The sequence below is a fragment of the Odocoileus virginianus genome, chromosome 11 (genome assembly GCF_023699985.2).
Source record: "Odocoileus virginianus isolate 20LAN1187 ecotype Illinois chromosome 11, Ovbor_1.2, whole genome shotgun sequence".
Classification (NCBI taxonomy): Eukaryota; Metazoa; Chordata; class Mammalia; order Artiodactyla; family Cervidae; genus Odocoileus; species Odocoileus virginianus.
Window position 1 is genome coordinate 16,413,686 of NC_069684.1, and position 144,179 is coordinate 16,557,864.

The following is a 144,179-nucleotide window of genomic DNA, read 5'->3' on the forward strand; positions in this document are numbered from 1 at the left end:
GAGAAACAATGGAAATAGTGACGGATTTTATTTTCTTGGGCTCCAAAACCAGTGCAGATGGTGACTGCAGCCATGAAATTAAAAGATGCTTGATCCTTGGAGGTAAAGCTATGGCCAAACTAGACAGCATATTAAAAAGCAGAAACATCATTTTGCCCACAAAGGTCTGTGTGGCCAAAGCTATGGTTTTTCCAGTAGTCATGTACATACAGATGTGAGAGTTGGACTATAAAGAAGGCTGAGCACTGAAGAATTGATGCTTTCAAACTGTGGTTCTGGAGGGGACTCTTGAGAGTCCTTTGGACTGCAAGGAGAGCAAAGCAGTCAATTCTGAGGGATATCAACCCTGAATATTAATTGGAAGGACTGATGCTAAAGCTGAAGCTCCAATCCTTTGGCCACCTGATGCGAATATTGGAAAAGACCCTGATGCTGGGAAAGATTGAGGGCAAAAGTAGACAGAAAAAGATTGAAGGCAAAGGGGGATGGCAGAGAATAGATGGTGAGGTAGCATCACTGACTCAGTGGGCACGAATTTGAGCAAATTCTGGGAGATAGTGGAGGACAGAGGAGCCTGCAGTCCATGGGGTTGCAAAGAGTTGGATACGAATTAGAGACTAAACAGCAGCAACAACAAATCTTTTATTCTAAGTGGTTTCTTAGGGCCTTGGAAAATTATCAAGTGAGAACAATCAAGATTTTGATAAAACTTTGTTTCTAAGATTCAGTGAGTGGAAGTGAGATGCTCTCAGAAAAAATGACACTTGTGACAAAAGTGCAAAGGGGAAGGGTGAGAAAGAGGAAGACAGAAACCCAGGGTGCTTAAGGAGCCCTCCTGTTTTGGAACTGGTAGTGGTAGGGTGAGATGGGGCTCATTTATGGCCACTGATTTATTTGGTACTTTAGGGAAAGCATCAACATGCAAGCATAGGCACCACAGGGAGGGTTCTAGAACAGCACACTGCAGGGGGACTGGGAGAATTCAGGATTCAGAGACAGGCAGGCAGTCTGGTAGAAGTGTGGGGTAAAGCAAATCATCACAGCCAGGCATGCAGGCCCATCTGAGTGCAATGGCAAGCGCAGGGCCTGTGAAGGGCCCCGGGCCACATGCAACCACCCAGCAAGCATCTACCAGAGGCTCCATCTACCAGCAGAAGGGCGAAGAGGAACAAAGGCCTCCCAGGGCCCCACAGAGCCCAAAGGCTTTGGGAACTGGAGATCTGCCTCCCTTGAAAGCCGCTCCTGGGTTCTTTCCAAGGTAGGAGCCAGGGTCCTCATGAGCAAAGAGGGCTGGGGAGGCATTGCTGGGAAGCGAGGTGGGGCAAAGCAGCTGAAATGAGTTTTCCTGAAAAGATAATAAAAGCCCAGATGTTAGCTGAGGGACTTTAGCAGAGAAAGGGCCCTCGGCAGTCACACATGGGAATCGCACACACAAGGGATAGAAGAAGCAGACAAGTCCAGAGCCAGTGATGACACACAGCTTACGGCAAAAAAAAAAAAAAAAAAAAAAGTGGGAAGTGTGAATGGTGGGAGGGATGGGGAGCAAGGAAGAGGGGTAGTAGGAGGACACAGGAGAGAAAACTATGGAAGACAGAAGACGAAGGGTAATGTTCTTCCCAAGCCTCTGCTTCATTCATCTCACAGTGATGAATTCTGAGCTCTAGAAAACATCACACACAGATGGGATGGTGTATGTTAGGAACTCAGGCTCTGGACCTGAGCTGAGATCAAAACCCAGCTTGACCACTTGCTAGCTGTGTGATGGCAGGCAAGTGACTTAACGCACCTCTGCCAGGGTTTACTCAAATGTAAAATGAGGACAAAGATAGTCCCTGCCTTATGGGGGAAATTATGAGAACTGAAAGAATCCGGGGGAAGGAAAACACACAGAACAGAGCCTGGCACACAGGTAGTGTTCAACAAATGTTAGCTCCTGTGACCTTTGTTGAAACAGAAGCCAGCCAGCCAACATTCAAAGAATACACACCAAACCGGGCATGCTGCCAGGGGCTGGAGCTAAAAAGAGGACCAAGACCATGATCCTGCCCTCCAGGAGCTCACAGAGCAAACAGACTGGGAATCAATTCTGAGTTCAGGGCAGCATAGGGAGGAGCAAGTTCCAGAGATGAGAGAGCACTTGAGCCCGGCCTCAGAAATAACAAACTCTAGTGAACACAAGTCCTGTGGCTGTAGGACTCAGACTAGTGTTTGCCTCTATTGTGGGGTGGGGTGGGAAGTTGGCTGGAAGAAGCATGAAGGTTTCTAGGATGATGGAAGTATTCCATAGCTTGATTGGCTCTTAGGTAAAATGCCATCCAGCAAGCTGGCATGGTGTATGATGGCTATGTGGGTGTCTACATTTATCAAAATTCATTGAGCTGAACACTTAAGATCTGTGCATTTACTATATGCTAGCTGTATCTCAACCTATGTAAATTAGTTTACTGAAAATAAATTTTAAAGTGAGAACTGGCCTCAGTCATTAAGAGGAATGACATAGTTATCATTTGCGGCAACATGGATGGACCTAGACGAGTCATCCTGAGTGAAGTAAGTTAGAGGAGAAATATCGTATGGCATCCCTTATATGTGGAATCTGAAACAAGAAATGATACAAATGAACTTACAAATAAGAAGGAGACTCACGGACTGGGAAGAGGAACTTATGGTTGCCAGGGGGAGGAGATAGTTAGGGAGTTTGGGAAGGTCATGTACACACTGCTGCATTTAAAATGGATAACCAACAAGGACCTACTGTATAGCACATGGAACTCTGCTGTGTTACGAGCCAGCCTGGATGGGTGTGTGTGGGGGTGGTGGTGGTTGGGGTAGAAGGGATCCATGTACAGGTATGGCTGTTCACCTGAAATTATCATTAATTAATTAATTATCATTAATGTGATATCATAATGACATCACAATATCATTAATCGGCTATACCCCAATACAAAGTGAAAAGTTTGAAAAAAAAAAAGAGTAAAATGAGTAGAACTGGGATTGGAGGGTCCTTCAGAAATCAGGAAAGTGTTTTCATTTCCTCTAACCACTTCCAGTAGACAAAGGTCCTGTCTAGACCTCAGTCTCCACGGAAAGAATGGTCAGGGAGAGCTGAAAGAGATGGACGGCCATGTGGCTGGGGCCTTGTGGATGTTGAATCCTGACCCCAGATGACCCAGGTGCAGAGCTGTGTCTGCAGTCTCCATTAAAGAGAGCGCATCTGCTCTGGGCTCACGGGGCAAAAATGAGGTCAGGTTCTGTCAAAGCCAGTGCGATTCACAGGCGAGCTCAACTTGCTGGGTTGACAGCAACTGTTTAGTCATTACTGAAATTGCAGACATGAACCGGCCTACCTGCTGGGAAGAGAATTTCGGATAAACCGTGAACTTCAAAAACTTTCTGCCTGGAAACTGAAGGGGTAACCATGGCAACCGGAGGCAGGTCGAGCTAGAAGAGGGCTCTTCATCTTGAGCAAGGAGCTTTGTGCTCCTGGATTCGCCCGTCTGTGCACCATGCATCAATCCCTTTGTCTCTTTCGCTTTCTTTGCTGAATGAAAAAGTACTAGCTCAGGAATCTGGAGACTGGGCCCAGGGTTCAGCTGTTTTTCAGCTCCAGTGCCCTTAACTAAGTGCCTTAACCACTGCCGTTTTGCTGTCTGCAGAATAGACACTTAAAAGCTCCTTTGGCCTATTCACAGGGATACAGAAAGAACAGGAGGGTTTGATGAGGTTTTCTACCTAACCACTATTCTTGTTGTCATGTGACCATATCCAGGCTGATTCCAACGTGGCACCACAGAGGGAAAGACCGAGGGTTCAATCCACCCATAAACTAGCCTTTATTGCTTGGAGAAAAGGTATCCCAGACCCCACCCATGTCCGCATTTGGCAGCTGTGTGATAGAAGTGTACACTGGGGCAGGGGCAGCACCGGGTGAAAAAATAGCCATCATCCCAGTTAATGCGTCATCGTGTGGACCAAGGACCATGCTGAGCAGCAGATGTTCAAAAAGGCCTCCTTCCGTGGCCTCCTGTCATGCCTTGCCCATCGCGCTGCCCCACACCAGTCCGGCCCCGGACTTGTGAGAAAGGCAGAACAAGAGCCAAGGTGGGTGAGACTGGGTGCAGGTGGATCCGGCACCTAGGATGGCACTGCTGCCTCTAACCCTGTGCTCCATGAACCAACCCTCTAATGGGCTGGGGCGCTGGGGAAGGCTCAGCTCTGGTTTTTCCCTTTCCCTCCCTGACCATCTTTTCTGGGCCTTCTCACTGGGTTTTGTCAGGGGAGATCTCTTCTGTGTCCTCTTTTCCAACCTTTTACTTCGAGACCTCACTGAGAAATAGCAACTCTCAAATGTCCCTCGTGAAATAAACACCTAAACTCCCAGAGTCACAAAAAACGTGCTATTGAGCCTTATCCTTTTTGAGCCTTATCCTTTTTGTCTAGCAACCCTTGCATCCCTACTAAGTAAATCTGAGAGTGAAGGCTGACTGAGTGCTGACTGCGAGTTGAGCACTGTCCCCAGCACCTTCTGGGTGTGGTCACAGGTGCTGCGTCTCCCAGATTTCCTTCCGGGACCAGACCCCCATCCCCCCGGGTGCTGGCTGTTACGGCTCACAGCAGTCTCTCGCAGTTGCTGCCTTGACAGAGGGAATTGACTGGTTTAAAATGAGGTTGTCCAATGAAGAGGTGACATGGGGTGCAAAGGCCCGCCCCTTGCTTCAGTGGGGGACTGCTCAGAAGGGCCATCCCATTCCAGATCATCCCCTGGGGCCCACTTCCGCATTTGCTTCCTCCTTCTGCCCAGCCCAGTTTCCCTCCCACCTTCTTAGTTCCCAGAACTCTCTCCAGTGAGTCTCTGCCTCAGAGGAACCGAGTTTCCTGTTTCTTGGGGAATTCAAACTAAGAATTAAATGTATTTAGTCCTCCCAACAACTTTATGAAATAAGTGCATCATTTATTCTAGAGACAAGGAAACAGAGGCATGGAATGGTTAAGAAGCTTGTCTAAGGTCTCCCATCAGTAAATGGAGGAGCCCAGATTTGAAACCGAAAAATCTAGATCTTACACTCAGGTGTGGCCTCTTTTGCATTGCATTGCAGGTGGATTCTTTACCACTGAGCCACCAGGGAAGCCCTCACATGCAGCCTCTTAATAGCAATCCCAAGGGGAAGCATCAAGAAGTGGGGAAACTGGGAAGAGAAGCAGGGCATTTATTACCTGTATCTCAGAGATGAAGATGCTGAACTAGCTAACAACTGCTTAAAGGCAGGATCATTCATTAGTTACCGAAGTGCTGGAATTTGGAGAGGAGCAGCGGAAAAAGTATGGTAAATTCATATCTGAATTCCTGCAAACACTCACTGCGTGACTTTGATCAAATTATTCAACCTGAGTCTTAGTAACAAGTACATAGTAGATGCTCAATAATAGTAGATGCCCACCTCCCCCCAAATACACACACTCTTTGTCTGCTCTTGCTAACTCTGATCTTGGGCAAGTCTCTTTAACGTTCTGACTCAAGTTTTTTCCATCCATAGAATGAGGTGATGATGACAAAGGGCTTACTTGGTTGACCCGAGGCCATCTGGGTGAGAACACAGTAAATGGAAGTTATCAGTATAACGATGATGCTTGTGCTGTCGGGCTTGCACGGTGTGCTCGGGTCCTTAGGGCCGAATAGGCTCAGGCTCGGGCTGTGATGGACCCCAGGTGTACCTCCCCTCTCCACCACCCCCACGCAAATTCTCCTGGCATCGCTGAGTTGGTTTCCTGCTTTTATTAGCTGCCGGCGGTTTTTTTTCCCTACTAAACTGGGTGCGCGCATCTCATCTCCTTGTGACTTCTCTGCCGCTTCACCCTCCCCACGCCGGCGTCCGCTCGGAGGAGGGGGCAGCCCCGTGAGCACCCCCGCGGGGCGAAGGTTGCACCCGGCGAGGGCAAATCCTGGGCCGGGCGCCCCGCCCCGTCGCGCTCCAGGCCCCGCCTCCGCCTTCGCCCGCGCTCAGTACCGCTCTCCGATTGGTCGGCGGCGCGCAGCCTCTCCGCCCCCTACAAGAGAATAAAAGCCGCTGGCTCCGCGCATCCCTTTTAGTAAACCCAGACAGGCGCTGGCCGCCGTTACTCTGTGCATTCGTGTTCTGCGGTGCCCACTGGAGCCCGCTACCATCGTCCCCAAGACGTGCTGCCCTGCATCCGTAGCCATGTGTCGGACCCTGGCCGCCTTCCCCACCTCCTGCCTGGAGAGGTAAGAACAGTTTGTCCAGATGCCTGGGGGAAGAAGAACAAGTCCCACCAACCTTAGGGAATGAAGCGGCAGGCTTGCAGACCTGGGTGGTCTGGAGAACGGGATGAAAGTGACTTGAGAGGCAGAGGTCAACTTGGTTCCACGTTCTCAGATGCCTCTCTTAGAGTCTCAGGAAAGGATGGGTGATGGGAACCGAGAAGGCAAAGCCAAGGGAAGCAGGGGGACCACTGTTTACTGCCATTCCCCATCATTCCTCTGACAAGTGGCAGTTCTACCCAGGTGACCTGCTGCAGGAAGACCGCGGTGGCATCACCAGGCAAGACTGAGTCTTCCCCAGTTTCTTAAGCACTTGGTTTTCATTCTAAGTTCTAGATCTAGGGGCATGGCTTCCTCTGATCCTGGAAATACAGGGAACTGTTTTTCAGGCCCTCAGTGAGGGATGTCCCCACTTCCCAGGGAGCTACACATCCACTCCAGTCCTTGCTGGAGCCAGTGGCTGGGAAGGAAAAAGTAAAGATGAAGGCAGAAATCAGCTTCCACACAGCTCCGGAAATATTTGTGACAAGCCTAGAGAGTACTGAATTGCCTTGTGCTAAATCAACAGGCACAGAAAGTATGACTTAAGTGGGGAAAATACGTGTGCTACACTGCAAACCCCCAACCTGTAAGACAACCAAGTCACGGCTCAAATGTTGCTTTCGTTGTTTCTGGGCTCATGATGCTGATGAGAGAGGTGAAGTGTAGACCCTGGGAACAGCTATGGGTTCCCAGGAACCCTCAGGCTTGGAATTTGAGTGGCACAAACCTGTGCTCTTCTGGGGCTTCATGAATCTCTCTGCCCTGGCTGAGCAAGGGGAGAATCCTCACGCACTCATGCTTTGCCTTCCAGAGCCAAAGAATTCAAGACACGGCTGGGCATCTTCCTTCACAAGTCAGAACTGGGCTCCGATACCGGGAGTGCTGGCAAGTTCGAGTGGGGCAGTAAACACAGCAAAGAGGGGTAAGTCTTGCTGACCAGCCCGGAGCCCCTAGAGGGAAGGAGCCAGATTTAGGAAGGGAGTCCTGAGAAGGAAAATACTAGGGGAAATTAGGACAGACCATCGTGGACCTTGGTGACCTCTTCCTAGAGATTGTAATGAAACTTCTTGCTGGTCTGCTATGGCTGTCTGGCTCAGGGGTGGCTGGGTGGATGGCTCCAGCCTTCTAAGTTCACCAAAGAATGAAGATACCCAGGGTTGGAATGTCGAGTTACCAGATTCTCCCGTCTGGAGATGCCATTGCATGTGTGACCAGGGCAAGGGCAGGGGCCAAGGCCACTGGACCCTGCTTCTCCTTGCATGCAGCTTCCCAGGAAGCCCGGTTATATTGACTGTGGCAGGTGCTGTGCTGGGCTCTGGGGTTGTGGATAGGCATTATCTCTATTCAGGAGACCCTTATTTCCTTGAGAAAGTGTAGAAAACAAACTGAGAGTTAGGGGAATCGGAGGAATTTTGGACAGCAAAAACACAGTCTTAGATATTTACTGAGGGCCGGAAGGTCCCTACTTTGGTTTCTGATTACTGGATTGTCCACTAGAAAACACAGCCATTTCCCTAAACCTCAGCAAAAAGTTGGGGAGTTTGAGGAGTCAGCTCCGATAATTTTACTGAGCAAGCCTCCGTGTGAATTATACAACTTCAGAGTTCTGGCTAGGATTTGTACTGTGTATTAGTTTGTTGTTTTTTAAATTAAAATCTTGTCCCCCCCCCTTTTTTAGCAGAAACTTCTCAGAAGATGTGCTGGGATGGAAAGAGTCATTTGACTTGCTGCTGAGCAGTAAAAGTGAGTTATGTCTGTTGTGTCTGTCTGTGGATGGCACACGGGTGGCACACGGGTACCCATGTGCCGCAGAGCCAGCCTGAGGATGCTGAGAACGTGGGCAAAATAATAGTGATAGTAATAATAATCCCCTAGTGTGTCAGCCTCTATCCAGAATACAAAGGCAGGTCCTTGTTCGAGAAAATTACATCCCCAAAATAGAGTCATTAACTACAATTGCTGTCTTTTCTTCTTTTATTCGCGGCTGGCTGTCTCCACTGTCTGACCTGCCTCTTCCTCTCTCCCTGCAACCCCAGATGGAGTGGCCGCCTTCCACGCCTTCCTGAAGACAGAGTTCAGCGAGGAGAACCTGGAGTTCTGGCTGGCCTGCGAGGAGTTCAAGAAGCTCCGGTCCGCTACCAAGCTGGCTTCCCGGGCTCACCGGATCTTTGAGGAGTTCATCTGCAGTGAAGCCCCCAAAGAGGTCAGAACCATGACCCATTCCAGGGATCCTGCAGACTCTGCCTGCTTCTTCCCCGCTGAGAATTGGGGATGGTCAGGGGCCAGCAAGGGACAGGCTGAGTTTAGAAGTGGAGTGGCCTTATCTGACACAGGAGGCTGGAGATCAGAAAAGACAGGCTCCAGGCCACCCCTGGGTACCGTTACCCTCAGAGTCTTCAGTGGGACTGGAGGGGTTGGCAGGGGTTTTGGCTTCTGTCCACACCCACTTTTGTAAACTAAGCCCTTTTTAGAGACTCAGAATACTTAACACAACTGTGGAGACAGGTCATCGTCGGATAACCTGACTCAGTCCCCCAGCTGACCTGACCTCACTCACTCAGGTCTGTGGTTGGTGACCCTTTCAACCTTCCCTCTGGCCTCCACCGTGTTTGATAAGGAATATGACGCCACCTTGTGGAGAGAGAGTGGTAATGGCTTGCTTTTGTATCTGTATTTATTTTCCGAGCATTTTTATTTCACTCATCAAGATATGTTGGGCACCAGTTACATGCAAGGCACATTTATAGTCATCGAGAATATGACAGTGAACACAAAGCCTCTACCCCAGTGAGAGAAGATGACAATAACCAATTAAATAAATATTGCCAGGGGGTGATCTGTGCTCTGATAAGAAGAAAGCAGGCTATGAGAGAGGGTACCAGGGTACAGGGTCGGAGGATGTGACACAGGAAACAGGAAGTGCAAAGACCAGAGAGTGCCTTTGTGATCACAGGCCAGCAAGTGGGCCCACGTGGAGCGGGAAGTGAGGGAGAGAGTGGGAGGTGATGTCACACAGGTGGCAGGCGGCCAGGTGCTGGCCCAGGTAGCCTTGAGGGCTCAGCACCCATGTCGGCCTTTTCTTGGAGTGATGGGGAACAACAGAACTGCTGGCAAACTGACTTGTGTTTTATAAGGTTCTCTTTGCCGCTAGGTGGAGGACAGGGTTCAGGGGAGGGGAGAGAGACCCGATAGGTGCTGGCACTAGCCTAGGAGAGAGGTGGTGATGACTTGAACCTGGGTTGTCACAGAGAAACAGGTGAAAAGAGGGTGGCTCTGTACCCATTCTTAGCATCTCCTGGGTTGTTCTGAGAGAGTGGAGGGTAGAAGTGAGGACAGGCCCAGAGCTGAAAAGCCCATTGATGGTCGACTCAGCAGACCCCCAGTTCCTGGTTCAGAATCCAGTGCTCCTTCCATTGCCCCCACAGCCAGGTCTGCCAGCCCCCTCACCTTGCCATCCCTGGCCCTGACCCCCCCAACTCACCCATGTGCTTGTCCTCCTTCCCACAGGTGAACATCGACCATGAGACCAGGGAGCTGACTAGGACGAATCTGCAGGCCGCCACGGCCGCGTGCTTCGACGTGGCTCAGGGGAAGACGCGAACCCTAATGGAGAAGGACTCCTACCCGCGCTTCCTGAAGTCCCCCGCTTACCGGGACCTGGCCAGCCAGGCCACCCAAGCCGTGGCCGCCTCTGCCTCCCCGTCCAGCGGCAGCCCAGCTGGGCCCTCGCACACCTGAGCCTCAGGGCCTGGAAGGAGCCAGCCGGGCAGAGAGACTGAGTCACCCACCCCCCGTGGGGTCCCCGTGGGGGAGGCAGGTTCTGCAAAGCAAGAGAGGACCGCGGAGGAAAAAGCTGACCTGGTGACACCCTCACCTCCAAATCCTTGGGACTGAATTCCACGCATGAGAGGGTCACCCCACTTCTAGGACCTGTGGACCAGGGCTGAAGATGAGGGTTGTGTGGGGCTCTTGAGGGGGGAAGAATGATGGTGCAAGAGTCATCATTGGCTCTGGCCGTTCTCAACAGGACAAGGGATATTCCCAGGGGGCTTTGCGAAGTGCATGGATAAAGGGGAACTTGAAAATGAGGGAGAGAAAGACAACCAGGTTAGCCAGTTTTGCCTGTCGAATGGTTGACCTGTTTTCCTAATTCCCAGACTGTCCTGGGCATGAAGGGAGCCATGGATGTGGAGTCTTCCCATCCTGTCCTCCTCACCTGCCTCTGGGCTACTGGGAGGGGGATGTCCTCTGCACTTCTCAACACTTCTGTGTCCAGCCTGGCTGTCTTGTCAAGGCCAGAGAACCAATGTGATGCTTGCTCCGAATGAGATATTTACCTCAAAAACTGGCTTTCAAGCCCCTCTCCTAATCGGTAGAGAGCCCTGAAAACAGGCCATCTTGCTCATGCGAAATGACCCTTGGTGCTCTTGGTGGGCTCTTTCGGGGGCCCCTGACTCCATCTGTGCTGCCGGCTCCACCTGTGAGCAGGACCTGCTGAGAGCCTCTTGCTGGGATGTGCCCCCTCTTAGCTCTGAGCTGCCCGGAGGAAGGCGTGGGGCCTCTTGGTGAGTGGCTAGTCCAGCCCTTATGCTGGGCAGGGTGGAACGAGGGAGAAAGGGCTCCTGGGAAACAAACCTCATGGTACTTCCAGAAAGTCCTGTTTAAATCAAGCTAATATTTTATTTTTGTGAGGATGAGAACAGGGAAAAAGAGATTCCCCAGGATGGAAGGGGAACCTTGTGTTTCTTTCCTGTGGATTGCGGGGGGTGTACTCACTGGGGTGTCAGTGAGAAATGAAGCAGGGACCTTGATGAACTTGGATGGCCCGTAGAAGCTGGGAATGAAACTGGGGCGGAGAGAGGCTGCTGACAAGAGCAGGACTAGGGAAAATCAGAACCTGCTTGTCACCCCAGGGCATCACCAAACACCCTTTCCCTGGTGGGACTTCTGCCCCGGCCGGGCTGGGGAGGTGAATTAACCAGGCAGCCCCCTCTTGTCCCCAGGGAAATCCACACTGTTCTCTCTGCACTAGGAGCTCCTCCAGGAGAAAAGTATTTAAGCCTAACATATTGTTGGTTTTGTGACAGTGGTCATGGCACATTATTTTTTATTGCTGTTGTTGTTGCTATTGTTATTTATTGCCATTTGTGTGTCTGCCTCTTCTGGAGAATCCACGGGAGCTGGTAGCCTGGCTGTCTCCCTCTTTCCAGCGGACGCTACCTCTTGAAGTGCTGGGAACCTCTTAGCGCCTGTCAGGAACTCATGGCCATTTAAATATTTATTTATTGTTGACAACAGGAGCTGGTTTCCTAGATGTGAACGATGTACTTATTCAACCCCTGTTTTCCTATTTCAGCATGTTATTTTATTGTGAAATAAAGATAAAACCCAGACATGAGATCCTGTCTGCGAGGCCGTGTGGTCAGGGGAAGAGGGAAGGGAAGCGCTCGGGGCTGGGGGTGCCTTGTGGGAGAGCTGGTCTCCGGAGATGTCACAGGACACATGGGGAAGCTTGCTGGTGTATGGGCAGAGGCGCACGTCCAAGGCCTGTTTGCCTGGTGACTGGTTCTAATGGTGGCCACCAGGATGGTAACTTCCCTTCAGCTGGTGACGGCCCAGCTCATGTCAAGCCGTTGTGTCCTGTTGGCGGTGAGCCTGGCCTGGGACCTGGGACCTTTGCTGCAAGGCTGCAATGCTTGCACCTGGATACACGTCTCCTGCAGCAACAAAATACAGAGGAACTGTGGGACTCAAAAGAACCGTGTGCATGCACAGCTGGGGCAAATTCTGGACCCAAAGATACAAAGAGACCAAAAACCACAACTGCCACTTTTGAGCAGCCTAGAGCAAAAATAGGGTACTGCGCAAGGGCCCTGCACACACCACCACCTAAGGGGTGGACAGAACAGCTAGGCGACCCCTCCTGCCTAAGCCCTGAACAACACTCCCACCCTCACCTCATAAAGGAGCCAGCTCCCCGCTCCTCAGGGAGCGAGCAAGCAAGGGAACCTGTTGTTTGCTCTGCTCCCCGCTGCTGCAGCAGGGGCCCCAGTTGAGCCATGTCTGAATTTCTTGTCTGGCCTCCAGTCAATTTCTATTGATTGCGGAAGGCCAAGAACCCCGGCTGGTAACAGGTGGACCCGGCTCAGCTGTCATTTCAGAGCCCATCTCCTCTGTCCACCTGACCCAGCATGAGCCATTCCCGGTTCTTGGAACATCAAGGGGTGGTTTCCCCTGGCCAAGTAGCCACACATTGTCAGTTGGGGGCGGGGGACTTCTGTGATATCTTCACCTTTGCCCATTTCCAATTTGCATCATTGTACTTTTGGGCTTCCCTCATAACTCAGTTGGTAAAGAATCCACCTGCAATGCGGGAGACCTGGGTTGGGAAGATCCCCTGGAGAAGGGAAAGTCTCCGCACTCCAGTATTCTGGCCTGGAGAATACCATGGACTATATAGTCCATGGGGTCACAAAGAATTGGACACGACTGAGTGACTTCCACTTCACTACGAATTCAAGGAATTAGCATTCCTTATAATTTCATAGATATCTCCGAGATGAACTTTGGGAAGCTACTTGATGCTTGGGACTGCTCTATTCCCAGAGAAGAGAATGAGCAGTTTGTGCTGGGCTAGAAAGAACTTGGCGTTAGGCTTGCAAGGATCAAATCTGCTCTTCCTCTGCCAGTCACCTCCTTGTTCTCCCAAATTCTTCTCTAAGTTGAATTATCTGTTTATATACAAATCTAGGCTTTATATTGACTTATTTTCCCCTCATTGTTAGTCTGTGGAGAAGGCAATGGCAACCTACTGCAGTGCTCTTGCCTGGAAAATCCCATGGATGGAGGAGCCTGGTGGGCTCCAGTCCACGAGGTTGCTGAGAGTCAGACATGACTGAGAGACTTCACTTTCACTTTTCACTTTCATGCATTGGAGAAGGAAATGGCAACCCACTCCAGTGTTCTTGCCTGGAGAATCCCGGGGACGGCAGAGCCTGGTGAGCTGCCGTCTATGGGGTCGCACAGAGTTGGACAGACTGAAGCCACTTAGCAGCAGCAGCATTGTTAGTCTGAGTGAAGTGACCGGACTTCAGGTACATTAATTAGAAAAGCCTGTGGACTCACATTCGAAGCCCAGATCTAAGGGGCAGTTGTGTGTGTGATGCCAGGAGGGATTCTGAAATTAAAGGCTGGGAAGGAAGATGGGAACAAACACCAGGGCAGGCCCTGATCTCGTTTAGTCCAACGACAGCTCTGTGAGGTAGGTGTGATAACCCTATGATACAGACAGGGAAACTGAAGCTCCCAGAGGTGGGGTCTGGGGGACCGTGCCCAGGGAAGCTGGTTTGAGAGTGGGGCAGAGGTGAGATCTGAATACAATTACACCAATGGGGGGGGGGGCGGTGGGGAGTCCAGTCTGTGAGAGATGGTCAAGGGATATGATGCATGAGAGAAGAAAAAAGATGATACCCAGAGAGTCAGGAATCTTGTCCTCATTACTTTCCTTCCACCTTTTTGCCTTTTTGCGACCTTTCTGTGACCCCATAGATGGCAGCCCCTCAGGCTCCCCCGTCCCCGGGATTCTCCAGGCAAGAAAACTGGAGTGGGTTGCCATTTCCTTCTCCAATGCATGAAAGTGAAAAGTGAAACATGCATTTATTGCATCTAGTGCATCCTGCATGCCTGGCAGAAAACCAAAAATAGCTGTACCATCAACTGCAGGCAGCCTCAGTTAATGGTGGATGGTGATTCTGGGTAAGTTCAGACAAGGGCACAAATGTGTATTTTCTGAAGCAGAATAGGCTTCCCAGGTGGCTCAGTGGTAAAGCATCTGCCTACCAATGCAGGAGACTTGGGTTGAGATCCTGGGTTGGGAAGATCCCATGGAGGAGGAAATGAAAACCCACTCTAGTATTCTTGCCTGGGAAATCCCATGGACAGTGGAGATTTGTGGGCTACCATGTGTGGGGTTGCAGAGAGTCAGACACGAGTGAAAGGACCGAGCATGCATGTATGGGTGCCAGTAGGAAATGGTGGGAGTGGTTGGCAAATGGTAGAGAAATGAACGGGGGGAGATGGACTTCCAGGGAGGAGGTGGGTGCTGGCAGGCTCTTGATCCAGTAAGTCCATCCTCAAGGCTTGTTGCCCTCTCCTAGCCCTTCTTCACATACTGGGTGGTCTTGAAGCCCATGGTGTAGCCTCAAGGTAGTAGATACTCATTAGAGATAAAGAAGACTCTTGGCTGACCTTGGAGACCAATGGCTCTTGGTCTTTCAGGTGTCAGGCTCAGACCAAACACAGGACCCCTATTGTTCTCAGAGTGTTTAAGAGATTTCCTGAAAAACTTGCAGCCAGCAAGGCATCTCCAGCATCTTTAAACTCACCAACTCAGTTCCTCCCCACAGCACTTCAGGCTTTGGCTTAGCACCCAGAGCCCTTCTTGAGTGGGCCGCCTATGCTTCTCTGGCCTCTGCTCCCTCACCTGCCCCTTGAAAACAAACCGTTCACGGTTCCCACACTCACCCTACTGTTCAAGCCTCCTTGCTTCTGCCTCCTGGCCCACCTCCCTGCTGTGTCGCCTACTCTCATCACAGCAACCCACGGCCTCCTTCATCAGCTTAGGGGAGCAACTTTCAAAAGCTGGCCCGAGGGTCTTTCTGGGGCGCCGTCCCTGAGCCTTTGGGTCTGATCACGGATGCCTGTGCTTCACGTGTCCCCGCTGTGCCAGTCTTTAGCCATAAAGCAGTGATCAGAGCGCTCCGTGCCTGCATTCAAGCCCTTCAGTGGCTCTCCTTTGACCCTGAGAGAGTCCAGATCTTAGGACAACATGCAAAGCTCACTCTGACCTGACATAAGTCCCTCTTATGACTTCCCCCCTGCCCAGGCGGCCCTTATCCACCTGCTGTTTTTCTCTGCTTGGAATGTCTTTTTCCTTTTATTTGTTTTTAAAAATTAGGGCTTGGGAGCTGTGGAGGAGAATGCCCTCCTCAAAAAGCCTCTTGAAAATCTAGCAAAACCATCATCTTCTTAAGTGAAGCCTTCCCAGACATCCATTTCCCGGAATCTCTCTGACACTTCTACAATTCTAGGACAGCCTTGCCAACTGAAACTACAACAGCAACAAAACTCATAACCTGGAAGTTGAGAGTAGTGTTTATTCGGTGGGGATTTTTAGGACTTCAAGCCCAGGATGCAGCATCTCAGGTAGCCCTTGAGAAACTGCTCTGGGGTGGGGGTGGAAGTGAGGGTGTGGTGGGGGGAATGGGAAGGAGGGGAGGTGGGGGGGAGGGGGGTGGGGAAGGGAGTCAGGTTATATAGAAGTTTGTAACAAAGGAGGCAGATAGTCTGAACATTGAAGATTATTGTTAATTAAGCAAAATCAGCTATCTCAAATTAAGGAATTTAGGGCTCTTCTATTGGAAGAGCCAATATTGTATTGGAAGATGCAAGAGTCAGGGCTCACTGAACTCATTCCTTTCATATGCATCTCTGCTATCTGGGGCCTATATCCTATTTTTTTTTTTTTTTAATTTTGTTGCATCCTTAGTCACTGTAGGAGTGGTGGGAGCTGACAGCTGCTGGATTGCAAGCACTGTTCTCCCTTTTGGGGGCCCTCGGGGCTCAGAAATTCACATTTGGAGGGTAGAATCTCAAACCGATGGCTGTGACATCCTTGTTTATAGATGTGGCAGGAGGTATTCCTTTTCACACCCTCTTCTCACCTTGACTACTTCATGTAAGACATGACACTGTCACTTACCTCTTCACAGCTCTTTCCTTTCACTAAACCACTCTCTTCAAGATTGGGAGCCATATTATTTGATACAATGGGACAGAACAGACCATGGCAGAGTGCAACCCAGCCTGTATGGTTGGAATGTTGGAGGAGAAACTGGTTCATTCATTGTATGACCTGGGGGAGTTATTAAACCTCTCCAAAGGCCTAGGCCTCTCATCTGTAAATGAGGACAACCATGCACTCTTCACAGAGCATGGAATGAAAAAGTATTTGGCACAACATTGATGTCTCATGAATATTAAACTTGATTCCAGGTACTCAGCATGGTCAATAACTATTTATTGACTTTTTGAAAAGAATGGAAGAGTCACAATTCAAAGCCAGGATTCCAAGCCTACTTTTCTAATCCTGTATTTTATTTGATGTGAAGGGCATTTCAGAATTCCAGGAGAGGGAATCAAGTGTTAAGCCATTAATCCAGATAGTATTCACTTAAAGCCAGGTTGGCTGCTGCGATTTCCAAATCAGTCCTGTTGTTTCTTGCGACTGTGGAGGCCTGGCCCATCCCTCAGCAGGCTCACCCTCTGCTGCCTCCCTGTGGCTGTATCAAGTCAGACTCTACAAACTTTTTCCTTGGAATTGCCTGTTGTTCAGTCGTTAAGTCATGTCTGACTCTTTGCAACCTCATGGACTGTAGCACACTAGGCTCCTCTGTCCTCCACTATTTCCTAGAGTTTTCTCAGTTTCATGACCACTGAGTCAGTGATGCTACCTAACCATTGTATCCTCTACCATCGCTTTCTTCTGTTGTCTTCAATCTTTCCCAGGATCAGGGTCTTTTCCAATGAGTTGGTTCTTCGCATCAGATGGCCAAAATATTGGAGCTTCAGCATTAGCAATAGTCCTTCCAATGAATATTCAGGGTTGGTTTCCTTTAGGATTGACTGGTTTGATCTCCTTGCTGTCCAAGGGACTCTCAAGAGTCTTCTCCAGCACCACAATTCGAAAGCATCAGTTCTTTGGCACTCAGCCTTCTTTACAGTCCAACTCCTACATCCATAGATGACTTACTGGAAAAACCATAGTTTCAACTATATGGTCCTTGTCGCCAAAGTGATGTCTCTACTTTTTAATACCCTGTCTAGGTTTGTCATAGCTTTTCTTCCAAGAAGCAAGCATTTTTAATTTCACGGCGCAGTCACCATCCTCAGTGATTTTGGAGCCCAAGAAAATAAAATCTGTCACTGCTTCCACTTTTTCTTCTTCCATTTGCCATGAAGTGATGGGACCAGATGCCAGGATCTTAGTTTTTTGAATGTTGAGTTTCAAGCTAACTTTTTCACTCTCCTCTTTCACCCTCATCAAAAGACTCCCTAGTTCTTCTTCACTTCCTGCCATTAGAGTCAGATCATCTGTGTATCTGAGGTTGTTGATATTTCTCCCAGCTATCTTGATTCCAGCTTGTGATTCATCTGGCCTGGCATTTTCCATGATGTACTCTGCATATAAGTTAAATAAGCAGGGTGACGATATATAGCCTTGTTGTACTCCTTTTCTAATTTTGAGCCCCTCAGTTGTTCCATGACCAGTTCTAACTTTTGCTTCTTGACCTGCATTCAGGTTTCTCAGAAGACAGGTAAGATGGTCTGGTATTCCCATTTCTTTAAGAATTTTCTACGGTTTCTTGTGATCCACACAATCAAAGGCTTTAAGATTGTCAAAAAGGCAGAAGTAGATATTTTTCTGGAACTCTCTAGCTTTCTCCTTAATCTAATGAATATTGGCAGTTTGATCTCTGGATCCTCGGCCTTTTCTAAACCCAGTTTGAACATATGGAAGTTCCTGATTCATGTACTGCTGAAGCCTAGCTTGAAAGATTTTGAGCATAACCTTGCTAGTGTGTGAAATAAGTGCAGTTGTGTGGTAGTTTGAACACTCTTTGGTATTGCCCTTCTTTGGGACTGACTTTTTCCAGTCCTGTGGCCACTGCTGAGTTTTCCAAATTTTTGGCATATTGAGTGCAGCACTTTCACAGCAACATCTTTTAGGATTTGAAATAGCTCAGCTGGAATTCTGTCAGCTCAACTATCTTTGTTTATAGTAATGCTTCTTAAGGCACACTTAACATTATACTCTAGGATGTCTGGCTCTAGGTGGGTGACCACACCATTGCAGTTATCTGAAGAAATCTCTAGTCTTTCCAACACTATTGTTTTCCTTTATTTCTTTGCACTATTCATTTAAGAAGGCCTTCTTATCTATCCTTGCTATTCTCTGGAACTCTTTATTCAGTTGGGTATATCTTTTCCTTTCTCCCTTTCTTTTTGCTTCTCTTATTTCCTCAGCTATTTGTAAGGCCTCCTCAGACAACCATATGGCCGTCTTGCATTTCTTTTCCTTTTGGGATAGTTTTGGTCACTGCCTCCTATACAATGTTACAAACCTCCATGCATAGTTCTTCAGACACTGTCTAGCAGATCTAATCCTGTTTATTACTTCCACTGTATAATCATAAGGAGTTTGATTTGGGTCATACCTGAATGGCCTAGCAGTTTCCCCTACTTTTTTCAATTAAAGCCTGAATTTTGCAATAAGGAGCTGATGATCTAAGCCACAGTCAGCTCCAGGTCTTGTTTTTGCTGACTGTATAGAGCTTCTCCATCTTTGGCTGCAAAGAACATAATCAATCTGATTTTGGTATTGATCACCAGTTGATGAGCATGTGTAGAGTCATCTCTCATGTTGTTGGAAGAGGGCTTTTGCTATGACCAGTGTGTTCTGTTGGCAAAACTCTGTCAGCCTTTTCCCTGCTTCATTTTGTACTCCAAGGCCAAATTAGCCAGTTATTCTGGATATCTCTTGACTTCCTGCTTTTGCATTTTGATCCTCTATGATGAAAAGGTGGAGAAGGCAATGGCAACCCACTCCAGTACTCTTGCCTGGAAAATCCCATGGACGGAGGAGCCTGGTAGGCTGCAGTCCATGGTGTCGCTAAAAGTCGGACACGACTGAGCAACTTCACTTTCACTTTTCACTTTCATGCATTGGAGAAGGAAATGGCAACCCATTCCAGTGTTCTTGCCTGGAGAATCCCAGGGACAGGGGAGCCTGGTGGGCTGCTGTCTATGGGGTTGCACAGAGTCGGACATGACCGAAGTGACTTAGCAGCAGCAGCATGATGAAAAAGACACATTTTTTTTAATGTTAGTTCTAGAAGGTGTCATAGGTCTATCATAAAACTGGCCAACTTCAGCTTCTTCAGCATTAGTGGTTGGGGCAAAACCTTGGACGACTGTGATATTGAATGGTTTGCCTTGGAAATGAATGAAAATCATACTGTCATTTTTGAGACTGTGCCTAAGTACTGCATTTCAGACTCTTTTGTTGACGATGAGGGCTACTTCATTTCTTCTAAGGGACTGCCTAATTTTCCTCTTATTTAAGTTTGACTCTTTCCTTTGGAATTATATCCAAGAGATATAACCTTTAGTTTTGTTTATTAATGCAGTTTAATAATGTTGTGAAACATTAATTGAATTGAAAATTATTAGCATAATTGTTAAGATAGCTCAGTAGGTACAGGGGTTACAGTAAGATTTCTTTCATCAACAGGGCTGAACTTAACTTTAAAAAATGAAGCTCTTGGTGTGGATGTGGAGAAAAGGGAACCCTTGGGCTCAGTTCATGAGATTGTAAATTGTAAATTTCTCAAGATAGAAAACAGTATGGAGCCTCTTCAGAAAATTAAAAATGGAACTGTCATACGAGCTACTAATTCCCCTTCTTTTCTTTTTATTGTAGCTATGTGGGATAATGGGTGTTAACTAAACCTATTGTGGTAATTACTTCATAGTATATGTGAATCAATACATCATGCTGTATGACTTTAATTTCTAGAATGACTTATGTCAGCTATTTCTCAGTAAAACTAGAGGGAATTCCCTGGCAGGTAGGACTGTGGCACTTTCACTGCCAGGGCCTGGGTTTGATTCCTGGGCCACGTGGCATGGACCAAAAAATCAAAATAAAAAAGTAAAATAAAACTAGAAAAAAAAATTTTAATGGACGCTCTTAGGTAACAAGAACAAGGTGTTCAGGGCATATTAAGTGCTGATCACAAGGTAATTCACTGTTACTGAACCTTTTAAATTGGCCCAGCTGTTCAAATTACTTTCTGAGGAGAAGAAAGATTTAAAACTTAAATAATTGAGGAATGATCCTAAGGGTAAGGAATGTAATGTAGTTAGGTGCTAGATAATGGAGTTTCAGTTTTCATTATTTAGAAAATATCTCTCTTGACTCATACTCCCTATTCTGGTGTTTTCAACCTTCCTCATTCTACTTATTATTCTCTGTAGGATTTCCCCATAAAGAGTTTTATTTATAATTTACTTATTTTGTTTATTTTCTGGCTTCTCCCACAAGAATGAGGGTAGGCATCTTTCTCTGTGCTGTTCATTGAGGTAGCTCAAATCTCTAGAACAACTGAATTCACTTAATCACTTTGTGCCTCATTTTCTCCATCTGTACAATGGGGTCAAAATAGCATCTATCTCAGGACTTAAGTGACTGAACAACAACAAAAATGTGTATTTTTTATTGGCTCAGAATAGTTCCTACAGCATACTAAAGAGCTACATAAATGCTTGCTACTACCATCATTATTATTAGTTCAGATAGCAAAAGCTGCGTGTGCAGAGACATGGAGGTGGGAAGCAGTATGATGTGATGGGAGACTGGATGGTAGTAGTGATGATGCCCATAAGGAACTGGGATGGTCAGGGTCATGATATCATGAACTGAAATCATGTTACATGTTGCATTTCTCAATGATTAATGGTCAATTTCTCCCTACTAAGATGCAAGCTCCAGGAAGACCCCCACGAGGCATTTGTGTGATGAATCACTGTATCCCAACATCATTCAACCACCTGCCTGAGGTCACCCAGCAGAACAGCCATAGTTCTGGACTGCCAGCCTGGTGCTGTTTCCAGAGCGCCCAGGCGAGTGAGGGAGCTCACCTAGCTTTCCTGAGCCTCGGTTTCATCATCAGCAGGATTATTAGGGGTTGACTGGGTGCATATCTCTTGTGAAGCAATGAACAAACTGCTGGGTACCCAATCAGTGCTCAATAAATGTTTATTTACCGTTCATTTCCCTTAAGCAGATAAGGGATTTGGAACAACGTGGTCGGGATGGAACTGGATGCTGTGACCTGAAAGGCCTCAGGCCTGGCGGCAGGATGCATGCGGCCTCTCTGCCCCCTCCCGGCCCCGGGCTCCTTGGTCCATGGGATTCTCCAGGCAAGGATACTGGGGTGAGTTGCCATTTCTTCCTCCAGGGGATCCTCCCGACCCAGGGATCGAACCCAGGGCTCCTGCATTGCAGGCGGATTCTTTACTGTTTGAGCCCCGGGGAAGCCCAAAGATGCTACTAGCTCAGGCCACCTGCTGCCCAGTGTGGGCGTGGTCAGCTCAGGCCTTCGCGGTCGAGTGTGGGCGTGGCCAACGCTCCCTCCTCTTCCTGCCACTCTCCGGGTTCCGCCCCGCGGGCTCCGTCCCCAGGAGGGCCTGCTTTCTTGCTGGCAACAGTATTTGACGGTTAGATGCCGCCGGAGGAATGACTGAGGAGGAGGTATCTGCGTTTAGAAGGTAGGACACGCAGAGGGAGGAGAGCTGGGAAAGCTTGAGAAGGTGTTTTCTTTGAAGGATTCCTCGGGCTTTGGGGACTGGAGGTGAAGTGGGTGTGGAACTTGGGGAGAGGAAGGAGCGCACGGAGCTAGCCGGCCAGTCCCAGGGGATCCTTTGCACCTGAGTCCTTCTGAGATTTCCAGGGTTCTGTCATAATCCACACATTATTTCTTCAAGGCATCTCTGTTTATCAGGCTCCTCTGGTCCTGTGGGGAAAATGAAACTGAAAGCAGGACTCTCCTTTTGCAGGGCTTTTGTTGAGCTGTTTTTATTTTCTACTCTGATGTTTTACTCGGGTTTCTTTTATTACTATTATTATTATTATTATTCCCTGGAACAGGAAATGGCAACCCAGTACTCTTGCCTGGAAAATTCCACGGACAGAGAAGCCTGGTGGGCTACAGGCCGTGGAGTCTTACTACTATCTTTTTTCTTTTTTTTTCATTTCCTCATAAGTTAGTCCAAGGTGTGGTGTTCTTAAATGATTGTATTACTTTGAAGCTAGCAGCTGAAGGAAGTGCCTGGAATAAATAAGGAAGCAGAGAGGAAAAGAAGTTTGAAGAAACCCTGAATCCTCCAGATTTCTTTGAGCTTCTTTCTTTCCATGATCTTTTCCAGCCCACCTCACACTCATTGTCACTAAAGTTGTTTACATAAACATTTGATCCAAAGAGTTCATTGCTGGGTGACTGTGCTTCCACTGCACATTTGGTTAGCTCTCTGAGGGCAGAGGCTTTGAGACTGTCAGGCAGGTGGGATTGCTGAAAAATAGTTGCTTTGTGATTTTTGTAGCAGAAGCAGTTATAAACATTCAGGTAAGTTTGCTGCCCTCTGCCCTCTGAATTGCATCTAAATGGCTCAGATCTGATGGAGGGCAGTTGGACTAAATTGACATTTCCTAGGTTCCCTATTTGTGTAGCATGTAAAGCACTGGGTGGGAAGAACGGGATGTGTTAAGGTTTTTTTTTTTCTTTTCATAAAGTGATGTAATTAGCTGTACCATTTATTGAAGGCCTAATGTTTCCCCCTCTCCCTCCTTCAGTGCACTTTGTATGGGGGGCTGTATTTATTGTTGCCCCCATTTGAGGGAACAGAAAATTCAGACTCGATAATCTAAGGTTACACAATTACGAAGAGTCTAGAGTTACACAGCGAGGGGCCAAACTTCGACCTTGCAGAGGTGGGAGTTCGAGTTCTTTCCTCGACTCCAGGAGTCCCCAGCCCCTGGGATCTAATGCCAGATGACTTGAGTTGGAGCTGATGTAATAATAATAAAAATAAAGTGCACAATAAATGTAATGCTCTTGAATCATCTCCAAACCCACCCCTCCCCCACCCCCACTCCATGGAAAAATTGTCTTCCATGAAACCGGTCCCTGGTGCCAAAAAGGTTGTGGGCTGCTGCTTACTCTACACTACTTTGAATAGGAGTGCACACTGTTGCACTTGCAAAGAGCCAGGAATGGACTGAGCATGCTCAACCAGAAATGCAGATTGGCGAAAAACATGTATTTTCTTATTAAATAAGGGTTCTGGTTTTTTAAAGAGGTCATTTATTTCTAGTAAGAGTGTGTTTATATGGCATTGGAAAAAAATGTATTAATATAGGTTGAGAATCCTAAAAACAATCATAGCCTTTGACTGATCATTTAGTTCTTTGAAATTAATCATAAGAAATCTATTATAATATTATAAGATCTCTCATAAGAAAACAAGATAAAATAAGCTAAGTTTGCTGCAACATTATTTAGAATTGTGAAAAAAAATCTAATTTTGAAACTCTGGTTTAAAAGTTACTTTAAAAATCTGCTCAGTATTAGGGAACTGAAACACCTCTCTAATGGTCTATTGCAGATATTAAAATATTTTAAAATACTTTGTAATAACACAGGACATTATTTATAGTAAGGTATTAAATGAAAGGAAGCCAAATACAAGTTACAGATCATGAGCCCAACTATTTTAAAAAATAATTTATAGACTATACTAAAATATTAACTATTCCTGTTTCTAAGCAGAGGGAGAATAGAGTAATACGTTTCTTGTATAAAATTTACATATATTTATGTTGTTGTTGCTGTTCAGTTGCTAAGTTGTGGCTGACTCTTTGTGACACCCTGGACTGCACACACCAGGCTCCTCTGTCCTTCACTGTCTCCCGGAGCTTGCTCAAATTCACGTCCATTGAGTTGGTGATGCTGTCTAACCATCTCATCCTCTATTGCCCCCTTCTCCTCCTGCCCTCATTCTTTCCCAACATCAGGGTCTTTTCCAGTGAGTCAGCTTTTCACATCAGGTTGCCAAAGTATTGGAGCTTCAGCTTCAGCATCATTTCTTCCAATGAATATTCAGGCTTGAACCCCATGAACAGTATGAAAAGATATATATTTATAATATTCTCTAATAAAAAATTCTATGATAGATGTGTTTTGAAAACATTGCTAGTGAAATTAATTTCTCTAATTCAAATGTTTTCTCACTCTGATAACACTACAAATTACCTCTCTCATCTCCAGGTGAAAAGTCAGAAGACCCCAAGAGTATTAGTGCCTCCTCATACTGATGGCCTGTAGCCAGACAATTCCTATTTCCCCTGACAGGAGTTTCTAACAGTTCCATGTCTCTTTGATCAAATCCCAAGGAGATAAGTTTTCATTTTCTCAAAGAGAAGGCAAGAAAGTTGTAGCCAGTGGTATATACCATCATGGAGACAGAGAGCCATAACAACCGTCAGGAAAGACCCACACCCTCTAGCAATGGGAAGGCTTCAAGGGAAGACAATCATTTGTTGATTAAAGCTGTGAAAGATGAAAAGATTGAGTTGGTCCAGCAATTGCTAGAAAGAGGGGCTGATGTCAATTTCCAGGAAGAATGGGGCTGGTCACCTCTGCATAATGCAGTACAAATTGGCAGGGAGGACATTGTGGATCTTCTGCTTAGTCATGGTGCTGACCCTTGTCTGCGGAAGAAGAATGGGGCTACTTCCTTCATCATTGCTGGGATTGTCGGGGACGTGAAGTTACTCAAACTATTACTTCCCAAAGTAGCAGATGTCAATGAGTGCGATGTTAATGGCTTCACAGCTTTCATGGAAGCTGCTGTGTATGGCCAAGTCGAAGCCTTAAGGTTCCTGTATAACAATGGAGCAGAGGTGAATTTGCACAGAAAGACAGTGGAGAATCAAGAGAGGATTAAGAAAGGAGGGGCCACTGCCCTCATGGATGCTGCTGAAGGAGGGCATGTAGAGGTCGTGGAGATCCTCCTTCACGAGATGGGGGCAGATGTCAATGCCCGGGACAATAGGGGCAGAAATGCTTTGGTCTATGCTCTTCTGAACTCTGATGTTGAGAAGGTGAAAGCCATTACTCGCCTTCTGCTGGACTGTAAGGTTGATGTCAACGTGAGGGGGGAAGGAAGGAAGACGCCACTGATCTTGGCAGTGGAAAAGAAGAACCTGGATCTGGTGCAGATGCTTCTGGAACAAACAGCTATAGAGATTAATGACACAGACAGTGAGGGTAAAACAGCACTGCTGCTTGCTGTTGAACTCAAGCTGAAGAAAATCGCCGAGTTGCTGTGTCTTAAAGGAGCCAGCACAAAATGCGGGGACCTTGTCACAATAGCGAAGCGCAATTATGACTCTGACCTTGCAAAGTTTCTTCGCCAGCATGGAGCTGTAGAAGACATTCAACCTCCCGATAAAGCCTGGAAGCCTCAGAGCTCGCGTTGGGGGGAGGCCCTGAAACATCTCCGCAGGATATCCCGCCCTATGATAGGCAAACTCAAGATCTTTATTGATGAAGAATATAAAATCGCTGACACTTCTGAAGGGGGCATCTACCTGGGGTTCTATGAGGAACAAGAGGTAGCCGTGAAGCGGTTCTCTGAAGGCAGCACAAGGGGACAAAATGAAGTCTCTTGTTTGCAGAGCAACCGAGCCAACCGTCACGTGGTGACATTCTATGGCAGTGAGAGCGACGGGGACTGTCTGTACGTGTGCCTCGCCCTATGTGAGCACACACTGGAGAAGCACTTGGCTGACCGCAGAGGAGAGGCTATGCAAAATAAGGAAGATGAATTTGCCCGAAACATCCTCTCATCTCTGTTTAAGGCTGTTGAGGAACTACACCTGTCTGGATACACTCATCAGGATCTGCAACCACAGAACATCTTAATAGGTGAGTCCCCAATCTTCTCTTAGAAATGTAGGGTCTTTATCAGAGGAACGGATTTTCATGGCAGAATAGGAAAGAACTAGAGTCAGTGTGGATTGTTCAATTTGAGGATGAATGTAGGAAATCCATAGTTACAGTGCAGTTCCCCCTGCTACCAGGTAGAACCTGTATTATTCCATGTGGAGGTGAAGGAAGCTCATGGAATACCAGGCTAACCTTATGCTGCCCTTGGCAAATACAAATATGAATGTAGGTTTTGGATGGAGCCAACTCCAAGAAGTTTGAATTCTTAGAGTAGTCTGTAAGTAAGAGAATCTAGAAAGTGTGTTCCTTCAGACAAGGTGGCAGTTAACGGTGAATGTTGTGTGTGTGCTCAGTTACCGTGAAACTTAATGGCAAAACTGAAGTCAAACTTGGGATCCAGGATAAGATGTGAGACAAGTGAAACACACTGCAAGCAGGCTGAACAAATCAGCATGTACTCTTGTAAAACAAAACCATACACTAAAGCAACATTCAAGGAAGGCAGAGCTGAGTGTGAAGTCCCAGGGCGCAAGGTAGTGCAGTAGTAAGAGCCTCAGCTTGGACTTCCCTGGTGGTCCAGTGGTTGAGAATTGGCAGAGGATGCCTGCCAATGCAGGGGGCACAGATTTGATCCCTGATCCAGGAAGATTCCACATGTCAGTAGGCAACTAAGCCCATGTGCCACAACTACTGAAGCCCTTATTCTCGAGCCCGTACTCCACAGCAGGAGAAGTCACCGAAATGAGAAGCCCATGAAGCAAAACTAGAGAGTAACTGCTGCTGTCCACAGCTAGAGAAAGCCCTCTTGCAGCAATGAAGACCCAGTGCAGCCAAACATAAATAATAATTTAGAAAGATCCTCAGCTTCAGCCAGGCTTAGGGAACCTTATAACCTAGTCCTACCACTTTGTAGTTTTGTAACCTCAAGGAAGTTGCTTAATTCTGTGAGTGTTGGTTTGCTCACTTGGGACTGATAATACCTCCTTCAAAAGGTTGTTACAAAGTCTTAAGTGCTCTGTGTCATATGGACAAGTCACCTGTACATTGTACGTGCCCAACAAAGGCCAGGTACTTGTCTAGAGGGCTAAAGTGGATGTGGATACCTAACCTACAGATATACACTGAGTTTAAACATGGTGTGAGGGGCCAGGGCAAAAAGAAGGTGTGGGCATTTAGAGGCAGAGAGCAGTATATAAGGTGCTGGAAGAGAGACACAGGTACACATAAGATCTGGCTTTAGTTTGAGGACAGGTACTCATGGCACTCCCTCCTGGTTTTAAGCAATGTTGCTGGGGAGACGGACAAGGGCCGGAAGTGTGTACAACTCTACCTGGTGAGAAAGAGTCTTAGAGGTTCATTTGGGGGTGGGGACCTTCCCAATTCTACCTGCCGATCTTGATGCGAAAGGGTCACACATCACATTCTAAAGAAAAATAATTTCTGAATACCTATTCTTCGAAATTTCTAGTGCTGCTTCTTCCATTCCTAAGCTTGAACAATAAAGAATTGATTATATCTATGCATTAAGGTGGTGAACCTAGCACATACTGCAGACTCTTCCCTGTATTAAATTCTTCAAATGATGGGAAAACATTTTTAAGTGAATTTGTAATTAAAATCAACATTAAAAAAAGAATTCTTAGAGGACAAAATCTTTGAGGAATCATGGAGAGACTAAACATAGATAGGATGGGATTGAAGAATGGCACAGGAGCCCAGGACAAATGCAGAATGCCACAGAAAAACATTACTCATGAAAGTGGGAAGAGTACAGAAAAGCACCACTCAAAAGCGATGGAAGCCAGAAACAGGAGAGAACCAAGGACCAGAGAGCAGGCAGATTGCTACCTCAGTAGAAATTAGGAAGATCAAACCCTGGACTTGCCCTCTCCCCTAGGGACCAAGCATCTATGACAGGCCTTTCTGTCTGCAGACAGGGGGACTACTTGAGACATTGAGCCACTGATGATTTTAAGAGAAAGACTCAAATGTGTTCCTTTATATGGCTGAGAAATATTCCATTATATATATGTACCACAACTTCTTTATCTATTCATCTGTCGGTGGACGTTAGGTTGCTTCCATGTCCAAGCTATTGTAAATAGTGCTGTGATGAACTTTGGGGTGCAAGTGTCTTTTTCAGTTATGGTTTCCTCAGGGTATGTGTCCAGTAGTGGGATTACTGGGTTATATGGTAGTTTTATTCCTAGTTTTTAAAGGAATCTCCATACTGTTCTCCATTGTGGCTGTATCAATTTACATTCCCACCAACAGTGCAAGAGGATTCCCTTTCCTCCACGCGCTCTTCAGCATTTATTGTTTGAAGTGGGGGGGCGGATGGCAAGGAGAGGGTGGGATGAACTGAGAGAGTAGCACATAACATTACCGTGAATAAAAGAGAGAGCTAATGGGAAGTTGCTGTATAACAGAGTGAGCTCAACACAGTGCCCTGTGACAAGCTAGAGGGGTGGATGGGCAAGATTCAAGAACAAGGGATGTAGCTATACTTATGGCTGATTCACGTTGTTTTATGGCAGAAGCCAACACAATAGTGTAAAGTAATTATCTTCCAATTAAAAATAAATTTTAAAAAACTCGAATTCAGAAAAAAAAAAGAGAGAGAGAGAAACAAAGAGCTGTTATCACACAGGATGTCTGCCAAAGCAACTATTAAGTGGCATGGCCCACTTACCCCAGAGCTTCACTGAAAAAAACGCAAAGCAGAAGCTCTGACAATGCTCTCATCCCTCCTCTGTGTTGGGTGGCATTAACAGGATGCACAGGATGTCAGGGAGTCTCAACTGTAATGTAAAACATATGTCAGAAATCACCTAAGATATTTAGAGTTGCTGGTAGACTTCCCTGGTGGTTCAGTGATTGGGACTCCCTGCTTCCACTGCAGGGGGTTGGGGTTCCATTCCTGGTTGGGGAACTAAAATCCCACATGCCACACAATGTGGCAAAAAAAAAAAAAAAAGTTATAAGAGTTGCTGATACTGAAAGGTTGTTGCTGAACCACGAAAGATGCCAGGATTCTTGGCCTCTGGAGGAGAAGAATTCAATCCGGGGCCAGTGATGAGGCTGGATCGCTTACAGCTTTTGTGTAATAAAGCTTTATTAAAGTATAAGAGATAGAGAAAGCTTCTGACATAGACATCAGAAGAGGGCAGAAGGAGTGCCCCCCCTGCTAGTCTTTAGCCAGATGTTATATAGCTACTAGCAGTCTGCTAATTAGAGAAAGGAAATGTCTCAAAACTCAGAGACTGGCACCAGGCCCCTCACCCACAACATGCATTTTCAGATAACATTAGCTCCAGGTGAGTCATCCCGGGTCATAAAACGATTGACATGAATCTTGAAGGCAGGTTTCCAAGTAAATATAGAGTTTCATTAAATGAGTAAAACATACTGGTTTGTCAAGTGGGTTCTGAGTCTTAGGTGAACCGACTTGAAGACAGAGTCTAGGGTAAATACATAGTTCATTAACATAGCTTAAGACAAGTATTTCCATAAGAAAAATGCATTGGTTAGCTCAAGGTTTGAGAAAAGTTAAGTTCAGAAATGCTGGGCTGGATGAAGCACAGCTGGAATCAAGATTGCCAGGAGATATATCAATAACCTCAGATATGCAGATGACACCACCCTTATGGCAGAAAGCAAAGAACTGAAGAGCCTCTGGATGAAAGTGAAAGAGGAGAGTGAAAAAGTTGGCTTAAAGCTCAACATTCAGAAAACTAAGATCATGGCGCCTGGTCACATCACTTCATAGCAAATAGATGGGAAAACAGTGGAAACAGTGGCTGACTTTATTTTTTGGGCTCCAAAATCACTGCAGATGGTGACTGAAGCCATGAAATTAAAAGACACTTATTCCTTGGAAGAAAAGTTATGACCAACCTAGACAGCATATTAAAAAGCAGAGACATTACTTTGCCAGCAAAGATCCATCTAGTCAAGGTTATGGTTTTTCCAGTAGTCATGTATGAATGTGAGAGTTGAACTATAAAGAAAGCTGAGCGCTGAAGAATTGATGCTTTTGAACTGTGGTGTTGGAGAAGACTCTTGAGAGTCCCTTGGACTGCAGGGAGATCCAACCAGTCCATCCTAAAGGAAATCAGTCCTGAATATTCATTAGGACTGATGCTGAAGCTGAAACTCCAATACTTTGGCCAGCTGATGCAAAGAACTGACTCATTTGAAAAGACCCTGATGCTGGGAAAGATTGAAGGCAGGAGGAGAAGGGGACAACAGAGGATGAGATGGTTGGATGGCATCACTGACTCAGTGGACGTGGGTTTGGGTAGACTCCAGTAGTTGGTGATGGACAGGGAGGCCTGGCATGCTGCAGTCCATGGGGTTGCAAAGAGTTGGACACGACTGAGCAACTGAACTGAACTGAACTGAACTGAAGTTCAGGTGGAGCTAGGTGTCGTCTTGGCAATACAGAATTGTAAGAGAAACCTCTTTTTAAATTTGTATAGAGAAGGGGAAAAAAACCTTAACACCTGTAGTTTGTTTCCTCCTGCCACTTAAGAGAGAGAAAAAATGTCTGACACTTGCAGCCTATTTCCTCCGTTTGGAAACCCCTGGCCCGTCTGCCTGTTACCCTCACAACACCATGAAAGAGAGGCATGAAACAGGAGAATTTACACCCAAAGAAACGTAACTATAACCGAGTGTATAAATTTCCCATGGCTATTGAAAGAAATTGTCACAAACTTGGTGCCTTAAAACAATAGGAATTTAATTTCTCATGGTTCTGGAAGCCAGAAGTGTGAAACCAGTTCCACTGGCACCAAGTCAGGTGTCAGCAGGGCCGAAGTCCCTCTTGATGTTGTATACAGAAACTATGTGAAAGCTTTAAAATTTTTATAGCACTTTAACCATGTCTATTGAAACTAAAAAAAAAAAAAAAAAAAATGGGCTCAGATGGTAAAGAAACTGCCTGTGATGCAGGAGAACCAGGTTCGATCCCTGGATCAGGAAGATTCCCTGGGAGAAGGAAATGGCACCCCACTCCACTATTCTTGCCTGGAAAACTCCATGGACAGAGTAGCCTTGATGGGCTACAATCCATGGGATCACAAAGAGTCAGACTTGACTGAGTGACTTAACACTTTCACTTTTCATGGGAAAAAAAAAAATCAAATGTTAGAAGAGATGTGAAGTGTTCCGTTAAGCACTTTCAAATTTCAGTAGCAGAAAACACAAAGTGGCTTAAATAAGTGAAGGGAATTATTGAAATAATTGAAAACAGTCTGTGATTTATTATGTACACCCTATCTGCTCCTTCAATCTCATTACAGGCTATCTTGCCACCCCAGGCATTCTCCATGAATTCCTATCTGGAATTTTCTCTTCCCTTTCTTCCCAATTCCACTCACCTATCCAATTTCTACTCATCTTTTCTCTCTAGGCATCTCTCTTTTTTTTTTTTTTTACCTCACCCCAAGGCTTGCGGGATCTTAGTCCCCTGATCAGGGATTGAACCCATGCCCCTTACACTGGAAGCATGGGGTCCTAACCACTGGGTCTCCAGGAAATTCCCTAGGCATCTCTTCCGGAATGAAAACTTCTCCCCCTCTACACAGCCATGTAGCTCTTCTCATGGTACACTTTTAGAGCATCCTGAACTTTTGACCAGCATTTTCAAAACTGCAATTAATGTTTAGCCATGTATTTATTCCTTTACCGTTGGCCTCCTTGCCCAGAGACTCTAAACTCTGTAGAGCCAGGACTGTGTTCTCCTTCCTCACCATCATTTTTTCTCTCACTAAACATTTGTTGAACAATTTGATGGGTTCATTTTTGTTAGACTCTGGATTTCCCTACAATGCTGAGGTCCAGATTCATAATGAAAGGGCTCTGAGTAACAGTTGTGCTGGCTGGTATCTGTGGTTACCCAGCCTTCCTTCTCAGATTCCTTTAGGCCACCTCTTTGAGGACAAATCATCTTTGACTTTGTTCCCCACCTCTCTTATCCCTCTTTCTGAGGACTCAGTGGCTTCCTTCAAAGGAGGAAGATGCTGAAGAGGGGAGGGAGGCATCGACTCATTAGAAGCACGTGGTTGACTCGCGGTCACAGATGACAATGTCAGAGTGGGCAGTGGTGAGTGGGTTTGATTTGGTGGAATGCTATGCTAAGGTGGTCTTGGATTTGGACCCTTCAGCTCTAGGGTCCAGTTGTTCTTCAGCTATAGGACGTAACCTTAACTCCTGCCAGCAGCTTCTTTACAAATCTGTGCTCTTTGACCCCAAGAATTGCATGAAGGGGGAGCTGGCTACACTTATCCTCATACTTCCCCACCCCCTGGCTTGGGATGGATAAAATGTAAGTCCTACTCTTAGCAGATACCAGCAGGTCAAAGAACACAGTGCACGTGACTGTTTTGAAAAGTAAATAAGGCAGATATGAGCTCATCATTGTCTTCCTCAGTGATGATGGATTGTACATTGATTGAGTAACAGATTTATGTAAATTAATTTTAACACGGGGATTGAGGATTTTCTCAATAATTGCTTGTACAGGATAATTGCTTTACAGTATTGTGTTGGTTTCTGCCAAACGTCAACATGAATCAGCCACAGTATACATGCCCCCTCCCTCTTGAACCTCCCTTCCACCTCCCACCCCTCTAGGTTGTTATGGAGCCCCAGCTTGAGTTCCCTGAGCCATACAGCAAATTCCCATTGGCCATCTGTTTTACATATGGTAATGTAAGTTTCCATGTTACTCTCTCCATACATCCCCCCCAAGAATAAGCAATTTCAGTGCCTCTCCACAAACTCTCCTTTAGATTCCAAGAATGCTGCTTGCCTGGCAGATTTTGATGAAAGCATCAAGGGGACTGGCGATCCACAGGAAATCAAGAGAGATCTAGAGGTAATTTCTAGAAACAGTTTACTTTTCCATCTCTCTACTTCCTTATTCATTCATTATCTTACTTCCTGTGGCCAATTAAAGGATGTTCCTATTTCACCTAGGAAAGAAAGAAGTTTCAAGGCATTTCCTCAGTATGCATGGCCCCCACTCCCTTGCAGACAACAGCATCTCTCTGGGTGGGTGTGGAGTTGGTCCTTGCTGTGGCCGTTTCTGCATCTCTTTGGATGTCTCTCTACCCTCACAGGATAAATGGAAAATACATTGAGCATGCCACATTTCTTGAAGAATTACCTCCAGGAGATTTCTCCAGAATAATTCCACAATTCCTGTAGGAAGTATTTGATGCCTGAAGACAAAGTAAATGAGATTTCTTTTCCCAATCTATTCAAATGCATGTGCTAAACTCCTAGGAGGGCCAGATACTAAGGCCCTCTGAAGCACATGGGAACGACGGGATTGATCCCTAGCTCAAAAGAGACTATAGTTGGCCCCACGGGTTAAGATCCTAAATAACTGTTTCCCCAGAGAGGAGACAAACCGGGAGACATATAACCTCTGTAGACCACAGCTCCTGGATAGACTCTGACCCGTTAGGGCAGCCCGCCCCTTGGAATTCTCCAGGGTGCTGAACTTCCAACCCAGTTGGTAAGAACTCTCCATCCACACCTGGCCTTTCTGGCTCAGTGGCTCCAGATCTGAGCCCCTTCCCTGACTGGTGTCTTAGTGCAGAAGTTCCTGTGCTGGCCTCGTCCCTAGTCTTTCCTCCCTGCTGTGTCCTGACTCCTGGGGTGTTCACTGTGTTCTTCTGGACCTGGTCTGGCTCTTTTAATCTCCTGCCTGACACAGGCCCAACCCAAAGTCCCTGTTCCTAGCCAGACTCTGAGCACCCGCTGCCCCTTGTTTAAAACCTCTCCCTTTCCCTGGTTTATCTAAAAATTCTATCTGTACTTTGAGGTCTAGCTCAAATTCCTCTTCCTCTAAGCAGTCTGCTCTGACAGCTCTGGCCTGGGATTATCTTTTGCTCCTTATAAAACTAAACTACACTCTCTTGAAGAGTTCTCCATGCCCAGGCTCATGCCCAACCTGTGGGCTCCTTGAGATTCTACCCATTTTCCATTTGCTCATAGCCTGTGCCCCACCCTCCAAAGTTCCCCAAATAGAGTACTAATTCATAAGCACTTTTGACTTGATTTATGGGCTTCCCTGGTGGCTTAGAGGGTAGAGAATATGCCTACAATGCAGGAGACCTGGGTTTGATCCCTGGGTGGGGAAGATCCCCTGGAGAAGGGAATGGCAACCCACTCCAGTATTCTTTCCTGGAGAATCCCATGGACAGAGGAGCCTGGTGGGCTACAGTGCATGGGGTTGCAGAGAGTCAGACACAACTGAGTGACTTTCATTCACTCATGGCTTCTGTGCAGGCCCTGGGGCTGCTGGTCCTGTGTGTGGTAAACAAGGGAAACGTTTCTTTTGAGATGCTGAAGGACCTAAGAACTGAAGAGCTGGTTGAGCGTTCTCCAGATAAGGAAACTCGGGACCTCATTCAGCATCTCTTAGTTCCTGGGGACAATGTGAAGGGCCATCTGAGTGGCCTGCTGGCTCATCCCTTCTTTTGGAGTTGGGAGAGGTAAGGAAAACAATGTCTATTATAGGCCTCTAGGATGGAGATGGTGAGTGTATTAGTCAGGGCTCTTTATATTGGGTTGGCCAAAAAGTTCATTTGGGTTTTTCCATAAGATGTTACTACAGAAGAACCCCAAAGAACTTTTCTTTCTTTTTTTCCCAAAGGACTTTTCAACTAACCTGATATATATACAAAATAAGGAAATGCCTCATGCAATACTGGGGCTGAGAAGTTCTACCATCTGCCCTCTTCAAGCTGGTGACCCAGGAAATTCAGTTGTATAATTTAGTCTGAATTCAAAGGCATGGGAACCAGGAGAGCTGAAGATGCAGATTCCAGTAAAGGTTTGAAGGCCTGAGAACTTGGAGAACTGAGGGCAGGATTAGAACCATGTCCCAGCCAAAGTGATCAGCAGGGAGATGGCAAATTTCCCCTTTCATTCTGTTCAGGCTGTCCATAGATTGGATGATGCCCACTCGCACTGGGAAGGGCTCTCTGCTTCACTGGTTCAAATGCTAATCTCCTCTGGAAACATCCCCACAGACACACCCACAGTAATATTTAATCTGAGTGCTATGTGCGTGGTTGGTGAAATTAACAGATGAAATTAACCATCATGGTGAGGCGGGCAGGAGTCAGGCTGGGAATCAGCAGACCCAGGCTTTGAGTTTCCTGGGTGGATGTCATCGGAGGAGTGACTTAACTTCTCTGGATCTGATTTTTTTCCATTGAAGAATAGAAAAATGATTCGGGCAAAAAGAGAGAGTGAGAGCTCTCCTATTGTGCAGATTGTTTAGAGACATGCTTTTACTACTCTTATCAAATGCCAAAACCTAATAGTTTTCTCTTTCTGGGAAAAGTGGGAAGGGTGGAATGATCATGATCATTCTGTCATTCTCAGCCGCTACCGGACCCTCCGGGATGTGGGAAATGAATCTGACATCAAAACACGAAATACTGATGGCAAGATCCTCCAGCTTCTGCAACCTGAAACATCTGAACTTCCCACAAGTTTTTCCCAGTGGACAAATGAGGTATGAACAACTTATATGGTCTGGGAGTTATTCCAGGAATAAGAACCTGTTATGTTGGTTTTCTTAACTTTTTTATACTATGAGCCTGGTTCAACCAAGAGGTAGGAGGGCTTTTCCTTGTCCTCCTCCCATCCCAGACCCCCTCAGCTCTTCTGATCTCTGCTCCAGGCCACGTCCTCCTGAGATACTCATCTAGGCTCCTCTTTAGAATGGACTTTTCACAGCCCAAAAGCCTTTTCCTCTTCTGTGACTTTCTCTCAAGCTGTATTTTCTGAGTGAGGTCTGACTAATAATTCTATTTCCATTGTGACAAGAGCAGCTGATTAAATAGAGTTTAATCCAAGGGAGGTACTTCCACAGGGGCATTTCCATCCAGGGAGACTGGCTGCCTCTGATGCTGGTGAATAGCCCAGCATTGAGCACCCACACACCCACACCTACTTTATGGATGAGAAAACAGAAAAACAAAAAACAATCATCTTTTGGTAACGATAACCCTATATGCAAAACAGAAAAAGAGACTCAGATGTATGGAACAGACTTGTGGACTCTGGGAGAAGGAGAGGGTGGGATGTTTCAGGAGAACAGCATTGAAACATGTATATTATCTAGGGTGAAACGGATAACCAGCTCAGGTTGGGTACATGAGACAAGTGCTCGGGCCTGGTGCACTGGGAAGACCCAGAGGGATCGGGTGGAGAGGGAGGTGGGAGGGGGGACTGGGATGGGGAATACATGTAAATCCATGGCTAATTCATATCAATGTATAACAAAAACTACTGTAATGATGTAAAGTAATTAGCCTCCAACTAATAAAAATTAAAAAAAAAAAAACAAAAAAACAATCATCTTTCAAATTCCTTCTCTTCCAGAGAAGGTCTACCCAACTTGAATTCAATATAGTGGAACATGGGCTTCCCAGGTGGCACTGATGGTAAAGAACCCACCTGCCAATGTAGGAGACACAAGGGACGTGGGTTTGATCCCTGGGTTGGGAAGATCCTCTGAAGGAAGGCACGGCAGCCTACTTCAATATTCTTGCCTGGAGAATCCCATGGACAGAGTAGCCTGGTGGACTACAGTCCATGGGGTCGTACAGAGTCAGACACGGCTGAAGCAACTTAGTACACATGCACTTATAGTGGAGCATAATAATTAATCACTCATTCAGTCTAATTGGCACTATCAGAACTTTCACTATTATGAATTAGCAGACATCTATCAAATACCAGTGTGTGTTAGGACCATGCAAGGTCATGGATATACAAAGCAGAGTATGGCATCCAAGTGGGGCTGAGAGGCCTACAGAAGGGATGGCTGTGGGATACATGCTGGGTACCCCTGAGATATGAGCAGAGCATTATGGGAAAATCCACAACTCTCAAATCTTTGAGTGGGACCAACGGCTTCCATATCTTAGGCCTGAGGTAGGACTCTGCTTCTCCCATGCCTCCTCGTTTCTGGGTCTCATTTTGCTTTCCTTCCCTTGTCTGCCTCTAGACCACACATCACACTCATAGTTGTTGGCTTAACATCTGTCTTTTCTGCTACCCAGTAAGTTCTGTAAGGAACTGATAGTATCACCTGGGCAGCCTTCTAGTCACCAGTTACTCTTTCTAAGGGGCCCTCTGGCTTCATGGTTGTTGCATCTTATTCTCTTACTCCAAACTATTTCTAAATATCAGAACTGTCTACAAAGAGTGTGAGCACAAATAGTCAGTGGGAATTTGCTGTATGATGCAGGGAGCTCAAATGAGGTGCTCCGTGACAACCTAGAGGGGTGGAGGTGGGAGGGAGGGGACATATGTATATACTTATATACATATACATATAAGTATATGTATATACTTATGGCTGATTCATGTTGCTATATGGCAGAAACTAACACAGTATTATAAAGTAATCATCCTCCAACTAAAAATTTAAAAAAAAAATGAAAAAAAAAGTGAGAGCACAAAGAAGAAGGCATTACTAATATGAGAGCAGCTGCCCTGGGACACCTCGGGACAAGGAGAAATATGTAACTTTGGGAAACATAACTACAAACAAAACAAAGAACAGCCACACTCACTACGGCAATGGCTGCAAGGCCTGGTCTCAGTCAGGACAGCCCTCTTTAAAGAGGAGATGTAATCAGGTATGAATTTGAAAAGGTGGCCACAAGGATAGCAGTACTGTATAGTATAATGAGCAAATTTCCTCATGTAGTAGCCAATGATTTCCTAAACCATGTTTTACTGTAGTTAATTTCTATGAAAACAATTCTCTTGGAAAATAGATACACAAATTTAAAGTTATTTATCGTTCCACATCCAAATACAACCACAGTTAGCACTATGGTGTACAGTGTTTACTTCCATTCTTTTCTATTAATTTGCTTTATTAATTAGTTGTAATTTTGGCATATATTCAAATTTGTATTCTGCCTTTTTGTATTAACATTCTATCAGGATTTATTTTGTGTTGTTACCACATTTTTGTGTAATTTTTCTTTAGGTTGATGAATCTGTGATGAAAAAAATGAATGCGTTTTATAAAAAAGGGAATACCTATCAGAACACTGTAGGTGACCTGCTGAAGTTCATCCGGAATTTGGGAGAGCACATTAATGAACAAAAGAATACAAAGTAAGAACTGTTTTTGCTCTTATAGGTCATATATGAGATGAGAATAATTTAAAAATTCCAGTTCTAAGTTTATATCTGCTATTCGATGGAAAGAAGAAAACTTATTTTGATGAAGGGAAAATCATTCCTCCCTTCTGTTTGGAAAAGGCCCACCACAAGGGTCTTATAGTCAGTGATGGACATTCCCATAAGGTTCTCATCTTCCTTTTCAGTTTTTGTTGAGCCTGCTTGAACAGAAGGCTAGCGACTCTTGTGAGAAGAAACACAGGGGACTGGGTGGCCGGGCAAAACGAATGTACATTATAAGTGTAGCCCCATGTTAATTCAGTTAGCTTTTGCTACCAAAAACCTCAGTTGCAGACTCACCCAAAATTTGCAGTTTTCAGGGCTCTTTTGGATTTCAGCATTGTAGATAAGAGATTGTAGAATTGTACTATGTCCATTTTATAGATAATAAAACTGAGGCACAAAAAAACTTAAGTTGATGAAATTTACTGTTAGTTGAACAGTCAGGAGATTAATCTTGCTCTGTCAGATTCCAAAGTCTTTGTTTATTCTGCTATAGACACCAGGGGAGCAAAAAAAAAAAAAAATCTCCAGGGCCATATACTGTAAAAGGGAGGATGCAGAGTTTGGGGCAGGCATATCAAAATATTTCTGTTTCATTTCAGGATGAAGTCAAAAATTGGAGAACCTTCCCAGTATTTTCAGGAGAAATTTCCTGATCTGGTCATGTATGTCTATAAGAAACTACAGAACACAGAATATGCAAAGCATTTTCCAAAAAATCTCAATCCAAACAAAGCCGACGTGTGATGGAATTGGTGGTGGTAAGCAGGCTGGCCAGCCCTAGTAGTGCCTTTTGAATTCAGGGAGGTACAATTTTGCTGTGCGAGTCACAACTCTCTGGGACTCTTGATTTTTTATTTTTATTTTTTGGCCATGCCATGCAGCACGTGGGATCTTGTTTCCCCCACCAGGGATTGAACCTGGGCCCTCTGCAGTGGAAGTGTGGAGTCCCAGCCATTGGACCACCAGGGAATTCCCTGGGCCTTTTGACTAACGTCGTTGCTTGTGAGTGATAAATTGCGTAGCCGATGTGTCAGTTCCTGGTGCAGTGCTCAACATTCTCCACGTTTACTACAACAACAACAACAAAAAGTGTATGCTCAAACTACTTTGGTCCTTAGTAAAGCTTAGTGGCAGGAGCTGAGAAGGCATCCTGCTAAGATGGCATCCTCTTGTCAATTGCACCAAAGGAGTGAGTTCCTAGACCCCTAATGCTTTATTTTTACATCAATTATCTCAAGTAATTATTCCAACAACCTTGCAAGATAGGATTAATGTCCCCATTTAGGAACTGAAGAGCCTGACAGACTCAGGGAGTTTGAACAACTTGACCCAGATTATACAGCCTGCACAGAGTGCCGTATAAATGGATGTGGTGTTATTGTTAACTCATGCGGTCACCTTAGCACTCAGTGACTAGCTCAGAGCTCTTCTGCATGAGACCCAAAAAGAATAGGTCAAAGGGACTCTAGGTGGCTCGTTCATCCATCCATTCATTCATTAATATGTGCTGAGCACCAACTAGTACGTGCCGCGCTCCTTCTAGAGCCACTCGTGCTCATTTCCTATGACCTAAGGCAGTACTTTTGAACTGTTGACAATCTTGCGCTCCAGAGGCCATTCGGCCAGTTAGAATGGCTGTCCGAGCAGAGGGTAGGGGGTGGTACTGGCGTTCCAGTAGATAGAGGTCAGGGATGCTGCTGAATGCTCTATGATATGCGCAGGACAGCACCCCCCGCAAAGAGAATTATCTAGCTAAAATATCAGTGGCTCTGAGGATGAGAAACTCTGCCTTAAGAGGCTGTGACACCTTTGAACTGGCTGGGAGCCCAGGACTGTGGAGTGTGTGGCCCACCTCACGAAGGAGTGACCAGAGTCTGATGTCTTGCTTTAGGATCTGTAATGAGACAGCACCCGGGTCGCCTCCTCAGGAAGTCCTCTGAAGCCCCTCACTTTCCACACCGCCATCTGAGCGTCCTGTCTGCTCCCGAGCACCACAGCCACCCCAGAGCATGCTTCTCTCCACCCAGAGCGTGGCGCTTCCTCCATGGAATCTGAGCCCCTTAGGGCCCTTGATATATTGATGTGTGTCATTACAGTCTAGCAAAATGTCTGCCAATGATCAATAATTATTCATTGAAAAATGAACAATCCATCTTCATAGATGAGTAATATATGTAGATGACATTTTGATGGTGTTTTATAATCTATAAATTACACCTGCATATTTTATCTTTTAGTTTTATAAATAATCCTGTAAGGTAAGCATTATGATCCTCATTTCGCAGATGAGGAAACTAAGGTTAGAGATGCGTTGATTTCCTCTAATGCATAGGAAGTGTCACCGTCTCGATCTGAAAAGATTTTCTGGCTTGGAGCCTGATTTCTTTCCATTTATCCTCACTGTGGTGGTGAAGATGTAGCTTTGTAGTGAGAGGAGCTGGGGAAGAACATGTCTCTTAGGTTCTTTTTTAAAAAGGAGGTTCGTTTTTAAAAAACGCCAGTACCACCACTGGTGGCCCAGTGGTTAAGAATTTGCCTGCCAGTGCTGGGAACAGGGGTTTGATCCCTGGGCCAGGAAGATTCCACAAGCCGAGGGGCAACTAAGCCCCTCATTGTTGTGTGCAATGACGGCTGAGCCTGTGCTCCAAAGCCCATGCCATAGCTAGAGGAAGCCCGCATGCAGCAGTGAAGATCCAGCACAGCCATAAACAAACAGATAAACAAACATCTACAAATAAATACATAAAAAGAAGGTGGCCTCCGTATAGCTCAGGGAACTCTACTCAGTGCCCTGTGGTGATCTAAATGGAAGGAAATCCAAGGAAGAGGGGATATATGTGTATACATATAGCTGACCTGCTTTGCTCAACTGTACACCAATAAAAATAAAAAATGAAAAGGAGATGGTATCGACTTCCCTGGTTGTCCAGTGGTTAAAACTCTGCGCTTCCAGTGCAAGGGGCACAGGTTTGATCCTTGGTCAGGGAACTAAGGTCCTGCATGCCTCATGGCACAGCCAATAGATAAATAAAAAATATTTAAAAGGAGGTGGTCTAAAAACAGGTGTTATGGAATGAAATTAACAAGCGCTGGAAGAAACTTAAGACTTTTCTTTAAGGTTTCAGGAGCAGCAGTTTTAAAAGTAAGATTTGATTTTCTGATTTGTAGTGAGTACCTAGATATGACAATCAAATGTCCATTAGTAAAATTCAGTAAAACTTTGAATTATCTGAATGTCTGATTTTCTGAGTGACATTTCCACTTTAGAGAGTGGTGATATCTACAGTAGGAAATGCTCAATGATTAACTCCTGGGTAAATTTTAAGAAAGGCATTCTGCCCTTTAGTAATGGGAAAAAGAACCTAATTTTAGCCCTCCATTAATCTGGGACACCCTGGATGTCCTTGTAGAAAAAGATCTGATCATTTTTCTCCCCGCTTTAATCCTCTAAGGGTTTCTGTGGATATGCTGCAAATATTTCTGATTCAGTTGCCATTATCACAAACATTTAATTGAGCTTGTAGTTCATGTTAGATACTGTGTTAGGCACCGTGATTCTGTGCATGGACTTGTCAAGCAGAGGTGCCAGTTACACAGAGATGAGGGGAGCTTGCCTGCCTAGAATGCACTAAACAAGCAACATAAGAGAGAAAATTATGTTAAGAATAATCATTACCACCTCTTGAGCACCTACTGCTTTCTAGAGCCAAATAATTTTACATATGACATCCCGAAACATGCATGAACACTGCCATAGATGCAATTATTCCCATTTTATAGAAGATGCAACTAATGCTTAGAAAGGTTTGCGAAGTATGGGTACTAAGTGGACGAGCCAAGGTGCAAACCCAGTTCTGCAAGTCCATAGAGCGTGGTTTTTCTGGACAGCCAAATATGGCTTTTGATCATCCTTTTCATCATCTAATCCTCAGCTACAGGAGTTCAGGTAGGCTGGGTGGTCACTGTGAGGATGTGTCTCGGGGCTTTTCATCCATCCCTTCGTTAAGCCTAGGAGGTCAAAATTACCTATGACCTTCAGAGCAACCAAATCCAGTGGTCCTTCTCTGTCTTCATGAAGCTTACACCACAGCTGATTCAGATAACTCTCCTTTTGCCCATGGCCCCGTCTTCTTCAGCACCCTCAGGCTCACACTCACCTGCTCTTCTTCCCCACTGGTTGTTCCTCCACACTGTCCTCTGCCAGCTACTCCTCCTCTGCTCAGCACTAACCACCGAGTGTCCCCAAATTAATCCTCAAGCAAGTCACTCTTTTCTGTTTCCCTGCAGTGTTCTTTCCAAGAGCCATGACTAGTATCATCACAAACGGGCAGATATCCATGTTCTGAAGTATATCCACCTAATTGCCTACAAATTATCCATCTTATGCTTTTTTCCCCCATGCCCCCACACCTGATCTATTAACAAGTCCAGTAGATTCTCACACCAAAATAAATTCTAAATCTGTTCACAGCCATTTGTGTCTGCTGTGCTCTGACCATCATCATTTCTTGTGTGGACTGAAACGTGAGCCTTGAAATTGGCTACTGTGCTTTCTTCCTCATGCTCCAATAATCTTTTATCCACAAAGTGATCTTGAAAAAACATGGATCACATTGGGTCACTTCCCTGATGAAAATCCTTCAGTGACTTTCCATGGCAGTTAGGATAAAACCCAACTGTTGCCACCATATGCAGGGCCTTATGTGAGCTGGCGGCATCTATATTATTGTGTTCATTGCTTTGCTTTCTTACCTGGCAGGCTCAACTCCTTCCATACTGGCCTTATCTCTGTTCCTCAAGAATGCTGAGACCTTTGCTTCCTGGAGGTTGTGGCTCTTGTTCGCCCCTCTACCTGGATCTAATTCCCTTTCATCATTTAATTCTCAGCTATAGTATCTGTACTTTGATGGGCCTTCCCCTTATCCAAAGTTGTTCATAACTGTCATTATTTTTGAGGACACCATAGCACTATCTGAATGTTATCTGAGATTATCAAATTTTTTTCACATTAAAAAAACTTTCTTCTTCATGATGATGATAACATAAGCTCCGTGATAGCACTACTGCTGTCATATTCACCATTATATTCCATCTCTGACACTTAGTACAGTGCCTGGAACAAATTAAATTTTGATATATTTTTACTGGATGGAGAAGTAAATGCTCCTATGAGTGTAATATGTCACCCTTAAGTTAGAATTATCTCATTATAAGCCTTTCTTTAATATATAAACATCTAGAAGTTTGAGGTTTTTTTTCTTGTTCATTGTGTTTGGCACTGAATAGGTGGTTTGGTAGAATTTGTTGTGTTTGGTTGATCCTGGAAGTCAAGAAACACCTGGAGTAACAGGCAAATTTGGCCTTGGAGTATGGAATGAAGCAGGGCAAAGGCTAATAGAGTTTTGCCAAGAGAACGCACTGGTCATAGCAAACACCCTCTTCCAACAACACAAGAGAAGACTCTATACGTGGACATCACCAGATGGTCAACACCGAAATCAGATTGATTATATTATTTGTAGCCAAAGATGGAGAAGCTCTATACAGTCAGCAAAAACAAGACCGGGAGCTGACTGTGGCTCAGATCATGAACTCCTTATTGCCAAATTCAGACTTAAATTGAAGAAAGTAGGGAAGACCACTAGACCATTCAGGTATGACATAAATCAAATCCCTTATGACTATACAGTGGAAGTGAGAAATAGATTTAAGGGACTAGATCTGATAGTGCCTGATGAACTATGGGTGGAGGTTCATGACATTGTACAGGAGACAGGGATCAAGACCATCCCCATGGAAAAGAAATGCAAAAAGGCCAAATGGTTGTCTGGGGAGGCCTTACAAATTGCTGTGAAAAGAAGAGAAGTGAAAAGCAAAGGAGAAAAGGAAAGATATTCCCATTTGAATGCAGAGTTCCAAAGAATATCCAGGAGAGATAAGAAAGCCTTCCTCAGTGATCAATGCAAAGAAATAGAGGAAAACAACAGAATGGGAAAGACTAGAGATATCTTCAAGAAAATTAGAGATACCAAGGGAACATTTCATTTAAAGATGAGTTCAATAAAGGACAAAGATGGTATAGACCTAACAGAAGCAGAAGATATTAAGAAGAGGTGGCAAGAATACACAGAAGAACTGTAAAAAAAGATCTTCATGATGGTGTGATCACTCACCTAGAGCCAGACATCCTGGAATATGAAGTCAAGTGGGCCTTAGAAAGCATCACTATTAACAAAGCTAGTGGAGGGGATGGAATTCCAGTTGAGCTATTTCAAATCCTGAAAGATGATGCTGTAAAAGTGCTGCACTCAACATGCCAGCAAATTTGGAAAACTCAGCAGTGGCCACAGGACTGGAAAAGGTCCGTTTTCATTCCAATCCCAAAGAAAGGCAATCCCAAGGAATTCTCAAACTACCACACAATTGCACTCATCTCACACGCTAGTATAAGTAATGCTCAAAATTCTCCAAGCCAGGCTTCAGCAATATGTGAACTGTGAACTTCCAGATGTTCAAGTTGGTTTTAGAAAAGGCAGAGGAGCCAGAGATCAAATTGCCAATATCCGCTGGATCATCAAAAAAGCCAGAGAGTTCCAGAAAAACATCTATTTCTGTTTTATTGACTATGCTAAAGCCTTTGACTGTGTGGATCACAATAAACTGTGGAAAATTCTGAAAGAGATGGGGATACCAGACTACCTGACCTGCCTCTTGAGAAACCTGTATGCAGGTCAGGAAGCAACAGTTAGAACTGGACATGGAACAACAGACTGGTTCCAAGTAGGAAAAGGAAGTACATCAAGGCTGTATATTGTCACCCTGCTTATTTAACATATATGCAGAGTACATTATGAGAAACACTGGGCTGGATGAAGCACAAGCTTGAATCAAGATTGCTAGGAGAAATAGAAATAACCTCAGATATGCAGATGACACCACTCTTATGGCAGAAAGTGAAGAGGAACTAAAAAGCCTCTTGATGAAAGTGAAAGAGGAGAGTGAAAAAGTTGGCTTAAAGCTCAACATTCAGAAAACTAAGATCATGGCATCTGGTCCCATCACTTCACGGGAAATAGATGGGGAAACAGTGGGAACAGTGGCTGACTTTATTTTTCTGAGCTCCAAAATCACTGCAGATGGTGATTGCAGCCATGAAATTAAAAGACACTTACTCCCTGGAAGGAAAGTTATGACCAACCTAAATAGCATGTTAAAAAGCAGAGACATTACTTTGCCAACAAAGGTCCATCTAGTCAAAGCTATGGTTTTTCCAGTGGTCATGTATGGATGTGAGAGCTGGACTGTGAAGAAAGCTGAGTGCTGAAAAATTGATGCGTTTGAACTGTGTTGTTGGAGAAGACTCTTGAGAGTCCCTTGGACTGCAAGGAGATCCAACCAGTCCATTCTAAAGGAGATCAGTCCTGGGTGTTCATTGGAAGGACTGATGCTGAAGCTGAAACTCCAATACTTTGGCCACCTCATGCGAAGTGTTGACTCATTGGAGAAGACCCTGATGCTGGGAGGGATTGGGGGCAGGAGGAGAAGGGGATGACAGGGGATAAGATGGTTGGATGGCATCACCGACTCGATGGACATAAGTTTGAGTAAACTCCGGGAGTTGGTGATGGACACAGGGAGGCCTGGCGTGCTGCGATTCACAGGGTCGCAAAGAGTTGGACATGACTGAGCGACTGAACTGAACTGAACTCTGCCCCCAGAGGTCTCTGTCATGTTAATATGGGTCTCTCAATGAATGCTGAGGGCCTGAAAAGTATACAATTGAAAGGTGTGACAGCAGGTGTCATGTGGGGAGGTAGGGAAGGAGATTAGGATGCTTTCTGGTGTCTCTCAAAAGACATTTGCCTATAAGAGAAGCAGATGTCAGGTCCCTAACTTCCCCTGGCCTGTGGAATAACCAAGCAGTAATAGAGTCAGGCTCATGGACTCTCAGTCTGTCATCCCTCCCACCAGCCCAGCTTCCTCTGAAGTTCGTTTGCAGATGAAACTTTCTTTGGTGTTAGCTTGCATACACTAAGGCAACAACTCTACCCCATGTGCTGTATTCAGGTGGCGTTTATGCCTGTTCCCCTGGAGCCTGGCATGGTGTCTGACATGTTATAGGTGCATAGGAAATGCTTCTTAAATTCACTATAATTGATTTTTGAAGGGTTACTCCTGCAGCCTGGGAAACTGGTAAGTCATGGGGCTCACTCCAAGGGCAGCTTCTTCTCATTGCCTACTTGCCTCCACTTTAGGACAGTGAGGTTTCAAGATGCTTTGGATAAAGTGCAGCAGAACCTCCCTCCAGAGGAAATGTTGGGAAATCCAACTTTCCCTTTGGGCTCTCAGGGTTGCCAACGCAGCCAGCACAGTCCCTGACATATAGTAGGCACCTAATACCAGTTGCTGCTGTTGTTAATCACCTAGCTCATGACAGGCTTGCAGCAAATCTGTCATGCTCCTTCTCTCTTCTCCTATTGCAGGAAATAGAAATATCAAGGGAAAAAAGTGTCACAATGTCTCATTTCTTCTACAGTGTTTTTCACTGGAGTCATGATTTAATTGCTTTATGGACTGTATGCTTAGCTTAAGAAAGGCTGATAACAAATAGAGAGAAGTGAATGGAATAAAACAGGGGGATTGGATTTTCAGAGGCTCTAGAGAAACATTAACAGGATTAGATGTTAATCATACTTATTTTTATTGTTTTTAAAGATTAGTGTGTGCCTATCACTATGTTTATCCCTATTAGAAGCCTGTGAAAGCTTAACACAAGAATCCTAAAATGATTTCTTATCTCCAAGAGGGATGCACTCCAGCAGAGAGAACTATCAATCCAGAGACTTTCATTCTCTTTCTCTCCTGAAAATTTCTCTCCTCTTCTGGAGTATTAGGTGGGATTCTGTTTTTGTGATTTTGTAAAATTGAGATAATCAAGTAGGATTTTACTTAGTAACTCTTTTAATAAAGCCCAAATGAAAGCGACTGAAGTATGATAGCTTTGTATTTCTTTCATGATAAAGCCTCAGTGGCCAGAAGTCCAGGAAGTAGGTGATTATGCCCCATGAGTCAAGGTGAGAACAGTGTTTTGCTATCTTCAGTGATTAAAGAACAAGAAACACTACAGTGAACAAACCAAGATCTCTGTCCTCACAGAGAATTAGAGAGGTGGAAGACAGAATTAAGCATTAATATAGGTATAGAGGGATTTCCCTTGTGGTCCAGTGGTTAAGACTCTGAACTCTCTATACAGGGTTCGATCCCTGGTTAGGGAACTAGATCTTGCATGTTACAACTAAGATTCAGCATGGTCAAATAAATAAACAATAAAATACAAAAAATGATATGGCACACGAAAAGGTGATAATGACCAGGAATGAAAGTATGGTAGATTAAGAGGTTGGAAATCAGGGAGAGTAAGTGAAAATAAAATAGGGTGACCAGAAGAAAAAGCCCTCTGTGCTCATTCTCATTATTATCTTCTTCTCTTCTTTGGGCTTCCTGGTGACTCAGCTGCAATGAATCCGCCTGCAATGTGGGAGACTCTGGTTCAATCCCTGGGTTGGGAAGATCCACTGGAGAAGGGATAGGCTACCCACTCCAGTATTTTTGGGCTTCCCTGGTGGTTCAACTGGTAAAGAATCCACCTGCAATGTGGGAGACCTGGGTTTGATTCCTGGGTTGGGAAGATCCCCTGGAGAAGGGAATGGCTACCCACTCCAGTATTTTGGCCTGGAGAATTCCATGGACTACAGTCCATGGGGTCGCAAAGAGTTGGAGACGACTAAGTGACTTTCACTCATTCACTTTTCTTCTCTAGCAATAAACTATATATAGCACATATCATTAGTTCTTGAAACTAGCTCTGTAAGAATCATCTGGGGCCCATCCTAGACTAATTAAGTCAGAACCTTGGTGGGGCCCAGGCTTAACCTTTTAAAAAAAAGAAATCTGGAAACTTCAGGTTTCTTTCTGATCCAACACATAAGGAGCTTAGAAATTATCACTCTGTTCTCACGGTAAGTAAAAAGTTGAACTGAAAAATCACCTCCTCTTCTATCTGTCAGAGAAATGAAGTCACAGGACAAATGACTACTCCCCAAGCGAGAGAGGTGAATGCAGAGAATCTTAACTTCCAGAGCAGAAAGCCACCTCAGCGAGAACCAGTAACAGAACAGGAAAACCTAAGTTGTCAGTTCAGTTTAGTTCAGTCGCTCAGTTGTGTCTGACTCTTTGCGACCCCATGGACTGCAGCACGCCAGGCCTCCCTGTTCATCACCGACTCCTGGAGTTTACCCAAACTCATGTCCATTGAGTCAGTGATGCCATCCAACCATCATCCTCTGTTGTCCCCTTCTCCTCCTGCCCCCAATCCCTCCCAGCATCAGGGTCTTTTCCAATGAGTCAATTCTTCACATGAGGTGGCCAGAGTATTGGAGTTTCAGCTTCAGCATCAGTCCTTCCAATGAACACCCAGGACTGATCTCCTTTAGGATGGACTGGTTGGATCTCCTTGTAGTCCAAGGGACTCTCAAGAGTCTTCTCCAACACCACAGTTCAAAAGCATCAACTCTTCGGTGCTCAGCTTTCTTTATAGTCCAACTCTCACATCCATACATGACCACTGGAAAAACCATAGCCTTGACTAGATGGACCTTTGTTGGCAAAGTAATGTCTCTGCTTTTTAATATGCTGTCTATGTTGGTCATAACTTTCCTTCCAAGGAGTAAGCGTCTTTTAATTTCATGGCTGCAATCACCATCTGCAGTGATTTTGGAGCTCAGAAAAATAAAGTCAGCCACTGTTTCCACTGTTTCCCCATCTACTTGCCATGAAGTGATAGGGCTGGATGCCATGATCTTAGTTTTCTGAATGTTAAGCTTTCAGCCAACTTTTTCACTCTCCTCTTTCACTTTCATCCAGAGGCTCTTTGGGGTGGTGTCATCTGCATATCTGAGGTTATTGACATTTCTCCTGGCAATCTTGATTCCAGCTTGTGCTTCATCCAGCCCAGCATTTCTCATGAAGTATTCTGTATGTAAGTTAAATAAGCAGGGTAACTAATGAATTTCTGGAGGCTCAGTGTGGACAAGTCTGAGAGATGGAAACTCCAGAGGGACTCCGCTGTTAAAGGGGTGGTAAAGGCTCACACCTCCATGGACCATGTATATTATTGGAGGAAGTCCTTTTAGAAATTTCTCAGGATTTAGCTCTTGAACTATACCACTCCTAGTCAATCACTTTCCTCATGTTCTGAGAAGTTAGGGGAAAAGGTGGAAAGAGGGAACCAGCAACTAATGTCCCTGCCCCCAACTTGGTGCCTGGTCCCTGTGGTGTGCACTTGGCCTGCAAGACTTCAGGTTAGTCTCCACACAACCCTATGAGGGTAGACATTTCACAGAGAAGGGTGTTGGGAATTCAGGGAGGTTGAGTAATTTGCTGATGATCACAGAGTTACTAAGGAATGGAGAGAAAACCAGCCTGCTTCAGGGAAACACTGGAACTCTGAAGGGAAGGCAGCAGGGCCTCCTGCTGGGACTCTACTGGTCAGGGGAGGACCCATGTGCCAGAGACTCTGGACGACAATGGCTGGCCCCTGGTTTTGATCCAGAATGGGGAGTAGTACTTCTACTAACATCTTCAATTGGAAGTGACCTTAGGAGTCTTCTGGGAAGTAACATCCCTGTGCCCTTTAATGAGAATATGGGAGGCCCACGATTGTAAACATGGCCATCTTCTATTCTGGTTAATGATATGTGGAGCTGGTTGAGGAGTAGGGGTGAGGACTGCCCCCCCCCCAATGTGCTGCACAGGAGAGCGCCTCTCTTCCCCAGTGACACCTGGGTCATTTGGAGACTCTCATGATGAGGGACTACCGCTACAGAAAGAGGCGCGATTTATATCACTTCTAGGCCCACAAAACTGAAAAGCCTCCGGAAGGTGGAAGACAGATCTCTCCCAGGCTCTTTTGCTCTGTTTTCCTCTGTTTCTGTCAGCCTTTAGTCTGAATGGGTTATATGAGCTTCCTTTAAAAAACAGAAAGTCCTGAAAGCATCAAGCATTACTGGAATATGAAAATGTTTCATAAGGAAATTTGGATATTTCTAATACCATACACAAAAATAAACTCAAAATGGATTAAAGATCTAAATGTAAAACCAGAAACTACAAAACTCCTAGAGGAGAACATAGGCAAAACACTCTCCGATATAAATCACAGCAGGATCCTCTATGACCCACCTCCCAGAATGTTGGAAATAAAAGCAAAAATAAACAAATGGGACCTAATGAAACTTAAAAGCTTTTGCACAACAAAGGAAACTATAAGCAAGGTGAAAAGACAGTCCTCAGATTGGGAGAAAATAATAGCAAATGAAGCAACAGACAAAGGATTAATCTCAAAAATATACAAGCAACTCCTGCAGCTCAATTCCAGAAAAATAAATGACCCAATCAAAAAATGGGCCAAAGAGCTAAACAGACATTTCTCCAAAGAAGACATACAGATGGCTAACAAACACATGAAAAGATGCTCAACGTCACTCATTATCAGAGAAATGCAAATCAAAACCACAATGAGATACCATTACACGCCAGTCAGGATGGCTGCTATCCAAAAGTCTACAAGCAATAAATGCTGGAGAGGGTGTGGAGAAAAGGGAACCCTCTTACACTGTTGGTGGGAATGCAAACTAGTACAGCCGCTATGGAGAACAGTGTGGAGATTTCTTAAAAAACTGGAAATAGAACTGCCACATGACCCAGCAATCCCACTTCTAGGCAATCCCACACCGAGGAAACCAGATCTGAAAGAGACACATGTACCCCAGTGTTCATCGCAGCACTGTTTATAATAGCCAGGACATGGAAGCAACCTAGATGCCCATCAGCAGACGAATGGATAAGGAAGCTGTGGTACATATACACTATGGAATATTACTCAGCCATTAAAAAGAATTCATTTGAATCAGTTCTAATGAGATGGATGAAACTGGAGCCCATTATACAGAGTGAAGTAAGCCAGAAAGATAAAGACCATTACAGTATAGTAACGCATATATATGGAATTTAGAAAGATGGTAATGATAACCCTACATGCAAAACAGAAAAAGAGACACAGATGTATAGAACAGACTTTTGGACTCTGTGGGAGAAGGCGAGGGTGGGATGTTTTGAGAGAACAGCATCGAAACATGTATACTATCAAGGGTGAAACAGATCACCAGCCCAGGTTGGATGCATGAGACAAGTGCTCGGGGCTGGTGTACTGGGAAGACCAGAGGGATCAGGTAGAGAGGGAGGTGGGAGGGGGGATCAGGATGGGAAATACATGTAACTTCATGGCTGATTCATGTCAATGTATGGCAAAAACCACTACAATATTATAAAGTAATTAGCCTCCAACTAATAAAAATAAATGGAAAAAAAAAATAAAAGCATACATATATAAATATAAAAAAAAATACAAGGGACAAAAGTAGACCAGCTTCCTTACCTGTCTCTTCTGCCTCAGCCCTTTCCTTAGAGGTCCGTGGTCCCTGTAGGTCTATTGTGGGCACAAGTCTTCCTCCATTCTGATGACCCAGGACCCAAACATAATTTCACAGGGAAAGAAATAGCTCAAAGCAAAAACTGCAGCTCACTGGGCTGTGGACCAAGTTGGCCCACAGCCAGGTTTTGCTTAACCTGCACATGTTATAAAAATTCTAGGCATCTCATTCTTTTTTTTTTTTTTTGCCTTCCTTCCCATTTTTCTCCCCCTCTTCCTTCTCTCCCTCCTTCACTTCCTCCTTCCTTTTCTTTCTTTCATTTTTTTCCCAAGTAAAGAACTCTGATAGCACTGGGTTGGCAGCTGAAGCTGATTGTCAATGTCCCCTTTGAGCTGTGTTATCCAGCTCATCACAGCGTCTGCCACCTTGAAATCTCTTGGGGGTTACTTTACCCTCTTACATGACCTACCTGCATCCTACAGGTGATTGACTTTGGGACATTTACCTACTTCTGGTGTTATCTCTAACACCAGATCTCTGAGGATCTGAAGTTTCTTATTCTCTCACTTCAGGGATCTCTGATGTGAGAGAATAAGAAACCATGGGGAGCAGTCAGTGAGACTCAATAGAAGTACAGTTTTTTCCTACTCAGAGCAGTCCTCCTAAGTGTCATGAGGCCTTTTAAATAACTTGTTTGTATATGCTTGCATACCTGTGCATGAATACACCTATGAGTGAGTGTGCAGAGAGAGAAAGAGAACTGAAAAACAAGTAAAGATCACAGTTTTGATGAGCCCACTGAACAACCTTTCTTTTCCTTCAGTGGGACCCACTTACTGCCAGCCTATGGGTCCAGGCTTGCCTCAGACCACTGCAAGGGTAGGCAGGCAATGGCCCTGAGTAGGTGCTTTATTAGATCCTCATCCGTCACCTTGTTGCTGGCCTGACATCTTCTCTGGTTCCATGTTCTGATTCCTGTCCTTTTGGATCAAGTTCACTCCTGGCACCTCAGTTCCAGTAACAGGGCTCTTCTCCATCCTTTTCCTGGCATCTTGCCTTAGTTTCTTGCCTGAGTTTTGGGAACTGGAACTCTGTCTCATGCCCTCTGCTGCTTCTGTTAACTGACGTCCTTTTCTGGAGCCCTGGCCCTGTTGGGGGAGGAGGCCTTCCTCCCTTCCTCTGGGTGCCCTTGTGTTGAATGCTTGCTCTGCTGAACTTTGTTCCAGTGCCCAAGAGGCTCCCCACTCTTTGCCTGTATCCAGACCTGCCCTAGTCATATTTGCCTACAGTATTCCTGGACCTGTCATAGTCACAGCCCCACCCAGATGATTCTACAGTCCTGGGTGGGCATGAGCCCTGCTGTCCTCACATCTCAACACTTATCATCTTGAGAAAAGTCTAGGGAATAAAGGTCATCAGCATAGCAGGATACTTTGTCTGGAAATTAGACCAGATTCTTCCAATAAGCTTTCTAGTTTTTCATTGTCCTGCAACCCATGGAATCAATGAGCCACGTGGAGGGCTTATTCAGGATATTCTGACCCATTTTGCTCCCAATTGTCTTCAAAGGACAGAAAATGGGCCTGGCCACTCTGATGACAGTAATTTGGCTTATAGGCTAGACATTTCCCTGAGTCTCTTTATCAATTAATTTGGCAAATGGACAGAATTCCAGGGAAGGAATCTTCCTTTGGTGTGGTAAGTTGGGCAGATGGTCACCATGCAATAACTGGCCAGAGAATTGGAAGTGGTGTGTTCTGGTCCAGGCTCTGCCACTTACTACTTAGTGATCTTGAGAAATTCATTAACCTTCTCTGTGTGCCAGTTCTTCATCTATTTAAAAATAAATGATCTCAGACATGGTCACTCACAGGGTTGTGAGGATCTGCTGAGACAACAGGGGTGTGAGCCATTGTCCGAACGGGAGGATCCTAGCAACAAAAGATCCGATCTGATAAAACAGTACCTTGCTTCCTAGAGTGTTTAATGCCATCTACACATAGGTCTCCTGGGATTCTTCAACCACCTTGCATCAAGGATTTGCTCAAGGCCATGCAGCTGCAGAGTGCAACAGGTGTCCAGACCCCGAGGGTAGGTGTTCTGTTGCACAGCCACCATGGAAAGACTGTCTCTGACTCCAGGACGGGATGGGGTGGGGGGCAGAGGTGCTTCTGTCCGTGCTCTCCACTCCCATCTTAGCCACTGCAGTCTGGTCCCGCCACATCCGGGCTGCTCCCGCACTGATCTTTCAGGGGGCAGATGGCGTCAGGGCATTTCATTTCTGACCAGAAAAGGTTCTGTCAGTGGGAGGAGGCTTCTGAGAGATTGTGTGCCTCTGTTGGGGTTCTGACTTGATTACTGATTACTTCTTCTCCTTTTTGGTGCTGGGTAATTTTGGCCTGAAGGAAGAGAGAAAAGTGGCCAGTTATCACAGTGGCATTGAGGTAACTAGCATTGTACTCTCTGCTGGTTGGTTGCTGTCCTCCCCTTTAAGTGTGGCGATGGCCAAAACCAAAACCCTTTTACCCCCCACATTCTTATCCTCATCTTCCTCTTAAAGAACTTGTAACTCTGAAGCAATGCATTGCCTTTCTGTGCACAGAACCCCCAAGTCCCTGGCTCATCTTCCAGGTACGAGCACCGGCCAGTGATACTTGGGCAACTCCAAGCCCCTGTTGGACTTACAGCAGGTCTGAGAAGGTGGGATGACTGGTGAGAAGCCAGGCCTGCCATTCACAGAGCCTACTGTCTATAACCTTGACCTTCCAGTAGCTCTTTGGCACTGTTTCCATGATGCCCCTAGGGATTCTCCTATAGCCCTAACTTACCATCAGTCCTGCTCTGATGCTTGTACAGAAGTGAATTAGGCTAAATCAGATTTTGACAGTCTCAAATCCTTTCCATCCTTATTGCAATATCTGGCCATGCAGAAAAATAGCTCTTCTTTCTTGTCTTATACATTATACTCTGGAGGACTGGAATATTAGTGTGCTATGTCGGTTCAGTCAAGTCCGACTCTTTGCGACCCTATGGACTGTAGCCCACCAGGCTCCTCTGCCCATGGGATTTCTTCAGGCAAGAATACTGGAGTGGGTTACCATGCCCTCCTCCATGGGATCTTCCCGACCCAGGTATCAAACTCATGTCTCTTACATCTCCTGCATGACAGGCGAGTGCTTTACCCACTAGCGCCACCTGGGAAGCCCCCGGAGTATTAGGGCAGCCAGCAACAAAAGATCTGGGACACTTCCCCCAACAACAGCATTCTACTGGGAGGTGGGTAAGGGCTCCAATTTCTTAAAAGTGTCCATTTTGATGGAAGTGGATAACAACCCATAGAGAAACCCTTCCCTCACTAGCCTGACTATAAGCCTCTAGAACAGCTCAGCTTCTCGGTTCTGTATGCCAGGAGGTGTCGGGATGTGGAGCTAGGTTTCTCCCCACTCTCCCATCATCTACTTGGACAGAGCAACTTCTCCTGGACCAAAGAAGAGGACTTCTGGCTCATGCCTACCCTGGGACAGGACACAGCTGGATGGCAGAGATCGCATGTCTTGACTGAGTAAAGATGCTAGATGAAGCTAAAGACAAATACAGAGAAAAATACATCAGCACTAATGGCACAGGCACTCATCGGAAGGTCATTCCAGGACAGCCTACAGGGAAGGAGTCGGGAAAGGGAGGGGGAAGCAGTGGTGCTCCAGGGACATTTAGGAGCCTCATTTCTGGGCTGCAATATATATATTTTTTGTCTTAGGAGACATTTCATTTGGATGCAGAGGTCATGATGCCAACCTCATAGACCCAAGGAAGTAAAATAAGGAGATTAATCTGCCAGATGAGCACTAGAATCACAAGACTTTAGGGCTGTTTGGATTTTACGGATCATGGCAAGGTTCTGTAGCTGCCTCCCTCATTAAGCAACAAGGGGACATAAACAAGCAAGCAGGTAGGGCAAGCTGGCATCTCATGCCTTCAGGAAGCAGAGAAGCATATCTCCCGACCTGGAAACAAATGCTGACCACTGGGATAGAAAGGAAAGGCTGGTTGGGAGAGACCATGTAGACCACAGAGGCTGGTTTAGTGCTTGGGGATGGAACTGACTCGAGGCTGAAGATGGCAAAGAAAAAAAGGATATAACAAGGACCCCAAAATGTGAAGCTAGAGCCAGAGAGTTTATTACAGGGATAAGAAGATCAGTAGCAGGAGCCTCTGGAAAGTAGAAGGTGTGGGGCGGAGGTCCTGTTTCAGTCAGCAGGTACTCTCAGTGGGAGGAAAATGTTCCCATTGGGATGTTACAATTGTCTCTTAATAAAGATCACACACCATGCCTGGAAATGGTCGAGAGCCAGGAGAGAGACAGAGAAGCTTAAGGCATTCCCCTTCAAGGGTCTATACCAGAAGCCATCATCAGGAAGATATAATTATTCAAATGAGAGCTGTGCATGGAGCCCTGGAAGGGTGGTCAGGAGACCTGGTTCTCACCCTCCATCCCTTGTGAGTGGCAGTCACTTCACATTTTGGGGGTCTCAGTCTCTTCCTGGTCAGTAAGGAGACTTGGCTGAGTTGGCCTTCCCGTCACCCTCTAATTGAGCAGTGCACTTTTGATATCAGTGGACTTCCACCTCCAACTCACAGTTTTGGATTGGACTTCCTGGCGCATCCCGAGGTTGAGGCTGCAACCACTCAATACCTCTGCACAAGGTGAACCTTAGGATGGCTTGGTCTCCTGGGGAAGGAAGAAGGGGCACAGTACAGTGACACCCAACAGAGTAAGTCTGTGTAAGTCAGCGAGAAAGGCCCTGTTTACATTCTTCAGATGATAGGATGTGAGTGATAGAACACTGCCTGCACTCACACGTCTGCAGCTGAGATCAGGAGCGTGAGGCTGAGACAGGGGAAGAAGAGGGTCCAGGGTGCTCCAGGCTGAGAACCCAAGCAGCCTGCCCCTCGCAAGGCACCCTGCTGCCCTCTTCAGACATCAGAAAAGATCTGGGCATTTGCCTCCTGGGAACTCAACAGTAGGAGGGGAGCCAAAGGCTGGAAGCTCTGGGGCCACCCCTAAGGGACACTTTCTGGCTCTTCTGAGTGAGCAGCATTTGCCCTTCCTGCCTGCCCCGCTCCAGCTCCTTTTCCTCTTACTGCTCCTCTCCTCCCCTCTCCTCCCCTACCCCACCGGCATCCAAAAAAAGCCCCTGCACCCCCAGGGACATTCTGCCCCACATCCTAAATAGATTGCTGATTTCTGTCTGCTGATGTGACACTTCCGTCTGCTGAGACAAGGATGACGAGCAATATTCACTGACCATTGGGGTGACTGCAGCGGGAGAGGTAGGTGATTTGTTTCGGACTGAGGTGAGGACACTCTCAGAGTGGCAGGACACTCTACACCAGCCCGCCTTGCTTCCCTTCCCATTTGGGGGGTCAGCCAGAAATGGACTGAGGTCTCAAGGACCCTTGTTTGCACTCCAGGAAGCAGGTGGGGTGCTTGTTTGTGGGGGATGGAATGGGGCAGGGGTGGGCAGGGGTGGGTATCCAGGGAAGTGGACGTGAGAATGGGACGGGTTTGAGCTGAAACGACAGAACAATCAGCTCCTGTTGTCTCAGGACAGTTAGCTGCCATTTTTAAGTTTCTTGTCCTGTCTCCGTGTTTTGTCCCAATGCTGGTACAGTTCACAGACCTGTTATCTTTGTTCCCCGAAATTTCTACTGCAGAGACACCCAGCCTTACTCTCGCCAGGCACTTCCCTGGGAACCCTCCTCCCTCTCTTTAAAATTCCCTTTTTTGCTCAAGTACTGATCTCACAGCAGGTATCTGGGAAGAGGCTGAGTTTAACTGCTCTGCATTAAGAAAACATACATATGTATATATTTATTGATTAATATATGTTAATAATAACTGTATAAGCCTCTCATAATCACACTACCCAGAGATAATTCTATTGATTCTTTATTTCTAAGTTCTTTCCTATGTTTCATAAAAATTACATAAATACATATTTATATATACTTACCATGCTAAAATCATACTCTCCCTCCACTTCCTAATTTTCTCACTTAACACTATAAAATAGATGCACTTCCCCGGTGGCTCAGACAGCAAAAGATCTGCCAGCAATGTGGGAGACCCAGGTTGGATCCCTGGGTCAGGAAGATCCCCTAGGAGGGCATGGCAGTCCACTGGAGTATTCTTGCCTAGAGAATCCCATGGACAGAGGAACCAGGTTGGCTACAGTCCACGGGGTCAAAAAGCATCGGACACAACTGAGTGACTAACACTTTTGCTCTTTCAAACGGTAGGGTTGGATGGAGATGGTTGGAGCAGGAACTTTCATCCATGGTAGTGAAGTAGCTTGCCACCTCCGTTACTGACCACGGAGTCTGAGACCCGTGTTCCCAGAGGCACCCCGGGAGGTACTGCTGGGGAGCAGTGTGTGGGTGGGGTACCCCTTTGCTAGCACTGAGAGCCACAGATAAAATAAGGAGTTAATGCTTCTCTGAGGGCCAAGTTAATAGGATGGCCACCTCCCAGCAAACGCCCTCTGTGAAGTCTTAGAGCTGATCCTTCCAGGCTTTGCTCTCCCTTTGTCAGTCTCATCTGCTGGAGAATGGGGCTGTGGGTCACGGTGAAGCTTACCTCCACTCCAAGGAGTGTACTTGCACACATGTTTGGGAGAAATTACTCTGTCCTTGAACTTCTTTCCCATGTACTGGAAGTAAGAGTGGATTGCCTTCCAGGCACAAAACCTGTGAGAAAAATGGCTTCAGGTCACAGAGAGAAAACCACCCCCTGAAAGGGCTGGACCACGGAGCGCAGAGGAAGTGGGTGGGGGACCAGTCCTCACAGAGAGGGGGTGGCGTCCTGCAGAGAGGAGGAGAGCCCTGGGCCTCAGAGTGCTGCCTGTCAAAGGCCCTACTGAGGCGCCTCTTTGTCCAGGCCCGGCTCCAGTGAATGCCTGGCCTGGGCGCGATGTGAGGACTTTCTTCTGGAATCCCAGTGAATGGAGTCTGTAAAGAATGTGCAGCACTGAGGCCTGGGTGGGGCTAACCGCTGGGATGCTGAGTTCAGCCTTAGACTGGGGGGGTGAAATCACTATCTATAACCCTACCTGGAACAGTCGGAGTGTCTGACTGGCCTCCTCCAGGGGCCTGATTCTTAGTTTCCAACCTGTCCCTTAACTGGGGGCTGTGATCCCCTCAGCTCATTCCCTAGAGCCCTTTCCCTGGAGTAGACCCTGGTTCCTCATGCAGACTCACTGCAACCTGGGAACTCTCACTCCCGAGAAACCCTGAAACACTCCCCACCCCTTCCTCCCAGGCCTCTAACCCTTTGCTCTCTGTCAGCCTGCCCTTGGATGGCGACCTCTTGGAGGTCGGTCTTGGTGTCTTGACCTCCACCCTTCCTCCTCTTCCCAGAAGGGTACTCTATTCATTCAGAGTTGGCTTTTCCCATTCCACTTACTGAACTGGGTGTCCCTGTCATCATGAACCACCCACTATGCCACAAATGCATTATTTATGGTGCTTAAGAGACCAAGAGACCTGGTTTCTAGTCCTGGTTTTACTACATACCAGGTGATCCTGGGTGAGTCCCTTAATCACTCTGAACCTCAGTTTCCTCATCTATAAAATAGTGACAAGAAGACTTTGCCCCACCCACCTCACAGTGTTGATGAGAGGCTATCTGAGGTAATGTGCATGAACACAGTTTGCACAACATGAAACTCTTTGTAAGTGCATAGGAAAGGAAGTAAAGAACCGGCTCCATGAGGATTAGGGATTCAAAGACTGCCTGAAGCACCTCTATACTTCCTCAATAGGTCTGAGAAAGAGCTGAGCACTGACTCCAACCAGGAACAGCATGTATTTCTCAGGGGCTTCTAAACATCTGGAAAGTTTCAAGATGAGTTTCCATTGAGTCCTGGTTTGGAGAACTAGAATCAAGTCCAGATTTAAGTGCTAGATAAAAGTTGGTGTTCAAAAGGCTAACCTGGAGGCTTCCCTGTTGGGTCTAATGGTTAAGACTCTGTGCTTTTGCTACAAGGGACACGGCTTCGATCTCTGGTTGGGGAACTAAGATTCTGCATGCCACATGGTGTGGTCACGCACACAAAATAATAATAATAAAAAATAAAACAAAAAGCTAAACTGATTATCTTGATCTTAGATTTCTACATTAAATAATTTATTATCTTGGTGATTTTAAAGTAAAGGCTAATGATGGGTCAACAACCTGTGGTTTAGTCATTGAGTCATGTCCGAACTCTTATGATCCCATGAACTATAGCCCGCCAAGGCTCCTCTGTCCATGGGACTCTCCAGGCAAGAATATTGAAGTGGAGCCATTCCCTTCTCCAGAGGATCTTCCCAACCCAGGGATTGAACCCAGGTCTCCTGCATCTCCAGGCAGATTCTTTACTGACTGAGCTACGAGGGATGTGCAAACAACCTTTACACTTATATTTTAATAAACAACATTTTTTTTTTTTTTGTAGGAGAGGGAAACCCTTAAGAGTCAGAATCACATAATAGTCTAAATGTCCAAATCAGCCTGGTCTGGGAACACTTCAGCCAGCTGTCCTCTGGTCACTATCCCCTAGGGTACTGCCAGTCACTATGTTGATGGCATGAGCTGGAGCTGGAGTAGATATCTGGAGTTAATAACTGGCTGGGAAGACTGTGAGGACCTGGGTTAGTCTCTCAGCCCAAACCATGACAAGTAGGTTCTGAAACAAGTGGGCCTCATGTTTTATCTGTCATGCAGCCATTTAGTTAGTTTAATGTTTGTATTTTGACCTTCACAGCTTCCTCACCATGTTTTCATTTTGAGTTAAAGGCCACATTTGCTACTTTAATCTTGAGAGATATGGCATGCAAATCTGATTGTCTATCTTCTTTGAAAGTGGAAATATCTAATAGCCATGCCCCTAGTGATAATTATGGGATTTGAGCCTAACAGAGCAACGGTTTTCTGGTTATTGCCTCCATGAGGCTCCTTAAGCACAAATACAATTGTGTTAGTCTTGACAGAATTTCCTCCCAAGTAGTTGCAGTCCACTCTCATCCTTGGGGCTTTCCCAGGTGGGGATAATGGTAAAGAACCTGCTTGCCAATGCAGGAGAGGTAAGAGATGCAGGTTCGATCCCTGGGTTGGGAAGATCTCTTGGAGGAGGAAATGGCAACCCACTCCAGTACTCTTGCCTGGAGAATTCCCATGGACAGAGGAGCCTGGTGGGCGCAGTCCATGGGGTGGCAAAGAGTCAGACACGACTAAAGCAACTAAGCACACACGTACCCTCATCTTTAGGTGAGGAACCGAAACCTAAGAAAACCTAACACCTCTTCCAAGCAAGCCCAGAAGAGAGGGGGAGCCAGTTACCTCCCGCCCCTGCATGGCCTTCCACCCTCTGATTCAGTGTTCAATGTGAGGGATAGAGTGGGTGAGCAGGATAAGGATATACCACTGTAGCTCCCACGAAAGTAGAAAGTGAAACAGGGGCCTAAAGGAAGACAGAAAAGTCTCTCAAAAGTCAAACGTGTTTTTCTGACCTCATGGTCCTCAGATGAAGGGAGATAGTTACCTTTTCCAGAAGTACATAATGATGGGGAAGAGAGACATGATAGCCCCGTGGAAGATGCTCCGATCCAGGTGGCCGTCTGAAATGGCAGCAAGGATTGTGTCCTTCTGGGCATCAGAGATGTTCACCTACCCGCAGAGTAGGAGCCTGTCACTGGCAGAGGTTCCAGGGAAGGCAGGAAACCTCTTTTGGACCTCAGGACTTTTATGACCATCCCCTCCCCGAAGGCAGAAGTTTTTAATGGGACTGCTAGGTAAAGGTTATCGGGTTGACCCAGACCTAGGAGGTGCCTTATGAAAGCTTTCAGGATTCTTGTAGTGGGAAATGCTTCTTGGCAAAAGGCCAGAGTGGAGTGGGGGTGCTCCTTACTCTCAGCCTTGGAGGGACATCTGCATGCAGGTACAGCTTTAGGATGATACTAATTTTGGACTTCATTAGGGCCACATCATTTTCGTTGTATGCCCGGTTGACTTGTAGCACACGAGCTGAACTCACCAAATCATTAAATCTAAAAAGAAGTAGTAAAGAGGAAATTAGCAAGGAGAAAATGCAAGATTAAACAGTGTTTCTGGCCCAGATCTATTTCTGTCCTAAGAACATAAGAGCTAGTCCTGGGCCAGGTCATTCATTCAATCATAATTCATCCATTGGCAAATGTTGAGCACCTACCACATGTCACAGGTTATGCCAAGTGCTTCTTCAAGTATATTTCTTCACTGCAAACTCCCTTATTTATCCCATCCTCCCTTCTTTACCCATCCTGGACCTTTCATCAGTTTTGCCTGCAATTATTTCAAGAGCTAAGTCTTAGTTTCCTCTTTTTTACCCTCCTGTGCTGACCCTCTCACAATTACCACCACTCTCTGAAGCAACATATTCCTTTCCTTAAATGTTTTTATTATAGTAAAATATGCAGGACATAAGATTTCCAGTTTAATCATTTCTAAGTGTAGAGGTCAGTGACATTAAGTACATCCATATAAACTGTGAAGTCATCACCATCATCTGACTCCAGAACTTTTTTCATCTGCCCAAACTAAAACTCCATACACAATAAGCACTAACTCCCATTCGCCTGTCCTCCAGTCCCTGGCAGCAACTACTTTTTGTCTTCTAGCAGCATATTCTTTTACTAACCGAAATATCTGTCAGTTATACCTTAAGTACACTGCATACTTCTCTCGGGCCATTTTAAATCCTAACTGTTTAAAATCTTCCTAAGAGTAGAGTACCATGGGCCTCCCATTATAAGCCTATTCTGCATGTCCATTCATATGCTTGATCAGTGGATAGTTAATAAGGTTTTACTCTGTGCAGGTGCAGTTCCAGGAGCAGGGGTTCAGCAGTGAACACAGTAAACAATATCCTGCTTTCCAGGAGCTCATAATCAGTGAGAGGAAGAAGACAGATTTAAGTAAACAGATGAATAATTCAATATGCAGTAGAATGCTAAGGAGAAAACAAAAAGGGATGAGTGATAGGAAACGGGTAGGCACTGAACTTGTACAGTGAAAAAGAAAAAGAGAGTCCATCTGACGATCGGAGGGCAGGGGCTTCTTCCCGCCAAGAGGGCAGGGGTGCAAGGGCTCTGAGGCAGGCACCATCCTGGGGGGACACTGGGAGGACAGAGCAGAGACCCTCCTTGCGAGAGCATGGGGCGAGTGGCAGGTAGCGTGTGGTAAGCTCCAAGATACAGGCAGGCTCTGTTCATCAAGCCTCTTTAGGCAGTGAGAGGATGTCTGGACTTCATCCCAGTGGGAATGGGAAGCTGCTGGCACGCTTTAAACAGGAGAGTGATATAACTGGTCTGCACTGAGAAAAGGCTGCTCTGGCTGCTGTGTGGACAAGTTTGTAGAGGGCAAGTGAGAAAGCAGAGACGATGGTGGCAGGACTTGGAGCACCAGGGAGGGCTGTTCACACTGGTATTATTTTTCTGCCCCCCAGTCGCCTCCCCCTTGAACACTTAGGAAAAAACCTCACTAACCGCTACTCATCCTTCAAAGTTCAGCTTAGGTGACCTGTCTCCCAAGAAACCACTCCTAAGCACTCAGTTTTCTAAATGTACTTCCTGGGCTTGACTTGACAACTATCATCCTACTTCTTAACTTCCATTTGTGTTTTTTTGTCTGCCATCCCATTAGTTGGTGGGGTCTTGGAGAACAGAGAACATGCCTGCCTTAGCAGGTTTTTTATTTTTTAATATTTGCAATGCTAAATTCGGTGCTTAAGAAATAATAAATAATCAATAAATATATATGGAACTGAGCCAAACTCTTCCTTGGGGTGCCAGTGGAAGATCTCTTAACCAAACACCCTTAACTGGTGTACTGAGTTACCAGGTAGGTGCCCTGCATGTCTGAAGAACACGTTGCCTGATACCAACAGCACACCCACCATATACATTGCTGGGACCGTTTCATGAACTCTCTCACTTTTCTGTAACTAACTAAGGCAAATAGTTACAGAGAGTCATTCATATCTCTTCCCAAATATTTTTGTCTGTTGTTACTTTAGTTTGTAATTTATGAAAATTGACAAACTATGAACATAAAAAGAAAAGGAATTTGTTGTTTTTGTGAAAACAAATTTGAATGCTTTGGGATGTTCCAAGAAAGGCAAGTTTCTATTTAAAAAATTGCTATTGGGACTTCCCTGAGGCCTAATGGCTAAGACTCCCCACTTCCAATGCAGTGGATGAGGGTTCAATCCCTGGTGGGGGAACTAAGATCCCACATGATAACATAAATTTTAGAAACTGTATTTAAAAATGGCTAATGAGATCAGCTAGACTCCAATTTTTAAAAATTAAAAATTACTACTGAGTTAGATAGGTGTGGAAGGCAATTTTAAATGTTGAAAAAACAAGTATAAAAATCCAGAAGGATTAAATTGCTTTGCAGTAACAATAGTTTCTCCCTCCACTACAGAAGAGAAAAATTAGAAATAGTAGATCGCATTTTGGGTATGGTTTACACAAGAAAAATATGTAGACCTCCAATTAGTGGAATGGTTTTGGCTTTACTTCAAGTTTTACAGGTAAATTTACATGAATATGTTTTAACTTAAAAATTTATCTGCTTCATGTCATACATTCACACACACACATTTTATAATACCTTGCTTTAACAAAAGAACTTTTGGTCCAGTTATGCAACATAAGTGGACATCTATCATATTAACAAATAATAGGGAAAAAGTGCTCCACTTCCTGGGTATAAATAAGTGCATTTCAACACCGGGAACTGCAGAATATGGAGGAGCTTTTAAGATCGAGAGGAAAGAATGGTGGGCATGGATTCAGGGACCTTACGCAGTGAGATTTTCAGGTGGAGGCTGCTGCCTGGCAGAGCTGAAGTTCCTGTGTCACTTCCAGGCCACTCCAGTCTTTGCTGGGAGGAACTAAGTGTGGAAAGCTGTGAGGGGAAGGAGAGATAGGAAACTTACTTTTCCATTTCAGAAAAGAAATAGAAATCATTGATGGCATAGTTGATGATGATAATCCTGTGACCAAATACCCGGCGCTTTATAAGGACTATGTCTTCATTTTCTAGATCTATGCTCCGGGCACTGGGATGTGGTATTGGGCGTCCTGATATGTGTGGGGCTGTGGAGAAATCTGAGAGAGGGGGAGAGGGACAGAGAGAGAGAGAGAGAAATTAACATTTATCAATGGGATCATTCATCACAATTCTATAAAAATAGCAATACTGACTAAACCTTTTATGTGTGCATGCTGTGTGCTGTTGCGTCAGTTGTGTCTGACTCTTTGCAACCCTATGGACTGTAGCCTTCCAGGTTCCTCTGGGCCTGGGCTTCTCCAGGCTGGAGTGGGTTGCCAGGCCCTCCTCCAGGGGATCTTCCCCATCCAAGGATCAAACCCATGTCTCTTACATCTCTTGCACTGGCAGGTGGGTTCTTTACCACTAATGTCACCTGAGAAGCCTCTACCCTTTTATAGCACTTACTATTGCCAAGAATAGTTCTAAGAGGCTTTACATGTATTAACTCATTTAATTCTTACAACAACACAGTTATTATTTCCATTCTACAGATGAGGCACAAAGTCACTTATGCAGGACCCTCCAGTTAAAAAGTGGCAAATTCGAATCTAGGCAATCTGGCTCCAATATCTGTGACTCTCATTTTCTGTCTTGCCCTAAAAATGGGAAGCCATAAGGGCTGATCATATGCTGCAAATTCACTACTGTATCTCTAGCACCTGGAAAAGTGCTGGCCATACTGTGGATTCTCAGAAAGTGCACTGAATGAACAAATGAACTAATGAATGAGGTAGTTGCAAAAATCTACACAAACAACATGAGGAAGTAGTTTTGTAACATGTGAGAATTCAAAGTTCTTGAGACTGATCATTACCTTTCTTTCCTGGCTTCTGAAACAGAATGCACTGGGCTCACATCCTCACTATGTGGAACTAGGCTTGCCTTCATACCCAGGACCTGGAGTTCTTGCTAGACCCCAGGCTAATGCAAGCACTGAAAGCAAACAGGACCCTGCAGGGCCTTCCCAGGGACAGACACCCCCACCTCCACCCCCCAAGTCCCCTGCCTCTTATTTGTAGAAAAGCTTTAGCCTCCTGGGCCTTCTCTGAGTTCCAAAGAACAAATTGAATCAGAGAAGTGAGAAAATGCAGCAGCAACTAAGGAAAAGAGTCAATCAAGACAAAATAATAATAGTTATCCGTAGTTTATCCAACCAAGGACCTTTGGTTCCTCTTCAAAGGCTATAGATGATAATCTATATGAGCTATATCCTTGAGTTGTTTTATGAACACTAAAACCCCAATCAGGTGAAAGAAGTTAATTGCATTCTGACCACCAGCATGTAGATCCCAGATCAATTTGAACCAGAAGGTGATGAGGTTGACCCCTAGTTATCTTCTGACCAACCAGTCAGAAGAATGTCAATGAGCTAATCAGGTACCCTGCAACCCTCTGCCTCATCTTGCCTTTAAAAATCCTTCCCTAAGAGGCAACACGAGTTCGGGTCTTTTGAGCATGAGCTGCTCATGCTCCTTGCTTGCTTGGCTCTGTGTTGGATGCCTTGCAAAAAATGCTATACCTTTCTTCACCACAACTCAGTGTTGGAAGACTGGCTGTACTGCAGGTAAGTAAGTGAACCCAGCTGTGGTTCTGCAATAGCATGACATAAAGCAACAAGCTCTGTAGCTTCTTACCTGGGTTAACCCTTGTAGCTTGTATCAACCCTTGTATCAACAGGGAAGAGGAATAAATAGAGAAGTGACTTACTTTCCTTGTTGTATACTTCCTGGTGAAGATAGTCTTCAAGTTCCTGGCGCTTATGGGGATGAGACATAAATTTGCGGTAATTACAAAAGCTCCTGATAAAGCTGATCATCTTCAGCCAACCTCTCTTCTGGGGAAAGAGAAAGGAGTGCCACATATTCATTAGCACAGCCTGCTGTTCACTGAGTCTACTATGTGCCAGAAACTCGACATTTATTACACTGAATCCTCACAACACCTCCGTTAAAAAGAGTAAGTTTTAGCTTCAATTTAAAAGTAAGGAAACTCAGGTCAAATAACTTATATAACCTTCCCCAGAATAAGCCAGAATCACCCAGGCATGGTTGAGGCCACTGACAATGTTCTTTCTACCATCGTCTTCCTACAGTGAAGATTTGAGATGCCATGAATGGGAAAGGGCATGTGAGAGCTAAAAACAGAAAGAGACAGAGGACAGAGATAAGCATGACTCACAGGAAGGGGAGTAATAGCTCAAGCAGATTTTGAAATGATGAAGAAATAAGGAAATGAGTAAATCATTTCTAAGCATTATAAAAGAAAAATATAACTACACGTGCACACACTCATACACTCCCTCCCCACCAACACACAGGGACACATTAAAAATGCATGTCACATTTCTTCACCTGTTTCTTAATAGATTCCCAGTGACAGTTCTCTAGTTTATTTGCCCCTTGATAAGCTGATATTTAGAGCCAGAAAGAATCTTGATCAACTAGTTCAGTTGTCTCATTTCATAGAGAGGAAACTTCAATGTAAGCTTGGCTTTAGAGAGCCAGTGAATGAATGAATTTTAGTCGCTAATTTGTGTCTGCCTCTTTTATGACCCCATGGACTGTAGCCTGCCAGGCTCCTTTGTCCATAGGATTTCCCCGGCAAGAATACTGGAGTGGGTTGCCATTTCCTTCTCCAGGGTACCTTCCTGGAGATCCCTCCAGGGATCAAACCTGCCGTCTCCTGCAGGCGGATTCTTTAATGCTGAGCCACCTGGGAAGCCCATAGACAGTCAGTGGCAAAGCATATAAACGACTGGATTTAGTGTCAGAAGTTCTGAGTCTGGAGCCTATCTTCACCTTAATTGGGTAATTTGGGTCAACTTCCTAAATGTATGTCTCAATGTCTCCATGTGTAAGAAAGAAACAATAGCCTTCAGGGTTATGGTGAAGGTTAGTCATAATATATGTACATCAATCACTATGCGCAGTGCTCAGCACAAAGCAGGCACTAAGGACATGCTGAATCCTTTTTTACACCTTCTTAACTAACAGCAACTGAAAGACCTGAAATTAAAACTCAGCATCCTGGTGTTGGATGCAGTATTCTTTTCACTCTCCCAAATGATCATTCATGGTACCCTGACACAGAGTTGAGTTGATCCACATATGGAGGAAATAAAAAGGAGAAAGAAGGGAGCAGCATGTTATCATACCTGGGATTCTGCATCAGTGGGCATAGGCATTATTTTTTCACTATTCTAATGTAATTGTTTTTATTTCACCCAGTGGGTATATAATTTGATATAGTTGTGATTATAATACATATACGATTTGGAGTTCTGTTGGGTTAAAAAATTTCTTTGTCACATCTATTTTTAAAAAATTGAATGAAAACTTCTTTAAACTGTACTCTACAATTTTCAAAAACTTCACACATATGATTTCATATAGTCCCATAATAACTCTTCCTTCCTGACCCTTATCTTGTCCCTCCCTACTTTGCTCTCCTCACTGGTAACCATAATTTCTTCCTTATATCTGTGAGTGGCATAGGCATTCTTTTCAGAGATTCTTTGGCATGATCTTTAGTGTCAGATAGAGTTGGGTGCAAATCTTTCTGATGACCAGTTCTACAACATGCTGATCAAGTGATTATTTAAGAGGAGTATGTACTTTTTTTCTCAAACCCTATGAAGAGACTTTCCTGAATCATATTCCTGTCTCCTCTTTCTTTCCTTCTTCTGTCCTCCCATGGAAGAAAGAATGAGTTTGATAGTTGATGAGCTTGGAAGCAGGAAAAGGGCAGGCTTTGTGCTTTAGCCTCCTGAGTTCTCTCTGGGGGCTGCTGGTCTGCAGACACCTGTGTTCAGGCCTGCCTTTTGTCATACAGTAGGGAGCTCACTCGGCTAAGTGGGGGTCTCACTGTTCCTCTTTGTTAGTGACTGGACATGTAAATAAGTAAGGGTACAGAGAGGATTATTTAACCCACTTGACTTCACAGCCAATCCACGCCCTCCAAATCAGCTTTCAGTAGTCAAAAACAAACAAACTGACATTTTGATCTCCATATGACCAGCCTCTGTGCCTGCATTCAACTGGTTCTAATAACAAATAGTGAAGACAGGGGTTTCTTGAAATTCCCTCTGTAACAATTGCTCTGAGCCTCAAATTCTTCCGTTGTAAATGGGGATTTGAAAACCTATCCCAAAGAGTAGTTGCTTTGGTGAATAAATAAGCAGTGAAACTCTTCTGTGTGGTTGGCAATGCCTAGGCAGTGGTTTCCTGGTCCCCAGTCTTGTCTTTGCTAGCTTCCCCACTGACCTGGGATTCCTGCAGGTAAACTGCTGTCTTTGAGGGCTTCTTGGGTGAAGCTAGTGGTATTTCAACTTCCTTCTCCAAAGGAAGAGGTGGAAACAATTCTTGGTAATCTTTAAACCTGCCAGCAGGAGACCAGGAATATTAAGGAAGGCAAAAACATGGTACATAAAAGGTAACAGTCCAGGCAAACCTCTCTCTGCTTTTGGAGGAAGGGGAATTTGGTGAATGATGAGATATTAAAAAATACTTCCGTAACCATTCCAATCCTTTGCTCATGTCAGTCTGTTCTTCCTGACCAATACTGTAGTGTTCCTTGCTCAGGCAGGTGAACAGAAATGTGTGTGTGTGTGTGTGTGTGTGTGTGTGTGTGTGTGTGTGTGCGTGTGCAGGGAGGCAGGTAAGAGGGTTCAGAGCAAGTTCAGCTTTTATTTTGTAGGGACGCTCTGGCAGTGAACCGTGAGAGTAGACTCTGAGACTAATGTGACTTTCAGAAGTCAATGAGCAGCTTCAGAGAATCGCTGCCTTCACCCAGCAACACTCACCACTTTTCTTCCAGAGATTTCATGACATAGCCCTGGAGCATTAACAACGTTGTTGTGCTGACATGATGCATGAGAGAGACTTCCTTGATAATAGGGGCATTACACTGCAGCATTTGTTCTAAAAAATGCAAGAGAGAAGAAAAGTCATCATTTTCTTATGTACCATTTCTGAGGTGGCTAGGATTTTTTTCATCCGAGAGCCTGATGGTTCCTTGCTCTCAATCTGGCCAGATTCAGCTCTCCACAATCTGGCTGAAAATCTCAAAAGTACATTTGGAATGCTATGTGTGCACGTATTTGTAGAGCAAATACTTCCTGGTTTAGTCCATTCCAAATTTCAAAGATAAGTGCATAAGGGGAAAGCAATGTTTAAAGGACTCCATTTCTGCAGCTAGTTTGAAGTTTTCAGTTAAGGAAGAGAATAGAGGAATAAAGGATTAAAGTTAAATGGCTGAGGCAGATGGGAAATCCAAGATTAATAATAAATATTCTAAGGGCAGTATGATTCTCTAGGTGTTCAAAGACTACTGTGTTCATTAAAAAGATTTAAAAGCTTATTAAGGACAGGATCTGCATATTCTCCTTTCTCTTCTAGCTCATTCAAAATGATGCACAAAACTTAATATCTTGTGGCTCAATAAATAAATATTACTTACAAGTAAAGACCTGCCCCTTTTACTGCTTTTTCTGCTTTCATAATTTATAACCTTATCTTGGTTTAACACAAGCAACACACACACACACAAGCCTATCTGTTCATCTGTGCCAAAACAGGAGGCTTCTTCATTGCTTTACAAGATTTGTTTACCTCCAGGATGGGATCATGCTCACCCCCTTTTGTTTTCCTCTAGAATTATAGGTCAGTACTTTACTTGCAGTTTCCGCTTCTAGACAAGATGAATTTACATGGATCAGATTTACCCTCCTGCCTTAGGCAAGAAAACAAGACAAAACTTATGCAACAAAGATTTTCAGGGAGACAGTTCTTCTCAGCACCTTTCAGTACTCTTTACATCCCATGGATGGTGGACACTCTAGCTTTGCATCCTGCTAACACATGATTTTGGATCTAACTCCAGTCTACTTGATGTGAAGGATCAAATGACTGGAGTTTGAATTCAAGTTTTACTAACTGGGCAAGTTAGTTAACTTCTCCATGTTTTACTTTCCTCATTAGAAAAATGGAGTTATTTATCCCTATCTTCTAAGTTATTTGTACCTATCTCTTAAGGATTAAATTAAATCCTACTTTCAGGGTTGAGAGGATATATTTCACATACAAGTGTCTTCTTTTATTTGTGGTATTATATTTTGGATTTATTATTGTATTATTATTTTAGTTTTTCTATAGCAATTTTCCTATTTATAAAAAACTAAATACTAACACATGTTAAGAATTTAAATAAAACTCCTGCTTCAAGCACATTCTGATTTTAACCCACTATCCATTCTGTCTTATCAATATTATACTTCAGAATGGTTACATATAAAAGAACAACAATGCATGTAGTTTTTTGGGCCTATGTGTCTTTCTTTCAGTTTTATCTTTAAGAAAAAGAATGGTAGACTTGATTTGTTTTTTCTTTTTTGAAACACTCTATGTTATCACTTATATGTGGAATCTAAAAAATAAAAAAAATGAATATAACAGAACATAAACAGACTCACAGATATAGAGGATAAGCTAGTGGTTATCAGTGGGAAGAGGGGAGGGAGGTGGAACAAGATAGGAGGAGGGGATGAAGAGATATGAACTATGTATAAGATAAATAAGATAAAAGGATATGTTGTTGGATAAGGAAATGGCAACCCACTCCAGTAATCTTGCCTGGAAAAATTGCATGGACAGAGGAGCCTGGTGGGCTAGTAGTGTTCATGGGGTTGCATGAGTCGGACATGATTTTGTGACTTCCCCACAACCACCAAGGATGTATTGTATAGCACAGGGAATATAATCTTATATTAACTTTATATAATATAATATACAACATTATATAATATAGTAATTTATAATAACTTTAAGTGGATTACACTCTATAAAATCCTGAATCACTATGCTTTATATCTGAGATGAATATAATGGAAATTAACTATACTTCAATTTTGAAAAGTGCATTTATTATTATTCTCTGCTTTCTCGGTCTTCTGCTTTGTCTCAACACTGCCCCATGTGGCCGCTGCTCTGTTCTGCTTTCTCAGGGAGAGAGCAGTCTCGTCCCGAAACTTAAGATTCTAAAGAGTAAAGGAAAAAATTTCAGGAGAGGAGAATGCATACCAGGAGAGTTTTTGCCGTGGAAGAAAGTATTGATTATGTTTTCAAAGAGAGACTTATAAATCTTTTCATTTGTCTCAACACTGATCTTCTGTATGGCTACCAGGAACTGCAGTGGGGTTTCAGCCCCCCGTTCTCTGAGGAACTCCCTGAAGAACTCCAAATGCTGTGTGTTTAGGAGGACTTCTGTCAAGTTTCTGGAAAACAAGAAAGCATCATTGGTGGAGAGAAAGAGATGGTGACCCTGGATTCTGCTCCAATTAGGCAATGGGGAAGGGTCTCTCGCAGACTTCAGGGCTTTGAACTGTGATTGAAGAGCAGAGTGGATAAACTGGTTACTCTGCTTATTTCCATGGAGATGAACTTACTGTACCTGTCCTAAGCTTGGTCTAATCATTTGACAACCCCAATGGAAGAAGAGAAGGAGTATTTTAAAGGGGGCTTTTTGTTGTTGTTCAAAGAAAACTTCTTCCATTATGGATTCATTGGCAGTCATTTCAGCAAGACAGAGCATGAGTGACCAGCAGTGTTATAGATCAATATTTCTAAATTTCCACTGTTGATTTCTTCTTTCACTGTTTCTTGTGTACAGGTGTTGCCCTAATGTTTCAACTCAATTCTCTTGACTCTTGCCTTATGATTTTTTTCTGCTAGGTAATCTCTACATCCTCTGTGGTTTCAGTTTTCATTGATATGAGGAAGTGATTTCAACTTTCACTGTTACTGTGAAGCTATATCTCTAGTTTCTGTGAACTCCACAATTTCAGCTGCCCATTGAACCTTATCTTTATGTCATTTGTCATTGGTAGAACCTCTCCATACAAATTCACAAGTTGTCCAACTTGTTCTTCTCCTATTACATACTTGTCTTGTTAAGAATGATGCTAGCTATAGGTTTTTTTTCTTTTTAATTAATTAAATTTGAAGGATGATTGCTTTACAATATTGGTTTGATTTCTCTCATTCATCAACATGAAGTAGCCATGCATTAGGCTCCTCTGTGTATGGGATTCTTCCAGCAAGAACACTGGAGTAGTTGCCATTTCCTTCTCCAGGGGATCTTACGAAACCAGGGATCAACCCTGAGTTTCCTGCAACTCCTGCCTTGGCAGGCAGATTGTTTTACCAGTGAGCCCTGTGGGAAGCCCATGAATCAGCCACGGGTGTACATAGGACCTCTTCCTCTTGAACCTCCCTCACATTTCCCACCCTTTCCCACCCCTTCAGGTTGTTACAGAGCCCCAGTTCAAGTTCCCTGAGTCAACCAGCAAATTTCCACTGGCTATCTATTTAATATGTGGTAATGTATATGCTTTCACGCGACTCTCTCCATTCATCTCACCCTCTGATAAATGTATTTTTTAAGGGTGAGATGATTCCCTTCTAAGATTATTGAGAATTTTTATCATAAATGGATGCTAGATTTTATAAAATGCTTTTAATGCATCAATTGAGATACTTGTGTGAAGTTTTTTCCCTTATTTTATTAACATGATGCATTCTATTAATTTATTTTCAGATGCATTATCTCCATTCCTAGAATAAATCCCACTTGGTTATGGTATATAATCCTTTTTAAATGTGGTTGAATTTGGTTTGCTAATATTTTATTGAGGATTTTCACACCTAGGTTTTAGAGGGATATTGGTCTGTAGTTTTCTTACGATAATTTTGTTTGGCTTTGGGATCAGGATAATACTTGCTGGCCTCATAAACATATTAGAAGTGTTCCTTTTTCCTCTGTTTCCTCAAAGAGTTTGTAGACTATTGGTAGCATTTACTCTTTAACTATTTCATAGCTTTCTCCAGTGAAGCCATCTGTCTAGACTTTTATCTGTGAGATTTTAAATTATTAATCCAATTTCTTCTCTTGATATAGAAATTTACTCACATTTTCTATTTCTTGAGTCAGTTTCAGAAATTTGGGTATTTCTAGAAATTTCTCTATTTCATCTAATTGTCACTGTCATACTCCTTGCATTTTCTTACAAACAGGTTAGTTTCTTTAGGGTCAGTGGTCCTCTCTTTTGGTCCAGGTTTTGAATATCTGTGTCATCTCACTTTTTCCCTTTTGTCAGTATAGTTAATGGTTTATCAATTTGTTAATCTTTACAAAAAACCTATTTGTGCTTGGATTTTCTCATTTTTCTTCTCTTCATATTATTGATTTCCACTCTTGTGTATTATTTACTTCCTTCTACTTCCCCTGAGTTTAGTCTGAATATATCATCCCACCACCTTTAGTCTCCATTGTTTTTTTATTGAAGTATGGCTGATTTATAATATTATATTAGTTTCAGATATATATTATAGTATTCACAGACTTGAAAATACTAAATTTTCAAATAGACTTGAAAATCTGTTAAATCACAGAATACACAGGGTGAAGGGACATAGAACATAATACTAGATTGGGGGAGTTCCCGGGTGGTCTAGTGGTTAGGATTCCACACTTTCACTGCCAAGGGTGCAGGTTCAATCCCTAGTCAGGGAATTAAGTTCCCACAAGCTGCATGGAGTGATCAAAAAAAAAAAAAAAAAAAAAAGAAAGAAAGAAAGAAAAAAGAGAGAGAGAGAAGGAAAAGAAAAGACTTATTTTATATTCAACTAAATTGGGAACTACATATTTCTGTAGACATAGTGGAGAGTGGTGAATAGTACAAACTGGAACAGCAAAAGGAATAAATGATTGAATTTCAGGGAATAATTCCAGTTCCTTAAAAAGGATAAATGATTGAACTTCAGGGAATAATTTTAGTTCCTTGAAGAGGAGGAAGCTCCATCTAGAGAATTTAGAAGAGACAGAGGACTTATAACCCTCAATGAACGTTATCAGTAACTGAAAGCATACTTCTTGAAGCTTTCTCTATATAAAATATTCTGCCAATGACATCGACTAACAAATTTGTATGTGTTAATATATCTCTATCATCTATAAGAGAACTTTTCATACAGCCAGTCATTAATAGATAATAATAAATTAAAAAATAAGTGTCTCAATGAATGGCATGGATAAGAAAATTATCGTCAAGTTGAGAAGGTGGAAAACATACTTAAAAAATTAAAAAGTAGTAAAAAATAGAACATGGTAAGTTCTTGTATTTTAAAGGTTTATTACTTCAGAGGAGGTGGAAGTCACAGCAGACATACAACTGGAGGACTTTATTTTGTAGAGATGGAACTTGTGCTAAGGTTAGTGGAAAGAAAGAGTGGGCATTTCTGATGCAAATCAAAACCACAATGAGGTACCATTATACGCCAGTCAGGATGGCTGCTATCCAAAAGTCTACAAGCAATAAATGCTGGAGAGGGTGTGGAGAAAAGGGAACCCTCTTACACTGTTGGTGGGAATGCAAATTAGTACAGCCACTATGGAAAACAGTGTGGAGATTTCTTAAAAAGCTGGAAATAGAACTGCCATATGACCCAGCAATCCCACTTCTGGGCATACACACCAAGGAAACCAGATCTGAAAGAGCTACATGCACCCCAATGTTCATCGCAGCACTGTTTATAATAGCCAGGACATGGAAGCAACCTAGATGCCCATCAGCAGACGAATGGATGAGGAAGCTGTGGTACATATACACCATGGAATATTACTCAGCCATTAAAAAGAATTCATTTGAATCACTTCTAATGAGATGGATGAAACTGGAGCCCATTATACAGAGCGAAGTAAGCCAGAAAGATAAAGACCATTACAGTATACTAACACATATATATGGACTTTAGAAAGATGGTAACGATAGCCCTATATGCAAAACAGAAAAAGAGACTCAGATGTATGGAACAGACTTGTGGACTCTGGGAGAAGGCGAGGGTGGGATGTTTCAGGAGAACAGCATTGAAACATGTGTATTATCTAGGGTGAAACGGATAACCAGCTCAGGTTGGGTACATGAGACAAGTGCTCGGGCCTGGTGCACTGGGAAGACCCAGAGGGATCGGGTGGAGAGGGAGGTGGGAGGGGGGACTGGGATGGGGAATACATGTAAATCCATGGCTAATTCATATCAATGTATAACAAAAACTACTGTAATGATGTAAAGTAATTAGCCTCCAACTAATAAAAATTAAAAAAAAAAAATTTAAAAAAAAAAAAAAGAAAGAGTGGGCATTTCTGAAAGAAAAGATCACAGACTCTTTGTCTAGCATTGGGAACTTATCAGAAGCTGACTCTAAGACTGATCATAAAGGGGAGAGACAAAAAGTAAGGAGCTAGTTAGGAGACTACTACAGCTATATGCAATCCACAAAAATACAAACTGGAAAGGACATCCATACAAAAATGTTTCTTGGGGTAGTATTCATAGCAATGAAAAAGTAAAGATAATATACATGTTCATTAAAAATATATAGTTAAATAAACCATGCAATATCCATAGTATGGAAGAAGGTAAATCTATTTATACTGACATGAAAGGATATCCATGATAGTTTGTTAAGTTTTAAAAAGCTATTGTATAATATATATTGCATGGTGCAAATTTTAGAAAATAAATAGTGATTTAAAATAAAGTATCCCTGTGCATGTACAGTTTGATTAAGGAGAGCTTGTGCCTGGACATATTGTTGTGACCAGATCCTATGTCTTACCTGGGTCTCATTGAAGGCTTCCTCACATTAGCCCTTTTAAAGAATGACATTCTCCTTTTTGAGGGTAAAATCATCTTTGGTTCTCGGACAATTTCTACAGTAAAATCTAAAAATAAAATTACAAAAGTGTGGAACATCATATTATAAAGAACACTGAAGACAGTAAGAAAGAACAAAGTATGAAGGACATTATCATACATTGAATGCGTGTAGAAAAACCAAAGTCCCCAGTGACCAATGGCCTGAGGTAGCAGCTGTTATGGGCACTTGCTCCCTAAAACTCCCCTTCATGGACCACAGTCTTGTTGTGGCAAAGGGATTTATATAACTCAATGAAGGGATTTATGTAACTCATAAATAACTCATTTTTGTATGGATGTCCTTGCCAGTTTGTGTTTTTGTGGATTGCATACGGCCACTCAAGATGGATGGGTCACAGTGAAGAGTTCTGACAAAACCTGGTCCCCTGGAAAAGGAAATGGTAACCATTCCAGTATTCTTGACTGGACTAACCAATGAACAATATAAAAAGGCAAAAAGATATGACACCGGGATATGAGCCCCCCAGATTGGAAGGTGTCCAGTACACTACTGAAGAAGAGCAGAGGATAATTAATAATAGTTCCAGTAACAGTGAAGCAGCTGGGCCAATGTGGAAACAACGCTCAGTTGTGGACATGTCTGGTGGTAAAAGGCTGATGCTATAAAGAACAATATTGCATAGGAACCTGGAATGTTAGGTTCATGAATCAAGGTAAATAGGACATGGTCAAGCAGGAGATGGCAAGAGTGAACATCGACATCTTAGGTATCAGTGAACTAAAATGGATGGGAATGGGCAAATTTAATTCAGAAGATCATTATATCTACTACTGTGGGCAAGAATCCCTTAGAAGAAATGGAGTGGCCTTTATAGTCAACAAAAGAGTCTGAAATACAGTACTTGGGTGCAATCTCAAAAACAACAGAATGATCTTAGTTCATTTCCAAGGCAAACCATTCAACATCACAGTCATCCAAGTCTATGCTCTTACCATTGAAGCAAAAGCAGCTGAAGTTGGCCAGTTCTATGAAGACCTACAAGACATTCCAGAACTAACACCAAAAAAGATGTAGTTTTCATCATAAGGGGTTGGAATGCAAAAGTAGGAAATCAAGAAATACGCAGAATAACAGGTAAGTTTGGCCCTGAAGTACAAAATGAAGCAGGGCAAAGGCCAAGAGAATTTTGTCAAGAAAATAAGCTGGTCACAGCAAACATCCTTTGCCAACAATGCAAGAGATGACTTTACACATGGACATCACCTGATGGTCAATACAGTAATCAGATTATGTTCTTTGCAGCCAAAGATGGAGAAGCTCCATACAGTCAGCAAACACAAGATCTGGAGCTGACGGTGGCTCATGAGTCCCTTAGTGTAAAATTAAGATTTAAATTGAAGAAAGTACGAAAACCAGTAGGCCATTCAGGTATGATCTAAATCAAATCCTTTGTGGTTATACAGTGGAGGTGATGAATAGATTCAAGGGATTAGATCTGATAGACAGGGTGCCTGAAGAACTATGGACAGAGGTTTGTAACACTGTATAGGAGGCAGTGACCAAAACCATCCCAAAGAAAAAGATATGCAAGAAGGCAAAATGATTGTCTGAGGAGGCCTTACAAATAGCTGAAAAAAAGAAGAGAGGTGAAAGGTAAAGGAGGAAGGGAAAGATATAGCCAACTGAATGCAGAGTTCCAAAGAAGAGCAAGGAAATAAGAAAGATAAGCAAGATAAGAAAGCTTTCTTAAGTGAACAATGCAAAGAAATAGAGGAAAACAATAGAATGGGAAAGATTAGAGATCTCTTCAAGAAAATTGGAGATACCAAGGGAACATTTCATGCAAAGATGGGCACAATAAAGGAAAGAAATGGCAAGGACTAAACAGAAGCAGAAGATATTAAGAAGAGGTGGCAAGAATGCACAGAAGAATTGTACAAAATAGGTCTTAATGATCTAGATAACCATGATGGTGTGGTCACACCTAGAGCCAGACATCCTGGAGTGTGAAGTCAAGTGGGCCCTAGGAAACATAATACAAACAAAGCTAGTGGAGGTGATGAAATTCCAGCTGAGCTATTTCAAATCCTAAAAGATGATGCTGTTAAAGTGCTGCACTAAGCACTATATATTAGCTACTTATATACTGACTTTACATATAACAACACATATAGATTATAAGTAAATGGATAGAGAAAAACATACTATGCTAACACTAATCAAAAGAAAGGAAGAGGACTTCCCTGGTAGTTCAGTGGTTAAGAATCTGCTTGCCAATGCAGGGGACCCTGGTTGGGGAAGATTCCACATGCAACTAAGCCCATGCAACATAACCACTGAGCCTGCAGGCTAGAGCTCATGCTCTGCGACAAGTGAAGTCATGGCAATGAGAAGCCCACAGGCCACAACTGGACAGTAGCCCCCACTAGCCTCAACTAGAGAAAGCCCGTGTACAGCAATGAAGACCCAGCATAGACAAAAATAAATTTTTTAAAAATGAAGAGTATTAATTTTATACAGAACAGTCTTCAGAGAAAGGAGTGATATCAGAGATAAACAAAAAGCATTAAATAATGATAAAGGGGTCAATTCTCTAAGACAGTACAATAATTTTTAACATACATGTGCCTAATGAAGTATCAAACTATGTGAACAAAACAAGAGTTCTATGTGCGACAGAACTACAAGGAGGAAAGTGTAAATCCACTTTCAAAGTTGGACACTTCAACACCCCTCTGTCACAGATGGAAAGATCCAGCAGGCACAATATCAATAAGGATCTAGTTGAAATCAACAACACCATCAATCAACTAGAGCAATCAACTAGATAGCTACAAACCACTTTTATCAAATGGCAGTAGAATACACACTTGGCTGAAGCTCACATGAAACATTTACCAATGCTGAACATATTCGGGGCCATACACATACCTTAAAAAATTTAAATGAATAGAAACCATATATCTGCTGTCAGACCACAATGCAATTAAACTAGAACTCAATGACAGAAAGATAGCTGGAAAATCTCAAAACACATGGAGATTTAAAAACATACTTCTAATAACACATGGGTCAAAGAAGAAATTTTTAAAGTATTTTAAATTAAATAAAAATGAAAACACAACTTATCAAAATTTGGGAGATGAGCAAAAGTAGCAATTAGAGGAAAATTTATAGCATTTCATGCATATATAAAAATAGAAAGATCATCTAAATCAATCATCTAAGTTTCTACCTTAGGAGAGTGAAAAAAGAAGAGCAAATAAAATCCAAAGTAAGCAGAAGAGAAGAAATAATAGAACTTAGAGCAGAATTCAGTGAAATTGTAAGGAAATCAATAGAGAAAATCAATGAAGTAACAAAGCCATTTTTTGAAGGCCTAGCTGTCATGCCAGCTTGGAGATGATACCTTTTGAAAAATGAGGCATCATCCTCCAGGAAAAACCGAAGACCATAATATGGTGCTGCGGCCCCCATTGAGTGGAATATTGACTATGAGCATCAAGGGATGACAGTAGAAGAGATCCATTTACCGTTAGTATTGGTGACTTACTTAGGGAAATTTTTAATCCTTACTTTAGGTTCTGTGGATCTGGACCAGTGCTGTCCAATAGAAATATAATGGGAGCCACATATATTACATAAATTTAAATTTTCTAGCAGTCAAATTAAAAAAAACTAAAAGGAAAAGAGTGAAATTAATTTTAGTAATGTGCTTCATTTAACCTATTGGTACCAACTATATTTCAAAAGCTCAATGGCCACAATGGGACTAGTGGCTCCTGTATTGGACTGTGCCAACTTGGAGGTCCAGGATCCCAGAGTGGGAATGCTACTACTAGGGACCCAGTAGGAGCTCAATCACTTGGCATAAGGAGTTGAAACTCCTTATGCCAGAAGGCTAGCAGGGAGACAAAGGAGTCACTGCACTGGCAGGGCCATTGACTATAATCATCAGGGTCATCAGTTATGTAGCAGGGGCTGTGCAGAATTCACTTGGCACTCTTGGTATTCCCTTGTCGAACTGTGGTGATAAATCAACAGGTGAGCAGCCACAGCCTGAGAAGTCATGATGATCAAGGGCTCATGTCTCTCAGGGGTGAAAGTCTAGGTTATCTTGCCAAGCAAGTCCCCCGAGACCAGCAGAACCACTAGCAGGACCACAGAAGGGATCTGTCATGAGCAGAAAAGCAAGGAGAAAAGGAGTATTTGTTGTGATCTCCAGACAAGCTGTAATAGTGTGTGTCAGCATTTCTTATGTAAGTTCCCTAGGAAAAGAAGCCACCAGACTCCTGGAAGAACTGTTCCAAGGTGGGGTAAAATTTCCTTACAAAGTAAGTGGACAATACTGAGTGCTCTGGTGCATGCCTTAGCTCATTTCTTTAGGAGCAAAGCATTCATTGTCCCAGCAGCCTGGAGTTATTGACTGCTGCCACAGGTGAGGTCCCCTCTGGAAGTGTCTTTGGCCAAAGGGCACTGCCTGACCCAAGGTTATGTCCCCCCAAAGTCAGTCACAGCCCATTTGAGTCAGTGAGGAGGTACAAGTTTCTTGCCTCAGTGAGCGACAACTCTGAAGGGCTATCTTAGCTTTAGAGCTTCCTCTAGGATCTGCTGATGTTTATCATAACTACCTCACAGTTCAGCATCTAACTCTGCCCAGTTCTGCTTTCCTCATCCCCAGATGGGTGTTATTTCTAAGAACATACTCCCCAACAAATCTCCTTCCACAAAACTATGACTCCAGAAATCTTGGCAGGAGACAAGTCTGCATTGTTGAAAACCTCAGAGTGATAACTAAGTGAAAAGGTAGGAATTAACAATTTCATCGTCATCTTCATTCATTTACAATTGCATCTGACTTTCATGATGCCCTTCTTTGGCTTTGTAGGAGGAAAGACAGACATGGTCATTCTCTGCTGACCATCCTTCTTTTGGTTTATGCCTCTTGAGTTTTCGAGATTCTCTCTTACCTGGTTGTCTCATATCTATCCTTGAATTTAAACACTTACCTATATGAGGTACTTTTTCACAATATATTTTGTAGTCATCACTGATCTTCTCTATGGCCACCTTTGGATACTTATAACAGAGTTCCTCAAAGGCCATTTTCTCTATGTCTGTCAAACAGTGAAAAACAAAAATGGAGTCTTATTGTCTACTCTGGTTTCAAAGATTCACTCACTTTTTTTTTTTTTTTGCAAGTATAGTCTTTAAAATGCTATTTAAGTAGGACAATGGTGTTTTACTGGAATGTTTATATAGGAAATACAAGTTTCCTAGGCCAAATTAGAAGCAAGAAAATACTGCCTCTCCTGTCCTCTAGAATGGAGGCTTTTGCCCTTCTTGGGAAGACCTGACCCATGGAAATTTTCTGCCTAAGGGTAACTGATATGACTTTGAAAGAGGTACTAAGTGTTAACATATATACTAGAAGTAATTCATCCAAATGAATATGGAACCCTTCAAACCCCATCTGGTATAGGGAGGAGCTGCAAATGCATTCAAACATTCTGCTACTGTGCCAAAAAATTTGATGCAATTACCTTCAGAATTGACAACACATATCTCTGAATATCATCAATAGTTGTGAATCATTGTCCTTTGAAAGTGAATTATTTTTTTCTAAACGTAGCTGTATATCATGTCTAGTCATTCATGGTGAATTGGAAGGGAATGACTTTCTGTATTCAAAATGAGATGGGACTGTAAGGCTGAGGCAGCAAGAGAAGTTTTAATGAGGTATTAGGCAATCCGAAAGGAAATCAGTCCTGAATATTCATTGGAAGGATAAATATTCATTGGAAGGATGAATATGAACTGATGCTGAAGTTGAAACTCCAATATTTTGGCCACCTGACGCGAAGAACTGACTCCCTTGGAAAAGACACTGATGCTGGGAAAGATTGAAGGTGGGAGGAGAAGGGGACAACAGAGGATGAGATGGTTGGATGGTATCACTGACTTGATGGACATGAGCTTGAGTAAGCTCCAGGAGATGGTGATGGACAGGGAAGTCTGGCATGCTGTAGTCCATGGGGTCACAAAGAGTTAGACACAACTGAGCAGCTTAACTGATACTGATAGGCAATAGCAGAATAGCAGCACTGTGCCTACCAAGGTCAAAACACTCATTTGTGTTATGAGCTCTGAGATTTGGGGTAAATTTCATCACCCACAGTTTCCCTGAAACTCTCCAGGGCAGTCCAGGATTTTTTCAGGTTATACTGGTGGAATCTAGAAGGAATATGGGGTGTGGCCCTCTGAATGTCAGTTGTCTTATGTCAACATTGTCATTGTCATCATTACCATCTCTCAGTCAGAAGACTCTGTAGTGGTAAAAGCAGTGGATTATTGCTGCTATCAATTCAGTTTTCTAGTCTTTCATCAATCCCTCCCTTGCTGAGAAACCTTGGGCAAGACTCTTATCTCAGCTCAGTTTCTCTACAAGAAATATGAGAGTATTCTAGCTCTGATGCTCAGAGACTTTATGGTATAGTCTGAGAGGAGGCATTAGCCTACTTGGGGAGCCAGGGCCCGGACTTGGACAAATGCATGGAAGGCCCTTCATTGGGGTAGATTTGCATTTCAAGAAAGCAATGGCGGAGCGTATGCTGGAGGGAGGGAGGGGGCATCTCCATGGAGGTGATTACCACTCTTCCTGACCCCTCCTGGCATTTCATGGCCATCAAGGGGAATGCCCCTTGCCCAGCACGTATAGGGTGAAATTTATCTGCCATCCTTTCACTTTTCTCTTGATTCCTGGGAAAGGATTTGGAATGTTTGGGATTTAGAGAAGGGGCAATCCTAAGGTAAACCAGATGGCCTGTTCATGCTAGCTTTTAATAACTTATGCCCAAGTATGTTCCAAAGGGCGAGCACCCAAAGCAACCTGTTTTGTACACAGAGTGTGCCTCAAAGTTTTAAAAGAGGTGAAGGTTACATTTTTTAGTGGAATCTAACAAGTACTACTTGTTGAGGACCTATTTGCTATGCAAATGCATTACCGCCTATCCTTTTAACAGTGCCATCATCCCCATTCTATAGAAGAGGAAATGAGACTCAGGGAGATACAGTGGCTGGCCAAGTAAGCTCACAGAGCAAAGGAGTGGTGGAAATGAATTTTCAAAGCTCTTAATTACTAATTTCATGGCTGCAATCACCATCTGCAGTGATTTTGGAGCCCACTTCATGGCAAATAGATGGGGAAACAGTGGAAACAGTGGCTGACTTTGGGCCCCAAAATCACTGCAGATGGTGATTGCAGCCATGAAATTAAAAGACGCTTACTCCTTGGAAGGAAAGTTCTGACCAACCTAGATAGCATATTAAAAAGCAGAGACATTACTTTGCCAACAAAGGTCCGTCTAGTCAAGGCTATGGTTTTTCCAGTGGTCGTGTATGGATGTGAGAGTTGGACTGTGAAGAAAGCTGAGTGCCGAAGAATGGATGCTTTTGAACTGTGGTGTTGGAGAAGACTCTTGAGAGTCCCTTGGACTGCAAGGAGATCCAACCAGTCCATCCTAAAGGAGATCAGTCCTGGGTGTTCATTGGAAGGACTGATGCTGAAGCTGAAACTCCAATACTTTGGCCACCTGATGTGAAGAGCTGACTCATTTGAAAAGACCCTAATGCCGGGAGGGATTGGGGGCAGGAGGAGAAGGGGATGACAGAGGATGAGATGGTTGGATGGCATCACCAACTCAATGGACATGGGTTTGGGTAGACTGTGGCAGTTGGTGATGGACAGGGAGGCCTGGCGTGCTGCAGTTCATGGGTCGCAGAGTCGGACACGACAGAGTGACTGAACTGATTACTAATTTGTGTGTCATGACTCAATAGTATGTCAAAAAACAGTTACTACCACCTTTTACAAAATGAAATGGAATAATATAGAGAATATGAGAGTATATAATCTTATGTAATAAGGACAGGCATTGCTTTGTGAAAAAATTTGAATATATATTTATACACACATACATACATATACAGGTACATATTTCCCAAAATAAAGTCAAAAGTACTTATCGTGCTTCGAAGTTTGAGAAACATTGCAGTACTCTGACTGGCTCAGCACTGATAATTAAAGCAGTTTGTTCAATTTGAACAATACTGGCTACTCTTACGATTGCCAATTGTTGTGTTAATAGCTTTCGTGGATGGTCTTGGGTCATCTTCACAACAAGCCTATTATTCTCATTTTACAGTTGAGAGAAACAGGGCTTGAAGATAGGTTAAATACATTGTTCAGGTTCACACAGTCACTAGCAGAGCTAGGATATAACCCAGATCTGTGAGACAGCAGAGCCTTGTGTTCCTAACCACGGCTCTCCACTGCCTGAGTGGCTGGTGTGTTATATGGGGGGAAGCAAGTGGCTGTTAAAAACATATCCACAGAAATGTCTTAGACCTGATTCTGGGGAGGGATGGCAGAATCTGGATGTTTTTCAGATGCATGAAATGGAGCAATCAGCATAACTGTGTGATGTCTTGGCGGGCACGAGCCTGCTCAAACTTGAATTCTCTGGCTCCCTTTCAGAGCAGTGGGGGCCTCTGCAATCGGTCAGTCTGGATTCAGATCTTGACTCTGCCACTTACTGTGTGACCTTGGAAATGGGACTTGTCCTTTCTGTGCCTCAATTACCCTGTACTTACCTCACATGTTATTTGGAAGATCAAATGAGGTCCTCTTTATCACCTTTGCATTGCATAGTGCTGACACATAGTAAATACTTAATGCTAAAATACTAATATTTCACAGCTGCTTGTATGTAAGGATAAAAAAAAAATTATGGTGACTGACCTTACCTGCCAGAAACACTGGAGACTTCCTTTCTACCTGGAGGGACCCACCTTGCTTCAGGTTCTCAGTAGCTACCTTTTGCCATTGCATAGATTCCATTTCTTCCATGTTAGCCAAACCCTGGCTTAACTCCAGTGATGCCTCAAATCTCTTGTAAAGAAGAATGATCTCTTCTTTGCTTATAGATTCTTTTTTATGCCACCTGGTGCCGATGAGCCTGCTCTGAGTCTAAGAGAAGGAGATGGTGGCAGACAGCGTTTGCTATAGGAACTAGGCCAGAAGCAAGATTTTTACAGCTCGGTCTTTCTTTGCCTCCCTGTCACATGGACTCTGATTACTTTCAGTTTGTTAAGAACTATTGTTCTTTTACAGATACACACACACACACCATACATACCACACATCTTCAAATCAAACTTTCTCTATAAGTGAGAAATTCTATATGAATGTGACTTCTTCAAAGCCAGCTTATGCCCTTGAATCTTTTTCCTTCAGAGGTTTCTCTTTAGAACATCAGAGACCATCAACCCCAGTTGATAGAAAAATACTCAACATTTCATTGACTTTAGCAAAGGGCACTTCTGAAAGAGCAGTAACTCCCTTTTCTTCCCTCAACCTCATGATTCCTCCCCAGCTCAAAGTCCCTCCTACTGTAAAAACGAGAAACCAGTAGTCCTCTTCATCCAGGAACTCAGTATACCAGGGGCTGAGGAGCTGAAATGCAAATACAACATAAGCATTATGAGGAGGTGCTTGCTGCCTCTGTCCTGCTAGTACTCACATGGGAGAAGAGAAGGCTGCAGATTCTGGATTCTCTAATTTGGAGATATGGAATAGCAAACATTAGCCATGACCAACCAGGAAGTATTCCTTTGCTTCTCTGAATATGACAGCTTCCATCACAGCCTCTCTCTGAATCGCAGAGAACAGTAATTGGTATTTATTTAAGAAGAGGCTTCCCTAGTAGCTCAGACGGTAAAAAGTTTGCCTATAGTGAGGAGACCAGGGTTCAATTACTGGGTCAGAAAGATCCCCTGGAGAAGGGAATGGCAATCCACTCCAGTGTTCTTGCCTGGCGAATTCCATGGACAGAGGAGCCTGGCAGGCTACAGTCCATGGGGTTGCAAAGAGTCGGACACAACTGAGTGACTAACATGTTCACTTTCACTTTAAGAAGAGAAACAACAAATCCTTTACTAAAGGGCAATTATTTGACATCTACATACTTATTTGCTCCTTTGTAAAGTACTATCTCATTTAATTCTTAAAAGGGTCCTGGAAACCAACCACCTAGCCAAATGGTGATAAAACCAGGATTTAAAACTTTTTTCCTATATTCCACATGCATTCTGTTTTCACATAAGTGAATCAGAAGTTAGGAAACAGACATATATTAGCTGGCATGCTATCAGTATTCAACAAAAGGTAACTGGATAACTGGAGGATGGTTGAACAGATGGTTGAAAATGAGAGTTCTTATAGAAACAAGTGTCTCAAACCAAAAAAATATTGTCCTGAGCAAAGCCCAAAGTAAGGGTCATCTCCAGTTGGGATTAATTGATTCAACAAATGTCTGCCGAATGCACTATTGAGCACTCAACACTATACTGCCAGTAGCTTTCTACATGCTGGGAGACTAGTGACAAAACATAAAAACCTCTGCCCTCATAAGGAGAAGGAAAAGAAGCAAAATAAGTAAAAAAAAAAACAAAACTATCTATATAACACACACACACATAACATATATACATATTGTGTATTTATTTAAAATATAATACAAGTATATGTGTATATAACAGATGTACACTTTACACACAAATGCATACATGTGCATTATAAGGATTATACATGCATTATACATGCATACATACAAAGTCTGTGTACGTATGTGTGGAAGGATACATACATGGATCCAGATCATGGTAAGTGCTAAGGAAAAAGTAAAATGGGGATAGGGCTGAAGTTTTATGTAAAGTGGGCAAGTAAGGCCTCACTGAGATGACTTGAGCAAAAACCTGAGAGAGGCAGGGACTCAGTTGTACGGGGATCCACACATTACACACAGTAGGTAGGAACAGCACGGCTGAGCTGGCCATGTGTCTGGCATGACCAAAGTGATGAGCATGGGGCAGAGGAAGATGAAGCCAGAGAGGAGAGGCAGAGGACAGACAGTGTAGGCCTTGTTGGTTTTAGCAAGGACTTTGGCTTTTACTGGAGACAGCCATCTGTCTTCAATGTCCTCACTTTTATTTTCAGTTAAATCACACAACTTATGTTGTGGCCAGTGCAGAAATGGATCTGCTGAGGGTCAAGAGTAGATCCAGAGGCATCAGCTAGAAAGCCATTGCAGTGATCCAGGTGAATTTGGACAGAGCTTGGATAAGAGTGGTTATAACAGGTGAGGGGAGGAATATCAGATTCTGCATATTTTTAGGGTTGGACCAACTAAATTCACCCATAGACTAGACACGAGTGTGAGACAAAGAGGTGAGTCATAAATGATATCAAAATTTGTAATCTTAGAAACTGTGATAGCCCGGCATTGTATAATAATATAAATACCTTTAATATCTTTGCAGCAGACCAAAGGCCAAGAGAGGGAGCTTTGCTGTGTGGATTTGCTGATGCAGGAAACACAGCCTATCTAAGCCTCCATCTAGTTCCAGATGCCTCCGCAAAGGGTGGGGCAGGTAGGGAGGAGGGCTCTGGAACTTCTACTTGGGAACTGTGCAGACAACTTTGACTTTGTACCCCCTGGACAGATCTCATCCAACACTGCCCAGATGGGCAATCCTGGATAATTAAGGTGCAGTGGAAATTGTGCTGGACTTACAGCCAAGAACTGTAAGAACCAGGTTCTAAGCCTGGTTCCTCTACTAGTCCAGCACAACTTCCAATGCACCTTACTGGCCCTGTGGTTTCCCTACCCTTCTTTGTAAGTAGTCCCTTTTTATTGCGCTCTCTCCTCAATTTGGCTCAGTCACTTGTTTTCTGCCAAGATTTTGACAGTAGCCAACCTATTACTCCCTGTGGGTGTCTAGGATAGCCCCATGCTTTAATCTAATGTTTGGGGATAAGAATAAATCCTCCCACTTGCCCATTTCCATGATGGCTAGGCTAGGAAAGGGAGACCCTGTATTTTGATTCATGACATTTAGCTCAGAGTTCTTAAAACATCCCTCAGTAGAAGAGTCTGAGGTTGGGAGACTCCATATCAGGGGGAATTGAGGGAGAAATAAAAGGTGGGTAGTGACTACTTTTCTACCTTTATCCTACTTTAGGATTCTGGCTACTTCTTGGGAATTTATATAACTTACTTATAAGAGATCAACCAAATCATCAATACATATTGTGTGGGTAGTTATATCATTAAGTTAGTCAGTATAGATGACCAGGTAGGATTTTTGGTCAGTCTTGACCTAATCCTCCAGATACCAACCCATTTCTGTGATGCATGGCCTACCTTGCAGATCTCCTTCTGGGTTCTGGGAATCCAAGGGTTCACATCCCCACAAGGCAGCATCTCCTTCAGGCCTTCAATGGTTTGGGATTTGAGTGGCAGGCATGGACCAATCTGCTCATTCAGGTAGAGCTCACAGATCCTGTTGCCCAGCATGTGCCGAAAGATGGCTTTCCCAGTCTTCCTGTTACTCATCAGGACACTGAGGAAATGGTGCAGGTCCTGCCAGAGGTCCAAGAGTTGGGTCTCCACTTTCAAATTTAGCTTCTTCAGGTGATCCCGGAAGGGACTCCCTGCACAGGCGTCTGCACACAGGGCCCAGTGGATGTACCCCAAGGAGAGGTTCTGCTTCACAGCCTTCTTGATGGTCACATGGGAGGAGTAATTGATGATGGGGGTGACAGTCCTCAGGTGGGTTGAGAACGCTGTCTCAAAGATGCCCTCCATGTGGAGGTGGCTCTTGGCCTTCTTCTTCACATTGGACTTCCTGGCATAGAGAACATCCTTTTCCAGGGAACTAATGATTCTGTCCTTTGAAGAGGCCTCTTTTAGGAAAGGCTTTTGTATAACCACCTTGTCTTGAGAACCCAGTTCCTGGGGGGACAGTATATTGGTATCTGGATTGGTATCCATTTCCAGAGACCAAGAGCCACAGTGTATCAAGTGCCACATCTTCCTCTTGATCTTCCTGCTTGAGTACTGCTTCTGGGGTTGGTGGGCCTTCTTGATGTTCATATTCAGAGGGAGCCCTCCTTCATGGGTATAGCAGATACTGTACAGGCGAGTCTCGTATTCCTGCATCAGAGCCTGGCATGATTCCTCCTTGGCCATGACTGTCTTGGCGTGGGTGTAAAAGTTGGGGAGCCAATAGCTCTGGAGTTTGAACAGGGCCACTTTTTGCATGTGGCTCAGGATCTCCCTCCTGGTGGTTGATTGGTTGGGATGCCAGATGGACAGGTTCAGGAGGGCCTCTGGAAAGAATAAAGAGAGATAGAGGATGAAAATGATGTGGGGATAGTTAGGTTTATGAATTTTTCCAAACATTTTTGTGTATAGCATTTCATTCATTCCTCATGCAACCCTAGACAGGTCAGAGATGAAGTGAACATGATTTTAGGGTTTGTTCAGCACACAATGACGCCTTATTACTCTGATCACCTTGCTTCTTTCCCAGAGAAATAACCATTTTGTGAGATTCCTCAAGGTACTTTTTAGACTACTGAACATTATTTAAAGAAAAGCAAGTGGTACCAGCAAATATGTTTAAGAACAAGAAATATGTACCTCTGAATGGAATTTCTCAAAGTTAGATATGACCAAAGGAAGGAGCTTGGACTGGATAATTTGGTAAAGTCCTGACTAGCCCTGATTTTAATATCATCAATTCCAAATTATCTGTATAAATAGAGATGAGTGTGACTAACCCCAAATAGTGCAGCTTCTGGAGCACATCAGTTGTATTTGGGTTAGGAATGCCTCCTCATTTAATAAATAAATACATTTGAATGAATTTGATGTTCTAGAGAAGGAGTTGGCAAGCTTTTTTTCTATAAAGAGTTAAATAGTAAATATTTTAGGCTTTGTGAACCTTTATAGTCTCTGTTGTACAGTCTTAAGCTTTAAAAAAATACAAAAACAGTCTTAGCTCATAGGCCACATGTACTGCATTTGGCCTGTGGACTGTAGTTCGTTCTAGAGAATCCTAATTGAAAACAAAGCAAAACAACAGAAAAACACAAAACAAGCCATGCAGGCTTAGAAAGTGCAGGAACTGTTCAATTACCTTGTCCCAATTCCCCTTCACTCTTTCCAGCTAACCTTCACTAACAAACATCATCTCAGGAAGAGGCACATACCAACTTAAGGACAACTGTGTCTCTCAACCATTCCCTGTTAAGAGTTAGGGTTCCCACTGGCATCCCTAATGGAGAGAGGAGTAGTCTGCAAGGCAAGAGACTGAGGAGTATCAGACATTGGATTGATTTTTTCTTCTCCCAGGGATTTCACCTCAGATACGCTTTATGATTCTTACTGATGTTCATGTTGCAGAGAGTCAGCACCTGTGAGCTCTCCTGAAGATGGGTGGCCTTCAGCACAAAGAGGAGGGAAAGGTAGTGGTCTCTCACTTCCAGGTCCATCTCATCTATGCTCAGGATCTTCTCAACAAGAATCCAGAAATCCACCAGTTCTTCACCTATGGATCAGACAGCAGACTGAGCTGCACCCCAAGCTTGTCCCTTCAGCGGTTGCATCTGAGTGTGGCAGCTGACACCCCCACCCCATCCCCACCCCCAGCCTGATCTACTGCCTCCAACATCACCCTGAGCCACTCCTTTGGCTTAAGGGATCATTTCCAGAAACGTTCTGATGCAGGAGCTAATGGGAGACATGGAGAAAAGGGACATAATGGGTAGGACTCTTTCATGATTTTTTTTGGGGGGGTGGTTTGTTAGAGAAACTGTCAGTTTAGGAAAAACCACATGAGAACAGATTATTAGACATTCAAGTTTTGTCCGAAAAATAAAGATCAGGGTAAAACGAACAATTCCTAGATCACGAACCCAGAGCAGCCTGCAGAAGGACCCTGGAGCCCAAAGGTGCCAAAGACTGATTCCCCGTGTTACAGCTTTGCCAGGGCTGAAGTCTGAAGGACAAACTATAAGACAATCTGTCTAGTTCTTCCCTGCCTGACCCCTGGAAATCCATAATTTCACCTTTATACTAAGATTTGTTCCTGTGTCAAATTTAATGATGCTGAACTGGAAGGTCAGCTAGTATTTACTGCCAGCCTCCTAGAACTCATCACCTACTGGACCCAGTAGAACAGAAAGCACTTTTGCTACAGGGATTTGTGTATATACTTGTTGTCTGTCTCCCCACTGTCATGTCAGCTTCAGGAAGCAGGGACTTAGGGCTCTTGTTCACCTTTGTATCCCCACCTGCAAGCACTGTGGCTGCCATACGGTGGTGCTCAATAAACATTGTTAAATGAATGAATGAATGAATGAAAGGGACTCTGAGTGCTTTTGTCATAACCTACACAATAGACCCCAGTTTCCAAAGACTTCTACCCAAGCTGTATTATAAAACACTTTTTGTATTCACCATAGATACACAGAACTGTTAGTAGCAGCAGTAGAACTGCTCCAGGGTATCCCGGAAGCTGTTAAGAACTTGCAAAGGCCCCAGGAACAACTCTAAGAACCCACCTGCACTGCCCTTGAGGTAGGTATAGAAGCGCCACATCCCTCTGACCCCGCCAATGCATTTCTGGAGTAGCCATTGGTCTGCGTTTTGCCATCGCATCATCTTGGCTGCCAGGAAAAGTCCATGGTAAGAGACTGAGAATGAACTCTTCCCCCAGCCCCTCTCTCAGTCTGGCACATGGCCAGACTCCCATTCTCTCAACGGGAGTGAGGAGAAACGGTGGCCAGTGAGATGAGCAGGGCTCTGACTACGTGGTGCTTTTGAAGCCAGACCCAGGCTCTCTAGCGACACGCGTCATGTGATGTGGGGCGGGGGAGGGGGGAACCTACAAGCACACATACAATCCACAGATCAGAATCACCCTCCAAACGAGGACCCTGGCCTTCCATGGTCCCTACCTGACAGCAAGCTTTCCAATATGTATGTTGAAGGAGGGAGATGAATATAATGGGCGATTTGTTACAACATTTTACTCAATGGGATTTCCCCAATTGTCACTTTCCCTAGTTTCCTTTGGCTAGTTGAGCTGAGTCAAGTTATCAATTCAACCCTAGGTGAAAATTTTATTCATTCATTCTTTCAACAAGCATTTATTATAGGCCTACTAAATGCTGGGTACCATTCTAGGTGTTTGGGATACATCTGCAAACAGAACAAAAATCCCCACCCTCAATGAGCTTATATTCTAGCAAAGGAGACAGACAATAAATGATAAGCATAATAAATACATTTTCTAGTAAGGCTGAAGGTTATAAGCACTATAAGAAGAAATGAAGAAGGAAAGGAGGGTATAGGTAAAGCTGGGCAGGGGCTGGATGGGTGGGCAGTGGGCTTCCAGGGTAGCTTTCATTGAGTAGGTAAGAAGTGCACAGAAATTTAAGGTGAGGGGCGGGAGGGGGGGCACCAGTGTGAATATATTAGAGGAGCAGCACCCCAGGCAGAGTGAACAGCCGGTGCAAAGCCTTGAAATGCAAATGTGCCCAGCATGTGTGAGGAACTGCAGAGGCCAAGGTGGTTGGAATGGAATGAACGATGGAGAAATAGGAAAAGATGAGATCAGCAAGGAAACAGGGCCAGGTCTCTAGTTCCTGGAAAGGCATTTCAGGGGCTCTGGATTTCAGATTGAAATGGGAGCCATTGGTGGTGGTGGTGGTGGTGGGAAGGGACAGTGAGCAGAGGAGTGACATGATCTAAAGGAAGTTTTATTTATTTATTTTTTTAAAGGAAATTTTAAAAGGCTCACCCTGGCTGCTGGGAGAAGAGAACAAGAGCACGAGCAAGGAGACTGATTCAGAGATGATGTCAATAGCCAGGTGAGACAGGCAGAAGACGAACTTATGGTTGCCAGTGGGGAAGGATGGAGGGAAGGGATAGTTAGGGAGTTTGGGATGGACATGCACACACTGCTATATTTAAAATGGATTACCAACAAGGACCTAATATACAGTACATGGAACTCTGTTTAATGTTATGTGGCAACCTAGATGGGAGGAGAGCTTGGAGGGGAATGAATACATGTATATGTATGACTGAGGCCCTCTGCTGTCCACTGAAAACTATCACAACATTATTAATCAGCTATATCCCAATATAAAATAAAAAGTAAAAAAAAAAAACCCAAAAAACAAAAAACAGCCAGGTGAGAAATGATGGTGGCATAGGCCAGGTGATAGCAATGAAGGTGGTGAGCTACCTTTGATTCTGAGTGTATTATAGGCATTTTGGACATCATTAGTTCTCTCATTTCTAGCTGCAGTGAGACAAATAGCCCAGCCCAACTAACTCCAGTTTCTTGTTCTTGGTACCAATTTTTCAGCCTAGGATATCACCTATTGCCACAATACAGGCTAAGCCACCCACACATCTAAGGCTGTAAAGGTAGCCAGTATTTGTACCTATACTGTAAGACTGAGAGATGTAGGATGGTATGCAACCTGGCTCCCCATGTTTCTATACACACATGCCCCCACATGCTTACCTCCTTCTGGGGACTTAATGAAACTGATGAACTCCTGACAGAGAATGTAATGGAAACATAAATTGGCTTTACAGAAGAAAGGTAATCGATATTTTTCCAACCAGGTCAATAATCCTTTGTACTTTGCAATCTAGAGTCCAAACAAAATAGGAACAGAAAGGAGAAATGGAATTGAATTGCTAAGAAATGCAGCTTAGCAAGGAGCAATTAGATAGCCTTATGCTTGTAATATTTGGCCCAGAGGTATGTTGATATCAGCAGACGAATGGATGAGGAAGCTGTGGTACATATACACCATGGAATATTACTCAGCCATTAAAAAGAATTCATTTGAATCAGTTCTAATGAGATGGATGAAACTGGAGCCCATTATACAGAGCGAAGTAAGCCAGAAAGATAAAGACCATTACAGTATACTAACACATATATATGGACTTTAGAAAGATGATAACGATAACCCTATATGCAAAACAGAAAAAGAGACTCAGATGTATAGAACAGACTTGTGGACTCTGGGAGAAGGCGAGGGTGGGATGTTTCAAAAGAACAGCACTGAAACATGTATATTATCTAGGGTGAAACAGATAACCTTCCCAGGTTGGGTACATGAGACAAGTGCTCGGGCCTGGTGCACTGGGAAGACCCAGAGGGATCGGGTGGAGAGGGAGGTGGGAGGGGGGACTGGGATGGGGAATACATGTAAATCCATGGCTAATTCATTTCAATGTATAACAAAAACTATTGTAATGATGTAAATTAGCCTCCAACTAATAAAAAAAAAAATAGTATCTAAGAGGCTCTCAAAGGAGTGAATGGGTTGGTAGGAAAGAAAAGACTTTTTCCTTCATCAGAAAAATCTTATTCCTGAGTGAGGTTAAGAAAAGACCTAAGTAAAAAACAAAAACAGAGCAATGGCACAATCTAAGCTTTGCTTGATAGAGGAGAAGCAGAAGAGATTTTGGTCTGTGGTGTCAAGTCGTAACTCTACTCAACTTGCTTCTTACAAGCACACTTGCTGCTTACAAGCACACTTAAAACTTTTCACAAGCTCCCAACTCATATCAACTGCACAACATGTACAAAAACACACAAAGACTGACACATACCATATAAGTAAGGGAGGAATACCCAAAGGATCGAATCCCTGGAGATGGGATAAGAAGATAAAATTTTTAAGTGTTGGGACCCTCCTTGGGAAACCAAATACATGCTTAGGAATCAGAGTGCAGTGTCTTCCTCAGCGATCCAGATCCCAGAGAAAAATAGAACTTTGCTGTGAGAATGGCTTAGTGCTTAGTGTGATTGTTCTGATCCCACCTGTCACAAAAAGGGGTAAGAGGGAGGCACTGCTGAGTCCAAGGTCTACAGAGCAGAAAAGGAGAACAGGAAGGGGGAAGAAAGAAAGACAGTGGACAAGGACAAGGAAAAAACATATGAAAAGAAGAAAAGACTGGGGGCAAAGATATGCCCTGTGGTCAAGTAGTCATTAGGAATTGTCAAGCGTCATCTTGACTTGAGCTACACTCATTGGGAAGGTACCCTGGAGGAGGGAATGGCTACTCCCTCCAGTGTTCTTGTTTGGGAAATCCCAAGGACAGAGGAGCCTGGTAGGCTACAGTCCATGGGCTCGCAGAGTCAGACACGACTGAGTGACTAACGCTTACTTTACAATGCAAATAATTGCTATGGGCCCGTGGGCTGCACTTCCTTTCCCACACCCATGCAAGCATTGCCCATCAATTCCCAGACTCTTTCTGGCTTAGGTGTGGCTTTCAGAGTTCTTCTCAACACAGTGCTCCAAGCATCGACTACCCAACCATCACAGTGGACATGAGAGGTTAACTTCTTTTGCTAACCATGGACTAAAATACAGAGGAAAGAACTCAGCAGCAACTGCCTGCCTAAGCGATAAGAATGCAAAAAGGAGAAATGTCTACCTGGCTTGATTCTGTTTGTCCTACTCACCCGCTTTATAGTTTCTTCCATAGTCATCCTGTCATGAGCTCCTGTCCCTTCCCCTCTCCCAATCCACACTTCAAATCCATCTGCCTCTTCCCCCATCCCAAACCATCCACCATTCAAGAATCATGCTCACCAAGTCATGGGGTATTTCTGGCCACAAGCTCCACTGAGAATTTTCAACAGTGTAAAATGGTGTCTGGCCAAAGACCTGAAAAAGAAAGCTAAGAAACAGCCAAAGGGGTCTAGAGCATCTCTTCGTGAAAGTGTCATGGTCCATCTGTAGTCACAGGGGAAGAGCGGTTCCACTGCTTTCCTATTTCAAGGGACATTAATTCTTAAATTTATTCCAGTGAATCAACTTGCTTTGCGCAAAACAACAAGAAATATTAAATTACAAGATTCATTTATCTTTTGGTTCCATCCTGCCCCGATCTGGGAGTTATCTTGCCTGTATGCAAAGGCCAAAGCTCATGACTTTAAAAGGTGTTTACTTTGTGTATTGCATTATTCATTTCTCCAGAACCTAGAAAGTTAGAGCAAAGACTTAAAGCCTTTTCATAAAGAGAACTATCTTTGGATTTGCCTAACCTGTTGAATTGGAGAAAGCAGAGAGGACTGAGGAGGTGAGGAATAAGGGTACAAATTACTGATACTTAGGGGGGCATTAAGAATATCCAAAATCATATAGAAAATTCTAGGCTACTGTCCTCTTTTGTCACGGAGAAGGGACTGAGACTTAGGCAACCAGCTTTCAGATTAACGGGAAATGGCTTCTCTGTTTACAGGTATCTATGCTTCTAGAACTAACAGCCAAAAAAGATGTCCCTTTCATTATTGGGGACTGGAATGCAAAAGTATGAAGTCAAGAAACACCTGGAGTAACAGGCAAATTTGGCCTTGGACTATGGAATGAAGCAGGGCAAAGGCTCATAGAGTTTTGCCAAGTGAATGCACTGGTCATAGCAAACACCCTCTTCCAACAACACAAGAGAAGACTCTACACATGGACATCACCAGATGGTCAACACCGAAATCAGATTGATTATATTCTTTGCAGCCAAAGATGGAGAAGCTCTATACAGTCAGCAAAAACAAGACTGGGAGCTGACTGTGGCTCAGACCATGAACTCCTTATTTCCAAATTCAGACTTAAACTGAAGAAAGTAGGGGAAATCAATAGACCATTCAGGTATGACCCAAATCAAATCCCTTATGACTATGCAGTGGAAGTGAGAAATAGATTTAAGGTACTAGATCTGATAGAGAGACTGATGAACTATGGGTGGAGGTTCATGACATTGTACAGAAGACAGGGATCAAGACCATCCCCATGGAAAAGAAATGCAAAAAGGCAAAATGATTGTCTGAGGAGGCCTTACAAATAGCTGCGAAAAGAAGAGAAGCAAAAAGCAAAGGCGAAAAGGTAAGATATTCCCATTTGAATGCAGAGTTCCAAAGAATAGCAAGGAGAGATAAGCAAGCCTTCCTCAGTGATCAATGCAAAGAAATAGAGGAAAAGAACAGAATGGGAAAGACTAGAGATATCTTCAAGAAAATCAGATATACCAAGGGAATATTTCACACAAAGATGGGTTCAATAAAGGACAGAAATGGTATGGACCTAACAGAAACAGAAGATATTAAGAAGACGTGGCAAGAATACACAGAAGAACTGTACAAAAAAGATCTTCATGACCCAGATAATCACAATGGTGTGATCACTCACCTAGAGTCAGACATCCTGGAATGTGAAGTCAAGTGGGCCTTAGAAAGCATTACTACGAACCAAGCTAGTGGAGGTGATGGAATTCCAGTTGAGCTATTACAAATCCTGAAAGATGATGCTGTGAAAGTGCTGCACTCAACATGCCAGCAAATTTGGAAAACTCAGCAGTGGCCACAGGACTGGAAAAGGTCCGTTTTCATTCCAATCCCAAAGAAAGGCAATCCCAAGGAATTCTCAAACTACCACACAATTGTACTCATCTCACACACTAGTAAAATAATGCTCAAAATTCTCCAAGCCAGGCTTCAGCAATACATGAACCGTGCACTTCCAGATATTCAAGCTGGTTTTAGAAAAGGCAGAGGAGCCAGAGATCAAATTGCCAATATCCGCTGGATCATCAAAAAAGCAAGAGAGTTCCAGAAAAACATCTATTTATGCTTGATTGACTATGCTCACAATAAACTGTGAAAAATTCTGAAAGAGATGGGGATACCAGACCACCTGACCTTTCTCTTGAGAAACCTATATGCAGGTCAGGAAGCAACACTTAGAACTGGACATGGAACAACAGACTGGTTCCAAATAGGAAAAGGAGTACGTCAAGGCTGTATATTTTCATCCTGCTTATTTAACTTATATGCAGAGTATATCATGAGAAATGCTGGGCTGGAAGAAGCACAAGCTGGAATCAAGATTGCCAGGAGAAATATCAACAACCTCAGATATGCAGATGACACCACCCTTATGGCAGAAAGTGAAGAGGAACTAAAAAGCCTCTTGATGAAAGTGAAAGAGGAGAGTGAAAAAGTTGGCTTAAAGCTAAACATTCAGAAAACTAAGATCATGGCATCTGGTCCCATCACTTCATGGCAAATAGATGGGAAGACAGTGGAAACAGTGTCAGACTTTATTTTGGGGGGCTCCAAAATCACTGCAGATGGTGATTGAAGCCATGAAATTAAAAGACACTTACTCCTTGGAAGGAAAGTTCTGACCAACCTAGATAGCATATTAAAAAGCAGAGACATTACTTTGCCAACAAAGGTCCATCTAGTCAAGGCTATGGTTTTTCCAGTGGTCGTGTATGGATGTGAGAGTTGGACTATAAAGAAAGCTGAGCGCTGAAAAATTGATGCTTTTGAACTATGGTGTTGGAGAAGACTCTTGAGAGTCCCTTGGACTGCAAGGAGATCCAACCAGTCCATCCTAAAGGAGATCAGTCCTGGGTGTTCATTGAAAGGACTGATGCTGAAGCTGAAACTCCAATACTCTGGCCACCTCATGCGAAGAGTTGACTCATTGGAAAAGACCCTGATGCTGGGAGGGATTGGGGGCAGGAGGAAAAGGGGACTACAGAGGATGAGATGGCTGGTTGGCATCACTAACTCGATGGGCATGGGTTTGGGTAGACTCTGGGAGTTGGTGATGGACAGGGAGGCCTGGTGTACTGCGATTCATGGGGTCGCAAGTAGTCGGACACGATGGAGCGACTGAACTGAATTGATGCTTCTATGTTTCTGTGTTTACAGGTATCTATCTCACCATGGTCATCAAAATGTCTCAAAGTAGTCCCAAAGCATATGTGATAAACTAGAGGCTAAAGCTCCAATTTCTGGCCGAACTCTTGGCGTATCACATTTCTAAGGCATCTTCTTCTCTTGCTACTCAGTCCTCCAGTCATTTCTTCTTGCTTCTTTATCCACCCTTCCCTCCCTATCTTCACCCTCAGCCAATTGTCAAATACCTAGTTGTTTTTTCAAGACTTGGTTTGTGTCACCTCTTCATTGGTCCCTTTCTGATTCTCCCAAGTAGGAATGGCCTGTTCTTCCAGTGTAACCACCTCCTAGAGATGTCAGTCATGACACATGCAACCCTTTTTCGCACTCACCTTAAATACTGGTCTCTCACATTAGACTGGGAATTCCTTGAAGACACGATGGTATATAATTAATATCCATATCCCCAGTACTAAGCTTAGCATCTGGCACAAAGTGACCACCCAATAGGTATTTGTGGAATAATAGTGTTTCTTCCTAGTCATATGAAATTTCAATGAGGTAGCATTCCATGGAAAAAGGCGCACTGAGATGAGCAACTATTTATAAGGCACCAGCATTCAGATGTAACCAAATATTCAAACCAAAAAAAAAAAGCAGGATTGGTGTAGGTCTGGGTTTAAAAATATTTTGATGTATGAGGTTTGTTTTGGTTGCATACATTAAGAAGCTATGTAGATTTGCTTCCAGTTAACAACTCAGCAACTGCTATGTGTTAAACACCCAGTGAGGGGAGTAGAGCAGAGTGAATAATCCATGGTTCTTGTCTCGGAGGAATTCACAATTTCACAGTCCAGTGGAGGAAACACACATACAACACAAGAGAGTAGCAAAATGTGGGGGAGATAAGTTCTGATTGGGAGATCTAGGAACTCCTTAAGGAGAGCAGGATTTAAGTAGCTATCTGAAAAATGATTAAGAGTTTGGTGGGTGAAAATTTGGAAACTAAGAACCCAGGCAGGGAGAGGCAGGAGGGAGAGAATGCCAGGTGAATACCCTCTGCAGGGTAGAGATAGATCACGGGAGCACTGGGTACCAGGAAAGGCTGTGATGAGAGATAACCATGGACAGGTTAAGGAGGCTGGGGATTTGGGATTTTATTATATTAGTAATGGGAACTCCTGGAGATTTTAGAGGATTTTCTGATTCACATTTATTTGCTCAAATTGAAATAGTTTTGATTTGATATGAAGTTTTTATTTATTTTTTAAAAAGGCAGTCAGCTCAGTGATATTCACTATTTGGCTGTTGATGAAACATTTGGATTTAAGTCTGAGAATGCTTACCGGGAGAGAAAGAAATGTGTTGAAAAAATCGGCAAAGATTTCATCCTCTAGCAGAATTATAAGATTTGTTGAACCAATTATCTCTATAAGGGAAGAAAAAAAACCTCATAAGCAGGATTGCATTTAGGATGAGAAAATGAAGCAATTGAATGGGTCATTTCACAAGGGCAAATTTCCACATGATGATGGCTTTTAAGGTCATCCAACTCAATTTCCCCTCCCTTTCCAGAACCCTCCTCTGCAACCCTGCATAAACACTACCAGCTGTGGGAAGCTTGCCACCTTACAGGGCTGCCCATTCCATTTATGAAGAAATAAAATAGTTTTTTTCATTCTGTTCATGGGGTTCTCAAGGCAAGAATACTGAAGTGGTCTGCCATTCCCTTCTCCAGTGAAACTCCAATACTTTGGCCACCTGATGGGAAGAATTGACTGATTGGAAAAGACCCTGAGGCTGGGAAAGATTGAAGGCAGGAGAAGGGGATGACAGAGGATGAGATGGTTGGATGGCATCACTGATTTGATGGACATGAGTATGATCAAGCTCTGGGAGTTGGTGATGGACAGGGAGGCCTGGAGTGTTGCAGTCCATGGGGTCGCAAAGAGTCAGACACGACTGAGCGACTGAACTGAAATGAACTGAAAATAGTTTAGTAATATCTTTCTTATTGTGAACTGCCTTCCTTTATTTTATTTCCATTTGTTGAAATTCTGCCCTCTGAAGCTTGACCAAATTCACCTAAGTTCTCTTTTAAAGGGCAATGCTCCATATTTATAAAGACATCACAACATTTTGCTTACCTAAGCCCACTCTGGCTAGTCACTAAGCATTTCTTCAGTACCTCCTGGCGTGGCCTTCTTTCCATTTGGTTCCCCTGTCATTGGCTGGAGAGGCACCCATAATTCAAGCACTTCACATTCTTCCCAGGGAAGAGCATAAGACAACTATTGCCCATCTTCTAAGTTATACTAGTGTGGCCAGAAATGAGGTTAGCTCTGGGCACTCTCACATTACACTATTCACTCCACCATCTTTAATTTATGCAGTCACTTTACAGAAACCAAGTCAAATTTCGATTAGTTGGTTTGGGCCCAACATTAAAACTCCCAAAGAGCTTTTTTTTGGGAAAAATATTGGTTATATGACATATTTATTATTTCTCTCAAGCTTGATTATTGTGCTGCCCAAATTAATACAAGGAAAAAATGCTGACTGTCTCAAAGCCAAGCATACAGACCACTGGTGGCCTCTCTAAGTTTACTCTAATTCACCGTCTATGCTTTTTGGTGTCTAATGTTAACTAGTGAATAGTAAATTAACTGTCCTATTAATGGCCCAGAATTTTTCTATCATACTTAAAATTTATAATGAAAGACTTATAAAATGAGAAACCTAAATATTAAACACTAGACCTATCTCTCAGTCTAGCTAAATATCTGATGAGAAGAGTGTCACTCCACTAGGGTGAAGTTACAATAATATAAGAAAACTAAGCAATTCCCTTCATTGCTTTTCCTAATGATACTCTGGTGGTTATTCTTTTCTTTATTTTTTTTTATTATTTTTTTATATTTTATTTATTTTTTATTTTTTTATATTATTTTCTTGTAATAGAGAAACCCAGACAATCAAACACTATTATAATAGAACAGATGCCAATTTTTGCCCTCTGTTCCACAGATGTCTTCTTTGCTATCTAGTGTAAATTTTTATGTTTTTCTGTCTCTCTCTTCAGTCCTCTGCACATCTTTTTATAATTCCCTGATTTATTTAATCTATTCCACATAGATAACTTAAAAATCTATGTTCTCAGTCCAGACTTCTTTCTTCGACTCTAGGTTCAGTATTCAATGAACTCTGGGATGTCTCTACATGACACCCATCAGGCACTTTCATCTCCACATTTTCAAAGCTGATCTGATAGTTTTTTTCCCAACCTGCTCCTTTTCCTGTATTCCCAGTCTCAGTTACTGGAACCACCATCCAACTGTCTGAACCAGAAACCTGAAAATCATCTTTGATTTCTCTTGCTCTCTGTTTTACTCTCAATACTCCCACATGCAGTGGAGCGGCATGTGCTTTCTCCTCTTATGTTCTATGGCATCTATTCTTGCATCTCCATCCATAAAAAGCCACTTTCTTATTTCAGGCCTCTATCATTTCTCATCTAGACTGTTACATCAGTTTCTTCAAATGTTCTTGCTATTTCTAATCACTGCCACCATATTATTGTTAAAACTCTTCAGCGATTCTTCATTGTCCTACAAGAAGACGACTAAATTCCTTAGTACAGTATCTGAGGCTTCACCCAATCTGGTTTTTATGTTCCTTCCAAGCCTCACCTGGGAGGCTCCACTCCATGTTACCTCCTGTTGACCTGCCAACATACTGCTCTTTCCTGCACAAGCTATGCACTCTCACATCCAACCTCTGTATCTTTGTTCCCACATTTCCATCCCCTGAAACATCCTCTCAACCCCAGGCTGCTTCGCAAATTGTTATCTATCAAGAAATGGTTTACATGTAATCTCCCTGGTGAACCAAGAATGGCAGAATGTACCACAATAGTAAAATTGATCACTACTCCCTGTCACCTCACATGGTCATGTACAACTTCCATCACAACAATCAACAAGTCATTGTTTTCACTCACTGATACATGTATCTTCCTCACCAGACTGAGCTCTCCATGAGAGGAAAGACTTCTGTCTGTTCATTGTTTTTCCTCTAGACACTAACTGTTTGCAAAGTGTTCTGTAGTGTTGAGTGAATTGTTCTTTCAAGAGATCTTCAATTTTTTGGACTTTTGTTCACTTGTTTGTCATTCATAAAGCCTGGTATGGATTTGTTGAACAGACTATTGAGAGGATCTGACCGCAGGAAAGTGATGTTTGGAAGAAACTTCTCCATCGATTGTTTTTGTAGCCACACACACACTGATGGTGACGAGGGGCTGGACTGTGACAGAGCTTGGCATTAACAATACAGTCTCCATGGGGTGTAGGAAAAAGGTTGTCCATATACTCCCCGTCCCCATCCTATTTCTGCATTCCTGTTTCTCCATTCTTACCTGTTCTGCCTTCAAACTTCAGAATAATCTGAGGCTTTCAACATTCATCCTATACAATAGTGATGCTGATTTGGTAATAAATTGTTGGATAACCCCAAACCTTGTGTCAGCCTTCTCCCGGGAGGAGGTATGACACGCAATGGCTGATACGCATGTTAATTCTTCCCTCTTAGGTATTCCTTCTAGTTGCCTTGGTTGTGTTATCAATGGGACCCTATCTGATCCTCAAAGATCTGATGGCATGAGTTGGGGGAAGGGGAAGAGAGAGAAGAATAACACAGAGTCTACATGTAGTGTCCCTGACTGACTCATTCCTGTTAACACTGCGAAGGTGAGTGGTTTGCCTTACTTGGGGTGCTCAAAGCTGCTGAGACATCCCTCTCAGAGACTCACCAGCATTGCTCATGTTGCCTTGCTCTTCCTGCTACTGTGATTATTTAGGAGCGGAATCAGCCCCCAGTCAACAGAACCCTGCCCCTTATGAGTGCACAGTGACACCTCCTGCTAGGGGTTCCAGATTCTATACCTCTGGTATAGAACTCAATCTGAAGATAAATCTTATTTAACTGAGCTCCTGAATTCCCTTAAGTATACAGACTCTTTCTACGCCTAGGGTTTTAGTCCATACTATTTGATGTGCATTGACAGTTTCCTTTTAATTATTGTCTAATTATAGATCCTGAGTTGAAGTTCTGTCTCTTGAACTTGACTTCATTATTTGAGGGAGTAGGAATCTGTTAACTTCTGATGTGTCTTTTGGATCTAATATCCTTCTAGAAATTTAACTGGTATTCAATGAATATTTAATGACTTGACTCTCAGATAAGCTGGAAAATTCAACCTAATATCCATGCTGTTTTCTACCCCTTCTCTTCTTTTCCAGATAGCTTCCTCTGGTTGGTTGTGGGTTTGAAAAGAGATTGAACAAACATTAGCTTTCATGTAGGAGAATTAGACTAGGTGTTTGTACTTTATTCTCATTCAGTTCTTAGTCATGCAAAATAGGGATTATCATCACCTCCTTTTCAATGCATAATAGTAAATGCAACACTGAGATTGGACTCTGCCTATCTGATTCAAGAGCTTGTGTTATTTCAAATATGCCAGTAAATCAAACCTTCCTTTCACATGAAAAACATACTTAAATGGGGTTAGAAATAACTCTCCTGGACTTTCTCACAATAATGTATTTTTCTGTATAATTTCTTCCACTACTTCTTATGTATATCCTTATATGTTTAATTAGGCTTTCCCACAGATGTTATAAAGTAAGATGTAAAGAATATCTGTATGGAAAGGAGCTACTTAGAAAAAGGTATCCCGCATATCTAAGAAATTAACCGTAAGATTGAAACAAAGCTATTCAACATTTTCTCAAATCACAGCATACAAATGAACTGGAGATTTTCTGTGACAAGTTTTGACCAAGAATGTTCTATTCCTGACCAATTTCTCATTTGTTTAGGCCAATTACTCCAAGAAAACAGAGGTATGAAAGGGGCAATCTGGGAAAGAAGTTATAATTCTTTCATTTTAATTTTTCTCAGGATGGTATGTGTGTGTTTAGTCTCTCAGTTGTGTCCAACTCTTTGCGACCCCATGGACTGTAGCCCACCAGGCTCCTCTGCTCATGGGAATTCTCCAGGCAAGAATACTGGAGTGGGTTGCCATGCCCTCCTCCAGGGGATCTTCCCAACCCAGGGATCGAACCCAGGTCTACTGAACTGCAGGCAGATTCTTTACCAACTGAGACACCAGGGAAACCCAAGGATGGTATAAATGGTATAATGTTTTTTCAATGGTAAACTGGGCCAGGCCTACTTCTGGGGTCATGAGCAACTCAAAGACAAGAGCAGAAAGTTTTTTGTCCACATGGAAAGAGTCTTAGAGATGAAGAACAATATTAAATGATGAGAAAATAGAAGTTTCTAACATATTCCCAATGTATCAAGGTCTAAAACATTTGTCACAAGTTGGAGATTTGTAACTCAGCATAATTTTACTCACAGAGAACGACTTGTTGTAAGACAAGTGTTCAGAATATCTTAATGTGGAAATTAACTTTTGTTACTTATTTTTTATTGCCTTCAAATGGGTTTGAAGACTAAGCTCATGTTCACTTGAAGGAGAGGCAAATCATTGTGAGGAGTCCCAGCTTTGGGTCTGATTTGCCACATTTAGATCCCTCTTCACACTGTCCTGGGATACACATAAATTAGCCCAAAGAGGATCTTGAACACCAAAGGGGTCAAGAATAAGTGCATTGATTAGGCTTTTGTGGAGTTTTGTTTTGGTCAGTCAGTCTCTGACCATTCTCCTTATTTGAGATGAAAAATTGTGTGAGTCTTGGAGGGACTGTCTCCCATTATAAATGCCTCAGGGACCAGACAGCACTTTGGTTGTCCTGGCACCTAAGACTTGGACACCTGTCCTAGATTCAGCAATCAGATCCTCCATCCAGAACTTTTCATTTTTAAGGGGTGACTCAAAGACTCAGGGGCAAGGAGAGATAATGCATGGTGGTGCCTATGACAGCAAACGCTCACTGGTGATGGTGCCAGCAGTAGTGGGAGACTGGAGATGGCCACAAAGGCTGGAAGAAGATGCTGTGGTTGCAGATTAGCTTTGATTTTGTTGGAGCAAAAACAGAAATGAGTGAATGGCCTTTGGCACATACCAACCAAACAGGTCTGCAAGAGTTAAACAATCTTGGTTATTCTTTAGCTGTTACTGCTGATAAACACTTGTAACTAGACATGTCCTTCACAAAGCTTCACAAAGCTAATTACTCTCTGATTCCATATAGATTATACTCTGCACCTGGCATTCTTCTCCCCCTACACTCTCTTCTAGCATTCTGCATTTCAGAAAGAAGGTCAAGGGCCAATAACTTCAGGCATAGTTGCTGAGTTGCCTGATGCTAGCTGTGGTCATTTTGAAACTTTGCAGGAGAAAAAAAAAAATGCAAGACCTTCATAAGGATATAAAACATTTCCCTATTCCTGAGAGATGGGGGGCACAGTTATTGAGGTACTAGCCTGTTGTGTTTCAGTTTTGCCTGGCAAAAATAATAAAGATACTCTTTTCTATTTCCTCCAAATTCTGTCTCTGTATTTCTATTTGGCATCAGTGGACTGGGAGCCAAGATTTTGGCAACAATTTTAATGGGAGGTGCTGCTAACCACCAAAGATAAAGTATATGTTGATATCATAATAGTAACTATGGGGACTTTCCTGGTGGTCCAGTGGCTAAGACTCTACTCCCAGTATAGGGGCTCTAGTTTGATCCCTGGTCAGGGGACTAGATCCCACATGGCACAACTAGGAGTTTGCATGCCAAAACTAAAGATCCTGTATGCTGCAATGAAGATTGAAGATCCTGTGTGCCACACTAGAACCCAGCACAGCCAAATAAATAAACAAAATAGTAGTAGCTATGGCATATGGATATCAGAATGATCCACCCACAGGTTCTTGGTGATGGCTACTGATTATAGAGTCCTTTGGAAAAAGATATGTGGCAACTTGCTCAAATTCTAGTTGAGAACATAAACTCCATGGTGGCAGGAACTTTTTTTATTGTTTTATTTAATGATGCATCCCAAACATCTAGAGCAGTTTCACATGGAAGTGCTCAAATATTTGAGTGAAAGAAATAATGTGAATACGAACCAAAAATGAGCTGTCCTGTAGAATTCTAGACCCCTCATCCAATTTTCAATCCTGAATTCAGACCTAGAAGCTCTTAAATAAAAGAATGCATTTTGCCCTTTAGGAAGAACCTTGCATTATCTTTCCAAGTATTCACTGAGTCCCTTCCAAACTTTCGTCAAAGAGATTACTGGAGTAAAGTAGATGCCCAGAGCTTCGGGAAATCATTGTTAAGCTGGATCTGATCCAACACACAGCTGGGAAGTGTTAGAGCTGAGATGCGAACTCAGGTATAGTTTTTAAAAAACAATCTATTTTATATTTGCCTGATAATAATAACCATCTGGGAACTTGTAAAATATACAAAACTCTTGTGCCTCACCCAGGCTTTTCTACCAGAGCAGGGACCTGGTAATATATGTGTTTAATGAATACCTTGGATGATTCTTATCATTACACAACTTGGGGAGACATCTGACACCTTTTTACTTGGGGAATTCTAAGGTCTTGAAAGGGTCAGGAATCTAACTGCACGTAATTCATTGTTGGCTTTCAGTCCTTGCTATTACTGGGGTGACACACTCTATTTGGTTGCTAGTAGCTCCAGCAGTCAGCCTCCTTGAGCTGCAGGGAAGACAGTAGGGCAGTGATTCAGAGTAGAGAGTGGCTTTACATAGCTTTATTGAAGACAAGTCTAAAAGCATAGTGTCTTAAGGAATGTGGGTACAGATCAGTGCTGAATAGGCCAGGCTTTTAGGAAGAGAGCTAAAAGAATTTCTTTTGCCCAGGTTATGCTAGCTCTTTTCCAAAGAAGTGATAATCTAAGGAATAAATGTGATTATTAACTATGTGATTAATAAATGTGATATTATAAACTATCAAGAGTTCACCCTGAATTCTCTTGAGTGGGTATGTATACCTGTTAAACTGATTAATAAATGAGGTAACTGATGATTGAAGAAACATGGTAGGCTACAACCATCTTGGAATACATAAAACATCAAGAAACACATGCAAACATACTTTTAAAAAAGGTGTGCTATTTTGTGAATGTTGTTTTTTACATAATAAAATGCTAAATTTTTGTTTTGTATTTATTTAAAAGTCTGACATTAAATTTACAAGAGCCTTTTAAGGTTCTTAGGAGAATTTTCTTTGTTAGGTTTATAAATCTACCTGGTATTTAAATTTTTTTTGAAATCATATTTTCAACTCAAAATATGAAATGTCTAAGAAATTTTAGTTAACAAAATATGGAAGTGGTATCTGTTTAGGAAAATTTATCCAAAGTATGATTTTATTGAAAAATGAGGAACAAGTAAAAGCAATTTAAAGTAAAATATTTATAAGTAATTTTGTATGCCAAGTTTAAAAGTTTACTAATTAGTTTATTAAATATGTACCACAAAATATTGAATATTGATTATGACACAAGCAATACCAAACATTTTGTTCTTGTTGGCATCATGCTCCCTTCTAACAGCCTATTAATAACTTTCTGCCTTTAACCTGAAAAGCAAATTATCAAGCTTTCCATAAAACAATTTGCAGGGTTCTTCCTTAACTACCTTTCTTAGGTGGGGCAGGAACTCAGTAGTTTTCTCTGGTACTATTGGGCCATGAAATTCCATCACTGGAACTGTACCACCAGGCTTATGAGTACAGTAATGTACCACCTCAGCATGCCTGCCCTGAACTCCACTAACAAAGTCCTGCTTATCCCTCAAAACCCAGATCAGAACTAAACTGTCATTTCCTCCATGTTACACCTACACTAGATACTTTATTTAGACATTCAGTCAACTATTCATTGTATGCCTATTCTGTGATGAGCTAAACAAGCATTTTGATGATTTTTATAGAGTTGCTTAAAAAAGTCATTTTAGCTCAAGCGTTTTGACACTGCTATGTTTTTGAGACACACACACATATATATCTATATATTTATGTGTATATAGCTACCTGTATCTATATATGTCTACATAGATATTCATATGTCCATATATCCATCTACCTATGCATCTAGGTATATAAATCTATACACATATACCCTACATCTATGTTGAATCTGTGCTTATTCATGTCCATACATTTAAGTTTAATAGGAAACAAACAGACCTTCATTTTGCTTACTAGATGCTTGGAAAACACTCGCTTATACATTTTTTTACCTTCTTCTTTACACCTCCCTCGTTTCTTTTAAATTGATGAGTGTGTTAGTCGCTCAGTCCTGTCCGACTCTTTGCGACCCCATGGACTGTAACCCGCCAGACTTCTCTGTTCATGGGGTCTCCAGGCAAGAATACTGGAGTAGCTTGCCATTCCAGCACAAACGAAGAGCAAGTGTCCCGTTCCCAGCTCATGGAAAGATGGTGCCCTCTGGTGGACCATGGTGAAGATTACACCTTTCTCTTCAAAATTCTATTTGAGTTTTTTATTTGTTTTTTCCAGATTTCTCTTCAGTTGATTTTGCATTCCACCGTGATTAGGGTTACTGTCAGAGTGCTCGCACCTACTGTGATATGAGGAACACAGAAAGTTTCTTATCACCTGAATAGCAGGCCTGCCCATTCCATTTTTTCAGGCCTCAGTAATAATCCTTTGTGGTTTGAAGGCCCCTGCTAAATATTTATTATTTCACCTCAGAGATACATGTTGTTGAGACATAATAATATTTGAGGCATTAATTTACTATAAGAAATGAGCTCATCAGTATCTGACCTCAAAAGTACTCAGAAGAGAAATATCTGAGAAACTCAGAAGAGAGACATCAAAACGTGGTTTTGGTATCTCGCTACCTTTTATATTTATATAGATAAAATTTTTATATTTGTATAGAGAAAAATACCTTAACATATTAATATTTGGGATTTTCTTGTCTGCCCTTATATATAACTTTTCTCCTAATTAGTGAAAGGCATTGCTGCAAGATGAGGTCATATTGTAATGGCAAAAAAAAAAAAAAAATTAATTTTTAGGTTAAAAAAATCCAAAATACACTTGCAATATGAAAAAAAGAGCAGGCCTAAGTGAAATAGAAAATGGAGTTTTGCCAAATCACCAGGAAGGAGTGTAGATGAAAAGCAGACTCCCTACTAACCCCACCCCAAGGCACTGAAGGAGTATGAGCTAGGCCACGGGAAGGAGGAGCTGCAGGGCTGGACAAGGCCTGAAAAGATACCCAAGGTTGTAGGTGAGAAAGAAAGGGAAGGGACCCAGAGGTGACAACCAGGAAGACGGTAGAACCTCTAGGGGAAAGTGCGGAGCTCCTGGACTAATGCCTGGAGAATATTTTATTTCCACCTGATGGGGGGGCTGGGAATCATGGCTCATCTCTCGTGTGGTGCAACATGGTTACCAGATCATCCCACCCGTGCAAGTTGTGAGCTTCTGATGGAGAGTTAGTCCCTACTTGCACAGTGGATGTTCAGCACATGCATACCAGCCCTCCCCCTCATCCTGAGACAGCGCTGAGCCCCCTGTAAATAACACTGAAAGTACCCCCTTCCTTTGCAATTCTCAGAATGTTCACAAGCCCCTAAAACCAGAGGGCAGAAGCTTGTAACAGCCAGACAATTTACCCCTGCTACACCTTAACTTTTTTTTTTTAAGGCTTTATTGAATTTGTTACACTATTGTTTCTGGGTTGTTTTTTTTTTTTTTTTTTTTGGTGGCAAGGCATGCCCAATTACTTTCCTCCCCAGGGATCCAACTGCATCCCCTGCACTGGAAGGTGAAGTTCTAACCACTGGGCTGCCAGGGAAGTCCTTACACCTTAACTTTTGAACAAGAAAATTAACAAGGAAGAATAAGGCAGACCCAAAGGGAAAAGGCTCCATCTAGTTTTCCTAGGAATTGGAAGCAAGGGGGAACTGGAAGGATAATGACTCTCTAGAATCCTTGCCCCAACCTCATTCCATCTAAGCATAGATATTTTAATTGTGACCACGAATGAGGGAAGCTTAGATTCTCCATACTCTGGGGACGGGAGGGAGAGCTCTGAATGGGTGGGCTAAAGACATTCTTTTACAAGTTCCTAATAATTTAACTCTACTCCTCAGAATTCCATTCCCTTTGACATGCAGCTATTGGCATTATGTGACATGGCTAAATGTCTAGCTACCTTAAGCCAGCTTGTTAAGACTTTTGAGTTTTAGGTTATCATCTATAAGCCTACCTCATACAATATTTGTGAGGATTAAAAAGAAAAGTGGTGGGGGAGAGTGGGTAGAATAAACAAGCCATTGGATTTCATTTTATAGGAGACGACCCCAAAAGGAGTGGGTCCTGGTGAGTCTTACTTGGAAATCGGTTGAGCTGTGTACGGAGCAATGGGTTGATCTACCCAGATAGAAGAATCCGGCAGACACTACACTGGGTGAGATGGGGTGGAGAAATTCTGGAAGCAGGCGAACCCTCCTGAGCCCTCACTGTGTGCAGGCTTCTGCTCTGTTCTAATAGACCCTGCAGAGGAAACTGCCTTGACAGACTTTGCTGATGGTGGTGGTGGTTTAGTTGCTATGTCCAACTCTTGTGATCCCATGGACTACAGCCCTCCAGGCTCCTCTGTCCATGAGATTTCCCAGGCAAGGATACTGGAGTGGGTTGCCATTGGATGGTATCACAATATATTTATGTCAAACTCATCAAAATGTATACATTATGTCCAATTTTTTTTTTTATATTAAGTACATCTCAACAAAGCTTTAAAAAAAAGCATCTGACTTTCTGTTTGATAAACCATAAAGTAATCAAAATAAAGGCCTCATAACAGTTCTGTGAGTTCTAGATGGTCAAAATATCAGCTCAGATTTAGTATGAGTATTGAAGCAATCAAGAAAGAGAAAGGATGAGGGGGTAGCTGAGGGGGTAGTTTTATGATAGGTAAATTATTACATTGCACTGAAGACTGTAAATCATTTTAATTACTAAATGCCAGTGACCAGTGGTAGGTATTCTATGTAGTGGGTGAGGGATATTTATAAAAACCCAAAGGCAGGATAGAATACATTTATTTTCACATTCTGTTGGGTTGCGGGGGGTAAGGAATACAGAGAGGAGCACAGCAAGCAGACGCTTTGGCTGAAGCTGAGGTGAGATGGGGAAAATACTTGGGGAGTTGAAGGTGTAGGTCACAGCAACAGGCCTCTTGGGCTTCATTTGCCTTTTCTCTGCTCACTGCTTAGCAAACAAGACTGAGAGAAGCCTAAAGAGGAGAGAGTCATATGCCCTTGGCCCTTCAGAAGGAAAGACACCCGGCCTTCCTCTCTGACAGCTTCTCTTCCCTCAACTTCTCCTCCAGATGTTCCGGAATGTGCAGGTGACAGGAACCATTCCAGGCTCACCTTATTTGGGCATCAGCAAATGTAATGATACCACCAAAAGGAAAAGCCATAGATCCAGATCATCAGCATGCTAAGGGAAGCCACGTGCCAGCAGAAGAAGGTGGTAACAAAGAGAATATCATTTTTGTCATCATCCATCCATTTGTAGCCAGAGATTGGTTTGAACAGCATAAAGCCTATCTGAATCAGCCAAGAGCCTGCAATCATATACAAAAGAGCCTTCATCACCCAGAACCGCAGTGAGTTGGGAGCCCACAGCTCTGCGATCCCCACCAGCAGCAACAGGAACAACACCTGGATGAACAGGATGTGACTCTGTAGCTCCACTCCTTCTGAGTCCTCCAAGTGAGACACCATCAGGGTCAGAATCAGAAACATGCTCAGTGCTTGGGCGCCTTGCTCCAGGGCAGGAGCCCTTTGGGGCAACACGTTCTGGCTCACCACGTCTACACATCCGCTCAGGAAGAAGGTCGCATACAGAGTAAGATGCTGCCACTGTTTGTGGTACAAAAAGTCTCTCTGATGATATATCTTGCTGATAAGTACAAACTGCCCTTGAATGTTATGCAGTTCTTGGGCCACTAAAATAAAGCTGCTCAATATCTTCACCAGCCCCACATAGTGTATTTGCTGCAGCCTTGCCCATCTTCCTTGGCTCCAGGGACAGCGTGGCGGATACTGGACAGGGCAGTTGCATATCAAGGCCTTGGAGATGAGCCGTGCATGATAAAGTCCATAGAAGAAGATAGACAGTCCTGGGAACAGATGACCCTCGAAGCCTCCCATGAAACTGAAGGTAGGTCTGACCACAGGCAGAGACAAGAGGCTCAGGTGTGGTCACGTCAGGCTCTAGAGTCTGCAGCGAGCCTGTAGACTTTTTGAAGTCTACTTATATTCTCTATTTAGCTCATAGCATCCACATACAGAAGGAAAATGGTCTTGGAAAAAACCCAATCTCATGGTGGGGTGGGTGTCATGGTTTCCGTTCTTGTCTTCTGCTCTGGTTCACTGATAGCTAATCAACCATTGCCAGATGAAGAAATAAACACATTATCCAGCACAATGCTTGGGCAACTTCCCTTCTCAGAGACTATGCTTCAGATTTCTCACTTCTACCTTCCTTCCTTCCTTCCCCAATTCACAGAATGTCAGGAAGTACTCAGAGAAAGCATGGAGAACACACAATATAGGTAAACATCCTCATATATAAATTCATACAAATACTAGGAACAAATGTGCTCTTCTGGGTATAAATAGTTAAGACTCACAAGTAAACATACACAGCCCAATTATTCTGATATTATTTGAGGATGACCAGAAAAATGCTCACTCCTGAGAATCTCTTCTGCTCATTTCCAGATAGACCCAAAGTGCCACCACTTGAGGTTCCGTCCTTTGAGTTTCAGTGTTTTTTCAAATTATTTGGGCAAATAGCTTCTATGTAGAGGTTTTGTTGTTGTTGCTCAGTTGCTCAGTCATGTCCGACTCTTTGCGACCCCATGGACTGCAGCACGCCAGGCTTCCCAGTCCTTCACCATCTCCCAGAACTTGCTCAGACTCATGTCCATTGAGTCAGTGATGCCATCCAACCATCTCATTCTGTTAACCCCTTCTCTTCCTGCCTTCAATCGTTCCCACCATCAGGGTCTTTTCTAATGATTTGGCTCTTTGCATTAGGTGGCCAAAGTATTGGAGCTTCAACTGCAGCATCAGTCCTTCCAAAGAATATTCAGGGTTGATCTCCTTTAGGATTGACTGGTTTGATCTCCTTGCTGTCCAAGGGACTCTCAAGAGTCTTCCCCAGTACCACAGTTCGAAGGTATCAGTTCTTCAGCGCTCAGTATTTTTTATTGTCCAGCTCTCACATCTGTACATGACTACTGGAAAAACCATAGATTTGACTATACGGACCTTTGCAGGCTAAGTGATGTCTCTGCTTTTTAATACACCATCTAGGTTTGTCATTGCTTTTCTTCCAAGGAGCAAGTGCCTTTTAATTTCATGGCTGCAGTCACCATCTGCAGTGATTTTGGAGCCCAAGAAAATAAAGTCTGTCACTGTTTTCATTGTTTCCCCATCTATTTGCCATGAAGTGATGGGACTGGATGCCATGATCATAGTTTTTTGAAGGTTGAGTTTTAAGCCAGCCTTTTCACTCTCCTTTTTCACTTTCATCAAGACGCTCTTCAGTTCCTCTTCACTTTCCTCCATAAGAGTGGTGTCATCTATGTATCTGAGGTTAATATTTCTCCTTGCATGCTTGATTCCAGCCTGTGCTTCATCCAACCTGGCAGTTCACATGATGTACTCTGCATACAACTAAATAAGCAGGGTGACAATATACAGCTTTAACATACTCCTTTCCCAATTTTGAACCAGTCTGTTATTTCATGTCTGGTTCTAACTGTTGCTTCTAGACCTACAGAGAGGTTTCACAGGAGGCTGGTAAGGTGGTCTCATATTCCCATCTCTTTAAGAATTTTCCACAATTTGTTGTGATCTACACAGTCAAAAGCTTTAGTGTAGTCAATGAAGCAGATGTTTTTCTGGAATTCTCTAGCTTTTTCTATGATCCAACTGATGTTTGCAATTTGATCTCTGGTTCCTCTGCCTCTTCTAAATCCAGCTTGTTGTATATCTGGAAATTCTCAGTTCACACACTGTTGAAGCCTAGTTTGATGGATTTTGAGCATCACTTTGCTAGCATGTGAAATGAGTGAAATTGTGCAGTAGTTTGAGCATTCCTTGGTATTGCCCTTCTTTGTGATTGGAAAGAAAACTGACCTTTTCCAGTTCTGTGGCCACTGCTGAGTTTTCCAAATTTGCTGGCATATTGAGTGCAGCACTTAACTATGCAGAGGTACTGATTTGAAATCCCTTGGGATTATGTCTTGCAAAAAGCATTTCAGGAAAAATTCCTAGGTAATTTTCTTTTTCAAAATAATTTTTATTCATTTATTTGTTTTTGGCCATGCAGGGTTTTTGTTGCCATTCAGGCTTTTTTTTCTTTTTTTTTTTTTAGTAACACGGACGCAATTTAATGATTCTAATTTTTTTGTTTTTTGTTTTTTTACAAGTCAGGTGCCATAAACATTCAAATAATCCATCTTTTAGAAAGTACGTTTACAGCATCAAAAGAATTAAGATGAAATATAAACCTTTCTACTTACAATTTTTATACAGGTTAACCAAATCACAAATACCACAGATAAATGTTAAGTTGTAACAATATAATGAATAAACATTCAGATTCTTTAAAAAATCCTCCTTTAACATTAGTTTTTAACTCAGCATTATACTAAGTAATCTATGCAGAATTTTGAGGTACAATACCAAGAAGGCACCGACAGCACAGAGCAGACAGGAAGCATGTTTGGACCTTTCTTGGGTGCTCCCTGCGGAGGAAGCGCAGGGAAGGCCACGCGCTCCAGCAGAGGCCTGCAGGCCTGGGGCAGCCCCGGGTTTCCCGTCTCTGACCTGCGATGCCGCGCGGCCGCCGCTGTGCGGGAGGCCTTGGGTTCCTCTGCTGGACACGCCTCTCGTCTGCGCTAAGAGGGTCACATTTCAAACACCAGCACAATTTTAAAGCACGATCACTTTAAAACGTGGAAGCAGAAGGACCAGGCAGGCTTTTTTCTGGTTGGAGAGAGCAGGGACTACTCTCTAGTTGCAGTGCGCGTGCTTCTCATTGAAATGACTTGTGGAGCCAGGCTCTAGAGCATGCAGGCTTCAGTGGTGCAGCACATGCGCTCAGTAGTTGAGACGCCTCTGCTCCTGGAGTGCATGGGCTTAGTTGCTCCATGGCATCTTCCCAGACCAGGGATCAAACCCATGTCTCCTGCACTGGCAGCTGGATTCTTTCCACTGAGCCACCAGGGAAGCCCACGTAATTTTCTCATGCATACTAAATTTCGAGAATCACTGAATAAAATATAAGTACTTATAACAAAGAAGATCCTATTAAGTTAGTAACCTTCATGTGAATTAATCATCAAATATTTTTTCTCATAGGGAATCCTCCTACACTGTTGGTGGGAATGTAAATTGGCACAGCCACTATGGAGAGCTGTATGGAGGTTCCTTAAAAAACTACAAATAGAGCTACCATAAGACCCTGCAATTCCTCTTGTGGGCATATATCTGGAGAAAAACATGATCCGAAAGCATACATGCATCCCAGTGTTCATTGGAACATTGTTTACAACAGCCAAGACATGGAAGCAACAGAAATGTCCATTGACAGAGGAATGGATAAAGATGTGGTACATATATACAATGGAATATTATTCAGCCATTAAAAAGAATGAAGTAATGACATTTGCAGCAACACGGATGGACCTATAAAGAGTGTCATACTGAATGAAGTAAGACAGACAGAGGAGAAATATCATGTGAGATCCTTTAAATGTGGAATTTATAAAGAAATGACACAAATGAATTTACTTACAGAACAGAAAGAGACTCAGACTTAGAAGACGACTTGTGGTTGCCAAGAGGAAGGGGTAGGGAGATCGGTATGGTCATGTAACACACTGCTATATTTAAAATGGATAAGCAACAAGGACCTATTGTGTAGCACACGCAGCTCTGGTCAATGTTATGTGGCAGCCTGGATGTAAGAGGTATTTGGGGGGAAATGGATACATGTATATTTATGGCCGAGTCCCTTCACTGTTCACCTGAAACTATCAGAGCATTGATAATTGGCTATGTGTGCATGCCAAGTCACTTCAGTCATGTCCGATTCTTGTCAACCTGATGGACTGTAGCCCATCAGGCTCCTCTGTCCATGGGATTCTCCAAGCAAGAATACTGGAGTGCATTGCCATGCCCTCCTCCAGGGGATCTTCCCAACCCAGGGATTGAACCCATGTCTCTTATGTCTCCTGCACTGGCAGGTGGGTTCTTTACCACTAGTGCCACCTGAGAAAGTGAAAGTGAAGTTGCTCAGTCCTGTCCGACTCTTTGCGACTTTGTGGTCTGGAGCCTACAAAGCTCCTCCGTCCATGGGATTCTCCAGGCAAGAATACTGGAGTGGGTTACCATTTCCTTCTCCAGGGGATTTTCCTGACTCAGGGATCGAACCCAGGTCTCCCATAGTGGAGGCAGACGCTTTAACCTCTGAGCCACCAGGGAAGCCCACCTGAGAAGCCCATGTTAATTGGCTATACCCTGATACAAAATAAAAAGTTCAAAAAACATATTTTCTCTCATGAAATAGCATTCATTTAGAGTGGTGATGGTCATATTATCCTTTATAACAGTCAATCAAATACAAGGAATGTCTCAAATTAATGACATTTTATATTGATCCTGTAGATTTCCATATTGGTTTATTTATCTTTTGTTGCTACTATGAATAGATCTTCCATTTTACTTTTACTGATATAAGAAACTATAATATTATATTGATCTTTATATTAATCATTTTGTTGCATTTACATACTGTTCTTACTAATTTCCAGATGCTCTTATGTCATCATATCTGTAAATAATGAAAAAATTATGTCCTTTTAGACATATTTTTGTCTTTTCTAAATGCCTTTCCTAATTGAGTTGGCATGGTATAAATCTATTGCTGTTTTGTTTATGAAAGCTTCCCTCTTCTGAGAAGTGTCCCCCTCAAACCATCTTGGTTAAGTGGGAGCTGTCATCTATTAATAGATTCTGCTTTCCTAGTAACAGATCAGTCAAGGAATGGGCACTTGATCCAGGGGACACGGGTTTGATCCCTGGTCTGTGAAGATTCCATATGCCATGAGGCCAACTAGGCCCATGGCCCACAACTACCAACTCCACAAGCCACAACTGCTGAACCGCAACTATTGAAGCCTGGGTGCCCTAGGGCCTGTGCTCTGCAACAAGAGAAGCTGCTGTAATGAGAAGTCTGCGCGCCTCAACTAGAGAGTAGCTCTTGCTTGCTGCAACTAGAGAAAGTCCATGCTCACCTACAAAGACCCAGTGCAGCCAAAAATTAACTAATTTATTAAAAAAACCACATAATGCTGAGAAGCTATTTTTCTTTAGGGTAGATAACCATAAATGACTTTCTGAGTCATAGACAAGTATTCCCTTTCTTGGTTTTAAGAGTGATAAATGTCCCTTCAAAGTGGTGGTATCAATTTTCATTCAACCCAAATTAATCAACAAGTTCTCTAGATTCTCCTTCCTAAGGAACTTTTCCAGTCTGTTCCTTCTAGTTCAAACCTACCCACCACATTTGTTCAGGGATCACCAACCCTGCATTGTTGCAGTATCTCTTGAGCAGGTTCCAATCCTCATCAATTTCTATCTACATTGCAACCATAGTGAGGCTTGGGGAATAAAGACCAAATCATGCACTGGTTACTTTGAATTCTCTAGTGGCATCCCATGACTTGTGGATAAAATCCATGCCCTTAGAATGGGCTTCAAGGCCCCTCAAGTTTTGCCTTGGCCTCATTTCCAGTCTCTTCTCACATGTACCATTGTCTCCAGGTATATCAGAAGACTCCAGCTCAGTCTAGAATGGACTTCCTACTACATTTTTTTTTCTCTACCTGAGAAACTCTGCCTTTCCTTCAAGATTCAACTCAAACACTGCCTCCTCTCTGCTGGGAAGGATACCACTCATGAAACATCTTCTCATCTCTATAGCTACGCTTGTCATCCTATTTTACCAGTCCTTATTTCCTGGGAAGTCTTTGAAGCCAGAAACCATGTCCTGTTTTTTCTCTTTATTTTTTTTAATTTTTATTATTTATTTACTTATCTTTGGTTGTGCTGGGTCTTCACTCTTACACACATGCTTTTGCTAGTTGTGACAAGTGGGGGCTACTCTCTAGTTGTGGTGCAGCGGCTTCTCACTGCAGTGGCTTCACTTGATGCACAGCATGGGCTCGAGGTGTGCAGACTTCAGTAGTTTCAGCTCACAAGCTCAGAAGTTGCAGTGCACAGACTTGTGTGTGTCTGAGTTGCCCCTCAGAAAGTGGGATCTCCCTAGGCCAGGAAGAGTCCCCTGCATTGGTAGGTGGATTCTTTAACCACTGGACCACCTGGGAAGTCCTGTTTTGTCTCTTTAGAATCTAGCTCTATGCCTAAAGATACTCAATGGTTGTTTGATGGATAAATGAATACATGAATAAATTATCACATAAACACATGGTCTCTACCATAAAATGCTTATAATTTAGTTATAAAGACAGAATGGATACATACAAATGATACATACTAGGTCACTAATGCTAAGAGTGAAATACCAAATGAGTGAACAAATGACCAGAGTATGCAATTAGCAGAGAGCGCTCACTCCAGCTGTAGAAGTCAGGGCAAATGGGATCATTCCCAATGAAGGACTAGAGAGACTGACTTTAGTGAGCTCCATTTGTCCTTAATTAAACACAGAAGAGGGAGAATGAAGGGACGTGGATGACATGGCATAATTATAACTTCTCAGAGATACAGACTCCTTTTGTACAAACCAATGTTTTTCAACCATTTTCCTTTTTTTGTCCTCCCTAAGAAAGCTTTTCAACATATGTTCCCTTATAATCTCTTCATGAAAATTTAATACCTAGATATACTGTCTATATTTTTATGTCCATGGTCCTTTGGAAAGCCATAAACCATTGTAACATCTAAAACCACCCATTTGTAATTCCTCTGGGGTGACAGTGCATCCTTTGTGAGCACATGGTGTAAATCAAGGGCAGAGTATGATCCAGCAAAGAATCTGTACTCTATACTCTGATGCAGTACAGAGCTCACCTTCAAAAAATGTTTTCTTTCAACAGTAGGCAGTAAGGGCTCCTTAGTGAGAGGTAGATGAGATAACCTCAAAGATTCTTCCAAATTCTGGCTGTCATAACCTAGAGATCTCTGGGGGAATGTCCTGGTATTTAATTAGAAAACTAATTTAATTAGTAAGCTAAACCCATTAGGAAACTCATGTTCTGTTAGAGTGGTGTGAGTGAAAATTGCTTTCCTCTTATTCCTCTCTAGTCAATAACAGGGTGACAATTGTAAGAGAGAAGGAAGTGTCATCAAAAAGTATATCTCTGGTTTGGAGGTTTTTAGCCAAAAATAGATGAAATGCAAATCAGGAGACTCAGTTTGTCCAAGTGTGGTAGAAACCATGAGCTTCCCTCTATTAAGCTAGACATAGCACTGATGGGGCATCCACCAACGATGAGGAAAAAGCAGGTGCAAGATTCACTCACTGATGCTCTGTGACCCCACAAGCAAAGGCCTCTGCAGAACACTCCTGGAACTACTGTGGACGCTTGGCTACTTGATGGTTTGCCCCAGGGATAGAGTCTAATGGGCACAGGTCTCAATAGTCAAGCATGCATCTTGCTACACATCAGAATCACTAAAGAAGAACTTTATTGAAATGTAGAGTACTAAGCTTTTTAAAAATATAGAGAGAGTATTCAGGGCTTCCCTAGTGGCTCAGAGGTAAAGAATCCGCCTGCCAATGCAGGAGAAACATGAGTTTGATCCCTGATCTGGGAAGATACCATATTCCAGCGAGCAACTAAGCCCGTGTGCCACAGCTATTGAACCTGTACTCTAACAGCCCAGGAGCCACAATTACTGAAGCCCTCATGCTCTAGAGCCCATGCGCTGCAACAAGAAGCCATTGCAATGAGAAGCTGTGCACCACAACTAGAGAACAGCCTCTGCTTGCTGCAACTAGATAAAAGCCCACACACCCACAAAGACCCAGCACAGTCAAAAACAAATAAAGAAGTTTTTAAAATGCAGGGTACACAGACTGACTCTACTGAATAGTCTCTTAAGTTGGGGTCCAGGAATCCACACTTTGAATCACACACCCTCTCCAGACACTGGTGATCCCAGTGCAGGCCATCTTTCCCCTGATGCTTGGAAACCGTTGCCTGAGATTAGAAAACACCACTCTGGTCATCAGGTCACACCTGGAAACTATCTTCCTGCCCTCAACTGACCCACAGATTCCCACAGGAGTGTGGGTAACACCTTTATAAAGCATAATCCAAAAGTAACTTACCAAGAAAGGCTGGCATGCAGGAGAGAAAGGGGGGACAGGGGAGGAAGGTGGCTAAGAGGGGGATGGGCTGGGGAGGGAGAGGGAAGGGAGGGTGGAGGAGAGAAAGGGAGATGGAGAAGGTGAGGGAGAACACAGAGAACTCTGCAGAAAGAAGACAAAGAAGGTGAACACAGCCCAGCCCCTGAGAGTGAGAGGTGATGAAGGGGGGAAATAAGGGAGCTAGAAGGCTGTGCTTTCTCTCTCTAGGTAGGAGAGAAGAAAGAAGCCCTCCTTGTCCAGCCTCAGGAGACAGTATCCATTGGTGATTAAGAAAATGGATGTATGAGACCTACTTTGACTAATTGTTGGGCAGATGTTTTAAAACAAGGTATTTATCTTCTCTAAGACTTATTCTCCTCATGAGTAAATGTGGAATTTTAATTGTGAGGATTCCATGAATTAGTGCATTTTAAAGCAAGTTACAAACATAAGGTACTTTAGGCTGTTAATCTCAGAACTGGACGAGACCACAGGGTCTATTTCCTCCGCGTCCCTTTTTTCTTAGAGGAAGAAATTGAAGGCCAGAGAGAAGTGACCCACAGGATGTCACATGGTGACTGGTGAGTGGGTAACAGTATATGCTGAGATACTCAGTCACAAGCTTTCAAGAAGAAGTTCAAAAGAACTCCCAGTCCAGCACCAGGCAAAAGGGGCAGGAAGTGGGGGAAGACCCCCAGTCAGCCCCCTCCACTGACGGCTCCGAGGCCTCAGGATAGCCAAGTACTCTGGCTGGTCCACAAGTTGGATCTTGTTCTGCCCCACCCTGCCCAACCCCTCAGCCATCTCGTTAAAAGGAAAGGCCAAGTGAGGCATCCTCAGAATTGGGGGACAGTGAGAGCCAGCATCAATTGAGCAGAAGCATCCCACCCCCACACATGTCCACCATTAAAATGCTCACTTGAATGCACCCTCAAGACTGAAATGCAGCTGGAAAAGGTTCTAATGAGATCAGGCTGGGCTTCCTAGTAGAAGGATGTGTTGGCTGAAGTTGGCTGGAGTGGCTAGTCAATATGGACTCCAGGAACACAGATGCTTAGAAGCAGGAATGTATCTGTCTTTATCCAGTGCTAACCAAGGAGAAAGATTGGATTGGGGAGGAAATCTGTACTATACTAAAGAAGTGAAATCTTTTTGGAGAAGGGACAATTTATCAAGCCTTTCCTTTACCTGCTTTATTTTCTCCATGAGTACATTTAGTTATCTGTGTCCTGAGTCAATGTTCTGAACTAACTTATCCCTTGCTACTGTGATCTCAGGTGAGGAGCAGGGTCGGGGTGGAGTGTGGATGGGTGGTGGGGGGCATGTGTGTCACATAGGCAGGCGCAAGTAATTCAGTCCCTGGAAAGACATATCCTTTAATGTTAATGAAGACACGTGGCCTTCTGGTTTGTAAATGTCCATTAGTCTTTCAGAACCTAAACAGACTGATAAAAGTGAACTTCTGGATCTGTAAAGCTGAGGTGTTGGTCCCACTCAGGATTTATCCTGCCTTCCTGCAAGCCCCCAGCTCTGCTGCAGCCTACTTTCCACCATGTCAGCGAAACAACACTCTAATCCTGCCCAGATCACATACTTACACTTAAGGGAAACACACCAGAAATGCCAATGCCTTAACCCATTTCATTTCAACAAATGTGTATTAACCAGCTATAATCAGCCAGACCCTATACCAAAAGCTAGTATTACAAAGATAAGTAAGACACAGCACCTGCCTTCAAGGGACTCAGAGGCAGTACCTCGTCACTCCAAGTGTAAGTAATAGACCACCAGTGTCAGCATCACTGTGGAGCTTGTTAGGAATGCAGACTCCCAGGCCCTAAGCCACACTTACCGAACCTGAATCTGTATTTTGCTAGGATCTCCAGGTAATTTGTATGCATATAAAGTTTGAGAAGTACTGATCTAGTAGAAAAGATCCAACTAAAGCTATCTTGAATTAAACTTTCTGGAGGTGAAATAAACCAAGTATGGCGGGAATAGCAAGAAGGGTCTGGTTAATTCTGAAGGAGGAGTAGCCATTTGCACTGAAACTGAACTGGCCAACAACTTGGGGCTGGGAGCAACTGAGAGTAGGTAGGAGCATTCATTCATTCACGGAACAGGGCATGAGTAAAGCTGTGAATGTGTGCGGTGTGTGGGATGCGGGTGGGGGTGGAGGTGAGGGAGAGGCTAGGCTGCATACAGAGTCAGATCGGGACAGACTGGAACAAAGGTCTTTCAGGAGCTCCTAAATCATGGATGGCTGCCCAGCCTATATGTGCTGTGTTCTTTGCACGGCCCTTGGCACCAGCCTTCCACACTAGGATCCGACCAGTGTGTGGACAGGGACAAGCTTCTTCCCAATTCCTGGCTCTCGGTGACCCCTGGAGGATGAGGGACTGGTGTTTGCAGACAGACAGCAAAGGATGCCGAGTCTCAGATCTCATGCCAGGCCACCTGGCTGCTGGCAATGACTCTGCAGAATGACCTTGGTAGGAAGTGGATGCACAGATTCCCACGGATTCCCACAGATTCCTGGCAGCCCAAATAGCCTCTGGGGAGAAGGCTTCTCCCTTATTCAGCTTGTAAGAGAAGCTGACTCTGGAGAAAGTTGAGAAACTAATGACATACAATGGAAGGGGATTGAGGCAGAGTCTGGGGGCTGCGTTCCTGTCCTGACCCAGCCTCTAGCTGTGTGACCATAAAGAAGTCTCTGGGTCTCAGTAATAAAATGAAGAAGATGGGCCAGGTGATTCCGAGGTCCTTTCCAGCTCTGATAGGCTGTGATTCTGGAAACTTCTAGTTTTAGAAAGGTCTGCCATGTTCCCCTTTTTTTCAAATTACTTAGATTCTTTAGGAATTTACTGCCCAGTAGCAAAATAAAACATCCTGGAAAAAAATTAAAAAAAAAAAAAAAAGACATCTTGGGAACAGGATCTCCGCTCAACTAACAAGAGCACCTGGATTATATTGTCCATCAGGGTTACATTTAGAAGACTAGACACATATATAGATTATAAAACAGACATGAGACATCTACCATGTGCTGTGTTTGGCAACTGAGCACCAAAAATACAGTCTTTGATTCTGGCCAAAATATTGTCATATATATTTGGAGAAATATGACACATATTAGTAAAGAAGAAAGTAGTATATAATTCCATAATAAAGTGTTCTGTCAATGATCATTGTTAACATTTCACAGTGCTAAACATTTTATAGGAAATACCACATTTACCCCACTCAAACCTATGAGGTAATAAATCATTTAACACGTTTTTGCCTGTAAATAATAGAAAACCCTGCTGCTGCTGGCTTAAGCATTAAGAAATTTACTCTCTCACTGAACGAGAAACCCAGAGGTAGTGTAGCTTCAGAGCTGATTAATATGATGACTGAATGAAATCATCAAGGGTCCAGTTTATTTCTAGTTTTCTTCTCTGCCATTCTCTTTGGCCTTGTGCTCAGACTAGCAACCGTCATGGCTTCAAGATGCTGCCACACTTAGAGACACCATATCCTCATAGAATGTCCAGTGGCAGGAGAAGACAGCTCTATTGTGTATATAAAATATTCCTTTATGATGGAACTGTTTACCAGAAGAACAAGAGCAGGCTTCCCCTCCCATCTCTCTGCCCAGACTTGAATTTCATTCCATCCCTAAACCCACCAGCAGCAAGGGAATCACCACTGGGCTCAGACTGCTGGACTCCACTTCACTCCTTGCCCATGGCTGGTAAGCAGGCCTGCCTCTCTCTGAGAGGGAGGAGGGAACTAGTGAAGAAAAGGGAGAGGGGAGTGTTCTATAGGAAGAATAGAGAGGCAAGTGGTTTTTAAGGCAAAAAAAATTGTTTTTTACAGTTTTAGAAATGGAAATTTCAAGATTTAAGTAACTTGTTCAAGGTCATACAACTTGTGAGTGGCAGAGCTGGGATTCAGAACAGAGCCCGTACCCTGACACATCCCAAATCAGGCCAGAGTCACCTGTCTTCTGCAGCCTCCCCTACCTCCTAACCTCAGCCTCCAGGCAGTTCCTCCCTCTGGGGTCAGAGGCTTCTTGCCCTCTCAAGGGTGCAATGCACAGATGCTATTACTCTCCAGGCCTCCTCCAGGGCCAGGATTCATCCATCGTTTTATTTCTCTTTTCCCCCCTTTCCCCAGGCTTAGTTACTTTTAAAATAAACCTCCATCTACTCTCCTCATTTTCCTTCTCAGTATAAAACATACCTCTTCTCTTCTGCCTCTTCCTCAACCTTACCACTGCCCAGAACTCAGTCCTAATACCAGGAAATATTTAGAATAACCCAAGGCTCAGGCTTTGGATGCTGACAAGCCAAAGTTGAAATTCTGGCTCTGCCATGTACTAGCCATGTGATTTCAGGCTAATGACTGAACCTCTCTATGCCTCAGTCTCCTTACCCATAAAATGAGGATAATTACCACACAAGGTTATAGTAAGACTTGAATGAGACAAAGTTTAGCATTGCCTTCAATAAATGGGAGTTATTAGCAGCTCATCAGGCTCCACTGTCCATGGAATTCTCCAGGCAAGAATACTGGAGTGGGTAGCCATTCCTTTCTCCAGGGGACCTTCCCAACCAAAGGACTGAACCTAGGTCTCCCACATTGCAGGCAGATTCTTTACTGTTTGAGCCACCAGGAAACCCTATTTTTCTTAATTAGTACAATAAAAATGAAAACTCATGTTACCATAGTTTGTGGAGCTTTCTCCACATTATCTGGCTTGATCCTCACAACAGCCATGCTAGGGGGAGGATGCTCCCTCCCTGTGATGCTGAGGAGACTGTCTGAGAGAGGTGAAGAGCTTTGTTTCATTCAGATTCCTCTGGTACATTCTATGGTCCGTCCTTGGGGTGCTAATCCCTCACTATGTATGTCAGCTCACCCTCCTCATTGTGGATTATCTGTTATGGGCTGGAATGTGTCTGTTTCCCACTCCTAAACTCATATGTTGGAGTCCTAACCTCCAATGCTTCAGAATGTGACCTGCTTTGAAAATAGGTATATTGCAGATATAACTGTATGAGTGAAGATGAGACCAGAAGGAAGTAGGATGACCTAATACTAATGGGACTGGTGTTCTTACAAAAAGAAGAAATTTGGAGCACGTCCCTGATGGTCCAGTGGTTAAGAAGATGCCTTGCAAGGCAGGGGGATGAGGGTTCGGTCCCTGATTGGGGAACTAAGATCCCACATGCTGCAGAGCAACTAAGCCTGAAAGCTGACCGAGCCCACATGCCACAACTAGACAGTCTGTGTGCTGCAACAAAGATCCCATGTGCCACAATCAAACACAGCCAAATAAATAAACACAATTTAAAAACAAGAAAGAGGAAATTTGGACACACACAGGGAGAATACCATGTAAAATGAGGGCAGGAATTGGGGTGATGTTTCTACACCACGAGGAACACCAAAGATGTTCAGTAAACCACTAGAAGCCTCGGCAGGAACCAACTCTGCTGACACCTTTATGCAGAAATCTGTGTTTCAGTTCCCCCTCGTCCATACTTTTGGCATGAACATCCTAGCTGGTAGGGTATCTCTGTGGGTTCATCCCCGTTGCCTGCCCCAAGGTTAACTCATGAGCCTGGCATCTAGCTCTGTGTTACAGTTTATATTTTATCACCTGGGGATTTGGGGCTTCTTTAGAGCTTGGATAACAATTGATAATCTTCTGTACCATTTTTCTAGATCCCTCATAGATGCATTAATATACAATATTTGTTTCAGGAAACTCAACTCAATGCTCTGTAGTGACCTAAATGGGAAGGAAATTTTAAAAAGAGGTGAGATTCATATATATATATATATATACATATATATATATATATGTAATTTCCTTTGCTGTACAGCTGAAAATAACACAACATTATAAAGTAACTATACTCCAAGAAAAATGAAAAAATAATAATCTTGTTTGCTACTTCTTATTTATTTTATCCAGCATTGTTGTTGTTTAGTCACTAAGTCCTGTCTGACTCTTTGTAAATCTACAGAGTGTAGCCTGCCAGGCTCCCCTGTTCATGGGACTTTCCAGGCAAGAATACTGGAGTGGGTTGCCATTTTCTTCTCCAGGGGACCTTCCCAATCCAGGAATAGAACCTGGGTCTCCTGCATTGCAGGTAGATTCTTTAGCGTCTGAGCCACCAGAAGCCTGGAAGAGAGGTGGGATATGGGATTAAATCAGTCTGTTATGTTGCCAAAAAATGGAAGTCCTTGGAGTATATATAAAGAGAAGCTCATTTTCTAATGCATTTATGCAAACAAATTACTTTTTAGTGACAATGAAACCGAAGCTTATTTGTCATCAAATTGTCCAGGAAACAAATTAAATAGGGTATTTATTTTCAGTTTTTAAAATAATTTTAGACATTAATATCAATACAATGTGTTGAAACATCTCTGGTACCTTTAATAAGGTGTGGTGAATATAGTTTGATTTGCTATTTTTAATGGCTCAGTGAGTTGTCTAGTTGTGCCATCATACAGTCAGGGACATCTTAAGGCAGGGAGTGGGATACACAGGGGGCGCTGTGACTATTCACACGTCAGCTCAAGCTGTTAGTGTCATTTAAGTTTTGTTTTGCTTGTCAAGAGTTTGTTTGTTTTCCTTAGGCTACCAGCTAGTTCTTATCTGCTGTCAACATGTCAATTTTCCCTTCAATTAATACACTGTTTTTAATCTATGACCTAGTCAATGAATTAGGGAGATACACTTATTCAGTTCAGTCGCTCAGTTGTGTCTGACTCTTTGCAACCGCATGAATCGCAGCACGCCAGGCCTCCCTGTCCATCACCAACTCCTGGAGTTTACTCAAACCCATGTCCATTGAGTTGGTGATGCCATCCAGCCATCTCATCCCCTGTTGACCCCTTCTCCTCCTGCCCCCAATCCCTTCCAGCATCAGGGTCTTTTCCAATGAGTCAACTCTTTGCATGAGGTGACCAAAGTACTGGAGTTTCAGCTTCAGCATCAGTCCTTCCAATGAACACCTAGGACTGATCTCCTTTAGGATGTACTGGTTGAGTCTCCTTGCAGTCCAAGGGACTCTCAAGAGTCTTCTCCAACACCACAGTTCAAAAGCATCAATTCTTTGGCACTCAGCTTTCTTCACAGTCCAACTCTCACATCCACACATGATCAATGGAAAAACCATAGCCTTGACTAGATGGACCTTTGTTGGCAAAGTAATGTCTCTGCTTTTTAATATGCTGTCTAGGTTGGTCAGAACTTTCCTTCCAAGGAGTAAGTGTCTTTTAATTTCTTGGCTGCAATCACCATCTGCAGTGATTTTGGAGCCCCCAAAAATAAAGTCTGACACTGTTTCCACTGTTTCCCCATCTATTTGCCATGAAGTGATGGGACCAGATGCCATGATCTTAGTTTTCTGAATGTTAAGCTTTAAGCCAACTTTTTCACTCTCCTCTTTCACTTTCATCAAGAGGCTTTTTAGTTCTTTACTTTCTGCCATAAGGGTGGTGTCATCTGCCTATCTGAGGTTATTTCTATTTCTCCCAGCAATCTTGATTTCAGCTTGTGCTTCATCCAGCCCAGTGTTTCTCATGATGTACTCTACATATAAGTTAAATAAGCAAGGTGACAATATACAGCCTTGCCGTACTCCTTTTCCTATTTGGAACCAGTCTATTGTTCCATGTCCAGCTCTTTTTTTTTTTCCATTTATTTTTATTAGTTGGAGGCTAATTACTTTACAATATTGTAGTGGTTTTTGCCATACATTGACATGAATCAGTCATGGATTTACATGTGTTCCCCATCCCGATCCCCCCTCCCCCCTCCCTCCCCACTCCATCCCTCTGGGTCTTCCCAGTGCACCAGTCCTGAGCACTTGTCTCATGCATCCAAGCTGGGCTGGTGATCAGTTTCACCCTTGATAGTATACTGGTTTCAATGCTATTTTCTCAGAACATCCCACCCTCGCCTTCTCCCACAGAGTCCAAAAGTCTGTTCTGTACATCAGTGTCTCTTTTTCTGTTTTGCATATAGGGTTATCGTTACCATCTTTTTAAAATCCATAGATATGCGTTAGTATACTGTATTGGTCTTTATCTTTCTGGCTTACTTCACTCTGTATAATGGGCTCCAGTTTCATCCATCTCATTAGAACTGATTCAAATGAATTCTTTTTAATGGCTGAGTAATATTCCATGGTGTATATGTACCATAACTTCCTTATCCATTCATCTGCTGATGGGCATCTAGGTTGCTTCCATGTCCTGGCTATTATAAACAGTGCTGCAATGAACATTGGGGTGCACGTGTCTCTTTCAGATCTGGTTTCCTCGGTGTGTATGCCCAGGAGTGGGATTGCTGGGTCATATGGCAGTTCTATTTCCAGTTTTTTAAGGAATCTCCACACTGTTCTCCATAGAAGCTGTACTAGTTTGCATTCCCACCAACAGTGTAAGAGGGTTCCCTTTTCTCCACACCCTCTCCAGCATTTATTTCTTGTAGACTTTTGGATAGCAGCCATTCTGACTGGCGTGTAATGGTACCTCATTGTGGTTTTGATTTGCATTTCTCTGATAATGAGTGATGTTGAGCATCTTTTCATGTGTTTGTTAGCCATCTTTATGTCTTCTTTGGAGAAATGTCTGTTTAGTACTTTGGCCCATTTTTTGATTGGGTCATTTATTTTTCTGGAGTTGAGCTGCAGGAGTTGCTTGTATATTTTTGAGATTAATCATTTGTCTGTTGCTTCATTTGCTATTATTTTCTCCCATTCTGAAGGCTGTCTTTTCACCTTGCATATAGTTTCCTTTGTTGTGCAAAAGCTTTTAAGTTTAATTGGTCCCATTTGTTTATTTTTGCTTTTATTTCCAATATTCTGGGAGGTGGGTCATAGAGGATCCTGCTGTGATTTATGTCGGAGAGTATTTTGCCTATGTTCTCCTCTAGGAGTTTTATAATTTCTGGTTTTACATTTAGATCTTTAATCCATTTTGAGTTTATTTTTGTGTATGGTGTTAGAAAGTGTTCTAGCTTCATCCTTTTACAAGTGGTTGACCAGTTTTCCCAGCACCACTTGTTAAAGAGGTTGTCTTTTTTCCATTGTATATCCTTGCCTTGTTTGTTGAAAATAAACTGTCCATAGGTTCATGGATTTACCTCTGGGCTTTCTATTTTGTTCCATTGATCTATATTTCTGTTTTTGTGCCAGTACCATATTGTCTTGATGACTGTGGCTTTGTAGTAGAGCCTGAAGTCAGGCAGATTGTCTTAAAATATGGAATGCTTCACGAATTTGCGTGTCATCCTTGCACAGGGGCCATGCTAATCTTCTCTGTATCGTTCCAATTTTAGTATATGTGCTGCCGAAGTGAGCACCATGTCCAGTTCTTATTAACATTGCATAATAAAAGATCGAATTGGTGCTGAGTGAGGTTTCTAGATACCTCTCAGCAAGGCTGAGGTTCACTACTGGAACTTTAGAAGGTTGATTCCAGTTAAAGTATGTGTGTGTGTGTGTGTGTGTGTGTGTGTGTGTTTGATATTTATTTATTTATTTGGCTGTACCAGGTCTTAGTTGCAGCATGTAGGATCTTCAATCTTTATTGTAGTATGCAAACTCTTAATTGCTGCATGTGGGATCTAATTCCCTGACCAGGGGTTGAACCCAGGTCCCCTGCACTGGAAGTGCAGAGGCTTAGTCACTGGACCACCAGGGAAGCCCCAGCTAAAGTTTTTAAGAGTGCTCTTTTCTCTTGCACCTTCTCTATGTTCTGGATACTTGATGTTTTCTATTTATAATCTTCCAAAAGTAAGTGAAGTGTAACTATGGATATTATTCTCAGAGATTCCTCTCTTCAACACTTAACTCCATGCATAAAAATATGGATTTGAATGCTCTTTCATTTTTCTTTCTGTGTGCCCTCCCTCTCCCAGCTAATACTGCTCTGTCCTCCTCTCTAAGCATGCATGCAAGCAGCATATTGTTATGAAATAAAATTGGCTTCACAAAACAGTGATGAAATAAAATTTAAAAATAAAATTTAAAAATAAAATTGGATCCCCCAGTCAAATTCTTAATTTTTCTTATGACATAACCTTGGAAAGTAATATAGCTGCTCTGAATCTCAATCATCTAATTAAAAAGAGTGATAATTCTTCTAAGTTGTGAAAACTGAAGTGGTAATGCTTGTGAAAGCATTTTCTAAAAATATTGTCATTAACCAGTGTAATCTTCTCACATATCCTTGTTGCTAACAATTATTGAGAACTATTCTGTGACAGACACTGACTTAGGCTTTATAGTTTTTTTCTCATTTTGTTGTTCAGTCGCTCAGTCATGTCCAGCTCTTTGCAATTCCATGAACTGCAGCACATCAGGCTTCCCTGCCCTTTACCATCTCCTGGAGCTTGCTTAAACTCATGTCCATTGAGTCAGTGATGCCATCCAACCATCTCATTCTCTATCGTCCCCTTCTCCTCCTGCCCTCAACCTTTCCCAGCATCAAGGTCTTTTCCAACGTGTTGGCTCTTTGCATCAGGTGGCCAAAGTATTGGAGCTTCAGCCTCAGCATCAGTCCCTCCAATGAATATTCAGATTGAATTCCTTCAGGATTGACTAGTTGGATCTCCTTGCAGTCCAAGGGACTCTCAAGGGTTTTCTCCAACACAATAGTTCAAAAGCATCAATTCTTCAGTGCTAAGCCTTCCTTATGGTCCAACTCTTACATCCCATATATGACTACTGGAGAAACCATGGCTTTGACCTATATGGACCTTTTTCTCATTAATCATCACAAAAAAACCCCTAATTTGTGCTAACAATAATGCTAATTTTATCCTCATGAGAATGAGAAAACTGATGCTTAGAAGGGCTAAGTATTTAACCCAAGTTCATGCAGGTAATAAGTGTTAGAGTGTTTAAGCTCAGGCAGGAAGATTCCAGGCCCTAGTTCTGAGTCTCCATCTGGCAGAATTCAGATATTTTGCTGGTGGCATCAGGGAAGGAGGAAGGAAAGCAGGTTAGCGAAGTCCCCTCAGATCACATCCCCATGCATGGCTGTCTCTCCACCATTCTCTCTCAACTTTCCTATGGTGCAGTGAGTCAAGCAAGGCCTTAACACCCATGGAGACACATCTGGTTGTTCCCATCACCCCAGCCAGCAGTTGATGATCTAATAGAAAGCTAGATTTCTACAGACTTCTATATAGCTCCAAGCTGCTGTCAGAGCCCAACATCACTGATTTATAAACACTTTTTTGGCCTGCTCTTTCCTTCTAGCTATGCACTTGACAAATCTCTCTATGTGAAAAGCCCCAGGGTCAAAAGAGGATATTGAGTTATAATCTAATAATCTAACAATCTAAAGAATTCAGCAATGACTGCAACCTCCTTTGAGAGCTTTCCTTACAATGTGGACCAAGTGAAAAAATAGGATTACTGAAGAAGGGACTATAATCTGAAGCTAAGTGGGGTTTAAGTAGATAGACCTGTCACCTTCTGGCCAAATAGTATTGCTGCTCTCTCTCATGGTTCTCCATTACTCCATCATTAATTGACTCCTCAGAACTGGATGGCATTTAAACATTAACTAATGGCACTAATAAACCTTCTATGCAACACACTCTGTGGATAGCAGATCCTTACAATAAGCATCCTCCCTATTTGACAGATAAAGTAATTAAGGTTCAGGGACTTGTCAGAGGTCACACAGGCAGGAGGTGGAAGACTAGGATTTAAATCCAAGTTGTGTTGGGACCATAGCCTGGTACTTGTTCCTGGGCCACACTGCCTCTTGGACTGACCCTCATCACTCATTCTCTGGCTTACTGGACTGTGTCAATCTTGCCTGATCAGAATCTCAATACTACATGCGATAAGATGAATAACCCTACTTCTAAAATATCAGCTGGGTTGCAGTTTTCTCACCCTGATTCATGGAGATGAAGAGGCATTGCTAAGGCATCGAGGCTCCTGTCTGAGAAACCAGAGCCTTCTGCTAACAATCAGCTGACTGCAGTGCCTGGCTTTCTGCAGAAACAGTCTGTTTGAACACCAGCATCAGATATACTCATTCGGAAAAACTCCTTCTGCCCACCCCCCTTAGATCTCTGTTGAGTTTCTATTTCCCATTAATCTGTGTTCCCAGAATGGACCTAACTCGGGGAAAAAAACCAAAGGTTGGATTCGCACAAAAATATGTGCTTTTCATTAGATTGTCAACAGCACAAGTTGTAACCTGCCCAACTTCAACACTTGGAATAGAAGCATAACACATAGTCTGAGAAACACAATTAATGCTATTCTCCCACTATGTCCCTGACTGCTCAGGATCTCTGGCCCCCTACTGATTCATCAGACCCAAAATAAATGCTACAGTCTGGCATCCAAAGTCTTCTGTTATCTGTCTCCAGGTCTCTCTAGTTAAACCTGGCTATTCCTCCAAAGCTCCCTAGCTTGGCAGGCAGTCCCCTCCCCTGCCCAACTCTTCCCCTCTAGCCAAGGTGCCTTGGCTCATGCCTGAAACACCTTCTCACCTCTATCCTCCCCTCTAACTCCATCATTTCTTTTTAAGACTCACAAGGCTCCAGGAAGCCTTTCCTGACCAGCCTCTATGTCTGCATTTCTTTTCATTAGCTCTTATTCAGTAAACTGTTACTGAGTCCAAGCTCACTCTGCTCACTGCACAACAGGCCAATAAGTCTACAGACAAGGTGTTGAGGCAAGGAATACAACTTTATTTGAAAAGCTGGCAGATGAGAAGGTGGTGGACTAATGTCTCAAAATAACCATCTTGTTGGTGTCTAGATGCCAGGTTCTTTTATAGAACAGGGAGAGGGAGGTGAGGAAGTAAAATTAAAAAAAAAAAAAGCCATTAACCTTACAAATATCTTCTAGAATGGCCAGTCTCCAGGAGGGAATGTGTTAATTTCTCCCTTCCTATAGCCCCTTCCACAGGTGTACAGGGTTCTGAACAAAGGCATTTTAGTTTAACAATTAAGTAGCGGGGCAGTGTTCCCCAAAGCAGGACATTATGTATGATTATAATAACAAAAGCAATGAGAAGCAAAGATTAAAGTCAAAGAAACAGATTCAACATGTAGTCAAAATTGGCTCTTCTCTATAACAAACCAACAAATAGCAAGCATCTCCATTAAGTCATCATGCCCTTCTTTGCCCAGCATTTTTTAAAGTTTTTTCCATGTGCCAGGCACTGGGATGCGTATGTTGCAAATCATCCTCTTGCTGTGCTCTCCATTTTAGGAAACCTCCTCAAAGACGTTGTTTATACTCGTGTCTCAATTCCTGTCCTCTCATGCTCTTTTGAACTAACTTCAAACAGATTCTTGCCTCCACCTGTCCACTGAAATTGTTCTTTTTAAGGTCACTAATGATTTCTATGCTGCTAAATCCAATGGTCACTTTTCAGTCCTCTTCTTTGTTGACCTTTCAACAGGATTTGATACAAGCATCTGACTCTATCATGTCCTCTTATAAAGATTAAGTTTTACTCATGAGAAGTTAGATAATATTCCAAAAAAAATCTATTTCATACTCTTTGACTTTATGAAATAAAGGCTGAATACACACACACACACACACACACACACATACAATTACTATAATTGTTTTAGCTGCAACTATAATCTGATATAAGGATGGCTACGCTAGTAAAGTAATGCTCAAAATTCTCCAAGCCAGGCTTCAGCAATACGTGAACCGAGAAGTTCCAGATGCTCAAGTTGGTTTTAGAAAAGGCAGAGGAGCCAGAGATCAAATTGCCAATATCCTCTGGATCATCAAAAAAGCAAGAGAGTTCCAGAAAAACATCTATTTCTGCTTTATTGACTACGCCAAAGCCTTTGACTGTGTGGATCACAATAAACTATGGAAAATTCTGAAAGAGATGGGAATACCAGACCACCTGACCTGCCTCTTGAGAAACCTGTATGCAGGTCAGGAAGCAACACTTAGAACTGGACATGGAACAACAGACTGGTTCCAAATAGGAAAAGGAGTACGTCAAGGCTGTATATTGTCACCCTGCTTATTTAACTTATATGCAGAGTACATCATGAGAAACACTGGGCTGGAAGAAGCACAAGCCGGAATCTAGATTGCCGGGAGAAATATCAATAACCTCAGATAGGCAGATGACACCACCCTTATGGCAGAGAGTGAAGAGGAACTGAAAAGCCTCTTGATGAAAGTGAAAGAGGAGAGTGAAAAAGTTGGCTTAAAGCTTAACATTCAGAAAACTAAGATCATGGCATCTGGTCCCATCACTTCATGGCAAATAGATGGGGAAACAGTGGAAACAGTGTCAGACTTTATTTTTTGGGGCTCCAAAATCACTGCAGGTGGTGACTGCAGCCAAGAAATTAAAAGACACTTACTCCTTGGAAGGAAAGTTCTGACCAACCTAGATAGCATATTAAAAAGCAGAGACAAGACTAAAATAAAATAAAATAAAATAAAAATAAAAAATAAAAAAAATAAATAAAAAGCAGAGACATTACTTTGCCAACAAAGGTCCATCTGGTCAAGGCTATGGTTTTTCCAGTGGTCATGTGTGGATGTGAGAGTTGGACTGTGAAGAAAGCTGAGTGCTGAAGAACTGATGCTTTTGAACTGTGGTGTTGAAGAAGACTCTTGAGAGTCCCTTGGACTGCAAGGAAACTCAACCAGTCCATCCTAAAGGAGATCAGTCCTGGGTGTTCATTGGAAGGACTGATGCTGAAGCTGAAACTCCAATACTTGGGCCACCTCATGCAAAGAGTTGACTCATTGGAAAAGACCCTGATGCTGGGAGGGATTGGGGGCAGGAGGAGAAGGGGACGACAGAGGATGACATGGCTGGTTGGCATCACCGACTCGATGGACATGAGTTTGAGTAAACTCTGGGAGTTGGTGATGGACAGGGAGGCCTGGTGTGCTGTGATTCATGTGGTTGCAAAGAGTCAGACACGACTGAGCGACTGAACTGAACTGAACTGAACTCAGATAATGGGTCTTCCTGCTAACAATGTATTTTTTCCCCAAATAGTAACTTTTGATAAAATTTTGCACAAAGTACTATGTTCCTTTGATTTAAATGATTAAATATTAAGTGTATATTGTCATACTAAAAAGAATATTTTGTAAAGCAGAAATAGAGTCTCAGTTCAGTTCTGCCACTCAGTCATGTCCGACTCTTTGGGACCCCATGAATCGCAGCACACCAGGCCTAGTTTCAAATAATTCAAATAATTATAATTTTTCACTAAAGTGAATGCCTGACAAGACAGTGACAGTTGTGTGGGACCTGAGATCATTTTCTTTGTGTGATATTGGTCCACATACATCAGGATATCGAATAGTCCTTGATTCTGCTTATGAAAAGCCAGTAGCACCCCCAATCATTTTAAAAAACCAAAAGTGCCCCATAAGATTTCCATAATCCTCCTTTGGGAGTGACAGCAAGTGGGAGAATTCTCTATGGTCTTCTGCATGTCTGAACTGCTCATGAATAGAGATGCAGACTGTCTTTTCAAGGACACTGGTGTAGCAAACAGTTTTGGAACATACAGATAGGGTCTGTCTCAGAACAGAGGATAGGCATGCTTATTGCTTATTACAAAAGCTTCAGGCTTCCTCAACCTGGGGTTGTTTTTCTGTCTTGCAAACCACTGTGTGTGTGCTGGTCCCTCTGGCCCTCTCCACATTGCCTTAGGGAACTGAGATTCAGGGAACAGGGCAGGAAAGGGCGGGTACTCTGTTTACTGCTATTACTGAGAGTAATAAGGTCTTGTCTGTGACCCCAGGAACTCATGTCTTCTGTCAGCATCCATTAGGCTGTGGTAAGCTGACCTTAAAACTCAGATCCTTCACAGTTCCTGAGAATCACTTCACTGAAAATCAGTAGAATTATATGCTAGCTCCCATTTCTGTAATCTAGTCCTGACTTCTCCCTGAGCTCCTGATACTTATAACCAACTGCCATCAATACTTGATTGGAGTAGGAAATGGCAACCCACTCCAGTATTCTTCCCTGGAGAATTCCATGGATAGAGGAGCCTGGAGGGCTGAAGTCCATGGGGTTGCAAAGAGTAGGACATGACTGAGCATGATATCAAAAATCAACAGCCAACAAGCATCTCAAATTTAAGTGTCCCCAAATAAACTCCTTGTCTTTCCCCCAAATCCTTTTTCCCAAAGCCTTTGTACCACAATAGGATACAAATTCATCTTTACAGTTCCTCAGGCTAAAAAATTTTGGTACTGGCTTTTTTTTTCTTTTAAATGCTTTTCTTTCTGTTATACTACACATCTAATCAATCTCTTAATCCTCTTGACACTCCCTTCAAATATCATACAAACTCTGACCACTTCTCACCATCTTTACCTCTCTCATCCTGGTCCACACCACTATCACCTCCCACATGGATAACTATTATCTTCTTAACTGGTCCCTTCCCCAGCAGAGACATTACTTTGCCAACAAAGGTCCATCTAGTCAAAGCTATGGTTATTCCAGTAGTCATGAATGGATGTGAGAGCTGGACTATAAAGAAAGCTGAATGCTGAAGAATTGATGCTTTTGAAATGTGGTGTTGGAGAAGACTCTTGACAGTCCCTTGGACTGCAAGGAGATTCAACCAGTCCATCCTAAAGGAAATCAGTCCTGAATATTCATTGGAAGGACTGATATTGAAGCTGAAACTCCAATACTTTGGCCACCTGATATGAAGAGCTGACTCATTTGAAAAGACCCTGAGGCTGGGAAAGATTGAAGGCGGCAGGAGAAGGGGACGACAGAGGATGAGATGGTTGGATAGCATCACTGACTCAATGAACATAAGTTTGAGTAAACTCTGGGAGTTGGTGATGGACAGGGAGGCCTGGTGTGCTGCAGTCCATGGGGTTGCAAAGAGTCGGACACGACTGAGCAACTGAACTGAACTAGATATCTGAAGGACTCACTAGCTCACATTACTTCTTTTACATCTCTGCTCAAATGTCACCATTATCACATAGGTCTTCACTGATGACCCTAATTAAAACAACAACCTCTCACAAGCCTGGTGAATCCTATTCCCTTTCTGTGCTTTATTTCTCTCTCAAGACTTTACCAGCATCCAATATATACATACATTGTTTGTTTATCTTTTATTATCTATCTCCTCCCATTAAAGTGTAATTATGTATTGAATGAGTGAATGAATGTAATCTTCACAACACACCTCTATAATTGCAGAAGTAAAATTTGAAATAGTTGCTAGAACTGAACTGCTCATACTATGTGTGGAGGGAGAGGATAAAATGCTGTGAAACAACTAACAAATAAAACCTGAAACCAGGAAGCCTCAGGGAAGATCCTAGTTATATCGTCAACTAGCCCTGTACTACTGGGTAAGAAATAAGTACATTCATTTGTTATTTCATTTGTTAAATAAGTACATTCCCTGCCTATCCTATGGGTTGTAGTAATTGTCAAACTTAGTAAGATATTCCCAAAAACTCTGCAAACTGTAAAGAATTTGTTTTTTGGTTATCTTTAAAATATATCACATTTTTCATTTATTCCCATTGACACAGTTACAGCCTTAATGATCTTGATCTCCAAGCATTCCTGTGCTTTCTTGTACACCTGTCTTGTCTCAAGCAGTTCTGTCTGTATTAAATGCCTTTGCTACACCTGTGCCACTTGCCCTGGCTCAGATCCCCTACTACAAAATCTCCAGATCCTAAGAGAATCTCCTTTCCATTTCCCTACATGACACTGGAATATCACTGTCCGGCTTTTCAGGGTGTGCATGTTGTTAAAAGTGTCACTGTTCCCTAGCAGCTCCCAGGTTGCAGGTATTGGGCCAATTCCCCTTTGTGACTCCCACAGCTCCTAACACAGCCTCTCGTTGGCTGAGTGAGCTCAACATGTCAGTGAGCAAGCTAGCAGGAATTTATGTTTTCTCACTGATATCCTCTGCAAAGAATTCCCCACTTTCCAATCTCTCACCAATCTTAACTTCTTACATGGGCTACAGCTGGGTGATGGGCAAAAGGCAGCAGTGTGACTCCAAATCTTCCCTTTGAAAGTCTTACATAGAGGTTCCCGCACCTCCCTGCGGAAGGACAATGGGATTTCCCAACACTGTTGTATTACTGGCCTTTAAAGTCTCTGTTGAAGCTTATAGAGACAAAGGTGTGAGCTACGGTTAAGATCTTATTTCAAGTGTTTGTTAAATTGAATACCAAAAATGGAAAATGACATGACAGAGCTCCAAATGAGGTCTATTACTCTTGAGACAAGTCCAGATGACCAACTCTGCGAGGAACACAATGACTGATGGATTCTTAAGCTCCTTTCTGGAAAAGTCTTTAACAAGAAGACTGGGGAAAGAGTGAAGACAATGTCTTTGAAAGAAGTGATGATGTAGATGTGACGATACACTTGGAAAATATACTCATGATATCCTGGAGTTTGTAACAAGATGGGACCAGTTCTAACCTGGACACAAGGGTCCATTGATGGAAGGAGGGAACTGCCTCTGCTGGGGACTGCCTGTGGCAATCCTACACCTCCTTATTTAAAATCAGTATACACCTGCAGATCCCTCCCTTTTTTGCCCTCAAATTCCATGTCCCAGTAGAAATTCCTAGGAATCTGCTTTTCACCAGCTTAGGGCCTGGAATGAAGGGGAGAAACAGAAACAGGCATGAGGGACACAAATCACCATTATTCAAGCATATACAATGATTTACACACTTGCCTGTTACAAGCCATTTAATCTATTTTTTAAAAAATATATTTATTGACTTATTTAGCTACACTGGGACTTAGTTGCAGCATGTGGGATCTTTAGTTGTAGCATGTGGGACCTAGTTCACTACCCAGGAATTGAACCTGGGCCCTCTGCATTGAGAGCATGGAGTCTTAGCCACTGGACCACCAGGGAATTCCCACAAGCCCTTTAATCTTTACAACTATTTTGAGAAGTGTACAGAACTAGCCCCATGGGGAAACTGAGCTCAAATTATTCAGATTTCCCCATGAAAACACAGCTAGAAGAAGCAGGGTAGGTACAACTTGCTATATTCCCAGAACATTCCCTGGACTGCCCTGCCAGTGCTCATCCAGTGCACTCCACCGGAAAGACCACTGCTCATTTCTCCTGGTCCAGACCCCACTAGTCTTAAAAGGATAGCTCCCATCTAACAACCTGTTCACAGCAGTTCTTGGTTCCTTCCCAGGTGGAAACAGTTGCTTCTTCCTCAATCAGATGGAACTTTGTACCTCTTTTCTGGCACGTCACAATCCCCCCTGTAACGTGGCCATTTGTATATATCTTATTTCCTCTGCTAGAACAAAAGAATCCGTGTGGGCTGTGACAGTGTCTTATTCATCTTGGTACTACTCACCACATGTAATAAAAGCATTAGAGCAAATTTCTTGCTTGTAGTAGGTATTCAACACATGTTTGTTGAATGAGGAACACAGAGGCATTGCAAAAGGTGAAATCTCAGGTATGCTGGTACCAGAACTCCTCGTATTCAGCTCAAATGAACAAGATCTGAGGGTTCGCTGTCATCAAAAGCAAACGCTGGCCCATTTCCAGAGGGCATCTACCCCTTCCTGGCTTCTGCTTCAAAGTTTCCCCTAAGTCCCAGTCGCAGCCCTCTTGATCTTTCCCTGTTTGCTCATTAATGTTAATTTGGGACATGAAAAGATCCAGGACTGAATATTTCATTCAGGCTAGGCCTTCTTCATCCAGCAACTGCAGACAAAATGTACAGAGAAGGCAGAGGTTATCAGGATGAGGCCAGTGCATGTAGCACTTGTTTAAACCCTGGCCCCTCTTTTCATGGATATACATCTTCAGTCAGCTTTGGGATGCTAAGAAGATCAGAAGTAGATCATATCTCTTCATAGAGATGGCATGAGTCTTCAAGAAGTTCCATAGCTCTCCTTCAGGGAGGGATTCAGAAAATGCCAATTTGTGTGAAAATAGCTTTGTTTTGAGACCTGGCTATGGACTAAGATCATTCTTAAGAATATCAGTTATTGGGACTTACCTGGCAGTCCAGCAGTTAAGACTCCAAGCTTCCATTGCAGGGGGTACAGGTTTGATCCCTATCCAGGGAACTAAGATCCCACATGCTGCATAGTGAGGTCAAAAAAATATATATATCATTTATCATTTTCTGAGTTCTTACTATATGCTAAGTATTGTGCTGAATGTTTTCACATGGATTACCTCTTTTAATCCTCACAGTAATCCTCAGAAAGATACTATAGTTGACATTATTTGGTAGGAGGAAAGCATGGCCTAGAGAAGTTAACTTACTGGACTGATATCTTGTAACTATTGGACAACAGAGAAGGTAACAAAGCTGAGATTCCAACCATGGCAGAGCAGGCCCAGGGTCTGGACTACTAACCACCTCATCTTATGGTTTCTTAGGATGTCTCAAAACGTTTTCTTAGCAGACAAAAAAGGTACTAACCAATAATGGCTACCTTAGATGCTACTGCTCTGAATGAAGTACCAGTGGGGTAAGGCCCTGGTTTTTTTAATTAAATTCCATATATAAAAATTCATTTATTTGAGGAATGAAAGAACAGAAGTTGTCACATAAACAGTTGGTGCCATGAGAACGCAAGGACAACTCTGCCTATCCGACATGCCTGTATGTCAATCGTGTCCAGGTTCCAAGATTCAGCAGGACGGTTTGCAAAGTTTTACAAAGCTGGAGCCAGAGGGGTGAGCAAGGTTAGAGAATGAAGAAGCACAGTAAAGTGTTGCCAATAACAACATTTATTGTTAATAAGTGTTGTTTAATAACAACAAATAGTGTTGTTCTAGTAAATGTAAGTTACTCAGTCCTATGGAAATCTTCTTAAAAGAGGAACAGAAGTTAGGATGAAAATAAGAAATAACACAAGCATAAGATAAAATTCTAAAAATAAGTCCAACTATATCAATGATCACAAAAAACATATCTTAAATTCCTCTGTCAAAGTAACAGATTTTCAGAACATGTTAAAATACAAAGTCAAGCAATATGGTGATTACAAGACATATGCTTAAAAAACTGGGCACAAAGGTTGAAAACATAGGCATTAAAGTAGATTAGAAAAATAATAAAAGAAGGTAGATGTTATAATACTAACATCAGACAAAACAAAACTAAAGATGAAAATCACTAACAATTAAAAGGGACAAATATATTTTCTCTTTTCTATTCAATTCACAAAGAAGATAAAACAATTATCAATTTTAATGTGTTAACATTGTGGCATCTGTATGCATAAAATAAAAACTGATAGAAATAAAAAGAAAAATTAACAAATCTGGAGTCATAGTCAAAGAACACAACATGCTCATCTCAGAAATCATCATATATATCTCATATAAAAATTAACAGGAATATAGAATATTTCAATACTTCCCGTGGAACATTAATGAAGGAAAAACAACATATTTTTAAGAAGCAGAAATAACATCAACATAAAAAAGATAGCAAAAGAAAAAAGAAACAATTTCTTGGAAATTAAAATATGGTCTTCTAGATAACTTTTAGGTTCAAGAAAAAATATAATTAAATCAAAATGTAAATGAAAAATTATTCAGAAGTGAATGACAATGAAAGCAGTCCATGTATCAGAGTCCATGGGATGCAACCAGAATGGATTCAGATAAAGGAAGTCTCCTTGAGAATTCCCTGGCAGTCCAGTGATTAGGGCTCAGTGCTTTCACTGCTGAGGACCTGGGTTCAATCCCTGGCTGGGGAACCAAGATTCCACAAGCCGTGCAGTGTGGCCAAAAAGAAAAAACAGTCTCTTTGACATTTCCTGAGCTTTCAGTCTTTTTACATTAGAGCTGCAACATTCAATACAATGTGCACTATCCACATCTGACTAGTTAGATCTAGACTCATTACAAATAAAAATTCAGTTTCCAAGGTTCCCTGGTGGCTCAGTTGTATAGAATCTGCCTACCAATGCAGGAGACATGGGTTCAATCCCTGAGCCAGGAAGACCCTACCGGCCATAGAGCAACTCAGTCCGTGTGCCACAACCAGTGAGCCTGTACTCCATAGCCTGGGAACCGCAACCACTGAGGCCACAACTGTGGAAGCCCATGTGCCCAGAGCCCGCGCTCCAAAACAAGGGAACCACCACAGTGAGAAGCCCATGCATGCCAACTAGAGAGCAGCCCCAGACCACCACTAGACAAAAGCCCACCCAGCAATGAAGACCCAGAACACCAAAAAATAAATAAACTATTAAGTTAAAATTTTTAAAATTCAATTCCCTAGTTATACTGGCCACATTCCAAGTACTCAATAGCCATAAGTGGCTAGAAGTTATCATACTGGACAGCATAGATTATTGAAAATTCCCATCTTCGCAGAATGTTCTACTGGGCACTGTTTCTCTAGAGTTTGCCAGGGCAGTTTCAGTATGTCAGCTTAGCCTGACTGTAGGCCACCATTGAGCCCAGATTTCAATTGGCCAACCTGGCCAACTATTTATACTGTTCCCAGATACTCAAGGCACATATTAAACCTAGAATCTCAGGAAAGTAAACTCACATT

General features: G+C 43.2%; 3 protein-coding genes and 1 non-coding gene across 13 annotated transcripts; 2 read left to right on the forward strand and 2 right to left on the reverse strand.

The window, feature by feature from the left end:
* The first annotated feature begins 6,071 nt into the window (after window positions 1–6,071).
* On the forward strand, window positions 6,072–11,720 carry RGS16 (regulator of G protein signaling 16). Of its 2 annotated transcripts, none has more exons than XM_020908995.2 (5): window positions 6,072–6,244; window positions 7,134–7,244; window positions 8,001–8,065; window positions 8,359–8,525; window positions 9,830–11,720. In XM_020908995.2, the coding sequence occupies exons 1-5, from the start codon at window positions 6,201–6,203 to the stop codon at window positions 10,058–10,060; spliced, it is 618 nt and encodes a 205-aa protein (XP_020764654.2). In that variant the 5' UTR covers window positions 6,072–6,200; the 3' UTR covers window positions 10,061–11,720. The 2 variants fall into 2 exon arrangements, with proteins under 2 accessions (XP_020764654.2, XP_020764655.2); XM_020908996.2 differs by having other exon boundaries at window positions 8,004–8,065.
* Window positions 11,721–21,583: 9,863 nt separating this feature from the next.
* On the forward strand, window positions 21,584–41,420 carry RNASEL (ribonuclease L). Of its 2 annotated transcripts, XM_020908991.2 has the most exons (7): window positions 21,584–21,712; window positions 24,268–25,929; window positions 32,748–32,833; window positions 34,255–34,460; window positions 35,359–35,491; window positions 37,988–38,118; window positions 38,790–41,420. In XM_020908991.2, the coding sequence occupies exons 2-7, from the start codon at window positions 24,456–24,458 to the stop codon at window positions 38,932–38,934; spliced, it is 2,175 nt and encodes a 724-aa protein (XP_020764650.2). In that variant the 5' UTR covers window positions 21,584–21,712; window positions 24,268–24,455; the 3' UTR covers window positions 38,935–41,420. The 2 variants fall into 2 exon arrangements, 1 of the variants encoding a protein (XP_020764650.2); XR_011490277.1 differs by lacking the exons at window positions 37,988–38,118; window positions 38,790–41,420 and adding an exon at window positions 34,622–34,801 and having other exon boundaries at window positions 35,359–35,487.
* Window positions 41,421–53,647: 12,227 nt separating this feature from the next.
* On the reverse strand, window positions 53,648–105,748 carry RGSL1 (regulator of G protein signaling like 1). Of its 8 annotated transcripts, XM_020908969.2 has the most exons (22): window positions 103,975–105,730; window positions 100,511–100,593; window positions 96,073–96,147; window positions 93,978–94,107; window positions 92,002–92,106; window positions 90,825–90,986; window positions 88,796–89,763; window positions 85,984–86,046; window positions 85,338–85,560; window positions 81,542–81,649; window positions 76,491–76,596; window positions 71,895–72,088; window positions 69,620–69,737; window positions 69,081–69,195; window positions 66,526–66,652; window positions 64,703–64,874; window positions 61,628–61,766; window positions 61,262–61,386; window positions 58,318–58,427; window positions 56,317–56,409; window positions 55,195–55,261; window positions 53,648–54,079 (listed from the first exon to the last, which is right to left on the reverse strand). In XM_020908969.2, the coding sequence occupies exons 1-22, from the start codon at window positions 103,985–103,987 to the stop codon at window positions 54,043–54,045; spliced, it is 3,333 nt and encodes a 1,110-aa protein (XP_020764628.2). In that variant the 5' UTR covers window positions 103,988–105,730; the 3' UTR covers window positions 53,648–54,042. The 8 variants fall into 8 exon arrangements, 7 of the variants coding, with proteins under 7 accessions (XP_020764628.2, XP_020764635.2, XP_020764638.2 ...); XM_020908976.2 differs by lacking the exon at window positions 92,002–92,106 and having other exon boundaries at window positions 103,975–105,729; XM_020908979.2 differs by lacking the exons at window positions 55,195–55,261; window positions 56,317–56,409 and having other exon boundaries at window positions 61,262–61,337; window positions 103,975–105,739.
* Window positions 105,749–130,871: 25,123 nt separating this feature from the next.
* Window positions 130,872–130,978, reverse strand: LOC139037622 (U6 spliceosomal RNA). The gene has a single exon (XR_011490497.1). It is a non-coding gene; the product is annotated as a U6 spliceosomal RNA (small nuclear RNA).
* Between the last annotated feature and the right edge of the window lie 13,201 nt (window positions 130,979–144,179).

Excerpts from the sequence above, each read along its gene's own strand:
- RGS16 (XM_020908995.2), top strand. The coding sequence starts at position 6,201 with ATGTGTCGGACCCTGGCCGCCTTCCCCACCTCCTGCCTGGAGAG. Across the intron at positions 7,245-8,000 it reads AGTAAACACAGCAAAGAGGG|CAGAAACTTCTCAGAAGATG; the intron begins GTAAGTCTTGCT and ends CCCCTTTTTTAG. Across the intron at positions 8,526-9,829 it reads GCAGTGAAGCCCCCAAAGAG|GTGAACATCGACCATGAGAC; the intron begins GTCAGAACCATG and ends TCCTTCCCACAG.
- RNASEL (XM_020908991.2), top strand. The coding sequence starts at position 24,456 with ATGGAGACAGAGAGCCATAACAACCGTCAGGAAAGACCCACACCCTCT. Across the intron at positions 25,930-32,747 it reads ACCACAGAACATCTTAATAG|ATTCCAAGAATGCTGCTTGC; the intron begins GTGAGTCCCCAA and ends ACTCTCCTTTAG. Across the intron at positions 35,492-37,987 it reads TTTCCCAGTGGACAAATGAG|GTTGATGAATCTGTGATGAA; the intron begins GTATGAACAACT and ends ATTTTTCTTTAG.
- RGSL1 (XM_020908969.2), bottom strand. Across the intron at positions 90,987-92,001 it reads CTACCTCAAGGGCAGTGCAG|GTGAAGAACTGGTGGATTTC; the intron begins GTGGGTTCTTAG and ends TCTGATCCATAG. Across the intron at positions 55,262-56,316 it reads AGGAAGTCCAATCCAAAACT|CTTCATCTAGCATCTTTACT; the intron begins GTGAGTTGGAGG and ends ATTTGTCTTTAG.